The sequence below is a fragment of the Papio anubis genome, chromosome 6 (assembly GCF_008728515.1).
Source record: "Papio anubis isolate 15944 chromosome 6, Panubis1.0, whole genome shotgun sequence".
NCBI classification, from domain to species: domain Eukaryota; kingdom Metazoa; phylum Chordata; class Mammalia; order Primates; family Cercopithecidae; genus Papio; species Papio anubis.
This window is the reverse complement of record NC_044981.1, coordinates 34587159-34716832: the sequence shown is the minus strand read 5'-3', so window position 1 is coordinate 34716832 and position 129674 is coordinate 34587159. Positions and strand designations below refer to the sequence as shown.

Sequence of the window (129674 nt, the reverse complement as noted above, 5' to 3'; positions counted from 1 at the left end):
CCTACTTTGTAACAGCATCTACACCGTCAGATTTTCAGCAGAAGGTTGTTAATGCTTTTCTTTCCTTTTCTTCAGTGTCTGCTGGTTTGTTTTTATGCGCACAACCTCTCTTGAGACAGGGGGAGCTGAGACAGATGGAAAGGGTGATGCGTGGCCAGGCACCAACTCTGGAGCACTCAGAGGCCCAGGAAAAGGTGTCAGTTGGGATCTCGGAGTAGTCTGGTCCCGCTCAGGAGAGCACAGCCGCTCTGATGGTGGCGCTACGGTTCCGGACCTGTGGGGCCTCCGCGGGGCCAAACAGCAGACCCAGACAGTATCTATCGGGGCCGGGAAGGTCACCCACCCCTAAACGGAGAGGCACCAGGCCCAGGAACACCCCGTGGGCGGCCCCTTCCCATCCCATGTGCGGAGACTCACAGGGTCTTGCTCCTGGGCTCGGGACCATAAGAGAGGCAGCTGGTCCAGAGTTCAGGACTAGGGGTCCCCTTAGCTCCTCAGATCCTGCAGAATCCCACCTCTGCCCCAGTGGGAGCCAAGGCCTGGTCGCCAGAGGGGCTGTCCACCGGCAGGAGGCTGTGTGCAGGATCCACGCCTCCCAGGCTGGCGAGCGGGAAGCGCCCCGGGGTTGCGCTCGCGTGGGGCCGGCCCCTGCCCTGCCCCTAGCCCGCAGCGGCGCGAGTGGAACCGCATCCCGCTCTTTCGTTTTCGTTTCCCGGAAGGATAGCGATTACCGGAGCGCCTGGCGCCCCTGCCCGCCTGCGGGGGACCCGGGCGCACACGCCTTGGCGCTTCTCGAAAGACATTTCCTCCCACGCGACCTTCCAGTTCTCGGAGCCAGGTTAGGGGTTTGGGGGAGGAGGACTAGGAGCGCGGGCCTAGGGCCCCAGCAGCCACAGCCGGGGAAGCGCTCACGACAGAAAGCCGGTGGCTTCCTCACCTCCACCTGTAATGCAGGTAAGAGCCTGGCGGCTGAACACGCAGCACGCACGCGGAGCCACCTGCTCCCTCATCCTTTCCCCACTATCCAGATTTCCAAACCTATTTTATCAGACCTTTTACCTGGCGGGAATCTCTCTTTCCAACACATTCCTAAACCTCACACCCATCCCACTCACCTCCCCTTCCACCTCCAGACGCGGGTCACCGCCCCTGACTCAGTGTCATACACAGCTCTGAAGGCATCACGCACAGCCCCTGCAGGCCCCTTCTGCAGCCCCCTTACCACTGGTCGTCCCTACACCAACCAAATGTGAGGTCCTTGGAAGTTCCTGCGCAAACCGGGTCCTCACAGCTGGTGAACGCATTCTCTCGCAGAGAGCCCCTCTTTAGCAGCCCCTCTCCACTCGCCGGTTTCCTGGAAGCCTCGGAACTGCCCCCAGAGCTGGGGCCCCGTCCCACTCCAAGGCCTTTCTCCACTCGCTTCTCGCCAAGACCCATACCCGTTTATCAGACCCTTCCCTGGCCTCCATGCTGAAACCCAGGAGTCTGATCCTCAGCAGCTCCATGGCTGGCATTTCCCACGCAGTTACAGCCCCGGAATTCCCCGCTCCTCTTACTTGGATGGGGATAGAGGAGTAGACAAAGAGCCTCCTGCAAGTCCTAGGCAAGTCCTAGGCAAGTCCTGTGACTTGCGCCCCTTCTTCAGCAAGGTAAGCTTTCCTTTCCCCATTAGGAGGCAGCCCCTGAGGTCTGATTACTTGGGAAACAGCACCAAAGGGGGTCTGGCTGGAAATGAAGTGAGAACGACCCTGGAAGGTGTTGAATCCCCTTGCACAGCAGCCAAGGCTTCTGGAGTTCTGCTGGCTCCGATCCAAATTCTTTCTCAGCAGATCGCTCTCCTGGGATCCCAAGAGATGAATGTAAAGCTTTTGACAATCCTAGAGTGAAAAATGACTTGATGGAATTGGTTTCACTTTTCCTTTCCGTGCTGTGGCAGCCTGTGGCTGGGCATGAGCCCCAAGGAGCCTCCTATCCCTACAAAATCCTGCCACTTTCTTCATTTTCTCATCTGGATGGATGAACTCCCGTCATCTCTGGGGGCCAGGCTGATTGTTGAATTGTAAAGATACAGGCTTCCCGTGGTGAGACCTTAGGATTCAGAAATTTATCCTTTTTTCTCTTTTGAAAATGGTGTGTGTTTGTTCTGAGACGGAGTCTTGCTCTCTTGCCCAGGCTGGAGTGCAGTGGCGCAGTCTTGGCTCACTCCAACTTCCGCTTCCCGGGTTCAAGTGATTCTCCCGCCTCAGCCTCCTGAGTAGCTGGGATTACAGGCGCCCATCACCACGCCTGGCTAATTTTTGTATTTTTTCGTAAAGACGGTGTTTCACATGTTAGTCAGGCTGGTCTCAAACTCCTGACCTCAAGTAATCCACCCGCCTCAGACTCCCAAAGTGTTGAGATTATAGGTGTGAGCCACCGCACCTGGCCTGTTTGTTTATTTCTGATTTAAGGTCTTTTGATACTGGCCTCTCAGGTTTCCTGTGTTGTCCTCACCAAGGATCCAGTGAGTATTCCTAGGCTCTCAGATTTCAATCATACAAATCTTGACAGGGGATCCCTCTTGGAGTTAGGCACATGCATGGAAAGCTTGAATTGGAAGGATGTCATTTATTGTGCCCACTGGGTACAAGATGTTGATGGTACTGGGTTGAAGATATACATGGTTCCTACCTGTAAGGTTGATGCAGTCTATTGGGAGAGATAAACACTCTTTCCCTTCCAAAAAAATTCTTAAGACATTTAAAGATGGCTGAGCCTTCATCAAGACGCTCTTCTTCTGTCCTGGTTTCTCTCTCTCTAGGAGGGAGAATTGGCTGGTTCTCCTATAAGCCCTGTGGCAGCCATGCCTCCCCTAGGCACCCACGTGCAAGCCAGATGTGAAGCTCAAATTAACCTGCTGGGTGAAAGGGGGATCTGCAAGCTGCCGGGAAGACTCCGTAAGTAGAGGGGAGGAGAAAAGCTGAGTTTTTAAAGGTAAATTTTTATTTTGTTTTAGATCCAGGGTCTTGCTCTGTTGCTTATGCTAGAGTGCAGTGGTGTAATCACAGCTCATTGCAGCATCAACTTCGAGCTCCTGGGCTGAAGTAATCCTCCCACCTCAGCCTCCCCAATAGCTGGGACTACAGGCACACTGACTAATGTTAAAATTTTTAGTAGAAATGGAAATCTCACTATGTTGCCAAGGTTGGTCTTGAACTCTTGGGCTCAAGCTATCCTCTCACCTCTGCCTCTCAAAGTGCTGGGATTATGGGGCGTGAACCACTATACCTGGCCCTTAAAATTAAATTTTTTTTTTTTTTAAATAAGAGACAGGGTCTGTCTATGTTGCCCAGGTTGTTCTCAAACTCCTGCACTCAAGCAATCCTCCCATCTCGAAATGCTGGGATTATAGGCACGAGCCACTGTGCCTGGCCAAGATTTTATATATATCTCATAACGTAACTTTGTACCGCATAAATATATACAATTATTTGTCGCCCGGGCTGGTTTTTTTTTTTTGTTTTTTTTTTTTTGTATTTTTTAGTGGAGACGGGGTTTCACCATGTTAGCCAGGATGGCCTTGATCTCCTGACTTCGTGATCCACCCGTCTCGGCCTCCCAAAGTGCTGGGATTACAGGCTTGAGCCACCGCGCCCGGCCCTATATACAATTATTATTTATAATTTGTCAATTAAAAATTTAATTTTGGTCAGGTGCCAAAATTAAATTACCTTCCCTCTGTTTGCTGCTTCTTTGCTGAGTTTTCTTTAGCTTTTCCTTTGTGATGGAGTGTTGCTCTGTCACCCAGGCTGGAGTGCAGTGACATGACCTCAGCTCACTGCAACCTCCGCCTTCCTGGTTCAAGCTATTTTCCTGCCTCAGCCTCTCAAGTAGCTGGAACTACAGGTGTGCGCCACCACGCCTGGCTAATTTTTGTATTTTTTAGTAGAGATGGGGTTTCACCATATTTGCCAGGCTGGTCTCAAACTCCTGACCTCATGATCCACCTGCCTTGGTCTCCCAATGTGCTGGGATTACAGGTGTGGGCCACTGTGCCCGGCCACGGTTAGAAATTTTAACACAACTTCCAAGAAATACTTTCTAATAGTGAAGCTCAAGCACAAGACCCACAACTCTTCTCTGAGCCCTGGGAAATCCTATTTCCCTAAGACCAAACTTCTTAAGTTCAGAAGCTCACTAAATATCTACTGAATGAATGAATGCATGAATGACTCGGGATCTCTGTCAAGAACACCAGGACCTCCAAACAATGCAGGGTCACTTCTGTGGGCCCTTCTGAGATGGTCACCAGATATTCCTGCACACTTCTAGGGACAGGCATTTCATCCCCTCTTGAGGCAGCCTATTCTCTGGTTGCATAACTCAGGGTGCAGGTCATCGTGGCCTATTTTCTCCTAGATTAGAACTCCTGAGCTACCAGTTCTGTTGCCTTGGGTTAGATTTCCCCAGGAGCAAACCCTAAAATACTGGTGAGGAGTGGGGAGGAAAGACAAATAAGAGAAAGAAATCCCAGAGGTGTTCTTTTGGGCCAGTTAGCACCATGGGGTCTCTGGGGACAGTGAATCCTAAGTTATTCCAACCAATGGGTAAGGGGGTTATCCACTCACTTCCCTTCCATGACAGGACGAATACTGTTTCCAGGGGTATTGGCTCTTCAGCATTTCCAAGTTACCCTGTACACTGGCTAAGGGCTTCCCGCAGCCAGAAAGAACCCAAGGCAGAGTCAGATGGGGCATTTGGCAGCCTTCAGAGTGCGGAGGTGAGAGGCAGTGCCTATGGGCAGGGCCCCAGCAGCGTCTTCTATACCTGTCATCTTAGATTCCATGACTCATATTTATTGGAACATCTGCAAATATTCAGACAATACAGTTCTGGCCCTTAGTAAATATCTGACAGTTTTAAAAGATAGGGGATGCCAAATGACTCATTTTCCTGTCAACAGCATCCCAAACAAGCCAACTGCTGACACAAAATGAGGGTTCGACTTTTCAGCCCTGTTGGGGGTGATCTCAGCCCAGTTTCCCAAATTTCTGGAAGCTGGATTTCCATCTCTGTCCATCTCGCTTGTTTATACCCCATCACCCACCCCATTCCCTCCCCTACCTCCAGCCTCCCTTTTAGCAGTCAGGACTGATTTGCCTCAGCAGGAAGTGAACAAACAAAACATATCTTGTTTAGCCTTGTGAGTTGACGCTAAGAGGAACACGGAAGTTATTTTCCTGCAGAGCTCACTGTTTTGGTGTTGATTTTCCTGACAAAGATGTGTAGTAAAGCAGTGGAAAGTCCACTCTGAGGACAACTGTGATGTCCAGGGTTGTGGCAAGGGACATGAGGTCTACTGGGATGGAGGAGTGGGATTCATGGAGATTCACAACTATGCTTCCCTGTATGGAAATGGGGAACAAAAGACGATTCTTACCTCCCCATCCCTGGTCCACGGCCATGAGGGTCTGCCCAAGGCCAGAGTGAGTCAGGAGCTATGGGGGGGGGATGCAGTTGCAGAGCAGGGACAGCTGGCAGTGCAGACTGTAGGACCACTTTCAGAACTGGGCTGATGTCACAGAGGAGTGAGTCTGGGAGGAGTTGATGTATCCTCAAGGGACAACTTGGGAGAATTTTGAGAGGAGGCAGTTCAGAGATGGTCACCACCATGGCCTCATTCAATGACAGAGAAACTGAGACTCGGGGAGGGCAAGGGTCATCTGTGATGCTAACGGCCAGACTAGGCCTCCAACCCAGGACTCTTACTTCTTGGTCCTGCATCTCTTCTTTTCCCTGGAGCTTATTCCCCAGAGAAAAGGTCTGTGAACTTCTCGCTTTGGATGCAGAGGAAATGAGACTTCTTTGTGTTTTGAAATTGACTTTCAAAGCTCCTAGCTGTAAATAAGCCACGGGAAGAGACGTAGAGTGCTATGTCCTATATTCAGAATCACAGGGAGAGGGATAATACCTCTCTGTGACTCCCTGGAAGTGTAAAGCAGAAGAAATGGGCCTTTGGGAAGCTTGAACAGATTTTGGGTGCCCATGCTCAAGTTCACATCCTTCATGTGTGAGAGAGTTCCTGGGCACTTCATTTAATAGATCAGCGTTAACAACTGTGGCTTCCTGGTATTCCAGACCAGGGCTTCTCAGATTTTAACGCGCACATGAATCTCCTGGGAACCATGTTGAAATGCAGATTCTGGTTCAGCAGTAGGTCTGGGATGGGGACTGAGATTCTGGAGATTTCTAATAAACTCTGCAGAATCTAATAAACTCTGCAGAAGGTAATGCTGATGCTGCTGGTTTGAGAACCACATTTTATTTATTTTCAAAATGCTGGTCAAGACTTACTAAGGAAGTGAAATCAACTTAGTGGACCAAGATAAATATTTTAAAAAATTGAAATAGAACAACACATCAGGGTGCATTATAAATAGTAAAGGTAGCTGAGATTTGTGACTACTTTGTTTAGGCTATTTATATATATGTGTGTGTGTGGGTACAAAATGTATTTGTTTACCATGGGTTGAGGTCAAAATGGTTTCAGAAATGCTGCCCTAGATCATGGCATATGAGAAGCAGGAAATCAGATGGATGTGGGTGTAAAACACCAGAGAGGTGGGGTGGAATGGGAGGATGGAGATTAAAAGCGAATGTTCTAATTCACTGGAACGTGTGAGTGTTGACAGTGACATCATCACCTGGCAATGAAAAGGAATATGGTGGTGAGGATCCAAACAAACAGATGGGGAATTGCAAAAACTATTAATATGAGGATAAAGAACCTCTCTCCTCCCTAAACACAAGGTCAGGGCTAGATCATATGCATCTTTGTGCAAATTGGAAAGACTCCTCCTTTGGGGAGAACCAATCAAAGTCCTGGCTGGATTTCACCTCCATCCTCCCATTCCCCTCCTCTGATGGTATCTTTGTGCAGTACACAATGTGAACTATATGCACTGGCCCCGCCCCCCACAGTGATGACCATAAAGCTTGGTGTGATTACCAAGAAAAGGATTATCGGCTAAGAATGGGGCCAAGTAGTGGGGTGACAGATTTAAGGGGTCTCTGGAGACACAATGACATACAATAAACTAAGGACATGGTAATTGATAAGCCGTAGTCATCACGGCAGAGAAGCAAGCTAGTCTCTCTGTGTTCAGGCTGGGCTCCGCCAGTGAGGATGCTGATAATCAGCATAAAGGCCATTGTTTGAGTTTTCACTCTTGACTAGGCATTGTGATGGGCATACCGTATTTACTATCTGATTGAATATATTCAGTAGGCGTGGAGAGTAGCTTCTTTTGTTATCTCTGCCTTACATTTGTGAAAAGTGGGCCTTAGGTGAATTATCTTGTCCAAAGCCACCCACCAGTAAAATGGTGGAGCTGGGATTCGAACTGGCATCCCTTAGACCCCACAGTTGCCATTTGCTTTGAGAAACTGCCTCTAGCCTCAGGTTATGATAGCTCCCATTTTTACCATACTGGCCAAGCACTTTAACTGTCTCTTGCATTCTTCCTGCAAGAGGATCCTGCAAGGTAGGGAAAAGCCAGCTGTTCATTCTGATTTGGTTGCTGAATGCTGGTCAGGCTCTGTGGCTCCTGGAGCTCACTAGACCCAGTAAAGTACAGGAGTGTGGTGGGAAGTGGTGGGAAATAGCTTTGGTCAGGTGGGGAAGGGCACTTTGAGGGGTCTTGAAACCAGGACAGAGGGGTTTTGACTTGATGGGCTTGATAGTTGGGAGCAATAGTTTCTTCAGCAAGAGAGTAAAAGGGATGCTGTGGGAAGAGAGGTCCAGTCGAGGTGGGAGTCAGGGGCTGGAGAAAGGGCAGGCAAGGAAGCCCTGGGGGTGACTCCACACTGCTTTGCTCAACTCACTTATTTAAGCAATTTATTTTTGTTGAGCAGTTACTACGTGCCAAGCATTGCTGTAGGGGCTGGAGAGACCACAGTGACTGAGACAGGCAAAGTCTGTGCCTCCTGGAGCTTACATTCTAGTTGGGGATTCAGGTGACTACGTAAAGAAGCACTATGTCCACAGATAAGGGCAGTGGAGATGATATAGCTGGGAGGTGGAGGGGAGCCCCCACATCTAGCTCTGCTCTGGAAGGAGGTAGGGGACACAGTGTTGACTCTTCAGGGAGACACCTGAGCCCTCCAATTGTGTCCTGGACAGGCAGCTCCTCTTGCTGCCCCAGCCAGGGGGCTCTGTCCATATCTGCCTTGGGAGCTGGGAGTCAGGAGCTGGCCAAGCCGGAAATCCTCAGTAAGCAGGCCACTGGGCCAGGAGAGTGAGGTGACAAGGTGACATTTGCCCGGAATCTTGAGAGACAAAGATGGTGAATGGGAAAGAAGTGAAAATGCAGTGGATTATTGCCAAGAGAGGGAGAGGCCGGGGGCCGATCTGCAGGGGAAGTCCCACATTCACCTTCGATTGGGAAGGGGAGTCCTAGTTGCTCTCATCCCGGCAACTAGGTCAGGGAGACTTCTTGAGGGTGATTGACGCCTTAGATAATACCCGCCAGGTGTTGGACCCTGTGCTACGCATTTTACACATATTACCTCATTGACATCTATAGCTCCATGTATGTCAAAAAGCACATGCCACATGCCAGATGCTGCTCTTTAAATGGATTATCTCATAGCATCCTTGTGACAGCCCTGTGTGGACGGTACAGTTTTTTCCATCATCCTTGGTTTTACCGATGACGAAACTGAGGTACTGTCATTTAGGTCACATTATTTACAAGTGGCCTGGCAACATCATCTATGCTTTCTGTTGCTGTTGCATGTTTTTACTTTTTTTTTTTTTTTTTTTTTGAGATGGAGTCTCACTCAGTCACCCAGGCTGGAGTGCAGTAGCTTGATCTCAGCTCACTGCAACCTCCACCTCCTGGGTTCAAGCAATTATCCTGTCTCAGCCTCCCAAGTAGCTGGGATTACAGGCACACGCCACCGTGCTTGGCTAATGTTTTTATTTTTAGTAGAGATGGGGTTTCACCATGATGGCCAGGCTGGTCTCAAACTCCTGACCTTGTGATCCGCCTGCCTCGGACTCCCAAAGTGCTGGGATTACAGGCGTGAGCCACAACACCACACCTTCTTCCTTCTTCTTTCTTCTTCTTTCTTTTTTTTTGAGACAGGGTCCCATTCTGTTGCCCAGGCTGGAGTGCAGTGGCACTATCATAGCTCATTGCAGCCTTGAACTCCTGGGCTCAATCCCTCCCTCCTCAGCCTTCTGAGTAGCTGAGACTATAAGCATGTACCACCATGCCTGGCTAATTAAAAAAAAATTTTTTTTTTTTTTTTTTTTTGAGACGGAGTCTCGCTCTGTCGCCCAGGCTGGAGTGCAGTGGCCGGATCTCAGCTCACTGCAAGCTCCGCCTCCCGGGTTCCCGCCATTCTCCGGCCTCAGCCTCCCGAGTAGCTGGGACTACAGGCGCCCGCCACCGCGCCCGGCTAGTTTTTTGTATTTTTTAGTAGAGACGGGGTAAAAAAAAAATTTTTTTTTTGTAGAGTCAAGAGTCTATGTTATCCAGGTTGGTCTCAAACTCCTAGGTTCAAATGATCCTCCCTCCTTTGCCTCCCAAACTGCAGGAATTACAGGCCTCAGCCACCACAACTGGCCAGGAATCACAGTTTTGAATTTTCAGGCTGACAGCCTCCAATATGGTGAACTAGGGGAACTACACAAAAAATATGAGTTCAGGTACAATGCAATTGGCGGTTGACCCCCTAGCCGCAGAAGCCCTGGCTGGCTGTGGAGGCCTGCCCTCGACCCCTCAGGAATCTGCCCATCATGTGGCCTCCACATTTTACACTAAGTCAGCTTTCAGCATCTCATGTATCACCAGACTCATCTCCCAGCGAGGCTCCAAATTCCTATCTTCACCAGCAAGGCATCCTTTTCCCTGCACTCCTGCTATTAAATGATATCTTATTCTTCTCTGATGGTACCTTTCCCTGACTATTGAGGTGACATGTCTTGTCACATGCTTATTGGTAGATTTGCTGTGCTGCAGGGGATCTCACCTGGCAGCAATTTTGCTGTTCCCTTCCCCCTGGGGACATTTGGGCCGTGTCTGGAGACATTTTTAGTTGTTGGAACTAGGCTGGCGTTGAGTGGATAGTGACCAGGGTATTCCTAAACATACTACAACACACAGGATAGGCCCTCACAGCAAAGAATTATCAGTCCCAAAGCATCAATAGTGCTGAGGCTGAGAAATCCTGCTTTGCTGGGATTGCTGGGAAGATTTTTTTTGTCTTTAAAAAAAAATCAATTTACAGATGCTCTTGACAAGGCATTAACCTTTTATCTATCATCTGCATTGCAAATATTTCCCCGAAATCTATGTTCTTTTAGTTTTGTTTATGGTATCTTTTGCAGCAAATACAGAAAATTAATGTAGTCAAATGTGTGTTTCGTTTTTATTATAGCCTCTGTGTTTCCTGTCATGGTTGAGGTCCCCTCCGCTCTTATTGAGTGCATATGGTTTTTGATTTCTACTATATTAAGATTTGTATTGTTTTATTCTTTAGGCCTTTAATCTACCTACAATTGATTTTTGTGAATGTGAATGGTGGGAGGTTATTGGGAGAAACCCCACCCCCGATATTTATTGTGGGTTATTTTCTATTTCCTAAGTGTCTCAGCTGGTTTGAGAAATAAAGGGAAAGAGTACAAGAGAGAGAAATTTTAAAGCTGGGTGTCCGGGGGAGACATCACACTTTGGCATGTTCTGTGATGCTCCCCAAGCCGTAAAACCAGCAAGTTTTTATTAGCGATTTTCAAAAGGGGAGGGAGTGCACAAATAGGGTGTGGGTCACAGAGATCACATGCTTCACAAGGTAATAAAATATCACAAAGCAAGTGGAGGCAGCGCAAGATCACAGGACCACCAGATGGGGTGAAATTAAAATTGCTAATGAAGTTTCGGGCATGCATTGTCATTGATAACATCTTATCAGGAGACAGAGTTTGAGAGCAAACAACCTGTCTGACCAAAATTTCTTAGGCAGGGGAATTTCCTTGTCCTAATAAGCCTGGGAGCACTACAGGAGACCGGGGCTTATTTCATCCCTTCGGCTTCGACCGTAAAAGGCGGCCACCTTAAGGGGGCTGTCTATAGACCTACCCTCAGGGATGTTCTTTGCTGAGAAAAAGAATTCAGCGATATTTCTCCTATTTGCTTTTGAAAGAAGAGAAATATGGCTCTGCTCCACCTGGCTCACCGGCAGTCAGGCTCCAAGTCTTTTCTCCCTTGCTCCCTGAAGATTGCTGTTATCCTGTTCTTTTTTCTTTTTTTTTTTTTCTTTTTTTTTTTTTTTTAGACGGAGTCTCGCTCTGTCGCCCAAGCTGGAGTGCAGTGGCGCGATCTCGGCTCACTGTAAGCTCCGCCTCCCGGGTTCACGCCATTCTCCTGCCTCAGCCTCCCGAGTAGCTGGGACTACAGGCGCCCACAACAGCGCCCGGCTAATTTTTTGTATTTTTAGTAGAGACGGGATTTCACCGTGGTCTCGATCTCCTGACCTTGTGATCCGCCCGCCTCGGCCTCCCAAAGTGCTGGGATTACAGGCGTGAGCCACCGCGCCCAGCCTATCCTGTTCTTTTTTCAAGGTGCCCAGATTTCATATGGTTCAAACACGCATGCTCTACAAACAATTTGGCAGTTAATGCAATCATCACAGGGTCCCGAGGCGACATTCATCCTCCTCAGCTTACGAAGATGACGGGATTAAGAGATTAAAGTAAAGACAGGCATAGGAAATCACAAGGGTATTGATTGGGGAAGTGATAAGTGTCCATGAAATCGTCACAATTTATGTTCAGAGATTGCAGTAAAGACAGGTGTAAGAAATTATGAAAGTATTAATTTGGGGAACTAATAAATGTCCAGAAAATCTTCACAATTTATATTTGTGTTCTTCTGCCGTGGCTTCAGTCGGTCCCTCCGTTTGGGGTCCCTGACTTCCTGCAACAGGAGGTGAGGACCCAAATATATTTTTTTCCAGGTGGAGAATCAGGTTTTTGTGTTTTTTTTTTTCATATTAGATTAACTATCCTTTCCCTCTGAATTAAAATCCTACCTCTGTCATGTATCAACTTTACAAAATACACATACACACATTTGTATGCATGTGTGCGTGCATGAACACTTACTTACTCCTGGGATCCACCTTTTTTTCCCAGTGATACTTGCCAATCTTAGCATAAGACCTTTCAATCTTAGTTACATGGCTTTGTCATATGTAGTACCACAGAGGCTAGTTCTCACATGTATTCTTTCTTCCCGTCTTAAATCATTTTTTTGGCCATTTCAGACATTTACTTTTTTCTCTTATTTATTTTTAGGTCCCAAAATAGAAGTAAAGGAAACCCCTCCTCACTTTTAACCTGGGCTCTAGTGCCTTGCTTTCTGTTTTCTCGGCACCGTGAGCACTCCTCGCATGCCGTCAGGAGGACTGTCGTTAGAGTTACCGGTTGTGGGACTCCTCCCTCCTGCCAGCCTGGTTCTGTGCCATGTCCCTGGCCCTGCACGGTGACTGACACAAGCTGGTGCTCATTAGATATTGGCTGAATGAATGAACAGTGAAGGATGCAGATCTCCTTTGTTTTAAATGTTAAAATTAAGTTCATTTCTTGTGTTGCTTTGAGTATAAGGGAGCAGAGGCTGGTCTGGTCTTTGTCATTGCCAAGGTGTGGCCTTGGACCGTTGCTTCTCTCTTCTGCCTCAACTTTCTTACCTGTAGAACTGAACCCAGTAAGCTCTGAGTCTTTATACCAGTGCAGTCATAAAATAGGATGTAAATTTATGTATTTTTTTGAAGACAGGATCTCACTCTGTCACCCAGGTTGGAGTGCAGTGGTGCAATGATGGTTCACTGTGACCTCTCAGGCTCAAGAGATCCTCCCACCTCAGCTTCCCAAGTAGCTGGGACCACAAGTGTGCATCACTATGCCCAGCTAAATTTTCTTTTTTGTACATTTGGAGAGACAAGGTTTTGCCAAGTTGCTCAGCCCGGTCTCGAACTCCTGGGATCAAGTGATCTGCCCACTTTAGCCTCCCAAAGTGCTGGGATTATGGGGGTGAGCCACTGCACTCAGTCTATTTTAAATATTTTTTGCCCACAAAGGCAAATGTGTCAAGGGCTCATAAAGTCATAATGTAGCCCTGCTAAACACCACCCAAAACTTGGCATTAGGAGCGTAGCAGTCCCAGGCAGAGTGGAAACGTGGGGAGAATCAGCAGCCATTTGTCTGGCTACTGCCAGAAATAAAAACACATGCACTGAAGGTGAGTGTAGGAGGCTCCCTTGTCCCCTGGGCTGTTCCCTGAGCAAACCTGATTCCAAGTTGGCACAATGGAGCAGAAAAATTCAATAACCAGACATCCCAGCTGTGCCTCATGCTTCCTGTGTGAGTGTGGACTAGTCACTTAACCTCTGGGAGCCTCATTGCCTCATTTGGGAAATCATAACACCCCTTCCTTTTTCTTTTTTTAGACAGAGTCTCTCTCTGTCACCCAGACTGGAGTGCAGTGGCGCGATCTCGGCTCACTGCAAGCTCCGCCTCCAGGGTTCACGCCATTCTCCTGCCTCAGCCTCCCGAGTAGCTGGGACTGCAGGTGCCCGCCACCATGCCCAGCTAATTTTTGTACTTTTAGTAGAGATGGGGTTTCACCATGTTGGCCAGGATTGTCTCAATCTCCTGACCTCATGATCCGCCTGCCTTGGCCTCCCAAAGTGCTGGGATTACAGGCATGAGCCACTGTGCCCGGCCAGTAACATCCCTTTCATTGGACTGTTCGGTCATTCAAGTAATCACTCAACATGTGTTTTTTGAGCACCTACTGTGTTCCAGGCACTGTTCTAGGTGCTGAATACACATAACAGTGTGCCCCAGCACACCTAGTCCAGTGCCGGCACAAAGTAGGTTCTCGTTAAACACTTGTTGAATGAATGATTGGAAAACAGGTGGGGAGGAGGTACCAACAATAAATAAGTGAATACATGCATGATACATATATAATGATAAACACCAACATATGGTTCTATCCAGTGTAAAATGTCATTACAAAGAAGGTAAGGTGCTAGGAAGGAAAGGAACAGGTGCCAGGGACAGAAGATGATGGGGGTTGGGAGCCAGGACAGGGGAGCATCTGCTCAGATGGAGTGCTCAGGGTAGGCTTCTTTGAGGAGGCCTACGGGGAGTGATGGGACTGGTTCTTGCTGGTTGCAGGCATCCAGCCCGCACTGTGGAGCAGGGAGGACGTGCTGCACTGGCTGCGCTGGGCAGAGCAGGAGTACTCTCTGCCATGCACCGCGGAGCACGGGTTCGAGATGAATGGACGCGCCCTCTGTATCCTCACCAAGGACGACTTCCGGCACCGCGCACCCAGCTCAGGTCAGAGAGACTCACAGGTTTTCCTCTAAGCAGGAACACTGGTAGGCCAGGATGGCCCAAGTACCCCAGGGGGGTCCAGGGAGGGAGATGGAGGAGGTCTTCCTTGGGGAACCATGCTCATTTCCAGCACTGCAGATGCCCCTCTGCACACGCGTGTGTCTGGTGGGTCCTTGCTAGAGCAGGCCTTCGAGGCGAGGGAGTCAATTTGACCACGTGTTTTCAGAGCTGTAGGGGCCTGTTCTGCTGTCTCGCTTTCTCTTCCCCTTATCTGTGGCCCTTGTCTCCTTTACCCACTTCCATCCTATTGCCTCCCACCCCCTACCCCTACTGAACAAAAAACCAACTAGAGAAAGATCAGATATTCATTCACACTGAGGTATAAATGGCTGGTAACAGCAAAAGCCTTGACTCTCAATATGACTTTTGATTTTAACCAGAAACTAGCTCTGAGGGCAAAGGAATGAACGTCAGATTATGGTGTTCCAGCAGCACGAAGTTTGTGGCGAGGGACTGGTGGTGGGAGGGAGGGTGGCCAGTGGTAGCGGACAGCAGGGCCTTCCAGGAATCTCTAGAATTGCATTTGAGTCTTATTTGGCTTGTTTTCAGGTGGCTCTTATGTTTGTGCTGATTTGGTGTCTTTTTTTAAGAATTCGCTGATGTTTTCTGTGTACGCTGTCTTTTGGTCAAGCAGGCCCACAGTGTATGTGGCAAAGAGACGTTCTAAAATCTGCTGATTTGCTCCTTTTCTTCTTAACACGCACAGCCAGTCTCATGTCACATCACAAGTTCTTTCTTTCTTTCTTTCTTTCTTTTTTTTTTTTTTTTTGAGACAGAGTCTCACTCTGTCACCCAGGCTGGAGTGCAGTGGCGTGATCCTGGCTCACTGCAACCTCTGCCTCCCAGGTTCAAGCAATTCTCCTGCCTCAGCATCCTGAGTAGCTGGGATTACAGGCGCACACCACCATGCCTGGCTAATTTTGTATTTTTGGTAGAGATGGAGTTTTGCCATGTTGGCCAGGCTGGTCTCAAACTCTCAACCTCAGGTGATTTGCCCACCTCGGCCTCCCAAAATGCTGGGATTACAGGCATGAGCCACCACTCCTGGCTGACATCCCAAGTTCTGTCACCCATTTCCCTCCACAAGCCTCCCACCCACTTCCCTCCTTGAGCCTCTTGTAGCAGCTGCTGGAACTTTCATCCTTCTAAGAGTTTGGATTCAAGAGCTCAGTGGGAGGTGAGGGGAAGGCAGGGACAGAGAGACAAGGCTTCCAGCTTCCCCACAGCCCTAATGGTCCTGTGCCAAGGCAAAGCGGGGAAGCAGGTGAGCTTGGGGCTGGTCCCCTTCATGCCCTTGTTCATCTCTCCATCTTCCTACAAGCACTCCTGGTGCTCGAGTAACCAATCTCTACATTGTATCCCGGTGGGTGCCTGGGATCCCCAGGTTGGCTCTCTACCCATGGATCCCCTCTTTCCTGTCCTACTATCAGCACCTTAGCCTAAGGTATGAGTCAAGGGAAATTTCTGGGACCCTGGACACAGCCCAATTCTGTTTTTTTTTTTTCTTTTTGTAATAGGGTCTCACTCTATTGCCCAGACTAGTGTTTGGTGGTGTGAACACAGCTCACTGCAGCCTCAACCTCCTGGGTTCCAGTGATCCGCCTGCCTCAGCTTCCCAAGTAGCTGGGACCACAGACATGTGCCACCATACCCAGCTGATTTTTAAACTTTTTGTAGAGACAGGGTCTATCCATGTTGCCCAGGCTGGTCTCAAACTCCTGGGCTCAAGCAATCCTCCTGCCTTAGCCTCCTAAAGTGTTAGGATTACAGGTGTGATCCATCGCACCTGGCCTTTCTTTTTTTCAACCATTTATTGAAGCGGCTACTAATTCTGCCTTTTAGGAAGAGGCTAAGACAGCTTTGCTCCTTAGAAGGCAGGGGCAGACTTTTTAAAAAGCTTGGAATCCCATGAGCCTTAGAACTGTCTCTGCCCCCAGAAACGTGAGGTACAGTGGTACAGTTTATGCACTGTGCACAAGCCCTCAGCCAAGGGTGTGTGCGGGGATTGAGAAGCAGCCTGACCTTGCAAGCTGCATGCCCTGGAGGCGGCCACGTCTACTGGCAGGATAGGTTGTCTTTCTAAAATTCATCCACCACGGGAGCAGCAGCGTCCCTGCCCATCGCCAGCCCAGCCTCCTGTTAGCTGCAGCAGGAACCCCTTCGCCAGCAGCACGAAGCTGTGACAGGACATGCCAGCCCTCACCCTGAGGCAGGTGGCTACAGGGGGCCAAGGCTGACCCTCCCCACGTGGCCTGTTCAGCAGCCTGCCCTCCCTCCCACCCATGTCCAGGTGACGTCCTGTATGAGCTGCTCCAGTACATCAAGACTCAGCGGCGAGCCCTTGTGTGTGGGCCTTTTTTTGGAGGGGCCTTCAGGCTGAAGATACCCACCCAGCACTCTCCAGTCTCCCTGGAAGGTGAGGAAGCTGTTTGTGGTGCTCTGAGTACCTCCCTCAAATCAGCCTCACTGGGAGGGCAGGACGTCCTCAAGGCAAAGCAATGAAGGAGGTGGCCAGTGTGGGCAAGCTCCCCTCCCTCCCCGCCCCCACCTCCTGTCTGGGGTACTCCTGGCAGCCCTCCCTCTGTGCTGCACCCTCCCTGCCTCCCACCTCCCCGTTTCTCTGCTCTCTCCAGCAGAGCTGTTTGTATCGTGTCTCAATTTCCTCTCTGGAGCCCTCCGTGGAAACCACTCTTGTCAGGGTCTCCAGAAACCTGAAAATAAGGATGTCCATGCCATGGCCATTCTCAGTCCTGATTTACTGTGGCCTCTCACAGCCTTCGACCCTGGGGGTCACCTCTTCTTCCCCCAAAACTCTTTCTTCCCTTGGCTTCCAGGACACCCCACTCACCTGGTCTCCTCTACCCCACTGGTGTCTCCTTGACCTCCTGGTTTCTACTCTTCTCGCCTGCTTCTAGAAGTTGGGGTACCCCAGGGTCAGAGGACCTCTCTGCTTCTCTATCTGCACTCAGATGCTGGGAAATCTCATCTGATCCTGGATCTTAAACACCATGTGGTGCCAATGATTCCAATATATGCCTCAGCCTCTCCAAATTCCAGATATGTGCACCCACGCTGCCTGCCCCACCCCTCTACTGGGGCATCTAGTAGGTATCTCAACCCCCACAGCCCCTAAACCAAATGCCTGATATCCTCCCCTTTTCAGTCTTCCCCAGCCCCACAAACCCCGCCTCCACACTTCCAATTGCTCAGATGTCATTTCTACCCCCACCTCCACTCATCCCAACTGTCCACAAATCCTGTCAGCCCTACCCTCAAACCTATCCAGAATCCAGCCTTTTCGCATTCCTCCCCTGCTGCCCCGTTCCAGTCCCCACTGCCTCTGGAGAATGTCCTCACTGGTCTCCTTGCTTCTGCTCTTGACCTCCTGTGATCTATTCTCCACAGCGCAGGGAGATTCAGAAGTAGGTCACATCACTTTTCTGCTCGGCATCTTCCAGCGGCTCCCTTCTCACTCGGAGTCCAAGTGCAGTTCTTCCGCTGACTCCTGCCCCTGCCTTCCCCTTCCAGCCTTCTCTCTCTTGCTCCTGCTGCTCCAGTCATATGGGCTTTCTTGTTCATTGGACAAGCCTGAGATGCTCCTGCCCCAGGGCCTTTGCAATTACTGTTCCCTCTGCCTGGCATCCCCTCCCTGCTCTAGAAACCCACAGATCTCACTCCTTTACCTCCTTTGGGTCTGTTCAAATGCTAATGTCAGGGAGGCCTGAGCAGCCTCTCAAAAGTGGCAACTCCTGCTCCTTTCCCAGATCTCCCTCTCTGCCTTAGGGTGATTTATTTTGTTCTTCCCACATTGTATACTGTTTCTGTTTCCTTTTTATTTTAACTGTCCATCTCCCCTGCTCTCAACTAGCATAGAAGCTCCCTGAGGGCAGGGGCTTTTGGGGGCTCAGCGATATATCCTCAAGATTCTTAGAACAATGCCTGGTTCATAGAAGGCTCTCAATAAATACTTGGGCAAATGGAGAGGTGGGATACAGCGCCCCTGGGTTCTAGACCTGGCTCTGTCACTGCTTGGCTTTGCAGCCAGTTTCACAGATGAGGGAACAGGCTTGACAGATTTTTACTTGTGTGGGAGCTGGGGTTAGTACCTAGGCTGCTGGCTCTCACCCACTGCCCCCCACTGCCTCCCTGACCTTCTAACCAGGGGCTGGACGGAGGAAGAGCATCAGGAGTACTGCCCCACAGGGCTCCCAGGCTCACCATTGAGGGATTGAGTTGGGGAGGCTTGGGGCCCACTGCCTGCTACCACTGGTGCTCATCTGCTTGCAGAGGTGACTGGCCCTTCTCAGATGGACACCCGAAGTGGCCACCTGCTGCAACCACCAGACCCAGGGTTTACCAGCTCCTTTGGCCATCTGGATGACCCTGGCCTGGCCAGGTGGACCCCTGGCAAGGAGGAGTCCCTCAACTTATGTCACTGTGCAGAGCTCACCTGCAGGACCCAGGGGGTCTGTGCCTTCCCTGCGATGCCACAGGCCCCCATTGACGGCAGAATCGCTGGTGAGTGGGAGGCTGCTCCTCTGGCCATGGGAAGGTGCCCTGAGTCTGAGTCCCAGCGTCACGAGTGATAAGGACAGGGCTATTTTGACCTGGTGATGGGAGGTCTGTGGCTGGGGGATTTCGGAGTAGCATGACTGTCCTGTGTGCTGGCCACAATCTGGTTACAGCGGGCAGTGATACCTGGGATCACCAAGCCTCACCCTGTCTCCCACAGAGGGACAATTTACCAGTCATATTCTGACACTCACATTAGCGTGGAGTGCCACACCTGCCTTTTAAAACTTTATCTATTTTAAAATAATTGAGCATTCATTATGTGCCAGGCATGGTTCCCAGGCCCTTATTTAATTCTACAATGGCCTTTTGAGTTTGGTACTATTATTAGCCCCATTTCACAGATATGGAAATTGAGACACAGAAAGGTCAAGTAACTTCTCCAAGATCACACAGCACTGGTAGAGTTGGGATGTGAACCCAGGCAGTCTGGCTCCAGAGCCTGAGTGCTAACCAAATGATACACTTCCTCTCTGCATTCATTGTTAAAGGATTAGCAGGCAGACAACCTGACAGACTGACAGGTAAGCTGAAGGGTGTTTTTCTAGTCATAATATTTACACTGCATTTCTTCTTCTTCTTCTTTTTTTTTTCCAACTTTTAGGTTCAGGGGGTACATGTGCAGGTTTGTTACATGGGTAAATTGCATGCCACTGAGCTTTGGTGTATGAATAATCCTGTCACCAAGATACTGAGCATAGTACCTGATACGTAGTTTTTCTTTTCTTTTCTTTTCTTTTTTTTTTTTTTAGATGGGAGTCTGGTTCTTTTGCCCAGGCTGGAGTGCAGTGGCAAAATCTCAACTCATTGCATCCTCTGCCTCCCGGGTTCAAGCAATTCTGCTGCCTCAGCTTCCCAGGTAGCTGGGATTATAGGCGCCTGCCACCACACCCGGCTAATTTTTGTTTTATTAGTAGAGACAGGGTTTCACCATGTTGGCCACAGGCTGGTCTCAAACTCCTGACCTCAGGTGATCCACCCACCTCAGCCTCCTTTGGCGCTGGGATTACAGGCGTGAGCCACCGCGCCCAGCCTGTGATAGGTAGTTTTTCTGCCCTGGCTCTTCCCCTGTAGTGGTCCCCAGTGCCCAGAGTCTATCGTTCCCATCGTTATGTCCACACATTTATTCTATGAAGCCACAGAGTGGGCAGAAGCCTGGCTTTTGGGTTGGAAATGACTAGAAGTCACTAAAAAACAATGATTGGCCCAAAACATAGAAATGATGAATACTTGAGGTGATGGTGTCCTGAGTACCCTGACTTGATCATTACACATTCTATGCATGCAACAAGATCTCACATGTACACCAGAAATACGTACAAATATTATGTATCAATAAAACACACAAAGATCCACAATAATTGGATTTTTTTTTTTTTTTTTTTTAAGAGACTGAGTCTCACTCTGTCGCCCAGGCTGGAGTGCAGTGATGCAACCATAGCTCACTGCTGCCTCAAATTCCTGGGCTCAAGGAATCCTCCCACTTCAGCCTCTTGCAATTACTGTATTCTTCAATTATAATGCTTAACATTCTTCGTGCACTTACACTATCCCAGGCACTGTGCTGAAGGTTTTGTGGTCTATTATGTTACCTAATTCCCTCTCCACCCCATACCAGGAAACTGGCTCAGAGGCGGTTGTGTAACTTGCCTGCAATGACCCAGCCGACAGGCCCAGGTCCTGGGATTCAAGATCACACAGTTGCTCCCAGATGCCCACTTACCCTCCCAACGGCATGCTTGGTTTTCCTGAACTTCACCATTAGGGAACTTGAAGGGGTGGATGTTATAATTAATAGAAGTCCAGGGGGCTGAGTAAGTGGGCCAGGGGCAGAGAGGGACCTGCGGTCAGGGGCCTGGCCACTCGGCCTGTGGGCCCAGCACCTACCCTCATGTGGCTCTGATGTCGGGTGGAGCCGGTCAGACTCCCCGCTTTGCCTGCCACTTAGGAGCTGGGCAACGTTAGACACCTCTGCACCTCTGAGCCCATTTCCTCACCTCTTCCTGGGGATAAAGGTAGCCACTTCCCAGACTCATGAGACAATGCATGAGGAGCCCCGTTAGTGGCCGTTTCTGTGGATACCATCATTTTCACCATTCTGCTGGTGCTCCCAGGGCCCTGGCCAGGAGGCCTCCAAGAGCGCCTTTCCAACACCTGTCCTCACAGCTCCAGTAAAGCTGCCTGCACTCCCTGTGCTAAATTGCAGACTGCCGGCTGCTGTGGGAATACGTGTATCAGCTGCTCCTTGACCCCCGGTATGAGCCCTACATCAGGTGGGAAGACAAGGACGCCAAGATCTTCCGAGTTGTGGATCCAAATGGGCTCGCCAGACTCTGGGGAAATCACAAGGTGAGCCTTGGCCGGCAGGATGGTCTCGACGTAACCAGAACGTGACAGAGTTGGGAGTCAGAGTGAACCGCTAGCACTATGGGACAATCCTCAGCTAATGGCGCCTTCACCAGCAGCCCCAGAAGTGTCAGGATAACTTTATTTGGGAAGCTATTGAGGGACAGGCAGTTACCTCTTATGGACAGGGAATGTCTCTGAAACTGAACAATTGTGTCTTCTCATTGCTTAATCTTACCTTTGCTTAGCATTTTAGCCTTTAGAAGCATGTTTACATGAACTGCACAGTTAGGCCAGATGAGGAAGCTGCTTTCCTGCGGGGAGCTGGACAGAAACCCAGGTCTCAGGCCCAACAGGAGCATCCGATGTCAGGGCTGGAAAGGCCTGGGGATGACTGAGGCCAGCATTCCCATGAGGAGGAATGCCTGTACCTAAATGGGCGTCTGCAAGAAGATCTTAGGTGGTTTAATATCCTTATAATTATTTATTTTTGAATTAGGATTACAAAATGTATCTACCGTGACCATCTCATGATTTATAGCAGTGATATAAGGAATGTAGCCTTTTAAAATAAATAGATTTCTTTAAGTAAAAAAATCTTTTAAAGAAAACTATTAATGATAATGATAATCATCAATTTATAGCCTTTCCTAAGATGTAATAGTGCCTGATTGCCAGGCATTGCCCTGAGAGCTCCACTTGTATTAATTCATTTAATTCTCATACCAACCTCATAAGAGGTGTTATCAAACGTGGAGACTGGGGCTCAGTGAGGGCTAACAACTTGCCCCAAATTTACCCATCCCCTGCTATGTAAGAGGCAGAGCAGGGACTTGAACCCAGGCTGTGGGTTCAAGAGCTGAGAGCAATATTCTATTGCTCTTAGCAGTGCTGGTGGCTGGAAGGATGCAGATGACTAAAGTTCAGAGGACGTATTGGTCTAATCCTCGTATAGAACAGGGAGGAAAATAGGCCCAGAGAGCACCAGTTCCATTTAATGAGCACATACTACATGCCAGGTACAACTGATGCTAATTGCCTTCAGCCTCCGGATTAGCTGGGATTACAGTAATTTACCATCCTCGACCTGTGCGATGGGTGTTCTTCTCATTAGTATAGACTGGGTTTGACTATGCAGACTCAGAGCAGGTCTCAGAAACTCCTGATCTCAAGTGACCTGCACACCTAGGCCTGCCAAGCTGCTGGGATTGCTGGGGCTGAAATCGATGCCAAACCCCAGGCTCTTTGGCCCTACCTCATACTGCCTATCCCCGAGAGAGAAAGAAATGACTTGGCCAAAGTCATCCAGGGTGTGGCCTGGCAAGGCCATCCATGCCACCCCACCATGCTGTCTCTCTGATTGCATTTCCTGCAAATATATCTATATCTATGTCTATATCTATATCTATAGAACAAATATATATATTTGTTACTGTTGTGACATTTGCTATTTAAAAGTAACATGCAGTTCACTGCGCCACTATTATAAGCTTAATCTCAGCCAAGTAGGCAACCGGGGCAGAAGCTCCTGTTCAGGTGAGTAGCCTAGGGGATGTGGTGAAAGGGGGACGCAGAACTGGGGTTGGGTGGGCTGAAATCCCCCTGCAACTGGGGCAGGAGATGATTTGCAGTTGGGGCCTGAATTCTAGATTTCTAAAGACTCCGGGAAAGATGAGCCAGGACAAGGACAGCCACCTGGAGCCGCTGGAGAGCCACGAGCAGGACAGAATGGAGTTCAAGGACGAGAGGCCAGAAATCTCTCCGTGAGGGGCAGGTGGACTCCAGGCACCCGGTACCGATGGGGCAGGGACCGAGTCTCCTATGAAGGCAGCCTCCTCCTCCCAGCAGAGCAGCAGGATCCCCAGCTAGACTCTATACCCACAGGATTACAGCCATTGCTTGGGAGGGCTGGGAGGCCTCCCATCCAGGACACTGGGGGCAGGAGGGTCATCTTTTGGGCAGGGCGATCCTGGGGCTAAATGGGGTACAGGGGAGTGTTCTCTCTCCTGCTGCAGCCCCGGGAGAGGAAGCCAGGCACCGATAGAGCATCCAGCCCCACCCCTGTAAATGGAATTTCCAGGAGAAAGGGAACGAGGTCCCTCAGTGAGCCTCAGATTTCCTCACCTGCTCCGGAAAACCCCGCCCTCAGGGGCTGATGCAGGAAATGGGAAAAGTGTCAGTGCTTTGAGGCAGCACAGACAGCCTCAGTAATAATAAAAACAATGCTAGCTGACGTTTCTTTCTTTTTTCTTTTTTTTTGAGACAGTCTTGCGCTGTCACCCAGGCTAGAGTGCAGTGGCACGATCTCGGCTCACTGCAACTTCTGCCTCCCAAGTTCAAGAGATTCTCGTGCCTCAGCCTCCCGAGTAGCTGGGATTACAGCTGCCCACCACCCCCAGCTAACTTTTGTATTTTTAGTAGAGACACAGGGTTTCACCATGTTGGCCAGGCTTGTCTCGAACTTGCGACCTCAGGTGATCCTCTTGCCTCAGCCTCCCGAAGTGCTGGGATTACAGGCGTGAGCCACTGTGTCCAGTCGATGTTTCTTAAGTGTTTGCTATGTGCCAGGCCTTGTGCTAAGGGCCTCTCGGATATCTTATCTCATTTAATTCACTCGGCACCTCCCTCAGGCATGAAGGTGAGGACACTGAGGGAGAGGCCTGCGGAGCTGGCCTGCCTCTCCAGAACCCAGGGCTTCGACCTGTTTTCTTTCAGCACCTCTGACTGTATGTGGGCGCTTCTTAACCAGGCCCCGGCCCCACCTGTCTGCTCGTGGCATCTTCACTGAATAGTGCATTTCACTTGGCCCAGCCCCCTCATCCTCAGTTTTCAGTGACTATGACCCAGTGAAGACTGCCCCCCATACCCCTGTACCTGTGGCTTCCTATGCTCCTGTCCCTGTATCTGCTGCGGGACTTTGGGCAAGGTGTTCCGCCTCTCTGGGGCCTCAGGTTTCTCGTCTGTAAAATGGGGCTCCTTCTCCTCACCTGACCTCCGCGTTGTCAGAAAGCTTCCATAAGGCCATACTTATGAAATGCTTAATGTTTGCCTGCTCTTGGGGGAGGGCTTAACCTGTGTTAGCTGAGACATCTCTGCAGACCAAAAGCTGCTCTGAAGCATGAAAACACTTCGGTCCAGTGGGTCAGCTTCTCCCTCTGTGCCCCAGCCCCAAGTACTGACTGGGGCCTCCTGAGGGCCAGAGCCTCTGTCCTTGCAAGCCCTCAGGTAAAGCTCGGGGAGGAGAAGGGAGTATTTTCATTTAACCAAGAATAGAACTCCCTGGATTCACATCTTCTTTCTCAGAAGGAGGAAACTACCTCAGCCTCTTGTCCCCAGCCAGTCAGGAAATCCCCCTGTCTCTGCTGGAGCCTGCACTGGCCTTGAGTCACTGCAGAGAAGTTCTTGAGAAGGACTCTTGGATTTGGGGGCTCAAAGCTGTGATAGCCCACAAGCAGGGAAACTCCAGGCTTAGTCTCATCTGGAACCCTCGATGGTCCTCACCAGCAGGGGGCAGGCAGGTGGCTTTGGAAAAAGGATCCATGGGAAAATGCTTTGCCCCTTTCACTTTCCCTCTGAGACTATTCCGGCTCCTTGACTTTGCTCTGGGATGAGCCCATGCACCATGGCCTCTCTTATCACCTCCTCAACCCAGAGCTGCATACCTGGCCCGGGAGGGACTGTCGAAATCAATTTATTCAGGCCCTCATTTTACAGAGAAGGGAACTGAGGCCAGAGAGAAGTGACTTGCCCAAGATCACATGGCCCAGCCCAGCTTCCTGGCTCCTGAAGCTACCTCATTTCCTCACCTCGGCATTATGGTTGGGTCCAGGATGAAGCGGGAGGATGGATTCCTAGATCACTTCTTTCAGTTGTAAGTGGTGTTTTGCCTGCTGGTGGGTTGACGGATGTCAACAGCTACATTTCCCAGGGACGAGGCCTTAACTCAGGTGATGAATCTCACCCAGCACGGAGACCATCAGGGCCAGGGATGGGCTACCAGGAGAGCAAGCGTGAACCACTGCCGGAGATCCCAACTCCGGAACTCTGCACTCAGCCCTGGGGCCATGCCACCTTTTCTCTATCTCCCCAGGGAGATCAGGCCCTGGTCTGGGGATGGGCCCCTGGGTGCCAGGAATAAAGGGGTTCATTCAGGCCTTCCTTCTACAAACATTAATTGAATACCTGCTATGTACCGGGTAACAGGTGAGGCATTGCGTTTATATCCATTTTTCATACAATTAAAGTCCTGAAAAGTGGCAGGTCATTGAAAATGACATATGTCAAAGTGGACGTCTCACAAATAATTTTTTTTTTTTTTTTTTTTTTTTTTTTGTGGAGTTTTGCTCTGTCACCCAGACTGGAGTGCAGTGGTGCAATCTCAGCTCACCACAACCTCCGACTCCCGGGTTCAAGCGATTCTTCTGCCTCAGCCTCCTGAGTAGCTGGGATTACAGGCACCCGCCATCACACCAGCTAATTTTTGTATTTTTAGTAGAGACAGGGTTTCACTGTGTTGGTCAGGCTGGTCTCGAACTCCTGACCTCAGGTGATCCTCCTGCCTCAACCTCTTAAAGTGTTGATTACAGGTGTGAGCCACTGTGTCTGGCCAACAAAGAATTTTAAAAAGCAGAAAATACATTCTCATGGTTCAAAAAAGTAGCCAGTGCTCTCTTTTTGTCAGATTACATTACAATTAAAGAATTGACAATAAAGATAATTGATACAGAATTAATGAAAAAATAAGTATAATAAAAAGTTCATTAATGAAACAAATGATACAAGTCACTGTCTTGGTCCAGTTGAGCCATTTACAGCATGAACCCATGAGCATGAGCTCTGGTCTTCATCTTCTCTATTCGGTGCATTCTTGCCTAGAAAGGCTTTTTCCCTCATAGGAAAGTTCCAGATCTAGCACTTGATTTAATCCTGGTGGCTCTGCTGGGTCTTGGGCTCTTACTGCAGGAAGCCTGGGCTGATGCCGGGGACCCATCCTCTTTGTCCCAGAGGATCCCAGGGTGACAGTCTTCCTTGGCTCCCTCCTCTGGTCCCACAGTGTTAGTGATCCACATTTTCTACTCAAATGTTCTCACAAAAGGTTTGTAGAGACACACAGAAAACACAGACCTTTACAGACCAAGGGTCTGTACCGCAGAAATGTCCAAATCTGGTGGTAAATGGGAGGGCAGTGTGGGCTCAGAAGGAGCCTGCCAAATGCTGGTGTCAGGGCCCCGCGCTGCTGGCGAGCTCCCTCAGTGAGACCTCGGCCCTCAAAGGACCTCAGCAGGAACTAAGCCACCAATGGGACAGCCCTAGAACCTGAGTGAGGAGTTTAAAGCAGGTTGTTCTGAAACCAGTATATGTAACTCAGAAATATTTTAATCGTGATCTTGATTTTTTAAAGTCCAAAATTCTTGTGAGTTACTTGTTCATATACCGGGGATGGGGAGTGATGGTCAGTAAACAAAGGGGAATAGGGCCCTGGCTTGGAAAGTTTGTACAGAAGTAGGGGAAACAGAGGTAGCAGATGAGCAAACCATTGCAGTCCCTAGGGAGAGATGACATGAGAAGTGCACCCACTGGGGACAGTGCTGGACAAAGTGGTGCCGGTGAATTCGGCTTGAAAGGCACCAGGGAGCGTTTCCCTCCGGAGAATCACAGGTTTCTGCCCTCTTTTTCCAACTTCCCTTTTGGAGGGCTGAGGTCTAGAAGCACAGCGGGGCTGTGGGCCTTCCGATCCTTGAGGGGTCAGGGAGACTGCACGGGAAATGGGATTCTGGGCTGTGGGCTTCTCTCCACGGAAAGGCCTGCAGTTTATTTTATTTTATTTTATTTTTGAGACGGAGTCTCGCTCTGTCGCCCAGGCTGGAGTGCAGTGGCCGGATCTCAGCTCACTGCAAGCTCCGCCTCCCGGGTTTATGCCATTCTCCTGCCTCAGCCTCCCGGTTAGCTGGGACTACAGGCGCCCTCCACCTTGCCCGGCTGGTTTTTTGTATTTTTTTAGTGGAGACGGGGTTTCACCGTGTTAGTCAGGATGGTCTCGATCTCCTAACCTCGTGATCCGCCCGTCTCGGCCTCCCAAAGTGCTGGGCTTACAGGCTTGAGCCACCGCGCCCGGCCAAGGCCTGCAGTTTAAAACCATGTCCACTAGATGGTGCAAAAGCCTCTTTTTGTGTTAGTGTGGGGCCGGGCGGTGGCTGGCTGCATGTTCTGTGGACAGCAAGCCTGCCGTCTCTCACGGGGAGGTGTACTCTCCAGCTCAGGCATGCTCTGTAAGTAGACATCCAGGCCCTGCTTGAACACCTCCAGTGACGGGGAACTCACACCTCCAGGGGACAAAGTAAGTAGCAGGGATGGGGGTGGAATTGAGGGGCACCAAAAAGCCAACTGTCCATTGGTAGTGTCAGCCTCCTCTCCTAACCCACAGGACACTGGTTTCTGCAATTCCTATTTTCCCAGTCTCTTTATTGGGAATAACTTCTTATCTCCTCTTCTTATGATCACTTTATCCTTGAGTAGTTTGTCAGCAGGGGCCTAGATGAGGCCTCTTTCAGATCTGGGACATCTGCTAGGGGCTTGTCAAAGCGTCTCTACCCTCACCCTACCCATGTAGACCTGATTAGGAATCAAAAAGACTGGCCGGGTGCAGTGGCTCACGCCTGTAATCCCAGCACTTTGGGAGGCCGAGGCAGGCAGATTACGAGGTCAAGAGATCAAGACCATCCTGGCCAACATGGTGAAACTCCGTCTGTACTAAAAATACAAAAATTAGCTGAGCATGGTGGCACATGCCTGTAGTCCCAGCTATTTGGGAGGCTGAGGCAGGAGAATCACTTGAACCCGGGAGGTGGAGGCAGTGAGTTGAGATCACACCACTGCACTCCAGCCTGGCATTAGAGTGAGACTCCGTCTCAAAAGGAAAAAAAAAAAAAAAAAAAGGACTGAGGCTTCCTTAATTTTCTGCCGGCTTTAGTTACACTACCCTTCTAGGCCTCACTTTTCACTTTTGTAAAATGAAAGACAACATCCTTTGCCCTGCTTAGCACATGGAGTTGTTGAGAAATTTCAAATGAAATAATGCATTCATTTAGTTAACATTCATCGAGCACCTACTGTAGGTTAAGCACTGTCTAGAAACGGGAATATCGTGGTGACCAGGACAGATAAATAAACAAATCAAAACAGAATGTAATGGCAGGTGGTGATATGTGCTGTGAAGGAAAATAAAATAGAATCAAGTGAGAGCGGCCAAATTTAAATTGAGCTGTTGGAGATGTAAAAACGTGTAAGTAGGAACAAGTCAGCTTTATCTATGTCATTTTCTCCCCTGTAGTCTGTCTGTCCCCTTTCTTTCTTTCTTTTTTCTTTTCTTTTCCTTTTTTTTTTTGAGACTGAGTTTCACCCTTGTTGCCCAGGCCGGAGCGCAATGGCGCGATCTCGGCTCACCGCAACCTCCACCTCCCGGATTCAAGCGGTTCTCCCGCCTCAGCCTCCTGAGTAGCTGGGATTACAGGTGTGCGCCATCACGCCTGGCTAATTTTTGTATTTTTAGTAGAGACAGGGTTTCTCCATGTTGGTCAGGCTGGTCTTGAATTCTCGACCTCAGGTGATCTGCCCACCTCGGCCTCCCAAAGTGCTGTGATTATAGGTGTAAGCCACTGCGCCCGGCCTGTCCATCCCCTTTCTATTTAACCTGCAGGTCACACCATGAAAGATGGATACTGTTGTTAGTTTGTTATGTGCAATCCAATGCAATCTTAATGGATATGAATAACGTAGACAGGCTGGGAGGAGAAGACCACCTTGGCCTAGAGCTCCCCTCTCCCATCCTCTTCCTTTGGGGGAGCCATCAGCTAAGACCACTGAGATCATAAAGTCTCCTGAATAGACCTCAGCTCTCCAGATCCGGCCTATCTAAACATCCCAATTCAAGGAAGCACGGTGTATTATTGAAAGTGCTCTGGCTGGAAAGCCCCAGAGTTCTAAACATGGCTCTTAAAATTCCAGCAATTCTGAGCAGGAAGAGATTTCCCCTCAGTCACATGATCATATGCTCCAGCCAGTGACAAGCTCAGGTACTTGACCTGTGGTGTGGGATGGGGAGTACATATCAGATTCTTAGGGGACAGCTGATTGTGGGTGGCTGACCGTGGCGTGCAAATCTCTAGAGAGCTTCTAAAGCACCAACAAAGGCACTTTCTTCTCCACCACCCCCACGAGCGTCAGTGAACTGACCCAGTTTTAGGGTTTTAGGGATGGGGAAACTGAACACCAGGCGGACCTGGAGAGTCTGGGATTCTGGACTTTCAGCCAGGGACCCTTCCAACCTTAGGGACAGAATATGCCAACTCTAGCCCTCTGCAAACTCTAAAGTGATTTGCAATAAGAACATTATTTTTTTCCTGATTGACCAGTGAGTAATTTACCAAGCTGGGTCTTGATCAGCCACCAAAAGGAAAAAGGGCCTATGACAAAGCAGGAGACCTGAACTGGGCATGGTGGCATGCGCCTGTAGTCCCAGCTACTCGGGAGGCTGAGGCAGGAGAATGGCGTAAACCTGGGAGGCGGAGCTTGCAGTGAGCTGAGATCTGGCCACTGCATTCCAGCCTGGGCAACAGAGCGAGACTCTGTCTCAAAAAAAAAAAGAAAATAATAAAACAAAAAAATAGATAAATTGAATTCCATCAAAATTAAAAGCCTTTGTGCTTCATAAGACACCATCAAGAAAGCAAAAAAAAAAAAAAAAAAAAAAAAAACACCACAGGATGGAGAAAATATCTCCAAATTATATATCTGATAAGAGAATTGTATCCAGGACTGATAAAGAGTTCCTACAACTCAATAATAAAAAGACAAATAGCCCCAAATTGGGCAAAGGACATGAATAGAGATTTTTCCCAAGAAGATACACAAATAACCAACAAGCACATGAAGAAATGCTAACATCATTGTATTAGTCCGTTTTTACGCTGCTGATAAAGACATACCCAAGACTGGGTAATTTATAAAGAAAAGAGGTTTAATTGACTCACAGTTCCACATGGCTGGGGAGGCCTCACAATCATGGCAGAACACAAGGAGGAGCAAGTCACAACCTACATGGTGGCGGGGGAGAGAGAGCCTGTGCAGGGAAACTCCTTTTTATAAAATTATGTGGTCTCGTGAGACTTATTCACAATCATGAGAACAGCACGGGAGAGACCTGCTCCCATGATTCAATTACCTCCCACTGGGTCCCTCCCACAACATGTGGGAATTGTGGGAGCTTCAATTCAAGATGAGAATTGGCGGGGGTTCGGGCGGACACAGTCAAACCACAATAATCATTAATCATTAGGGAAATGAAGAACAAACTACCATGAGATACTACTTCTCGCTCACTAAGATTGTTAGGGAAACAGAAGCATAGGAGAGCCACAGTGACATCATTTTAAAATCAACTCCATCTTAAAAGTATCAAGGCACGTTCCTTGCTAGTCATGACTCATGGTCCTAAGATGTTTACAGTTGAGGAAACACCTTAAAAATACCTGCAAGGACACACTCCTACAATAACAAAAAATCCAGATGTCCCACTATCCTTAACAAGATATGCTTTTAAGATGACTATAGTCATGCTTTGATGTACTTATGCACTAAAATGCCAAGGATAACTTTCTTTACATCAACAAAGTACTACATTTTATCATGCTGTCAGCCCACCCACACATAGACATAATTTATCTTAGCTTTTACATAGATGAGACTCCTGTATGAGAAGAGTTTAAGACAGAGATGGCATGTTCCTCCTCTTGCTTTCTGAGGATGCCCTATTCTATAACTGAGTAGCTTTCAATAAACTATCCTCTCTCTGTACTTTGTAACTTGCCTTGAATTCCTTCCTGTGTGAGATCCAGCAATCCTCTCTTGGGGTCTGGATTGGGACTCTTTTTCTGGCAACAGCAGAGCTATAATTAAAAAAAAAAAAAAAAAAAAGATGGACATTAACAAGTGTTGGAGAGGATGTGGAGAAGTTAGAACCCTCATACATTACTGGTGAGAACATAAAATGATGCAGCTGCTGTGGCAAACAGCTTAACAATTTCTGAAAAAGCTAAAATAGAGTTACCATATGACCCAGCAATCCTGCTTCTAACTATATACCTGAGAAAATTAAAAACATATGTCCACATAAAAACTTGTACACAAATGTTCACAGTAGCATTATTTGTAGTTGCCAAAATGAAAACAACCCAAATGTCCATTAACTGCTGAATGGATAAACAAAATGTGATCTATCCACACAATGGAACATTATGCAGTCATGAAAAAGGAATAAAGTTCTAACACATGCTGTAACACGGGTGAACCTTGAAGAAATAGTGTTGAGTGTAAGGAGCCAGTCACAACATGTGCTTGTATGATTCCATTTATATGAAATGTCCAGAGAGGCAAATCCACCCAGCCAGATGGGAGATTAATGGTTGACTGGGGTTGGGGGTGAGAGGGCCTGGGAAGGGACTGGTAACGGATATGGGATTTCTTTCCAGGGGTATGAGAATGCTCTGGAAGTGGGCAGTGGTGGTGATTAATGCACATCTCTGTGAATATACTAAAACCCACAGAATTGTATACTTTTAAAGAGTGAATTTTAGCCAGGCATGGTGGCTCATGCCTGTAATCCCAGCACTTTGGGAGGCCGAGGCAGGTGGATTGCTAGAGGCCAGGAGTTCGAAACCAGCCTGACCAACATGACAAAACCCCATTTCTCCTAAAATCACAAAAAATTAGCTGGGTGTGGTGGCACATGCCTCCAATTAAAGCTACATCAGGAGGCTGAGGCACGGAATTGCTTGAACACAAGAGGCAGAGGTTTCAGGGAGCCAAGATCATGCCACTGCACTTCAGCCTGGGTGACAGAGTGAAAAAAAGAGAGTGAACTTTATGGCATGTGAATGAGATTCCAGTGGAGTTATTATTAAAAAAACAAAAACAAATTTATGAGCAAACAGAGGCTCTGCATAGAGCGGCAGCTCCCCCAAAGAGGGCAGCAAATCAGGGGGACTTTCCTAGGCCTGGCAAAGTGGGATGTAGCATGAGGATTAAGAACCCAGGCTTTGAATCTGACAGTTGTGGGTTTGAATCCTGCTTCCATGTCTCATGAACTGTGGAATGTTGGAAAATGGACTCAATCTCTCTGAACCTCACAATTGTAACATGAGAATAACTCCTACTTTGTGAAGTTCTTATGAGGGTTAACTTCTTGGTAGCTTTGAATATTCAGTAAATGATAGGTAGTTTTATCATTTTTTTTCCTCTGGAAAAAAGAAGGAAAGGAGTCTCTGGAAGGCGACTTTGACCTTGGACTGAAGATGGAAAGAATAGGCCCAGTTTAAATAAGTACAAATAGATTTCAGGTTCTAGCATGCGCTAGAGGGATACGGAAGACCCTCTCCAGGCATGGTGGGTGGTCAGTAGGGGTTCAGGGACGGTGACTGGAGGCAGAAAAAGTACAGACACTCAGCCTCCCGCTAGGCTGCCAGGTCTGTGGGTTAGAACTGGATGCTCTGGTATTCAAGTTTTCTGCCAGGAGAAAAATGAGATAAGTTATTACCATCGCGTTTTGTTGCCACAACTTTTCCCCTCACTCTCAGAAAGGAGCTGGGGGCTCCTCTGCAGTCTCACATCAGATATTAAGTGTGAGCCCAGATCAGCCCAGGCTGTCCTCAGTTGAGCTGGTGAGTCTGCGTTCGGATGAACAGCAGCTGGCCTGCTAGACCCAGCATCTCAGTGGGGCTGGCTGTTTTCTTCTCGTCAATATTTGGTTCTTGTGGAATAACAGATGATTTTTATTTCATTCTTTGTGCCTCTGCTTAGTTTTCACATTGTCTAAAGGGACGAGGTATCTAATTTAAGTGCTATTGGGAAAACCGTAATAAGCGTGATTCATGCCCGTGTTGCCCTTTGTCTAGACTTTTCTTTCTCTTATCTTGCATGGCTGCCTCCGTCAAGATAAAGCATATTTGTGAGCTGTATCAGTCACGGTTCAGCTGGAGGAAACCACAGCAGCTAATTTTAGCGGGAAAGGCATCAGGGGTTTACAAAGTCATTGGAAGAGGGGAGGAGCGGGTTCCCGGTGGGGCTCCTGGGATGAGCCGGAACCTCAGCACCGCAGCAGTGAGGCGGCCGCCGGGAACCAGCCGCGCATGGAGGCGTATCAGCACGCGAGCCTTGCTGGAACGCGCAGCTTCTCCTTGACCTTGCTTGTTCAGCAGCACGGGATCCGCAGGAAAATGCCCTCACCTCACTTCCTGGGTGAGGAATCCCAAGACAGTTGACAACACATCCAGGTCCAATTTTTTTTTTTTTCTCACTTGGAGCACTTGAGAGGGAACCCGGGCCAGGGCGTCGAATTGTCAGATCCTAATTCACATCAGAAACTCCAGCTGCTAAGGGGCCAGGGGAGTTTACTTTTCAGTTTTCCCGCCTCTGAGGGAGAAAAAGGGCCTTTGATGGTGTGGTCCAGGCCAACCCGCCAGGACCTGACGTCAAGATTTTAACATGTACTTTGGTTCAGTACTTACTTGAGATAACTGACAATCCTTTTATTTTTGTCTGTATAAAAACTATATTTGCGGTGTGAAGTGACTTCCTCCTGTCTGTGGCGTCGATAAGTTGACCTCTGAAGTCCTGTCTGTGAACACGGGTGCCCTCAAAAGCTGGAGAAGCGGCTTCCTGTGGAGCAGTCCTGGAATCGGCTCCCGGCATGTGGCATTTGGTGGGTGCTGACATCAACAGTTTCCTTTTCCCCGCGAGGTGAGAAGGGTCTGTGTGCCATAGGAAGACAGGGCTTCCACGTATTCTCTTGGTTATAATGAGCACTTCCAGGAGGAAACAATAGAATTTGTAAGTGGATTTTTTTTCCCCCCCAATAAAGAATCTGCTGCTCAGGAAGAAACTCAGAGGCCAAGAAGCATTTGAGGAGATGCTTAACTTCACTGTGAAAGAAAGGCAAATTACATCCAGCACGGTGGCTCATGCCTGTAATCCCAGCACTTTGGGAGGCCAAGACAGGAGGATTGCTTGAGCCCAGGGGTTGGAGACCAGCCTGGGTAACATAGCAAGACCCTGCCTCTACCAAAATAATAGTAATAATAATAAAAAGAAAGAAAGAAGGAAAGAAGGAAAGAAAGAAAGGAAGGAAAGGAAGGAAAGAAAGGAAAGGAAAGAGAAAGGAAAGAAAGGAAGGCTGATTAAGACAAGAGTGGCTCATCTGATGGACAGCAATGAACAGGCTCCACAGTGTCCACAGTGAGTGTGAGGGTGAAGAAGCAGCCACACTCATTGACACAGCTGGTGGTGGAAAGAGGCACGCACTTTTGGAAGGGAATTCAGCAGGGCCTACCCAGGTTGTAAGTGTGTCTCCCTTGTGACCCAGACATTCTGTTTCTGAGAATACAACTTTCACAAAACTTCTCACATATGTGCAGACATATATTTATAGAGATGTTCTCTGGAGCACTGGTTATTCTTACAAAACATGGGGAAAATCCAAAGGTCTAGCAATGGGGTTTGGGTAAGTAAATACAGTGGAAAACCCTGCAGCTCACATAAAGAGAAGATCTGCAAGAACTGATGGGGAAGGACGCCTGATGCCTCTGCAGGTGCAAGGCTGGGGCTCCTGGACCATCTGCCAAGTGGTGATGCTGCCCTGTCTGTGAACATGTAGAGCTGGTAAAATGGATGATGATTCAGAGAACATGGCACAGCAAGGCATAGTTGCTTTTGTTATATAAGATAATTTCTATAAATTATTTCAAGGAATTAGACTAAAATTATAGGATATCCTCTAGTCTGTGTCTCTTCCATATGTCATGAGAATTTTACTTACCTCTCAAGTGCCCCAAGATAAAACAAAAAATTGGACTTGGGTGTGTTGTCAACTGTCTTGTAATCAAAAGGGAGGAGCATTGCCTTGGGGAGAGAGGCAGTGAGTGATCTTGCTGGGGACAAGCTGATTTGGGTGCACCTGCTTGTCCCCTTACCCTATCCCTATCTGCCTAAGCTGGAGTGGGAATAGGGGCTGCAAGTTCCACTCCAACTTTGCAAGGTTTCAAAGAGAAAAGTCATCAGCGGAAGGTTGAGAAGTTCATGTGGGTGAAATGCAATTATTCCTAATGTCCCCTTGTGTGGAAACCCGCCTTCCTGAGAAGTGATGGTCTCTTGGCATTCTGAACCCGTTCCCTCACTAAGTTTTAAAAAAGATTTGGGACTTGGAAGAGAGAAGGGAGTCTTCCCCACTCTGTGACCAAAGGCTCCCTTAGGATAATGTTTTTTGGGAACTGCCACCACCACTGGAACAAAATACAACACCACTAACAACAAAGAGGCCAGGCCAGTAGCTCGCGCCTGTAATCTCAGCACTTTGGGAAGCTGAGGTGAGGCGAGTGGATCACTTGAGCTCAGGATTTCAAAACCAGCCTGGGCAACATGGCAAAACCTATCTCTACCAAAAATTTAAAAAATTCGTGGCTGGGCACAATGGCTCACTCCTGTAATCCCAGCACTTCGGGAGGCCGAGGTAGGCAGATCACAAGGTCAAGAGATTGATACCATCATGGCCAACAGGGTGAGACCCTGTCTCTACTAAAATACAAGAAATTAGCTGGGCGTGGTGGTGCATGCCTATAGTCCCAGCTACTCAGGAGGCTGAGGCAGGAGGACCGCTTGAACCCAGGAGGTGGAGGTTGCAGTGAGCCGAGATCGTGCCATTGTACTCCAGCCTGGGTGACAGAGCAAGGCTCCATCTCAAAAAAAAATCTTGGTATAGTGGTGCTTGCCTGTAGCCCCAGCTACTTGAGAGGCTGAGGTGAGGGGAGGTTGAGGCTGCATGAGGTGTGATGATGCCACTGCACTCCAGTCTGGGCAACAGAGTGAGACCCTGTATTAAAAGAAAAAAAAGAGGAATAATATGATGCTATGTGCATAGAAAAAATATCCTGGAAGAGCTTTTTCTAAACAGTGGCTATTCCTAGGCAGGAAAGTGGCAAACAAGAATCACCGTAACAAAACCCTCAGTGGCCATCGCTAAAGTGTGGAGCCTCTGGTGTTGTAAATGAGACACAGGCATGTACTAATCGTTGCAGTACAACAGCCTGGCTCCCCGCAAGCTGTTTCGACAGGCTGTCTGCTCCTGCTTTGATAAGACCAAAGTCTGTCTTGGACAGCCCATTTTCTGGTTAATGGGGTGTTCTTATCAACTGAGAGGACTGTCACCCGCTAATGCAAGGGCCCGCCCCTTCCCTGAAATATGGCTCCTTCCCTGAAATACAGCCCCTTCCTGCCTGGGCCTCGTGCCTGAGATCCCGCCATCTGATCATACTTCCTGGGAATTGCAGTTTGTTGAGCTCAGAGGGCCTGGCCCTCAAGTTTCACCTTGTGGGCAACCTCTGTGCGTGGAAACCTGGTCTCACCCTTGGACTTGAAGGTCAGAGCTGACTCAGAACAAAAGTCACCAAGGGTAGGAAAAAGGGCAAGGAGGTGCTTTAGGGATCAGCCTCGGCATTGGTTTTACATTTTTTACTTCAAGATTAATTATTTTACATCATTTTATTTGCTTATTTTTTAGGGCCACAAAGGGAACACTTTTGAGAGTGACAGGATGGAAGATCTTCAGGCTCTGCCATCTGCCTGGCATCCACCCCTTCAGCGGGACAGTCAGGACGATCAAAGTCAGTGCTCCTGAGGGCCCCTGCCCGCCAGCAGGAAGGGGGACACTCCGGGTGACAGGCAGCTCAACCACGAGCCTGAGCGAGCTGGGTAGGGGCTTCAGGACCTGGAGACCCAGTCTGCTGCGTGGCTGGGTGTGAGAGAGAGAGTATTATTTTCCTGGGGTGCTGTAACAAATTACCACAAACTTGAGGACTTAAAACAATGGACATTAATTGTCTCACAGGAGGTCCACAATCAAGCAGAGATTGATTCCCTCTGGGCACTCTGACAGGGAGTCCCTTCCCTGTGTCTCTCCCAGCCCCTGGCCTCTGGGGTTGGCGGGCAGACGTTGGCATGCCTTGGTTTGTGGCTGCATCACCCCCATCCCTGCCCCCATCTTCATGTGGCCATCTTCCCCCTGTGTGTTTCTGTGAACCTCAGGTCTCCTCCTGCCTTTTTTTTCAGGACCACTCTCACTGGATTTATGCCCCCTCCAAATCCCGGATGATCTCATCTTGAAATCCTTAATTATGTCTGTGAAGACCCTTTTTTTCCCAATCAGGTCACATTCACAGGTTCTGAGCATTAGGATTTGGACATATCCTATTGGGGCCGTTCTTCCAGCCATGACCGAGAGGGACCCGACACAGCTGAGCCCAGTTGCTGCTCTCCTTCCCTCAAGCTACGGTGATTAATTAGTCATGGGTGTGGTGTGATGGCGGCCAACCTCTCCTTGCCTAACCTTTCATGTAACCTCGTATCTGTAAAAGAGGTCCCAACTCCAGAGGCCTCAATTACATCCTTTTGATGCAGGACAGGTGAACCTAATATTGGGGCTTAGCCCAGGAAGGTTCTTGGCTCTGCCCCAAAAATAATCCAAAGTCAAGCTGGTGGTGTTAAAACAGCAAATTTTATTGAAGCGACAGTGTACATCACCAGCAGAGGTCCTGCTCCCTGCAGAGCAGGGCTACCCCATTGGCAGCGTTCCCAGAGCAGCAGCTGAGAGGCAGGACTGCATTTATATTTATATCCACTTGCATTATATGCAAATTAAGGGGCAGATTATGTAGAAATTTCTAGAAAAAGAGTGGTAACTTCCAGGTCACCAGGTAGTTGTCATGGAAAGGGGCAGTAACTTCCGGGTGTTGCCATGGCAATGGTAAACTGACGTGGCGCACTGATGGGCGTGTCTTATGGAAAGCGGCTTCGCTCTGTCCTGGTTTTACCTAGTCCACAATTTGGCCTGGCGTCCAAGCCCCGCCTTGGCAGTTGAATCCTGACTCCTAGGACTCAACTTACTGTCAGTCAGTTCACACCTGGCTGGAGGGTGGATATAATGGGGCCCATTTGCAGAAGAAACTGTGATGCTCAATGCAAAGAGAAGTAGATGGGCATTTGGGGCAGACAGTTAACTCCTTCTGGAATCCTCTCTCCTCCTCTGTGCTCATAGTCATTCCCAGGCCTGTGCTGGTGGGGAAATCCCTCCACATTCCCCAAGTGTCAGGGCTTGAACTGGATTTGCTCAGTCTCCAGAGAGCTGGAGCCACAGCTTCACTGTGAGAGAGGAGGCCTGGCCGTGCAGCTGGAGTTTCTCTGTGATACTGAGAGGGCCCAATGTGTGAAACCCAGAATGGATGGGAAGGAATCTTTCCGTGAGGAAGAGTGACCTGGAAACTATCACTGTGGCAGGTACTCCTGGAATCAAACAGCCTTTGACAAAAAGGGCCTGTTTCTATAATTTACCTGGTTGGGGACAGAGCCAGAGAAACACTGGTAACTAATTTTCTTTTTTTCTTTCAGACCAAATCTCGCTCTGTCACCCAGGCTGGAGTGCAATGGCACCATCTTGGGTCACCGCAACCTCCGCCTCCAGTGATTCTCCTGCTTCAGCCTCCCAGGTAGCTGGGATTACAGGCGCCTGCCATCATGCCCGGCTAATTTATTTTTTGGTATTTTTAGTAGAGACAGAGTTTCAACATGTTGGCCAGGCTAGTCTCGAACTCCTGACCTCAGGTGATCTGCCCACCTCAGCCTCCCAAAGTGCTGGGATTACAGGCGTGAGCCACTGCACCTGGCCTGTGTAAGAATTTTTTGGGAATATACATGCAGGAGTGGAATTGCTGGGTCCTGGGAATATATACACCAGTTTTGACTAACAGTGCCTGATTGTTTTCCAGAATGGCTGCACCGGTCCATATACCCTCCTGCTCTAGCAGTGCATGGAAGTTCTATGCCCCTGTGAATGTTCTGGCCAACACAGGAAATCTGGTTTAAAAACAACAACAGGTCAGGCGCGGTGGCTCACACCTGTAATCTCAGCACTTTGGGAGGCCAAGGCGAGCAGATCACAAGGTCCAGAGTTTGAGACCAGCCTGACCAACATAGTGAAACCCCGTCTCTTCTAAAAATAAAAAAGTTAGCTGGGTGTGGTGGTGGGCGCCTGTAGTCTCAGCTACTCAGGAGGCTGAGGCAGAAGAATCGCTTAAAAACCCGGGAGGTGGAGGTTGCAGTGAGCCAAGATCGCACCACTGCACTCCAGCCAGACCGAGACTCTGTCTCAAAAAAACAAAAAACAAAAAACAAAACAACAACAACAAACTAGCATTATGGGAAACCTACCCTCACTCCTATTTCCCACCCTCACTCCTATGCCCTAAGGACAACTAGTCTCAGTTCATTTGTTTTCAATTTTCCAATGGCTACTGTGTTAGAGTTCTCTAGAGGGACAGAATTAATATTATATATTATATATTTTTATTAATTAACTCACACAATTACAAGGTCCCACAGTAGGCTATCTGCAGGCTGAGGAGCAAGGAGAGTCAGTCCTAGTCCCAAAACTGAAGAACTTGGAGTCTGATGTTTGAGGGCCAGAAGCATCCAGCACAGGAGAAAGATGTAGACTGGGACATCCCAGCTACTTTCATTAATCTAGATAATGTTTTGAATATCATTTCAGAGAAATCATTTTTATGGGAAAGAAATATCCTTCTGCCTAGTTTTTAAAATTTCCAACAGAATTGCATATAGAAATTATCAAACATTTTTGTTTGAACCTATTGATATGGTTCCCTGATAGTAACAGTTTCCTAGTCTTAAGTTAATCTTTTTTTTAGTTTTTTCAATTGAGATGGAGTTTCACTCTGCCTCCCAGTCTGGAGTGCAGTGGTGCGATCTGAGCTCACTGCATCCTCTGCCTCCTGGGCTCAAGCGATTCTCCTGCCTCAGCCTCCTGAGTAGCTGGGACTACAGGCGCCTGCCACCAGGCCTGGCTAATTTTTTGTGTTTTTAATAGAGATGGGATTTCACCATGTTGACCAGGCTGGTCTCAAACTCCTGATCTGAAGTGATCTGCCCACCTCAGCTTCCCAAAGTGCTGGGATTACAGGCGTGAGACACTGTGCCCAGCTCCAGTCTTAATCTTAATCTTTGATTTCCTAAGACACAGTCTTCTGGGTTGTGATGGCTAAGTCATTTAATGCACTTTCAAGTTTAACTTACTGCTTGATCTTAAGAAATACTGTGCATTACTGCTTTATGCGATCCTGTTGTATCTTTGAGAATGACCTAGAAAATCCCAAACATGTGACTCTCAGTATTAATCAGGGTTAGCAAACTAAGGTCCATTACCTGTTTTTGTACAACCTATGAGCCTTTAAAAATGGTTTTTACATTTTTATGTGGTTGAAAAAATTTTTAAGGAATAATATTTTATGACATGTGAAATTCATATGAAATTCAAATTTCAGTGCCCACAAATAGAGTTTTATTGGAACACAGCCATGCTCATTTGTTTAAGTATCAGCTATGGCTGCTTTCTCCCTCCAACCGCAGAGTCGAATGGTTGCAACAGAGATCATACAGCCCACAAAGCTGAAAATACTATCTGGCACTTTGCAGAGCAGCTTTGCCAACCCTTGGCATAAATGATTCAAACAATAAAAGTTTACGGAGAACTTAAACTTTGATGAAGGACAAGCTGTTCTGGTCTCCATGGGCATTTCCTGTCCTGCTAGGGAGACAGTCACAACACAGGGTGATAAGTGCTAGGATGGCGCAGCACAGGTGACCAAGACCTGGAGCCACACTGAGGAGATCAGGGAGGGCTTCCCAGAGGCAGTGACATCTAAGCTGAGACCTAGGAGTGAAAGGAGCTGGCCAGCTGAAGAGGGGTGAGGGGAGGTTAGAGGTGGCAGGAAGAATGTTCCAGGCAAGTGGAACAGCATATTCAATGGCCAGAGGGATCAGGGCTTATTGGAGAAACTGGGAGATGTTTGCATTATTATTTGTATCAAAGGCTTATTTGTAATTAGACAAGTTAATTTGCATATCGATAAATAATCACCTACTTAGGGCTCTTAGTGATATAAGCAAGGAAGGGGGAAGGTCAAATAATTGATCAATTGATCGATTCATTCATTCAACGAGCATGGAGTAAACACCTTCTAAGTGCTGCACACGAGGCTAAGTTCTGAGGATACAGAGGAAAACATGTGGATCCCTGTCCTGAAGCCTTAGTGAGGAAAAGTAGATAGATTTAAAAATGATTTCTGCAAGTATGAGGATTGTCTATTCTGCCAGGTCAGGGAGGGCCCACCATTTCCATCCCTCTTCCCCCTTGCCACTTAGTCATTTTCCCAGCTCCCTTGCTGCTAGGACTGGATATATATCCAAGTTTTGGCCAATGAGACATAGGGGAGATCTGCTGAGAAGTGTTTAGGAAAACTGTCTAGTTTAAAGGTGATGCCACAGATGACACCATCGCTTTCCCCCTCTTGCCTGCCTTTGAGTGGGACTGTGGTGGTGGCACAATGGGATCTGTGGCAGCCATCTTGTGATCATGAAGTGATGAGCATTAGGACAACATTGGTGCTTATTGGCATCATCAAGCTGCTGCGCCAAACCTGGAACTACCTGCCTTCAGGGACTCCTAGTTAACCTGAGATCATTGCATGTTGTTATTGCTTAAGCCAATAGTTCTTAGCTGGGCGAGATTTTGCTCTCCGGGGGACTTGGAGGCATTTTTGGTTTTCACTACTGGGTGGGGTACTACCATCATCTAGTGAGTAGAGGCCAGGGATGCTGCTAAACATCCTACAATACACAGGACAACCCCCGTCCCCTCTAGCAAATAGGTGTCCAGTCCAAAATGTCAACAGAGCTGAGGTTGAGAAACCCTGCCTTACCCAGGTGCTTCCTTTACTGGCACAGTGTGAGAGGACTTGCTGGAGCCACTGGAGGTTGAGGAGACCAATGTCCACCTTAGGGCCCAGGAAAGAGGAATTTGGGAATTATCCTCACTGGGCTCAGCCATGTGACAGTGTTGGGCTTGGAGCAAGTTCTGTGAGAGAGCTGTGGGCCCCAGTCCCATGATGAGACCTCACTGTGGGCTCCTCTACAGCAAATGCTCCCACTACCCAGGTGCCCACCAGCATCCTGTGCCGAGTGCTCACTGCATTGCCTCACTCCAGTTTCCCGCAAGGCTGGTATCATTTATTCCCATTGTAATGGTTTGAAAATTGAGGTTCAGAAGAACAGTGGAGTGTACTTTGGAGACTAGCACATTTTTATTTTTATTTTTATTTTTTGGAGACAAGGTCTTGCTATGTTGTCTAGGCCAGATTAGAATTCCTAGGCTCGAGAGATTCTCCTGCCTTAGCCTCCTGCGTAGCTGGGAACACAGTTGCATGCCACAAGGCCTGGCTGACTGGCAGGTTTTAATCTGCCATTTACTAGTATCACTTAAGCATTTTACTCTTTTTTTTTTTTTTTTTTTTTTGAGATGGAGTCTTGTTCTTGCCCAGGCTGGAATGCAGTGGTGCCATCTTGGCTCACTCACTGCAACCTCCGCCTCCCAGGTTCAAGCAATTCTCCTGCCTCAGCCTACCGAGTAGCTGGAACTGCAGGCGCACGCCACCATGCCTGGCTAATTTTCGTATTTTTACGAAAATACGAAATGTTGGCCAGGCTGGTCTTGAACTCCTGGCCTCAAGTGATCTGCCCGCCTTGGCCTCCCAAAGTGCTGGAATCACAAGTGTGAGCCACCGCACCCGGCCTATTTTATCTTTTTGAGCCTTAATTTCCTGATCTGTAAAATAGCAATATACGCTTTATGAACATTATTGTGGGGGCAAAAATCACGTATTTAGAAGGCCCTGCTACGGGCCTAAGGTCTGTCTGGTAACCATTTTGCGAATGGCCGTTGTCTTTGCGATCACCAGCGCGCCCCCTGGGGGTGGGCAGCCGGAGCTGCGGCGCAGGTCTGCCTAATGTCAAAGCCACCGCTTTCCCACTCCATGGGGATGCGCACTCGAGGCCCCCACTTGCAGCGGGGACCCGCAGACCGCTGAGGGAGAGAAGAGTCTAGGAGTCCCTGGGAGCCACGAGGCAGGGGAGTCTGGAGGGGAACTGGGATTCACTGAGCACTTCCGGTACAAGACCTAAATCAGGCATCGCACACAGCAACCGAGGGGATATTCTGAGGCTATTTTCGGGCTGGGGACTTTGGTCCTGGGTCCTGACGGGGCTTGAGAAGGAGTGAGGTCATAGTCTTTCAGGTACCTCTCACTGAGGACAGGGAAGGAGACTTAGGGAAGGCCGGTGGGTTGGAGGCTGGACCTCGAATTACCAGGCGCCAGGCAGAGGGTGTGGCCTGGGAAAGGAGTGAGAGTTCACCAGCTTGCTCTTTGCTCTGCGGTGAGCAGGAGCCGCAGAGCAAATGAAGGCCTGGGCTCATTTCCATATGTAGATAATTCTGGCGGGATGGGGATGGATTTCTGGGAAGCAGCGTTCACACTCAGAGAGGTTAGAGGGTGCCCTGTGAAAATCCTTCTGAGGTTTGTTACTCAGAACCACCACATCCTGCGCTCCTGAGACTGGGGCCCTGTGTTCCACCCACCCCTCTCCGTTGGCTACCATCATTTTTATCTAAGACCACTTTTATCTTCCGTGCCCCGCGCTGCACACCCAGGCCACACAAGCGGGTGAAAAATCTTTCTAAACAAATGTACAGACTCTCTGGGAAAAAACAAAAAACAAAATCTCAAATTTGTGAATATGCCACTGTTTATACATTTTCCTGTTAATGGGCATTTAAGTCGTTTCAAGTTTTTGAGGGTTTGGCTATCACAGACAGCACTGCTATACACATTCATATAAAAGTTTGGCGGGGGCCATGGGAATGCATTTCTGTTATGTATCTATCCGTGGATGGAATTGCTGGGTCATAGGGCAGGTGTTTGTTCAGCTTTGGTAGATATTGCCAGCCGATTTTTCCAAGTAGTTGCACCATTTTCCACTCCTACCAGCAGCGTATGAGAATTCTGTTTGCCCCGCACCGGCTCTGACACTTGGGATTGTCTGTCTGAGAATGACAGCACAGCAGTATGGCTGAGTCCCGCAGACATGCAGTGAAAAAAGCCAGGCGTAAAAGAAAACATGCAGACCGATGATGCTCAAAAATAGGCAAAACTAATCTAATCTGGGAGTCATGAGGGGAACAAGGCGGGTTCTGGGGTGCCAGGAATGTTCTCTTTCTTCATCTGGGTGCTAGTTTACACAGGTTTATTCCCTTTGTGAAAATTCATGGAGCTATCTCCTTATGATCTGCGTACCTTTTTATATGTTATACTTAAATAAACATTTCAAAAATATTCTCTCTCAATCTCCCTCTGTCTCCCTCTCGCATCTTCCCTCCCAGCACATGGTTGGGAACTGTCACCTTCAGAGCCCCCTTCAAGGCTGTGTGACCTGGACAGTTGCACAGGGTGTGCACTCAGAAGGGCCTGGTGCTTGGTTTAAAGTTCTGCTGTCTGTCTTGAAACTATTAATACTTTTTGAGCAAGGGTGCTTTGTTTTCATTTTGCATGGGGGCTCACACATAGTGTAGCCGACCTTGGCCCCAGGTCAGGTAGCTGCCAGAGTCTGTCTCCAGATTTCCAGCCCAGGACGTGATCTTTGGCAGGCACTGAGGGCAGGGCTAGGTTGCTCCCCTGGACCCCTGATGGAAAAGGTGTGGAATGCTCAGAGCGGCCCATGCTGGCTGTCCCTCCCGTGAGAACCTAGGAGCGCATGTACCTGCAGATGGGATTGCTGGGTACATGGGAGGTGCCTGCACAGTGTCCCACGTGGCTCTCCGCCCCTCCCCTTCTTTTTATTGTGGTAAAATATGCATGACATAAAGTTGACTGTTTTAACCTTTTTAAAGTGTACGGTGCAGTGGCATTAAGTACATTTTGATTGTTGTACCACTCTCCACCACTGAACCATCTCTACAACTCAAAAGTTGAGTTTGAGTTTGCCTTGTGAAAATCCTCCACATCTCAAAAGTTGTGGAGATGGTTCAATGGTGGAGGTGGTGGTACAACATTCCTCTCAAACTGAAACTCTGTATGCATTAAACAACTTCCCATTCCCTTCTGCTTGCTTGTATGGTTTTCTCTGTGTGTTTCTCTCTTCCCAACTACTTTGTGGACTCTGTGAGGGCTGGGCCAGGCCAGGCATATTCACCTCAGAATAAGAAAGAACACATACAATACACACAGGGCCTGGAAGAAGTGGGTGACAGAATAGTTTCATTAAATAAATGAAAAATATGTAATATTATTTAACCTTTGTTTGAAGGCTGGGTGACTTCTTGACTAATAAACTCTAAATTTAGTGCTGAGACAGTGTCTGGCACATAGCTGGATCCAAAACCTGTTGACAGAATGAATGAAGCATTAATAACTCTGTTGCCCGTAATAAAATATTGGGCCTTTATTGAACCCTTACAAGTACCAGGCACTGTTAATACACAGAAAGAAAGATGTTTGGCACTCCATACCCTCCCTCCCTCCCTCCCTTCCTCCCTTCCTTCCTTCCGCCCGCCCTCCCTCCTTCCCTTTCTTCCTTCTTTTCTTTCTTTTTTTCCTTCCTTTCCTTCCTTTCTTCTTTTTTCCTTTGACACAGGATCTCACTCTGCTGCCTAAGCTGGAGTGCAGTAGCATGATCACGACTCACTGCAGCCTTGACCTCCTGGGCTCAAGCAATCCTCCTGCCTCAGCCTCCTGAGTAGCTGAGACTACATGCATGTGCCACCATGCCTGGCTAATTTTTAAAATTTTTAGTAGAGATAAGATCTCACTAGGTTGTCCAGGCTGGTTTTGAACTTCTGGGCTCAAGCAATCCTCCTGCTTTGGTCTCCCACAGTGCTGGGATTAGAGATGTGAGCCACCATGCCTGGCCTCCTTCTTTTCTTTATAAGCATTAGCACATTTGGCCCTACAACTACCCTCTGAGATGACCACTTGTTTTATAAGTGAGCACAAGCTCAGCGACATTGTGTCCTCTGCTGAGGTTACATAGCTGGCAGGTGTCTCCAGACGGGGCTGACTCCAAAGTCTGGTGCCTCCGTATTTATTTTGTAATGCCTCCCTGTGTTAATGAACCAAAATAGAATTTCTTAACTTTTTTTTGAGACAGAGTCTCGCTCTGTCACCCAGTCTGGAGTGCAGTGGCGTGATCTCAGCTCACTACAACTTCTGCCTCCTGGGTTCAAGTGACTTTCCTGCCTCAGCCTTCTGAGTAGTTGGGATTACAAGTGTCCGCCACCACACCCGGCTAATTTTTGTATTTTTAGTAGAGATGGGGTTTCACCATGTTGGCCAGGCTGGTCTCGAACTCCTGACCTCATGAGATCCGCCGGCCTTGGCTTCCCAAAGTGCTGGGATTACAGGCATGAGCCACCGTGCCCGGCCTTTGCTTTCATTTTAATAAAACTAGTTTTTCTTTTCTGATTATAAACATGTATTTACACTCTTTTTTAAAATAAGGCATTACAGAAAGTGGAAATCTGACTTTTTAGGACTTCTTAGAATGTTCTCTCAAGATCCATGGCAACCCTTCCCGGGCGCAGCAGATCTGGAGCACGTGGCTCTTGTGGGCTCTTTCTTCTGGGCTGTCTCCAGGTCAAGGGACGTATGTATCCCATCGCTGACCTTTCTTTCTAGGTACCCACTAATCTTCAAAGATAACTGAGGGATGTTGTAAAGGCAGTAAAGCTACCTCCACTTTCTTCCCTAACCTGCGTTTCCCATTAAGGCTTGTTTTCAACTCTAAGGTGGGGCTTTCCCCAGCCAGACCTTAGGTTATTTTCTGAGCTTTGGTTTCTTACTGGGGTTTGGGTGCAATAAGGAAGTTGTCAAGTGAAACTGTTTTTTCCAGGGTAGCTGAGCTAAGCCTCCTATCATTGGAGGAGCGGGGAGCAGCCCTGGGATGGGTGGTAACAGGTGGAGGCAGGTGAGCCAGCCCATGGCTCTCTGGATTGGCTGCCATGAGCTCAGCTCCTGGAAGATACTGTATATATGGACGGCCAAAGCATCTTCTGAGACACTCAGAAAATTGCCAGCACCAAAGTCGTGGCATCTTCTCCCTGGGAGAGCTGGGTCTGACTTCTCATTGGACACAACTTCCAGCTGACAGGGAGGAGAGCCTAACACAGAGACCTCTTGTCTGAAGATCCCGGCCCCAGGTGTTCAGGACAAAAGCGATTTCTGTGGTCCAAGGTTGGTTGAACAATACCCTCTCCTTTGGGGGCTGGAGCAGTGGGTATGTATCTTGGGGTCCGGAGAGGAGTTTAGTCCTGGGAGTCAAACCAAGAGTCCAGTTCCAATTCTGCTTCCAGCATGCTGGGCCCTCCCAGAGAGGCAGCAGGGGTGGAGGTGGGGGAATCAGTTTTCTTATCTCTAAAAAGATGAAGCAGGGTTCAGTGACATTATCTCAATGGGGTGTTTCTCAAAGAGCTCTGGGCTCACTTGGACTTAAAACTCTGTATTCAAGTCCCAATCCTGCTTACTTTTTTTTTTTTTTTTTTTTTTTTGAGACGGAGTCTCGCTCTGTAGCCCAGGCTAGAGTGCAGTGGCCAGATCTCAGCTCACTGCAAGCTCCGCCTCCCGGGTTTACGCCATTCTCCTGTCTCAGCCTGCCGAGTAGCTGGGACTACAGGCGCCCGCCACCGCGCCCGGCTAGTTTTTTTTTGTATTTTTTAGTAGAGACGGGGTTTCACCGTGTTAGCTAGGATGGTCTCGATCTCCTGACCTCGTGATCCGCCCGTCTCGGCCTCCCAAAGTGCTAGGATTACAGGCTTGAGCCACCGCGCCCGGCCCCAATCCTGCTTATTAGCCAGCACCCTGAGCAAGGAACTTCACTTCCTTGGGCCTCAGTTTTCTTGTCTGTAGGATGGGGCAGCATTACATAGCTCACCTGCTAGTTTCCCTATAGGATGTGGTAGAGGTCGAGTTCTAGACTTTATGTGAAGGTACATGAGGGGACCCCCGATAAATGGGAGGTGTTATTATTACCTATGGTTGAATTAAGATTCTATGAGTTTTAAGGTTTCGGAAGTTAGTCCAAGAACGGGGAGATCTTATTAAAAAAAACTCATGGTCTACTGCTTTCTTGGATGGGAATTTAGAGGCTGGGGGTGGATTATAACCCACAGTCCTGACCGACTCCTCACGCAGTGTTGCATTGCCCGTGGTCTTGGATAGAGGACAGAATGGGGTGGGGAGGGCATGGGTGTCTATACCTAGGCACACATGATTGTGTGACTCGGTGTGCACAGGTCACTGTAGGTGTGTATGTGAATGTGGTTATTTCCATCAGTGTGAAAGAGCAGGTTTCTCCCCTCTAAGTCCGTATGTAAGTGTGTCCATGTGTATCTATGCTTACATGAGGCCATTTGGTGTAGAACAGAGAAGATAGGATTCAGATCGGGAGAAGTGAATTCGAGTCTCAGCTCTCTGCTTCCCGGCTATGTGACCTGGGGCGTGTCTCTTAATGGTTGAGAGCCTCAGTGCACCACTGTTAGCCCATCTGAGTCACAGCCCTTGGCAAAGATGGAATGAGATCATGTAAAGGAAAGGGCTCTCTGGACGCCGTGTGGCTGCATGAAGGTGAGATGGTTTGGGTTTTCACGTGCCTATGTATCATTTATTTGTTTCACGAACACCGAGAGCCTCCCAGGCTCAGGTCCCCTCTCACGGAACTTAGAGTTAGCACTGATGGCAAGTAGTGAGCTTGGTCATATAATTATTCCCTTACACTTGGGACAGGAGAAATACAGGGCGTCTTGAGTCCGTGTAGGTCTGTGGTGTGCACAAGTGTGTTCTGGTGACACGTGGATGTCTGTGGTGTTGACTGTGGGTCCACGTGTGTGTGCCACACACTCTGTCCCTCAGGGTGCTGCTGTGGGTGTGCCGCAGGTTTTCTCTCTGTGAAGTTTCTATTGTGTGAATCATGGGTGGAAAAGGGGAGCCGCAAAGTTATCTCCATGAAAGGCACCAGAGCAGTTAGAGAGTAAGGCGGCCAGGTGAACAAATTAGCAAACAGCATAGAGATGAGGTCACCGTGCAACTTAGAAAGTAAACGATACACAGCAGCAAGCTTGGGGAAGGCAGGCAAACTTCCTGCTCCAGGGTCAGCTTCATGAGCCTTCTCTGGTTCTTTGTTGCTGTTGCTGGACATGTCACCAGTAAATGCCACATCTTATCAGAAGAAGTCTTGTGATCTGTAGATCACTCGGGTATTTCTGAGCTGATTTGGACTTTGCTCTGACATCCACAACAAGTTTACGAGAGCAGCTGGGTTTCCGCATAGTGAGGCCGCGCTGCTGGCTTAGGGTTCCTGGTCTGGAGCACAGCCTGCGCGGGGCGGGATTCCCTGGTGGTCGGGCTGAATGTAGTTGAGCACCTGGGGCACAAAACAAAGAAGAAGAAAGGAAAGTCTTGCTTTGATAAATCCTGGATAGCAGAATTTTATACTTGGAAAGTCTTTAATTTTGGCACATGTAGGAAAGGGGAGGTTATTAGGATTAAAAGACAAGCTTCCCAGGGCTTAGAGACTTTCAAAGTCTGAGGACACACCATCCACAGAGGTTCTTCAGGGGTCTTCCTGGGGGCGTGTTGGTGTGTCTTCCCCAGTCAGCCGCACTCTCTCAATCCCTGGCCCAGAGCTGAAGACAATCTTTGAAACATTACGGAGGAGGAGCAGTTGGAGCGGGGGAGAGGGAGGAGAGAGCTGGACTGAGCACAGTCACAGCCACCCAGAGAGGAAAGAGAAAAGAAGGAAGTAGGGCTGGTATCAAATGCTGCAGCACGTTAGGGAGGACAAGGCATGGGAAGAGGTCACTGGATTTGGAATTAGGAAGCCTTGGGAGACCCTGGAATCTCTTCACTGGGGAAACTCTTGGGTAGCAGAGGCTGGGCGTCAGCCGGCCCCCTTCCTGCCTCTGGGCTGCAGCAGCAGCTGCGGGGCTCCTGGCCTTAGTTTCTGGCATCTCCCCATGGGCTCAGGGCACCGGTTATTCCAGGGAGGGGGCGGCCAAATCACAGTAGCTTTCCTGAAAAAACGTCAGGGAAAGCATGTGCTGGTGGGATTGTGTTAATGTTCTGATCAGGAGGAGCAGCGTGTCCTTGGAATGCATTAGGAGGATATTGCCGCCATTGGCAGTGGCGAAAACCGTTTCCATGGCAATGACAGCTCTTTAAAAGATGACTGCGTCTCTCTTCCCGTTAACTGGGTAAGGAAGCGCTGGCCCTCCGTGCGATGGGTCCCATGGAGCCAAATCTGTGCAGACGGAAGAGAGGCTGAGCTGAACAAGAGTGTCCTGGTTCTGTGGTTTTGTTAATGAACAGCTTCTCTGCCAACCCCATCCAATTTGCCCTGACCACAGGAACATATGGAAAACGCAGAGAGAACCCTGACACCGTTCAGTAAATATTTCTGGCTCGGCTTACTTTTTTTTAAATATGATCTTAAATCACATAGAACTTCAACCTAAATTTATCTTCTTTTAAGACCATGTGCTTCTGAAGAGACAGCAGATGCAGGGGAATGGAACATTGCTGTCATCACTGTGTACTCACATCCTTATTCCTGCGCGTTCAGAGAAGACCAGAATATTCCCTCTGGGAGCACACACTGCATCTCGTTCATGATTGTATCCCTAGCACCGAGCATAATTTCTGGTGCAGAGTGGGTGCTTATTAAATGTTTTTTGAGAGAAATAAGTGAGAACAAACATAAATTTTTCCCCATGACTTCTTCTCCTTGTCCTACCCCGCGTTGTCTTCGGAAACACAACCGTAAGGCAGCCAGTCTCTGAGTCTTTCAGGAATATTAGTGAATTTCCATATAAGGTACAGATACATACTGCTAAAAGTTTCCGTGTAGCCCAGATGTTCCTTTTAAGGAACATTAAATAACAAATAAGTCCTTTTAAATTGCCTGCCTCCACCCCGACCTGATTTCTCATTTCCTCCAAGGTCATCCACGTGTGGACACTTGGCTCCAATGGCCTCTGGCCTCGGCGACCTGGGGCTGCAATATTGTCTGGTTTCCTTCCCAGACGGGTGCTTGGAGGAGGGAAGGCATCCCAAATGTTCATGTCACCTTCAAATATGTGTGTTCCCATTTCTTTTCTTCTTTCTCTGTATCTTCTTCATTTTCCTGTGGATCCCACACATAAGAAATTGCAATTATAGATTCTTATTTTTGCCTCTAAGCTGAGCATAGCAATAGAATACATTTTAGAGTACATCCCATACCACTAAACATTACTTGGTCAATGCATGCTAAAGCTGTAATGACAAATTAGAGCAGGGAACCTGTGGTCCTAAACTCCACAGGACTCTCCAGGGGCTCAGGTTTGGCATTCAAAACCATATTTTATTTTTCTTTTACCTTCCACTGAAGGGAAGAGGCCTTCTGAACAACTCTGGAAAAATTGGAAAGCCCCAACAGTTTTAGATTAAATTAAAGACACACAAATGAAGTGCACCGCCCACACCCAGGCCTGCTTGAAATGCTGCCCGGGAGGGAAAGGGTTTTTTTGTCTTTTTCCATTGGCCGCTGCTTCATTCTGGATGGAGAATGGAAGAGTCCCTACTGCTCTAAGATGAAATTGGCCTGAAAGCAGTGATTTCATGTTAACTACACATCCAAAGATACCTTATGTGTTGTGCCATTGACTAAATGTTATACATCTATGCATTTGTTTAATAAGTGCTTATTGAGTAGCAGTGATATGCTAGACATTGTTCTAGGCACTCAAAGATAGAAGACCTAGCAAAATAGACACAGGAGATGGAGAGAGACTCAGACAGGAAACAACTAAACACATAAAGACACGACATTGCACACCACCAGCCCATAGGGTAGGAGGGGAAAGGGTGCGCTGATGGGAAGTGGGCAGGGAGGGCCTCGATGGGAAGGTGACAGTTGAGTACAGCCCCAAAGGAAGTGAGGGAACAAACCATGAACAAACTCATTCTTTCCATGAGGGAAGAATGTTCTAGAAAGAGGGACTGGCCAGTGTGAAGGCGCTGAGGTGGGCGGGCCTGAAGGACAGCAAGCAGGGCTGCGTGTGTGGAGTGGAGTGAGAGAGATGTGGTCAGAGGGGTGATGGAGGCTGGTACGTGTGGGACGTGCCTGCTGCTGTAAAGACTTTGAGTGAAAGGGGACCCTTGGAGGAAGGGAAGTAACTTTTGTTTTAAAAGCCCCCATAGCTGCAAAGAGGAGAAGTTACTGGGGAGGGCAAGAGGAGAGCAGGGAGGTCAGTTAGGAGGTGGTGGTAACAGTTCAGGTGAGTGCAGATGGGGACCTAGAGACCCCAGGGGGCTGTTGGGGTGAGGACAGGCTCTATGTGAGTGAGGCCAACAGGCTCTGCTGATGGGTGGATGTGGGAATAAAAGAAAGAAAGGAGGCCAGGCGCAGTGGCTCATGCCTGTAATCAGCACTTTGAGAGACCGAGGTAGGTTGATCGCTCGAGCCCAGGAGTTTGAGACCAGCCCAGACAAACACAGCAAGACCCCATATCTATTTTCTAAATAAAATTATTTATTTATTTATTTATTTATTTATTTATTTTTTTGAGACTGAGTCTGGCTCTGTCGCCCAGGCTGGAGTGCGGTGGCCGGATCTCAGCTCACTGCAAGCTCCGCCTCCCAGGTTTACGCCATTCTCCTGCCTCAGCCTCCCGAGTAGCTGGGACCACAGGCGCCCGCCACTTCGCCCGGCTAGTTTTTTGTATTTTTTAGTAGAGACGGGGTTTCACCTTGTTAGCCAGGATGGTCTCGATCTCCTGACCTCGTGATCCGCCCGTCTCGGCCTCCCAAAGTGCTGGGATTACAGGCTTGAGCCACCGCGCCCGGCCAAAAATTATTTATTTTTTAAAAAAAGAAAGAAGTCGGGGTGACTTTACATTTTTGGCTTGAGCAGTTGGAAGAAAAGAGTTGCCACTGACGGAGCTGCCTCATGGAATATTCACGACAGCCTGTGAGAGAGGGCAGGGCTCAGGCATGCTTCAGATGAGCACATGGGGCCAGAAGAGGTGCCTGAGCTGCCCAAAGTCCCAAGGCTAGTGAGGGGCAGGACTAGGCCTCTGGCTCCGGCTGTATTCGTTTTCCATTGCTACTGTAACAAAAGCCCCCAGACCCAGTGGCTTTGGACAAGATGAATTAATTATCATGCAATTCTGGAGAAGTCCCAAATCAGTCTTGATAGACTAAAACCTAGGTGTGGACAGGGCTATGTTCCTTTCAGGGGCTCTGGAGGTGCAGCTGACCAGCCCTGAGATCTGAGCACGATCTTCCTGTGGTCCAGTTTTATCCTCTGGAAAATGAGAATAATGACCCCCATTCCCCGAGGGTTTTGGGGGAATTTGCACAAGACAACAGCTTTGAGAAATTGTTGACATGGGAAGTTGACACTACTCACATTAGCAGGCAGGGTGAATGGGTCCACTGGTCAGTGCCGGGAGCCAACTTCGGCGTGCTCAGGAGGCCTCTGCTGAGGGAGCCGTTGGGCCGGGCACAGTGGCTCACTGTAATCCCAGCACTTTGGGAGGCCGAGGCGGGCGGATCACCTGAGGTCAGGAGTTCAAGACCAGCCTGGCCAACATGGTGAAACCCCATCTCTACTAAAAATACAAAAATTAACCAGGTGTGGTGGCGGACACCTGTCATTCCAGCTACTCGGTAGGCTGAGGCAGGAGAATAACTTGAAGCCAGGAGGTAGAGGTTGCAGTGAGCTGAGATTACACCACTGCACTCCAGCCTGGGCAACAGACCGAGACTCCGTCACAAAAACAGAAAAACAAAGCAAAACAAAACCAAAAAAACTAAGGGAGCTGTTTGTTTTTGTTGTAGCCCGATGGAGAATCCAAGGTGCCCAAGGAAGCCCCTGGCGGAGAGGAAAGCCAAGTCTCTGGACAGGCCGCTGGCCCCCGGGAAAGGCTTGGAGCCGTGGGACTGCCATTGCCGCTCCCTGCCCACTGCCCCCTCCAGGAAGGCGCTTCACTGGGCGACCAGTGATTGGGCCAGACATTCAGACAGCCCAGCTCCGTCTGCTGAGGCTCACTGCACCACCACTGCAGCCCCCACTCCCGAGGAGACTGGAGAGTTTCTCCCCAGTGAGCAGAGGCCTTCGCAAGACACCAAGAAGGGGTGGCTAAAGACCGTGCTGAACTTCTTCGTGAGGACGGGCCCTGAGGAGCCCAGAGAAAAGGCCAGCAGGAGGCCAAGGGGGAAGGAGGGCCTCTCCCAGCCTCTGGAGCCCCTGGAAGCAGCAGGGGAGCCAGCCCTCAGGAAGAGAGCCCACCACGACAAGAAGGCCAGTCGCAAGAAGCAAGGTCACAAGAAACATGCAGCCGAGGTGACTAAAGTAGCTCAAGACCAGGATGCCAGAGGCCAAGAGGAAGGGTTGTCCAAGGCGGCTGCTGCCTCACGCTCTGGGGAGGCTGACCTGGGCCCAGCTCGCAGGGGTGAGTGGACCGTGCCTGTTCCTGTGGAAACCCCTAGGGTGCTCTAAACTTGCTCCAGGAGCCTCTCCACAGAGTGACAAGAATAGTCAGGGGCCGCACCACTGTGACTTCCTTCCTTCCTTCGTTCCTTCCTTCTTTCCTCCCTCCCTCCCTCCCTCTGAACCACTGTGAATCCCTCCCTCCCTCCTTCCCTCTCTCCCTCTTTTCCTTCCTTCCTTCCTCCCTCCCTCCCTCCGCACCGCTGTGAATCCCTCCCTCCTTCCTTCCTTCCTTCCTTCCTTCCTTCCTTCCTTCCTTCCTTCCTTCCTTCCTTCCTTCCTTCCTTCCTTTCTCTCCTCCTCCTTCTTCTTCCTCTCTTTCTTTCTCTCTCTCTTCCATTCTTTATCTCTTCCTTTCTTGCTTGCTTGCTTTTTTTTTTTTTTTTTTTTGACGGAGTCTCTGTCTGTCCCCCAGGCTAGAGTGCAGTGGCGCAATCTCAGCTCACTGCAAGCTCTGCCTCCCAGGTTCATGACGTTCTCCTGCCTCAGCCTCCCGAGTAGCTGGGACTACAGGCACCCGCCACCATGCCTGGCTAATTTTGTATTTTTTAGTGGAGATGGTTTCACCATGTTGGCGAGGCTGGTCTTGAACTCCTGGACTCAAGTGATCCATGGGCCGTGGCCCCCCAACATGCTGGGATTACAGGTGTGAGCCACCACGCCTGGCCCACTGTGATATTTCTTTGAGGTAGAACAGCACCACGGCTGAGCGCTCCAGGGAAAACCACTCGCCCACTCGCAGTGCCGCCGTTCACAAGCTGTGTGGCCCAGGGAGGCAGGTTTCCTCGCTGAGCCTCAACTTTTTTCATGGATAAAATGAAGATAAATAGTTACTGTCTCATGGAGTGGCCACAGCCCACAAGGAAAGTGCTCAGTGCACAATAGCTGTTACTGCCAACTCCTCTAGTTTCAGGAGCACAGACCTAGGAGAAATGAGAAGGCAGGGAGTCAGGCGAGGAGGGAAGCCCTACTCCCACCCCACTGGTGCCTGTGTGCTTCTGGGCTGCTGCTTCCAGGCCTTGGTTCTAGACTTGGCTCCATCAGGAGTAAACTTGCTGTGTGACCTTGAGCTTGAGCTGCTCCCTCTGGAACTTTTGATTCCCCACAGGTAAATGAGGGTGCTGGCTCCCAAGGTGCCTTCCTATTCTGCCTTGCAAGGCTCTGGAGCTGAATGCCCACTGGCACCTAGAGGGAGGGGGGCTCTGCCTTGCGGCACTCAAAACTCGGTGTTTATGATGGGGAGAAGACTGAGGATTTGTGGGGAGGGGGTTAGCAAGAGAGGTGTCTTGGTGGAAGTAGCCTCTTCTCAGATAAAAACCTTGGTGGGTTTCTGGTTTTTTGGTTAGGCCTGGAGCAGGCTGCAGCAGTGCCTATTGCACTGTGAATTCTGTGCTGTTTTCTCGTGTTGATGAACAAAGTCGGGAGAATGTCACTGACGCACGCACATACACACCTACATACCCGTTTGCTTTCGTCTCTATTCCAGGTGGGGAAGATTCTGATTGCCACTCCTTCCTCATCAAAGTGGATGGTGCTGGAGCTTTGGATGTTTCTCCCCACGCCACAGGTCACCAGCAAGAAGAGGAGCTCAAAAAGCCTGATAGTGAGTTGGAATCTCTAGTGATCTTTTTGCCTCTGACTGAGGTGGCTGTTACTGAATGAGACGGGTTGTTCTGAATGATTACTGAGACCTTGGATGGTGGCTCTCAAAATACGTGCACTGGCCTTTCTTGCCTCTTTTGGTGCTTCTGGCCATGTTTGCTTATTTTAGAATTTCACAGAAGGGAGGCTAGGGAATTGGAAAGCTGCTGGCAAACGCTTCTGCCTTATGTGTTAATGAAAATGGAACTTTTCTTAGTCTTTTAAAATGTATTTTACTTTAAAAAATATATAGAAGAGTGAAAAGTATAGTTCAATGCTTTGTATACTCAGTTGTTTGCACTCTGCCAGTTTGCTTTGTGTGCGTATCATTTTGTTGCTGAATCATTTTGGAGTAAATCATGTTCATCCCTAAATACTTAAACATGCATCTCCAAAAAATAAGTACAGTCTCACACAAAACCACAATACCATGAGTGCTCCTAATAAATCGAGAATAATCCCCTATTCATCTAATTTCCTGTAAAAAAAGATGAGCATATTTTATAATATGTGAAATGAAGGAGCTATGCATGTGTCAAAGAATAACTAAAAGGCATTGAGTTAGTTATTTTGCAGCTAATTGTTTTCTTACATGAGAGGGAACCAGCTGGTAGCTGAGTCAAGCAACAAAAGCCAAACAATTTATAAGTGAGGGAAGTGAGAGAGGGAAGTTAGGAGTTAAAAAAAAAAAAAAAAAGCAAACCCACAGATAGCCTCAGAACAGGGAACCTTGTTTGCATCTCTTTTCATGTAAACTCATCAGCTGGTACCTATCAGAGGACAGTGTGGGCACATTGTCCTTGAAAAGGCTGACTGGAGTATCAAAGGAAACCATTTCCATTGTCAGTGGCTTCTCTGTGCAGAGATGGGGGTGTGGCTGAGGCATCAGCGTGGCAGGCTCTCTCTGTGTCATGCCTGCTGATGTCCTTTCATCCTCCACCTTAGTGAGGCCAGGTATCCACCATTTTCCCACTGGAATTTTGCAGGTTGGAAGATCAGCATTAGCCTTGCAAAGTGTTCTCAAGCCCAGTCCCTCATATGACAGCCTGACAGCCTTCTGGGGGAGGCAGGACACAGATTATGACCCACATTTCACTGGGAGCGATAAAGGCCCAGAGAGGTTAAGAAACTTATTCAAGGTCACACAGCTTACTGAACCCAAAGTAGATGTTCCGAGATCTGTGACTTTCAAAGGAAACAGTGGGGCACAAGTTGAATGCCTGAAGGGCTGACCTGAAATGTCTTGCATGAAGTGTCATGGTTTGGCTCAGTGCCTTCCCCGTGGATCTTCCAGCCTTCTCTCAGAAGGACCTGCCCCTGGGATGTGGTGCTTTCCCTCCATTGTGTGGCCTAAAGAGTTGTTTAAGAGAACTGTCCAAGACGGTAATTTAGAAGGAGTTGTCTGTGCATTTAGAAAGAATAACCGAATGCATTTGCTTTCTTCCAGAGGATGCTATCATTCAGATGATTGTGGAATTGCTCAAAAGAGTGGGAGACCAGTGGGAAGAAGAGGTGAGGAGTAAACTTTGCAGGTCTCCAGGGGCTCTCTGCCTTCTCCTCCTCCTCTGTCAAGCTCCACCTGTCCTTACAGGCCGGGCTCTAGTCCCTTCCTTCCCTGAAGCCTCCTGCAGCTTCAGAACTCAGCCCTCCCCCTGCTCTGGCCTCTGCTGCCTCCCCTCTCCTGGGGCCATCCTGCAGCTTGGCTACCCTTCACTTTGCATCCAGAGAGCTTTCCCCCTCTCCTCAATGTCATGAACCTGACTCAGTTTTTCTCCTCTCCCGGCAGCAGTCTCTGATCTCACAGCTGGGGGTGGCCCTGCCAAACCCAGCACTGGCTGTTAGGAAGCAATCCCAAGAGAAAAAGACAAGCCTCAAGAGCACCTTTTCTCTTAAGAAACACGGCTCCGAGGAGGCCAAGAGGAGGGCCGCAGATGTTTCCAGTCCAGAGGCCCGGCCACCCAAGAAGTCCAGCTTTCTGCCCCTGTGTGTTGGCGGCCATCGGCCTTCCATCTCCAGCAGCTATGGTGAGCAGGCTCTGCAGTTGCCATAGCAACCCTGCAGCTGCCTCCAGCTCTGGAACCTTCCCTGGGGATGGAATTGGCCACTTTAAAGGTTGCGTTGCGCCTGGTCTGACTTTTGCTCTCTGCCCTGAGCGGTGTGAGGATGACTGTGGGAAGAGAGAAAGAATGCCAGCGGGTCACGTCCACACACAAAACCTCAGCGAGGTCTAGGCAACCCCAATAAGCCCTTGATGGAAATTATGTTCCGCAATTCCCCAACTATCCACATTTCTTGGCTGCCTCAGCTTCTGCGCCCTGGCAGGGAGGGGAGTAGTGTGTGCAGGAAGGAGCTGGAGCAGGGGAGGCAGTAGACCTGGGTTCTAGCATATTGTCTATGTCATTCCCCATCTTTGTGCCTCAGTTTCTTCACCTGTAAAGTGAGACATTTCCCTGCTGCATATCGATAACTCAATCAGTCCTCACAGCCATCAGATGAGGTACAACTATTATCCCCATCTTACAGATGAAGGGACTGAGGCTTTGGGAGGTAAAACAATGTGTTCAAGGTCACGTGGCCCATGGATGATGGGCCAGAGCTAGAGGGGGAAAGGATCAGACGAGTCATTTCTTCCTGGGCATCAGGGAGAACAGGCCATCCTGTTAGGTCATCCTGGCCGGGAGACTTTACAGCTTAGAAAGGAGGGGTGATGGTTAACACCAAAGAGGGAAATTTCAGGCCACGTGGGAGATATTTTCATGCAGGGGGATTCTGGCTGTGATTCATTAATTCATGTCATGGGACATGACAGGCCTCTACTATTCAACTTGTGGATCAAGTCAAAACGGTGGAGGGAGGAGAGGGCAACAAAGCCCAGGAAAGCCAGTTCTATGGAAGCACAAAGGGATAAGGGAGCTTGGTCTGGGCCAGTAAATCAGAGACACGGCCCTGCCCAGCAGCTGTCTTCCAGCCCCATAAGGCCTTAGTGTGATCCAGCCACGGAACCCACTGTAGAGTCTGTGCTAGCTTCTGTGCATAGTTGACAGCCGCAGACGGACAAAACACACCCCTTTTTCTTTCTGCTTCTCAGGCTTGGAAGAGCCTGAAGTCCAGGAGGCCCCATCTACAGAGGCTGGCGCTCCAGGTCCCTTCGTGCTTCCCACCCCGTCAGAGAGCTGGGGACCTGGAGAGGAGCTTCAGCTGGACAGAGCCTCGGAATACAGTCAGTACTCCTCTCCTTTTCTCAGACACCCCTTGCAAAATTTCTGCTCTGACTTCCCCACTTGCAAAGAGACACTGAGCCAGAGAGAGGCAGTGACCTGTCCAGACCTCCCTCTGAGTACAGCAGGCTGGGAGGCAGCTTGGGGTCCAGAGCCCAGGCCCAAGCCAGGCTGCCTGACTGAACCTCGATAAATGGCAATAGTGTTGGTGCTCACCCTGATGAGGCAGACAGGAGGTAACGGGGGGCCCACAACAAGTGCTGAGCCGATGGGGTGATCTTACGGACCTGGGTTTGAGTCTGGACTCTGACCCTTTGAGCCGTGTGGACTTGGGCAAGTTACTTCATCTCTGGTCTCAGTTTCTTCATCTGTGAAATGGGGACAGCAAGTACCTACTTTCTAGAATTGTCAGCAGCATTTAGGACAGCCCCTGTCCTAGACAGTGGCGAATACGTGTTAGGTGCCATTTGTTGCTCTTATTGTCATTGTTGGGTGATCCAGCTTGAGAGCAGAGCTCAGAAGTAAAGAGGATAGGGAGAGGGGTAGGAGCCTTAGGAGGGAAGCTCAGCTAATGGCAGCTGCCATCACTGTAATTATTATTCTACCATTGGCAGAGCCAGGCCTAGAAATATATATATATAAATAAAATCACTGGCAGGTCTGAAAAGACCTGGAAAGATCTCTGCCCCCTACCCCCTGCCATTCTGCCTTGTTTGCTTTTCATAGAAAATATGCCTTGAAGGGGGATTCTGCCTGGGCAGGGAGAAGGTGCATGGTGAGGGCACCTGTAGGGAATGGGCCTTTCCAGATGGCCCTGAGGGGTTCCTCCTGGGCGTCTATTTAGAGGTCCTCATTGGTAAAGTGAATGTGTATCCCATGAAACCAGCTCCGCCCTCAGGCCGCCTCTGGCAGCTCTTTAGCCCCCTGGAGAATCACCCAGGGAACCACCAGGGCATTAGGAAATGAAGACTGACCGCAGAAGAGCTTTTCTAGCACCACAGTGTAACCATGCCTGTTGATCTTTTTCAGAAGAATTCATTCAGAAGATCATTTCCATGCTCCAAGATTCGGAAGAACAGCAGAGGGAGGAGGTGAGGAAGACGCTCCCCATGTAACCATGACCTCACTGTGGGCTCCCCAACCCTGCCTTGCCGAACTCTTCTGTGTCCTGCCAAAGCCCTACTCTAGTCCCTCTTTTTTTTTTTTGGAGACGGAGTCTTGCTCTGTCGCTCAGGCTAAAGCACAGTGGCTCGATCATGGCTCACTGCAACCTCCACCTCCTGGGCTCCAGCGATTCTCTTGCCTCAGCCTCCTGAGTAGCTGGGACTACAGGCATGCGCCACCACACCCAGCTAATTTTTGTATTTTTAGTAGAGACAGGGTTTTACCATATTGGCCAGGCTGGTCTCGAACTCCTGACTCCTGGTGATCCACCTGCCTCAGCTTCCCAAAATGCTGGGATTATAGGCGTAAGCCACTGCACCAGGACCCAGTCTCTCCTTCTTGAAGCTTCCCCAGCCCTCTCTAGACCACACATATTTCCCCAGCGTTGAGCATCAACCACTCTTCTCTGGGCAATGCCTCCTAGCCCGCCATGGGTCTCCTTCCCCAGCTCACCTGAGATCTCCTCAAGGTCAGGGGCCCCAACTCAGTTTCTCTCATCTCCCCCACAGCAACCTCAAGTCCAGGAGGAAGAGGTGGGTCTAGAAAACCCGGCCCCACACTGCAGAAGGAAATCTGTAGAAAAAAAGTCGAGCTTCAGGAGAGCGTTTTACCATAAGAAACACAGCTCCAAGGAACCCAGGAGACCGGGGGCAGCAGGGGCTGCCAGCCCGGAGGCCCGACGGCCCAAGAGGCCCAGCTTTCTGCCCCTGTGTGTCGGTGGCCATCGGCCCTCCACCTCCAGCAGTCTTGGTGAGCAGGCCTGGTGTTGCCATGGTAACAGAGGCTTCCTCTTGGGCAGGGCTGCTGTGTGGCCTGTCGCTGACAGGCTGGCATAGTGGGGGATGTCCACTGTTGCTGAAAGCCCTGTTTATTTCCTTGCTGAGCAGAGTAGGGAGTGGGGGGGTGTGGAAGTGTGGGGAGAGGTGAGGGGCCAGGTGCCAGCAGGACCCCACCGCCGGTAGCCCCTGCTCACAGCGCACGCCCTCCCCTCCGTTTCCACATGCAAACACTTAACAACAAATGTGGTGAGAGAGCCGTGCCGCTGTGCATCAGAATCACCTGGCCAGTTCATAGAAAAGCACAGAGACCTGGGTTTGACGAAGTAGGAGATGGTGTGGGCCTGTTTTTTCACTACACCAAAGCATGAGGGCCACTGGTGTACAGTAATTCCCCTGACATCACAGAGTGCCTACTACGTGCTACTTGCACATATATTATCTCATTTAACCTGGTCGCAGCCCTGTGAGGTCAATCTTATCACTCCCACTTAACACTTGGAGAAAGTGAGGTTCAGACAGGCTAAGGGACCCAGAAAACCTGGCAGAGGGAGAGGGTTTGTTTGGTGGGCCCTGTGGGCACACCTGTTTTAACTGAGCCCCTCCCAGACTGAGGAGGCAGAAAGGGTTGGTGGGCAAAAGTCAGGTTTCTGGAGATGGCCAGGAGTGCACCACGAACTCCTCTGAGGCAGAGCCGGGGACAGGAAACTCACGGAGGAGCCTGGAACCAGCCCCCGCTGATGCTCGTGCCTCCGAACATCTTGTCAGGAACTAGATTCAGCTCTCTGCAAAAACACTCAACAACCTTTTTTGCCCTAGATCCCGAAGATCCCTCGGGCCGGGAGCCCCTGCCCGCAGAAGGGGAGCCAGTTGTGATCTCAGAAGTACCTTCCCAGGCCAGAGGCCACACGCCAGAAGGGGCACCTCAGCCGAATGGAACATATGAATCTAGTCAGTACCACCCCTGCGCTTACCTGGACAGCTTCCCGGGCGCTTCTCTTCCACATAGAGTTCACAGGCTGAATAGGGGAGGGTTCTGAGGAAGGAATGGGGAAGGCAGCAGGCAAAGACCCCAGGAGACTCTAGGAGGGGGCAGAGGGCACAGGCTTGGCCTTAAACTGGGGCTGTTGGGGCAGAGTTGCAGGTAGAGGACACCTGTCTATCCTGTGGGATGTAATTAACACCCCCCATTCGTTTGCTTGAATGTTTCATATGAAATTCCTAGCTTGCTCCAGGTCTCATAAGCAGTGGTGTGCTGGCAGACAGGCTCTCCATTGGGAGGAGGATGCCCTACTTTGTAGCATTTGCAGATTTCCATGGCATAAATATTTTTACTGTGGCTGATTTCAAGCTGCTAACAGTTTGTAACAACTAGTCCACAAATTAATTAGCCTGGCATGGTGGTGTGCGCCTGTAGTCCCAGCTACTCGGGAGGCTGAGGCAGGAGAATCACTGGAACCCAGGAGGCGGAGGTTGCAGTGAGCCGAGATCGCGCCACTGCACTCCAGCCTGGGTTACAGAGCGAGACTCTGTCTAAAACAAAACAAGACAACTAGTCCACAAATTTCCTGAATATTTACAGTGAACTTAGTACGACCAGGCCCTGGCACACCGCTGCTTAGAACCCAAGTGAACGGGTGCATTCCTAATGGGTCAGTAGCCCTGGCATGTCCCCTCCCTGCATTCTGATGTACTGCTCCTCGTCCAAACTCCCATTCTTGACTGTGCTACTCTGTAGCCTAGATAAGGGACACTGGGAGGCCTCAGTTTCCCACCTATCAAATGAAGCTGAATGTGGTTACAGGTGAGGCCCAGCAAGCCAAAGTCCCTTCTGTTTCTATAAAGGGAACCCAAACAAGGCTCTCACACTCCAGCATTAGTTTAAGGCAAGAAGTGTCTTGGTCCATCATAACTAATGTGTGTGCTGGGTTTTAGAGAAAAAATACTGTCTTTCCCAGGTGGATGTGTCGTTGCAGCACTTTGTTTTTGGAAGGGAACCGGGCATCACCCAGTCGACAGTCACTCAATTCTCCTTTCTTTTCCTTAGAGGAGATCATCATCCAGAAGCTTGTGGAGCTTCTCCAAGAAGTGGATGGCCAACTGGGGCAGCAGGTGAGCACCACTCAGCCCTCCCCAGGCCAACCCCAGGGCCTCATCTACCCACAGCTGAGACCTGGGTTCCATCCCCAAGTCTGCACCTCTGGGCAACTTTGAGCATGTCCCTTCACCTTTCTGAGTCTCAGTTTCCTCTTTTCCAAAATGAGAGATGATTACCTCCTTGACCAAGCTTAATGCGTATGTAGAAAGCGCCAGACACGTAGCAGATGAGGGAACTGTTTAAAATAACACAATGCTCATGTGGCCTCCCTGCCCCAGCCAGGACCACTCCTGTCCAAATCAGCTATTAAAGTTCGGCTCATGTCCCCCGTCCTTGGAAGCCTCCTCCGCCCACACCTGCCCCACCCGCCCAGCCGATTCCATTCCCTGTGGTCTCCGGGTTCACTCTTGGTCTTGCCACGCCCTTCAGCATTTATTTGGTCTCCCATTCTTTCAAGTTGATTTTCCTCCCCTGATAGGCAGTCTATAACAGAAGGTTCCCCACCCTTGGAAAACACAGTCTATCTGGAGAGACAAACACAGATCACATGTGAAGAGGTCAGGTTAAAGATGAGTAATCAGCATAGCGGACGCTCTGGGTGCCTCTCTTCACCACCAGAGTGCACACTGGCCCGTCCAGCTGCCAGCTCCTGCCTCCTTGTGCCTGAGGACACAGGGCCATTTTGCGACCCATGTTGGGGGCACAATTAACAGCCTCCACTTCCGCATGAGCAGCCCTCAACCAATGGCTGGTGGGAATTGGTGGACAGAGACCCCAGCTCCCTCGCTTTTATGTGGTATAACTGAGGAACGTGCTCTCAGCTGGCTTCCAAGGTGCCCTGAGTGGATTAAGCTCCAGTTGCCACCCGTTGGGCTGCCTTCCCATTCTTGTTCCAGGTCTCCTTCTCCCATCAGCATTTCCTGGGATCATTTAATGAATAAAATGCCTGTACCCAAGTCCTTGTGTCTGGGTCTGCCTCTGGGGAACTCATTTAGTTATTAAGAGAAAGGAGCTTGTTGGAGGAGGCTTAGAAGGAACTAAAATTCCTCTAACATCTACTCGGCACTAAATCGTTTCTGTAAACTCTCTCATTTCATTCCCCCTCCAATCCCCCCCAGCAATCCTGGGGCTGGGTGGATATTTTACATTTTACAGATGACCAGAGGCTCACATACCTAGTAAGTGCAACTCAAGCATCCCAATTCTAGACTGTCATACATTTAAATAACAAAGTAAGATTACTTGTCAAATAAGGAGTGGCTAGGGTAGATGAGAAGGCTCTATGGGGTGTTTGCTTCTGAATTATCTGAGTCTAAAGACCTGTACTTCCACCCTTGCCCTCTACTTTGTCCTGCTGCTTTGAGCTGGACCTTGCAGAACAGATTCTGAGAGGCTAGGGGCAGTGGAGGGATGTAACAAGCGGAGCTCATCCCAGGGAAGAGGAGGTGCCCCGCCTGGCTGCATGGAGTTGCAGGAGGGGCAGTTGGCGGGAGGGATACTGCCAGCAACACTAATGACCTGCTTTCATTTCCGCTTCCAGATCAGGCGCCACCCCAGCTTTAAGAGGTTTTTTTATGAGTTCTCGGACTCCTCCCTCAGCAAGCTGGTAGCCACCCTGCGCAGCCAGGTGGCCCACTCCTCTAAGCTGGACAGGAACCGCGCCAGGAGACTCTACCAGTTTGATGTTAGCTTAGCTAACAAATTTGCTGGCAACAACAGCCACGCCATGTGCATCCTCATGGGCCTAAGAGACCACTACAATTGCACCCGGTTCCCATACAGGCAGGACCAGCCGGTGAGAGAGGGCGGGGAAGACAATGGCGATGTGGCATAAGTGACAGCAGGCTCACAGCTGGCCTCCAGTGGGATCTATTTATTCTCCTCTCCCCTCCCCTGCTCAGTTCAGAATTTTGGGGTCTATTTCAAATGCCACCTCCTCACTGAGGCCTTCTGAGACAATTCTAAACCATGACGACCTTTATCTTTTCTGAAACCTCACTGATTTTACTCCATAATTAGCATCTTCTTTATTTGGCTTTAGTCTTCAATTACATGTACATTTCCATGCTTTTTTGATAGAATGGCATATTGGACGGGCTAGGATCTTAGCTTGCCTTGTTATTATTTTGTGGGCTTTGTTGCGTGCCTTCTCAGTTCTAGGCTGTCATAAAATGTAAATAACAAACTAAGGTTATCTATCAAATAAGGGGTGGCTGAGGTAGACAAGAAGGCTCCGTGGGCTGTTGGTTCTGGAAGGCTTCCAGGAGGTGATCACTCACTGACCTGGCCTTGGTTGCTTAATGAACAGCCTCTCTCCTGACGTCACCTTCACTGTTCTGTGTGCATTTATGCTTTTCCTAATAACTTCCCCTCCTCCAAGTCTCTGAGATAGTCCCTTCAGAGATGATGCTTGTCACCGATTTTTTTTTTTTTTTTTTTTGAGACAGGGTCTTGCTCTGTTACCCAGGTTGGAGTGCAATGGTATAATCACTGTTCACTGTAGACTCAACCTTCCTGGGCTCAGATGATCCTCCCACCTCAGCCTCTCAAGTAGCTGGGACTACAGGTGCATGCCACCATGCCTAGCTAATTTATTTTTTATTTATTTATTTTTTTTGTATAGAGATGGGTTCTCACTATGTTGACCAGGCTGGTTTTGAACTCCTGGCCACCAGCAATCTTCCCACCTTGGCCTCCCAAGGCCAAGGTTCATGCTAGGATTACAGGCATGAGCCACCACACCTGGCCTGATTTTTTAAAAATTCTGATCTCTCATATTTTCTGGTGGACTCTGATAAAGATTTCTTCATCCTTTTCTAATTCACTTAACATAACCTGCTTACAAACATTTGACCCAGATCCACAGTGCAGAAGCCACTGAATGAAGGTGTGACTTTAGAGGAATGAAATGTTCTGTTTGCTGGTGTTGGACCAACAGGACCAGAACTTCTACATCCAAGTGGTCCCCTGGGAAAGCAGACCCTTCTGCAATGATGCTACTATCACCCGAAACACTTCTGTCTTTCTTGGAATTACCTTTAGAAGCCATTTGAAAAGTCTCTCAAGAGAGCTGGCTTATTTCATGATAGTTGTATCTTGTCATTCGAATGCTCTGCTCTACTTTGGCTCATTTTCCTGGTGGGAAATCCTCCTTGCCATAGACCTGTCTCTCTTCTTGGCCTCACTGTCTTCTCTGAGAGAATAGGAAGGTTACAGATAATTTGCCCTCTAGGGTGGTTTAGGTAATAGCTTACAGGTTGATCTGAGTTATTTGTGAAAGATACTATAGAAACATCAGTTGTGACATCCTCAGTTGCCCTGACTCCATCTTCTGGTTTTACTAACCATTCATTCATTCATTCATTCATTCATTCATTTAACTGGTAGCTGTTGACAGCCTTCTATGTGCTTAGCTGTGCGAAGTGCTGTGAGGCTCTGTGGAAGGTTCTGCCTTCAAAAGCTTCATCTGCCAATGGAAAAGACAACTGTTTGATGACAAAATTAAATAGCAACCAAATGCCAAATGAGTGGTAACTGAGGCCCATGAAGCAAGTTGGTCCTGGGAGCCTTCCAGGAGGTGGAGGTGCTGATTTTGACCTTTGAGAATGGGGAGGCTGTCTGGGGAGAAAGGATCAGGAGAGCAATGTCAGCAGGAGGTGTTGCAAGAGCAAAGACCCAGAGATGGAGGCTGGGGTGGGGTGTCAATGGGGTAATGGGAAGTCTGGTGTTTCCAGAGTGAACCCATAAATAATTGAGCTGTGGCTAATATCTATGTTCTTTTTCTCCTCCCAGAACATCACAAGTCCTGAGATTCAAAGTCCAGATTGAAAGCTGTGTCTTGCACTCAAATTCCCTTGAACTAGCCGAACGGTTTGCAGCTTTAGCCAGGAGACCCTGAAGATGCCCTGTGATGCCCCAATCCCTGCTTCACAAACGTGATGGAAGACAAGAGCAGACAACCATTCTGTGTCCATACCCTAGTATCTGAGAAGCACAAAGCATTCTTCCACCAGGCAAGACACAGAGGCCATGTCTGGGGAAATCAGCACTGGACTGGGAGTGAGGAGACCAGGGTTCCACCTGCTGGACCTACCCCAGAATTGCTGCGTGACCCTCCACACATCCCTACTCCTCTCTGGAATTTGGAGTCTAGGATCCCACCCAGAAGGCCTACTGATATTTTCTCAGATGTTCGTTTTAACTGAGTCTAGTTTTTAAACTAAATTTTTATTTAATCTCCAACCAGAACATTCACATGCATCCAAGCGGATGTGCATCGAATTGTATCCCATCATTTCTTCAGTTGACCGGCAGTTCTTCGTGCTCATATGGACTTGTAGATGCCTCCCAGGAACTCTGCAGGCCCCAGATGGAAAGACCTAGAGACTGCGGACCCTTGGTCTCTCAGAATCCTTCTAACCTGTGTCCTGACATTCTGTGACTAGAGAATGGAGCTGATACCTTGCACCTCTCCCATCTCATGGGATTGGCTAGGAGTCAGTGAGAAAATGGGTGTGAAGAGTTCTGAAAATTACCTAGTGCCATGTCCATGTATGTACTATAGCTTCTTTTGGGTAGTTTTCAGGAAGTGGAGGAGGGCTTCAATGGGCTAGACTGCCATGGATTGTTGCACAGGGGTGGATATGGATTGTTGCACTGCCCAAGAGCACCCTACTCCAGGAGGTGCTATTCATATCCTGGACATTGTGGGTTTGTAGATTTATGATGACAGTTTTGTAGCTGGTAGCAGTAACGTGTCTTGAGAAAGGGCTGTTTTCTGTATTTGCACAAAGGTGAAGTGTGGGGGTGCCAGAGGCTTTGCCTTCTGTACAGCTCAAGTTTCAACAGCTTGACTCAGGCGTGAAATTTGCCACATGTTCATATCTATGTGCAGGAAGGACAAGACTATAGACAGACAGCCGGCGCCCTTGGACACTGCCCAGAACATGTGGTCACGGGGGAAAGGGTGTTAAACCTGGATGGCAAGTGAGATCTTGTGACCCTTGGGGACATGGTATTGCTGTGTTGAACCTGCTGTCACACCATGGGGTAGGACTGGGGAGGAGGAGCAGCCTGGGGCAGAGAGGCCCTGGGTGCTTACATGGGACTGGCCTCCAACCTGAGGCACCGGCTCCGTAAGCTCAATTCAGCCTATCTGGAAAGCCATTTAGTTTTTATTGCTGCTTCTGAGAAGTGGGGGAGAGGTGAGCTATTTGTGGATTTGTTTTAGGCAGTGTTCACGATCACCCAAATATGAAGGGTCAGAATAAGTTATGAAATGAAGGTCAGGAACCTTTTGTACATAGTTTCTTATTTGGGATGATGTTCTTGAAGCCCTATGAGTATTTGATATGTGCTTCTGATGCTGGCATCTGAGTCTCATTTTTGTACTGTGTTATTTGAGCAAATAAAGAAATTAACTTGCGCAAAGGTGTGATCTGGGTTATTCACCATGGAAGCAAGACAGATACCCACCTGCCACATCTATGACAGTCTGGTGCTTGCAAGGCTGTGGGGGTTGGCCTCCTTGTCCCTGCCTGGATCCCCTCCAGGTGTCCCATCCTTGGAGTGCCAGCTCGCTGATGCAGTAAAAAAAAGTGTCCTGGGCTGGGTGTCAGGAGACTTGAGTTTTAGTCTAGCTGCCCCCAGGCTGGGTGACCCTGAGGACAAGATACTTGCCCTCCAGACCTGACATTCTACAACTCACTGACTCTCAATGTGACAGTTCATAGTATGTCCAGGAAAATCAGGAGCAGTACTGATTCTACCTTGTCTCTTATTAGTCCCCCAAATTTGGTGCTTAAATTCTGTCACTCAGAGCCAAGATAAAAAATTGTTAGAATACAGCACTAGGTTTTTGGTCCATAAAATGTGGTCTCCAGGGACAGATATTGACGATGTTCTTTCTCCTCTCTCAGGTGACACATAAGTATTTGTTCCTCAGTCCCTGAAGGCTTACCCTAATGCTCCAAGGATAGCAGGAGGAGGCGACATTATTATCCTCCTCTCACAGATGAGGAAACAGAGGCTCAGAGTGGGGAAGTGCCTTGTTCACAGTCACACAGCCAGATACAGACAGAACCCAGCCAGGATCAGGCTCTGATAACTCCTATTTTAGTGCCCTTCCCTCCACTTATGATCTTATCCATTAGTTCATTTATTCAACCAATGTTTATTGAGCACTTACTATGTACCAGCTCTGGTGCTAACTGTGTGGAATACACAAATGTAAAAGACACAACCCCTGCCCTCAGGATGCTCACAGGCCCCACTGGTTATGGGGCTTTTGTGCCAATATGAATGTAGGGCACCATGTGCGGGTGCTGTGGAGGGGTGGGGCCCCTCAACTCCCACCATAGATGTTTTTGGTTTTTTCCCCCCAAGTGCTGGCAAGTATGTAGAGCAACACAGATGGTTTTTACAAGAGCACTGAGGTGCATGGAGGTCCTGCTGCTTTGCATGGCTTTAAAAAGGTGGGCAAGTAACATCATAACATAATTAACCTAATTCCCTCCCTCTGAGAAGTCAGAAGCCTAAGTGGGTGAGTCAGAGATAATGGGGTCAGCTGAGAACCGGTTGAGCTGGAGGTGTGAACTGGAGGTGTTAGCTGGGTTACAGCGGGGTTGTGCTGTGGGTATCAGTCAGAGGTGATTGTCTGGAAGAAAAGACAGCATTCTGGTGTTGCCCCTAGTACAAGCGAGGCCTCTCAGTTTCAAAGCACAGTGGCTGACATGTAATAATCCATTCATGTTGATTAGGAAAAAAAAGAGAAAAAGGAGAAAGAAACTAGTTTGGGTTGCCACATTTAGCACATAAAAATACAGGAGACCCAGTTAAATTTGAATTTCAGATAAATTATAAATAATTGCAATATTGAGGACATACTCCTACTAAATAATTATTCATTGTTTATCCGAAATTCAAATTTAACAAAATGTCCTCTATTTTATCTGGCAACTCTGAAACTAATGTAAGAACAATTATTTTAATTACCTCAAAACAAGAAAAATAACCCAAGTGAAGAGAAATACGCAAGTGGATGTAGTAATACTTTAACATAAATGACATTAAGAGCATCTGAGCTCTAAATACAGACTTTGAATTAAAACAATAATTATGATTAAGTTCGAGTCTTCCTTGGGTCCCAGGGAACAAGCATTCCTGGGCTGTGCAAAAGAGGCCACTCTCCTCCCCCTAGTTTCCAGGCCTCAGGCTTCTGCAAACATGGAGGCCACTCCTGGAAGAAAGGCCTGCGGCCAGGCGGGCCTCTCTGGTCAGTCTCCCCCCAGCACACACCTCCAGCTGCTTCCTTTGACTGGTCTGGTCACAGATCAACCAGAGTAGGCAGAGGATGCAAGGCCCCTGGGACTTTGACCCTTTTCAGGGTCTCAAAGGTACATTTTATTCCCTGAAATGGCCATGTTAAGTGGGGTCTGTTGCCACAGCTGAGCCCCAAGCCCCTATATCCCCAACCCCACCAGGCTTAAATTTGCATATGGCGTCCTCAGGCTCCTAAGGCCAGTTTAGCATCGTCCTCCACCCATTCATTCTGGGTTTTGCATTTCAGGATTTGGTAAGCAAATGTACCTGAGGCCTGTGGGCAGCTGGGGCTTCCTTGCTGGGCCTGGCGGGGACTGGAGATTGTCTGCTCTCTGGGGAGGTGAGGGGCAATTATTTTCTGGACAGGCTGGAAAAATTGAGGCTGAAGTTGTCTTCCTCATGGAACATTTTCACTGAGGTGTGAACAGCAGACAGAGAGTTAGCCCTCATTTGTGTTGGCTGCAGGGGAGGGACATTTGGCCTCCTTCTTCCTCTACAGCCACCCAGGACTTCAGGGCAGCCCGTCTCAACACCGCAGGACCACAAAATCCCGGGGGAGCTCGAAAGATCTCGATGCCTAGGCTGCCTGAGCAATTTCAGCCAGTGATTCCAGTGACCAGCTCAGGCCAAGCCGTTAGTACACTGTGAGAATTAAAAAACAAACAATAGAACTTGGGCTCCTGCCACCACAGGAAAGAGGGAGTGTGTCATTGGCTCAGTCCTGCTGGGCCCCCAAGAGTTTTGCCCTTGGACAGGATCCTGGGGAGAGTAGAAATGATCCGGCCCATCTCAAAGAAGCAAGCTCAGGCCAAGGTTGGGAGGAAGGTCCATGAGCGCCGATCAGTGCTGGCGTCCATCAGTCTGTCCAGAGTAGGGTAGTGGAAGGGTTGAAAGGATCGCAGGGAAGCTGAGATGCTCACCCTGGAAGGGAAACAGATCTTGCGCACCACTGGGACTGGCAGTAGGTCTTGTCCCCGGTCCTCAAAAAGGCCTAGAGTCAGGGGAGTGTGCCGGACAGCAGTGAGAAGCAGGCTTGGCCTCAGGGTCCTCAGGTTCTCTCCCATTCCAGCTCCAGTTCTCTCTCACGGCTCACAGCTTCCTAGGAAAAGGACAGATTTGTCATTTCTGAGTCCCCTATCTAGGGCTTCCCTAACCTGAGTTCCACCAAGGATCACCCTTACAGGTTCATACACCTTGGGCAGCCCTGAGCAAGTAGCCAGGCCTTTTATAGCCAATGCATGGAAATTGGAAATCTCAAGTTACACCAAAAGCCAGTTAGGGGGTTCATTTCATTACCCAAGGGTCTTTTGCTGCTTGCAAATGTAATCTCCAGTGGGAGGTGATACAAGGGTGTTTGAAACATCATTCCATGTATGAAAGTTCAACTGATACTTGTTTTTTTAGGAAGGGGATAGGGCTGGAGTGGTCTCTGGATGGCTGAGTACAGTTGTACAGAGTTTACGCTATACAAGGGTACAGTGCCATATAAAGGGGGTAGGCGATTCGTAGACTTATGCATGTCTTTGCATGTTCTTTGTAGTTTTCTAGCAGTTGTCAGTCAAGTATCTTACTCTAACAAAATCAGTATATTATGACAATTTTCCAGTGGCTGGTAGTCAGGTTCTCCAGGAAGGGGTGCTATTTTCTTAGTACACAAGGTGCTGCCTGGGCTAGTGTTGACCTTGACTGTGACCAGGAAGGGAAAGGTGGGAGAAGAAGAGGAGTTGGATCAATGAGACCCAGGAGTCACCACAGCATCCCAGAACAGGACAGGCAGTGTCTGCCTTCCAAGGTCATCCTAAGGAATTCCACACCTCAGGGCAGCTGCATTCCTGGATCCGGCTGGGATGAGGTCTGTAGGTGAGCCAAACTGTCTCAGAAGTGGAGAGCAGAGGGAAGTGGAGTGGGCAGGGAGCAGACCTGGATAGGAGAAGCCGAGGAAGAACAGGTGAAAAGAAGGGAGACAAAAGGGAGAATCAGAAGGCCTCATTTCCAAGCCCTACCTCCACCTGCTGTGTGAGTTTGGGCAAGTAACTCGCCCTCTCTAGGAAAATGGAGGAAAACACTTGCGAAGCCCAGAAAAACACTGGGATGTGGACTTGTACATTCCTGGATGATTTTCAAATCTCCATAAACTTCAAATCTATCATTCTGTTGCTTAGACCCTGCAATGACTCCCCAGCACCACATGGGAAGTCCAGCCTCATTAGCCGGTCATTCAAGCCAGCCTGACCTACCTTCCACCACATCTCCAAGTTCACTTCCAGGCCTCTCCGCTACCTCCATCCTTGCAACCACAGTTAACTGCTTGCATAGACTATTTCCTTGTTCTGGGCCATCCCATGTGCCTGGAATACCTTCCCACACCCCCATCCTCAGTCTGACTAACTTCTGCTCCTCTTCCACACCTCCACCAGGTTCCCTGAGATCCCCAAGCTAACAGAGTGAATTAGCTGCCTCTCCTCTGTGCTTCTCTTCCATAGTAATCCAGTGGTTCTCAAACTCCAGCATGCATCAGTCATCTGGTGGACCATGCACAATACACACTGCTGGGCCACAGCCCCGTTTCTTATTCAGCAGGTGCAGGGTGAGCCCAAGAATCTGCATTCCTAAAAGCTCCTAGGAGGAACCACGCATTCAGATACCCTCTCTCTGCTCCTTTGTCTTGGTGCCCCAGCCTACAGACTGCCTGGGACCCTCCCAAATGTCCCATACAGGCCTGGGCACTGGTCATAAGGTCCTGACATGTCTTTGTTACCAGAATCACACAGGACGCTTCCACATTCAGCCTCTCATTTAAGTCCTAAATAACCATGGGTTGAAGGCAGGGCCGATGTTATAGAGAGAAACTGAAACCCACTGAGTAACTTGCCAGAATGGAGAAACCAGTGCTAACCTCTGTGACTTCTGACTCCCACTCCAGTGCTCCTACCACCCTCATAGGCTGTGTCACTGAGTTGGAACATCAGGACACTGGTGACAGACAACCTGGATTGGGATCCTGGCTCTGCCACCTACCAACCGTGTGACTTTGGGCATATTACTTAACCTCTCTGTGCCATGGTGCTGGGCACATAAGTACTATGTAAACTGTAGCTGTTATTATTACACTCACATTGTAATGGGCGAAATTCCACAGAAACTCAAAGAAAAGGATCTCTTATGGTGGAAACTTGCGGCATCTCACAGACTTGGTAGGAATTAGGAGGATTTGGGGGCAAGATGGGGTCCTCCTTCTCCACTTGTAGCCTGTAGGCAGCCTCTCAATTTCTCAGTCTGTCTCTTCACTTTGAGGCCAGTGACACAATCCAGAGTCAGATGACCACTGAACTCTTACTGGAGGAGAGCCAAGGCTAGCAGAGGAAAGCTAGGCTGATACGTACACCCACCCACGCTCCAGGAGAAGAGCAAGTCTGGCATCACTGCTGGTCCTAGAATGAAAGGGGCCTGGAGCAGACTTAACCCAGCCTGCAGCCTAAATACAGCTATCCCAGCCAACACATAGCCCCATGAAAGAGAAACACAAATGTTTGTCCTTGTAGTCCACTGAGATTTGGGGGATTGTTTGTTATGCAATGTTATAATAGCAGCAATAACTGACTAATACAATTTGCATTAGAGTATGAATTTCGACCTCTGATTAAAAAGCAATACTGATTAGTGTGTGGGACATCTACACTTTAGCTTTTGTTCTAGCCTCTCTCTGCTTGTCAGCAGGGATATCAGCTGGGGACTGGAAGTTTGCACAGGAGTAGCCCATGGATGTGACAGTAGTTGTAGTTTGGGAGGAAATGAGCAGGTTTCTCCTCTTCCTGAATCACTCCCCGCTTCTCTATCCCTAACATTTTTGAGCTTCTCTTTTCTACCCCTTACCCCAGCCTTTGGAATTGCTTAAGACCATCAGTTGGTAAATTGCCACCTCCAGGCAGGCTCATCATCTGTTCTGTGAAGGAACGCAGCAGACAACCACCTGCCTGGTGCAGGAGGTGTGACCCAATGACAACAGTGCTTCCCACAGTTTATGAATGTTGTCTTGTTTGTTTCTATCACAGCCTGTTTCTTTGTAAAGCACCTTCATTCCCAGAAGGTTTGTCGACCAAAGTGGCTCTTGCTGAATTTGACAGTTCCTGCTTCTCTGCTGCAGTGGGAAGAGAGCTGGCCCTGGAATCAAGGAACTGGAGCCTGGGCTTGGCTTCCAGATAGTGCTCCTAGCCCCAGGGAGGCTCCCCACACCCACCGCAGACCTGCCTGGCTTCCCACGACCGAACTTGACCATGAGCTCCTAGAGACAGAGATAAGGACACTCAAAGGTCAGGAAAGCATTGGGGCTGGAGATCAAGAATGAGTGAGAAGAATCCCAGGCTGGGATTGTTGATCCCATGAACCCAGGGACCTCTAGCTGCCATCCTGCACAGTCCCTTACCTACCTGTCATCCAGAAAGAACATGTGGTTTGTTCCACTTCCTGCAGCAGCTCTGAGAATCTCCTCCTACCATACTGCTTCCCATCACTCACCAAGTGCATTGCTTAGACTTTGAGGTGGGTCTTTGGCCACCAGGTGAGCCTCTGACCCTTGTCTGTCTGATAAATCCCTGTGCTCATCCAGGGACCCCACTTGGGACAAGAACAACCAGGAAGGATGTTGCTCAGAATGATTAGAGGTTTTTCTGACCAATGAAAACTTGAAGCAAATTAAATAGCAGTGTGGGTCTGTTCCATTCAGAGAATACTGTGTTGCCCAGGCCAGACTCCAACTCCCAAGCTCAAGCAATCCTCCCGCCTCAGCCTCCCAAATAGCTGGGACTACAGGCACATGCCACCATGCCTGGCCAATTCAGAGAATACACTGATGACCCAATGAAATAATTGTAAATAATACCTGGCTTGGTTTGAATTTGAGGCTGTCATTTGAATTTGTGAGTGTGTCTGTATACCTGCATGAGCCTTTAATTAAAATATGATGACTTAGTAAAAAAAAATTAAAACTTGGTTTAGGTGAGGCTTAGAGCCACCGTGACTGGCCTGTCTAGTTTTGTTTTTAAGTAGCATCTCTTCAGAAGCAGAGAGACAACCAGCTAACCTCTGGGAATTATGTAAACATAACGTCTACTTATTGTGAGCTATTACACATGCTGCATTCTATGAGGCAATTTACATCATTGATCACATTAAACTCTCACAACTTTGTGAAGTGGTGTCAACCCCATTTTACAGGAAATGGAGCCTCAGGGAGAGCAAGTGTCCCAACCATGATCCCTGAGTGGAGTTGTGGCAGAGCAGGAATTTTATGTCGGATGTGTCTGTTCCAAAGCCCAACCTCCCACCCCTCCGCTACTCCCCTACTCTCCCCTCCATTCCTCAGAATCTCCCTGAACACAGTTCCCAAAGCTGCTCCTCTCCGTGGGATTTAAGGAACATTAGTCATGCTCACTGCACTTTGCCGCTTGGTTTTTTGGATCGCGGATATCTTGGGAAACCTTTTCTGGTGCCACTTGTCTTTTGCTTGTTCTTCTTGAAGACCTTATTCACCCAGTTTGAGTCTTCAGCAGGGCTCTCCCTAGGCAAAGAGATTAAGTGGTTCATTATGGGCCTGGCCTGGGCCCTCCAACATCTGGGCCTGCTCAGCTCCGCAAGTGGGCACACCCGTGCTTTGGTTCTCAACCCTGGCTGAGCATTGGATTTCCCAGCAAACTTTTAAAAATATAATCAATGAATATTTATCTAAGTAACATCATGTCCATGAGTCAGACTTTTATACAGTTATATGTAAATTCAAAAAGGTTTAAATTATGTGAACAAAATGCATAACTTATGCCTAAGCTCAAAATTGTTAAATTCATACAAACTCTTTCAAAAAGTTTTATGGTTAAAATTATACTTAATGTGGGAAGCAGGTAAATTTTAATACACTTGATGTGAGAGAGAGTGCAAACATTAAAAGCAAGAATGCCTCGGGCCCTGCTCTCTCAATACCTACAGCTGTGGTCATGGAGAAACCCAGCCACTGCCAGAGTGGTCCCAAGGCAGGGAGGGATGAGAGGAGGGCTGGGGTTGTGGGGAGAAATACCCTCGACCCAATTTCTGATCTCCTGCGGTGCCTCCCCCACTGCCAGTACAAACGGCATTCAGCCAGCAAGGGAGCCTGGGTAATGTGGTCCTCAGGGATGTTTTAAAAAAATGCAGATCCCCGGGCCCTCTCATAGTTATTGCAAAGATACAATGGAGTGTATGTTGCACAACCCAGACACTTGATGTGCATAATAAAAAAGATTTTCTGGGGACAGTCTACAGTCTAGGACTATCAGGTCATTATGAGGCTAATAGAAAATAGTTTGAGTAAGGAAGGCCTTTGATAGAGATCCTTAATTCATGCCATGCAGGAGCTGCCTAAGGCTGGGAGGTAGGATGCCTGCAGGCCTTCTTGAACGGTGGTATCACCGGAGAATAAAATACGAGGGCAGGGGATGCGCATTCTCACACTGCACTCAGAGAAGGAGCATTCCCAGTGTGCAGGAGAAGAGAATGACATCAACACGGACAGGCTCCTTCCCCACACACTGCCCTCACTGAACAAGAGAAGGCGGCTTTGTGAGACGTAAAGGGGTGGACCTGTAATCACACAATCACACACACCAGAAAAGGATCCCAGGGTTCCTGGGGCAGCTAAGGTGGTGGAAGATATGGCTTAGCCGGGCTCCCTTCTCCCGCCCAAAGGAAAGAGCGTGCTCCACGAGGGAGAAACTTACATGACATAAGGCTTGCTGACGGTTTCCTTCACATGAACCAGAGGCACGGCGCTTTTTGGATTTGAAGAGACAAGAGGAGCTACAGCTAAAAGTAAAAATATAGGAAACGAGAGGGAGATGGGGAGGGGGGATATGGAGTCATTTTTGAAATAGTAATAGTAAGTAAATGAGAAGGTTTAAAAACAGCAAAGAACTCTCTTGTCCTCAAATTCTCATCTTTACAACCAGAGTCATGCTGTGGGACTTGACTGAGATGCAGGCCTGTGGCATCTGTGGAGGGGCTGACTCGGACCCTTGGTGGAACATTAGAAACAACTCCCAGGGAAGGTGCAGTGGCTCAAGCCTGTAATCCGGCACTTTGGGAGGCAAAGATGGGTGGATCACTTGAGGCCAGGAGTTCGAGACCAGCCTGGCCAACATGGTGAAACCCTGTCTCTACTAAAAATACAAAAATTAGCTGGGTGTGGTGGTGCATGCTTGTAATCCCAGCTACATGGGAGGCTGAGGCAGGGGAATCACCTGAGCCCCAAAGGTTGAGAGTGTAGTGAGCTGGGAGTGGGATACTGTCTCAAAAAAAAAAAAAAAGAAGGAAAAGAAAAAAATAGCGCCCTCACAGAAAGCAGTGTGTTAGGGAAGGTTTTCAGGAAAATCCCCTGGAGGGGGCTAGACTTTCCATCACATGCTTCATGTAATGCTTTTTGCTTGTTTCTTGGAACAGAGTATTAATAGTTTCACAACCGTTGCTCTTAAGTGAGCTCTTTGCATGTTTCTAATGAGTATGGGGGTACATAATATATGAAGGTTAATATGTAATTATGTATTATATATAAATAAAAGTAATATAAAGTATATGTAGGTTCCTCTGAAGCTATTTTGTTAGAGGCCTGTTGTATGTCCCTAACTCTCCCAAATCTATTCACATTGAGGCTTGTCCTTCTGTTTTTGGATTTTCCTAGGGCTTTTAACAATTTTCCTGTTCCCCAATGCCACCAATGGCCATCATTAAATGACTGATACTACTAAACTCTAGGGCAGGGGTGTCCAGTCTTTCGGCTTCCCTGGGCCACACTAGAAGAAGAATTGTCCTGGGCCACACAGAAGATACATTAACAGTAATGATAGCTGATGAGCTAAAAAAAAAAAAAAATCCAAAAAAAATCTCACAATGTTTTAAGAAAGTTTATGAATTTTTTATAGACTGGTGCATTCAGAGCCGTCCTGGGACACGCGCTGGATGAGCTTGCTCTAGGGCGTCTCAGCTCTGCCTAACTCTCATAGATGGCCTAGGATGTCACCGTTGAGGCTCAGTTGTAAGCTATAACATGGTTTCTCAATCTCAGTACATGCTATTGACACTAAGAGCTTTTTACAGAGGCTATTCTGTGAATTACAGGGTATTTTTCAGTGTCCCCAGCCTCTAACCACTAGGTGACAACCAAATGTCTGCAGACATTGCTAAATGTCTCCTGGAAACAAAATCACTTCCAGCGGAGAATCACTAGACTATATATGCCCTCTATCCACCCCCAATATGAGTGAGGATGCCAACTTGGGGCCCAGGATTGCTCAGGTACCTGAAGATGGCCACCTTCATGCACAGGTATGATTAATGTAAAACAAATGTTTTGCATTCAACAGGAAATAAGAGAGCAGGTAAAACACTGTGACCTATTTTCTGACTCTTTTTTTTTTTTTTTCTGAGACGGAGTCTCACTCTGTCGCCCAGGCTGGAGTGCAGTGGCAAGATCTCTACTCACTGCCACCTCTGCCTCCCTGGTTCAAGTGATTCTCCTGCCTCAGCCTCTTGAGTAGCTGGGACTGCAGGTACCTGCCACCATGCCCGACTAATTTTTTGTTTTTTAGTAGAGATGGGGTTTCACCACGTTGGCTAGGCTGGTCTCGAACTCCTGACTGAAAGTGATTTGCCCGTCTCTGCCTCTCAAAGGCATGAGCCACAGCCTAATTTTCTTAATGGCCTTTTGTTTCTGTCTCATTAAAAGAGTCAAAGTAAACCTGTTCCAAAGAAAGGGCATCTCTGCCAACTTGGGGCTAATTCCCAGAGGAGGAGACATTGCCGATCTGTGATGTTTACTATAATAGCTCTGGAAGTTTGGCTGAGGACCATGAGCACCCTACAATCTGGCTTCAGTCCCTCATCTGGGTCTCTGTCCCTCTGTCCCCACCCAGACCATCCATGGTGGCCACACACATGTCCTCTCCTTCCTAAAGTACCTTGAAAGTACCCTGCACATCCCTGCACTGCAACTGAGCGTCTTAAATAAACAAAATCGGAAATGTTCTTTCTATTCCATCCCATATATCCCACAAACCATGATGTTCAAAATCCTGCCCATTTAAACTCACCTGTCACCTCCAAGAAGCTTTTCATACTCCCCCAGAGAGAAGTGGTCTTATTCTCTACGAATACCCTCCAACACTGTGTTTTTGTTAGTTATATAGTACTTAATACTTCCTTTTTTTTTTTTTTTTTTTTTTTAATGGAGTTTCACTCTTGTTGGCCAGGCTGGAGTGCAATGGAGCAATCTCGGCTCCCTGCAACCTCCAGCTCCTGGATTCAAGTGATTATCCCACCTCAGCCTCCCAAGTAGCCGGGATTACAGGCGTGTACCACCATGCCTGGTTAATTTTTGTATTTAGTAGAAATGGGGTTTCACCATGTTGATCAGGCTGGTCTTGAACTCCTGTCCTCAGGTGATCCACCCACCTTGGCCTTCCAAAGTGCTGGGATTACAGTTGTGAGTAACCACACCCAGGCCCTGACTGTATTTTTGAGGTTAGTATCCGTGTTATCTCCTCTGCTGAAAGGGAGATTTCCTGAGTAAGGAATTGAGAACAGTTTATCTTTGCAGCCCATATAGTGGTGCTTCTGAAATCATCTGTAGTAGTAAGGAACCAGTTTTTAAAAAATTTCTTTGTAGTCTAACAAACTCGTACTTTTGTGAAATACAATGCAAATAAATTAGTAAAAAATGGTCAAGCTCCAGGATGTTGTGGCAATACCTTAGTGCTACAAACATTTCTAAATGATTACTCTTAATTTCTGCATTCACTCCGTGGTGGGCTAGTAACACACAGTTGAGGGCTGGATTGGTCTGCGGACCACTCTTTGAGTAGCATTGCCCAGCACAGCAGGTTTCACAGTAAAAATCTACTGGCCCAGCGGTCTCAAATGTGAGCAGGCAAAAAAATCACCTGGAGAGCTTGTAAAAAAGACAGGTGGGCCCCACCTCCAAAGTTGGTGATTTAGTAGGTCTGCAATAGGACCTGAGGATTATAATTTCTAACAAGTTCCCAGGTGATGCTTTTGCTGCTGGTGGGGGGACCACGCTTTGAGAAGCACTGCACCAAGGGAATGAACCAATGTCCTTTATACTGCCCCCTTGTGGCGGACTGTCCTCATAATGAACAGAGACGCTGAAGCTCACTGCTAACTTCATCCATGCACCCCTAGAAAAGCAGTTATCGGCCCTGGTGTCCTTGCTCTCTTGCCGAGGGGCTCCAGGAATGAGAAAGCCATAAGAAGCCAGAAGGGTCCATACCTTGGGGCTGTTCTGGGCCTAGTTCCTCCACAGGTGGCTGAGCAGGGAAGGCTGAAAAAGAACCTCGGGGCGGTGTTTGAGGTGCCCCCACAGTTGAAGGCCCCAGGGATGGCCTGGGTGAAGTGAGTGCCTGAGAGTGTGGGGATCTGGGTGGTGATCCAGACGGTTGTACCTGCTGCTGAGGTGACACAGGTGACAGTCCAGGTGGTGTCGTGGGCAGTGATGAGCCAGGTGTGGAGCTGGGTGGCTTGTGCACAGCTGGGAATGATATAGGTGGCATGTTACTTGGAGAAGGTGGCATTGAAGAGGCCAGTGGCTGAGCAGGTGGCTGCTCAAGTGGAGAGACTGGTGCTGAAACAGGTGACTCGCATGTGGATTCAAGTGTCTGCACAGGTGGGGACACAGGCGGACTGTGGCCGCCCCTTCCATCCCCTTTGGGAACCCACTCCGTGTGAGGTCGTGGGGCTCCTTCCAGACTGGCCTGCTGTGCTTGAAGGCTTGGTTGACTGCGTTCAGGGCACTCATTGCCAAGGGCGAGTTCTATCTGGCAGTACACTTCCACCCGGGGGAAAATCACTCTCTTGGAGGGAGAATTAAGATAAACAGCATCTAGGAGAAACGACAGCATGGGGTGTTACTCAGCCCAGGCAGCAGCATGGCTTTTGCGAAAATGGTTTCTTGAGTTATTTTCCTAAACAGGATCAGTGCTTTTCAAAGGTCTTTCTGTACTTACTTGAATTTATCATGAGTGAAAACAAACGTGATGGTTCCTGGCACTTACGGTGTAGTGTGGGGGAGCAGGCGTTGCCCACCCAAATCATCTAGAGTTTCAGCTGAGGCAAGTGCAGGAAGAGAGGAGCGTGGTGCTGTGAGAGACGGCAGGTCATCTGAGGGACTGGCAGTGAGCAGAGATCTGAAGGGCACGTGGCCCAGGATGGTCAGGGCGGGGTGGTGAGGGTGTTTCAGCAGAGGGAACAGCACACACAAAGGCCACAAAGTTTGAGGACACTCCAGGTGGTGGGGGCCTGAAAGGTCAGCGTGGGGTGAGGGGACAGTGCTGGGGGAGGAGGCTGAGGAGGCAGCAGGGGCCAGACCATGTCAGGGCTGTAGGCAGCAGCTAAGATCCTTGGTTTTCATGGCAAGCATTATTGTAGCACGACTTTTAGGCAGTGGAGGCAACCAGCTGAGGCTGGTTCTGAGAAGGTCACTGTGGTTGTAAGACTCATTGAGAAAGGTAAAAGGGTTGCTTGAGTCTGGGAAGCTGAAGCTTCAGTGAGCCATGATTGCGCCACTACACTCCAGCTTGGGTGACAGAGTGAGACCCTGTCTCAAAAAGGATGGGTGGGGGAGGGGCATTTACCTAGACCATACAACAGCCCTTAAATAAGAAAACAAATAATTCAGTTTTTAAAATGTGTAAAAGAGCCAACTGAAAGGGCTCTCGATGGCCAAAGCTGGAACAATTTGAGGAAAAAAATAAAGTAGTATTGAATAATAACCCAAAGTATAACATAACCGTGAGTCTATACTGATATAAACATATGATTACCTAAGTAAGTAAATCAGGCAGAAGAAAGAAAGCTCCCCTGCAGAAGAATTCTAAATAATTTGTGTAGATACTTGACCCTTTAGGGAGTAGAGCATAACTTCTCACTCCTTAAGTATGAGCTGTGCACAGTGACTTTCTTCTAAAGACTGCAGTAAGGATAGAGGGAGAAAGAGTACTTTACAATGGAGAAACCCAATGGATGCTACCTCAGTCAGGCGGTCACAGTCAACATCAGCAGGGATACGTCACGGTGGCAGCATGTGCCTGTGAGGTAATGCAATGTGAATGGCACCTTACCTCTGTGGTCTCCTCCCCAGAATTCACAACCCCAGCCTAATCATGAGAAAAACATCAGACAAACCCCAACTGAGGGACATTCTACAAAATACCTGACCGATAGTCAACTCTGTCAAGGTCATCAAGAATAAGAAAAATCTCTGTAATCCCAGCACTTTGGGAGGCTGAGGCGGGTGGATCACGAGGTCAGGAGATCAAGACCATCCTGGCTAACATGGTGAAACCCCGTCTCTACTAAAAATACAAAAAACTAGCCGGGCATGGTGGCGGATGCCTGTTGTCCCAGCTACTCGGGAGGCTGAGGCAGGAGAATGGCGTGAACCCGGGAGGCAGAGCTTGCAGTGAGCTGAGATCACACCACTGCACTCCAGCCTGGGCGACAGAATGACACTCTGTCTCAAAAAAAAAAAAAAAAAGAATAAGAAAAGTCTGAGAAACTGTTATAGGCAAGAGGAACCCTAGGAGATGTGACAACGAAATGTAATATGATCCCTGGGTGAGGGTTCTTGGAACAGAAAAACGAATTAGGTAAAAACTAAGAAAATCTGAATAAGCAATGGCTCTTACTTAAAAATATATCAAGACTGGTTCATAAGTTGTAACAAATGTACTGGACTGAATACCATGGTATGTATGTATCATTCTGTAACATCTAACAGATGTGAAACAAACACCCTGTATTATTTTCACAAGTTATCCATAAATCTAAAACTACCCTAAAAACACAAAGCTTATTAAGAGTCTAGGTGAGAAATGTGCAAAAGAGTGGAACGAATGCTTCACCAAAGAAGATCTATGGCAGGCATATAGGCAAATGAAAAGATGCTCAAAGTCATTAGTCATTAGGGGAATGCAAATTAAAACCACAATATGTTACTGACATGCACCTCTTAGAAGGGCTACAATGAAAAATTCTGAGCATTAATTAAAGACCAAAAGTTGGCCGGGCACGGTAGCTCGCTTCCTGTGGGGTCCCCGAAAGCATCTTTGGGAGGCCGAGACGGGCGGATCACACGAGGTCAGGAGATCGAGACCATCCTGGCTAACCCGTGAAACCTTGTCTCAAAAATAGCAAAACTAGCCGGCGAGGTGGCGCCTGTAGTCCCAGCTACTCAGGAGGCTGAGGCAGGAGAATGGCGTGAACCCAGGAGGCGGAGCTTGCAGTGAGCCGAGATCTAGCCACCGCGACTCCAGCCTGGGCGACAGAGGGAGACTCCGTCTCAAAAAAAAAAAAAAAAAAAAAAGACCAAAAGTTTTGGAGGAATGGGAATGCTCATCCACTGCTGGTAGGAATGAAACATGGTACAACTGCTTTGGGAAACCATTTGGCAGTTTATTAAAATGTCAAACATGTATTCTGGTTATATATCCAAAAGAATTGAAATAGGATCTGGAAGAGACATGTATACATCCATGGGTACTGCAGCATTATCCACAATAGCCGAAAGATGGAAGCAACCCCAGTGTCCCTTGTCAGATGGATGGACAAAGAAAACGTGGAATATATTTAGCTTTAAAAAGGAAGAAAAATCGGCCGGGCGTGAGGGCTCACGTTTGTAATCACAGCACTTTGGGAGGCCAAGGCGGGCGGATCATGAGGTCAGGAGATCGAGACCATCCCCGCCAAACAGAAACCCTACCCTACTAAAACACAAAAATTAGCTGGCTGCAGGTACGTACCTGTAGTCTCTGCGTCTGAGCCCAGGAACGTCCGTCCGCGAAAATAAACGGTTTGTTCGCCACCGTCAATGAGCCAGACTCCACCTCAAAAAAGGAAGACAATCCTGTCACATGCTACAGCTGCAACATGGATGAACCTTGAGGCCATTATGTTAGGTGAAATAAGCCAGTCACAAAAAGACAAATACCGCATGATTCCATTTATATGAGGTACCTAGTGTAGTCAAAATCATCAGCATAGAAAGTGGAATGGCGGTTGCTGGGGGCTGGAGGAAGACAAAAGGGGGAGTTGTTGATCAATGTGTGTAAAGGTTCAGTTTTGCAAGATGAAAACATTCTGGAGATCTGCTGCACAACAATATGAACATAGTTAACACAACTGAACTACGTGCTTAAAATTTGTTATGTGTTTTTTTACCACGATTAAAATATTTGTGGATGTATGTTAAACATGCATGTACCACGCAATCCCGTCATTCCATTTCTAGGTATTTACCCAAGAGAAATGAAAGCATATGTCCACACCAAGACTCATGTATGAGTGTTCACAGCAGCTTTATCCATAATAGCCCAAATCTGGAAATGACCTAAATGTCCATCAATAGGGGAATGGGTAAATGGGCTGTGGCATATGCATACAGTGGTATATTCAACTCTTTTGGTAGGTGAGCTGTGGTACATTCATACAGTGGCACGGAACGTAAAAAGGAACAAACTATTTATACATTCAACAACATGGATGAATCTCAAAATAATTATGCAGAGTGAAAGAATTCAGATTTTAAAAAAAGAGTTCACATTGTAGTGAATTAATCTGTGATGGCAGAAAGCAGATCGGGGTTGCTTGGGAAAGGCAGGGGGTGAGGGAAGGTGGGAGGGATCATGAAAGGGCATGAGGAAATTTTGGGGATGACGAATTATTCACTATCTTAATTGTGGTGATGGTTTCACAGGGGTGTGTGTGTGTGTGTGTGTGTGTGTGTGTGTGTACAGAGAGGGAGACACTTACCAAACTGTGAGAGGGAAGAAGGGAGTCGGGGAGGAAGGCGGAAAAGAGGTTTGGCCAGGCATGCCTGAATGCCGGATGGATATTTTAGACATGGCATCCTCTGAGCTCCAACCTCACTCAGCACCCACGTTCATACATCTGTGTGGGGAATGCGGATTTTCAAGCATGCCTGCGTGCACTGCCCTTCCCTTTGGCAGGAGGCCGCTGCCAGGATGGGCCGAGTGTAGAGAGAGTGGCTTGCCTGGCAGCAGGAATAATTAATTCTCCTCCCTTGGGAGGGAGGAGAAAGAGGTTGTGAGAATGTGAGCTAAGGAATGGAGGGTGACACCTTTTGGGGTGTAGTTTCCTACTGGAGGTGACCCCCCACCCAGAAGGCAGCCTGAGGGAGGCCAGGCGGACTCCCATTTTCTGTTCCCAGATGGCAGGTAGGGATAAGGGTGTGGCTCTGGAGACCAACTGCAATTTCTCAGTATGTGTCAGTAGTTCCTGTTCACATCTGATGCAGGGAGAAAAATCCACTCCCACCAAATCCAAGAGGACTGAGGTGGTGGAGGTGAAATCTGCGCTGAAAAAGCCGTGCCGTATGCTGGCAAATTGGAAGAGGAAGCAAAAATAGTTGGTAGTCAGCACGAGACCACTTCTCCCTTAGGAGTTGTATCTGTTCCTACTTGGAGTGATTCCAGGGCCATGGAAGAAACCTGCCCCATCCATATACTGGCTCAATTTTGGGGGCGGATTCCTGAAGTGCCACCATCAGGTTTCACCCAGCAGTAGGCTGGACTGACCGTGGCTAGCACTCAGCACGTCTCATGAGAGCTACCATTTATTTGAGCATTGTGCTAAGGTCTTGTGGCTTCGCTCCTTTAATCTTCGAAATAAAACCATAAGGTTCCATGATTAGGCCCCTTTTACAGATGAGGAAACTGAGGCCCCAGGAGATTAATTACCTGCTCAAGATCACACAGTTAGTAGGTGTCAGGAGCTAGGATCTAAACCCCCTTTTTCATAGATTAGGAAACCAAGCCTTAGAGAGGGGAAGCGATTATCCGGAGGTCACACAGCTATGGGTGAGGTGGGGGCCTAGAGCTACTTGCCTCTAGAGCCCAGGTTTTCTCCATCCTGCTCTCCTATCTGTCCAGCCTGTCCACCCTCCTTGTTGGGAGAAAGGACCCAGGAGAAAGCAGAGACAGGATAAGGGGAGTTTGGGAAGCAGGAAGGAATTTTGAAGAAGGGAAAAATAAGTGAACACCTCCTAGGAAGAAAATCTCATCCAACCCCTTAATCTCACCCACAGAGTATTTTTTAAAGCTACATACACAAAAAGTTTACCACAGAATTACTCATAATCACAAACATTTGGAAACTCAAAGGAATGATCAAGCAAATTTTTCTGTACAGCTATGATGGAATATTATACAACTGCCAAAAAAGACAGTCACAAAGACGTGTGGCAACAAGGAAAATGCTTCTGATGTAACATTAGGTAAACCCTTTGATCTAGTGATCCTTTTTTCTGAAAATAATTGATTCTAAATATGGCAAAGCTTTTGTTGATTTCTTTCTTTTTTTAAAGACAGGGTCTTGCCTGTAATCCCAGCACTTTGGGAAGCCCAGAAGGGTGGATCATGAGGTCAGGAGATCGAGACCATCCTGGACAACACGGTGAAACCCCATCTCTACTACAAAAATACAAAAAACTAGCCGGGTGTGGTGGCGGGGTCCCAGCTACTCGGGAGGCTGAGGCAGGAGAATGGCATAAACCCAAGAGGCGGAGCTTGTGGTGAGCTGAGATCCGGCCACTGCACTCCAGCCTGGGCGACAGAGCGAGACTCCTTCTCAAAAAAAAAAAAAAAGACAGGGTCTCACTCTGTCGCCCAGAGTGGAGTGCAGTGGTGCAGTCATGGCTTGCTGCCGCCTTGACCTCAAGTAGCTTGGGCTATAAGCATGTGCCACCATGCCCAGTTAATTGTTTAATTTCTTGTAGAGATGGGAGTCTCACAATTGCCCAGGCTGGTCTCAAATTCCTGGGCTCAAGTGATCCTCCTGCCTTGGCTTCCTAAAGTGCTGAGATTACAGGCATGAGACACCACATCCAGTCTTGTTCATTTCTTGTAACAAAGATGTTTGTCATGGAGTTAGCACATAAAAGACATGTCATTGGAATTGTTTCTTCCACCCTGATAAAGCACAGAGAATATATAGGTGGAGGGACCACCATTCCAAACCTACACAGGGCAAAGGCTCTTCTCTGTGATTTGCTGGTCACTCAGAGTCTTACGCAAATATAAACTAGTGACATCCAGTTCTACCTTAATAATGCAATTTTACTGGAAAGAGAATAAAGTGGAAGAGAATGAAATGACATGAAAATGGAATTCTCCAGGGAGATCTGAACTCTGGATTTCCTAAATAGAGTTTTTACATTCATAAACATACATGTACAACTGTCCTAGACACTGTGCCCTTAGTTAACCCCAAAGCCCCCTTTACATGGAGATCCTATTTTCTAGACCCAGCGGTCTGGGCTGGGTGATGCAGCCTGTTAGATCCCCACCCCCATTTCCAGCTCTCCCAGGTGAAGGGCATCTCCAGGTCACAAATTTGGGGGGAATACCCCTCCACTCAGCCCTTCTACTGTTTGAACTGTCCCTACCCTCCAACACTGCCCTTGCCTGGGGCCCCACCGGTACTTACTCAGTCGCCTCAAGTACAAAACTGCATCCTCGTACCCTCGGTAGTAGTAATCGTGCAGGATCTGGGGGCGGGGCACCGGGAGAATAACCAAGGCTGCGGTGATGAAGGGAGCCACAGTTCCCCCGACCCAGGGCTGCTACTCCCATTGCTCTTGAACTTTATTTGATGGACTTTTCAAAACGTACCCATCCAGTGTCCCATCCCTCACTATCTACTAAGAAGAATTGGGGAGCAATTCCTGGTCACACGCCCCAGTGATGCTGCGTTCATGAGTGACACTATTCATGGTGGATCCTCAGCCTCCCCTGGGCGGGAAAGTGTTGGGTGCTCATGGCAGAACCAGATGAGGTGCATTGGGGCCATATGAAGAGCAAAGTTTGGAGCCTGAGTTCAGGTCTCTGGGCTGCCCCTTATTGGCTGTGTTGCTCTCACCTCTCACAGCCTCAATTTCTTCATCTACAAAATGGGGACAGCAATAATATTGGTCACAGAGGATGCTAGAGGATTACATGAGGTATTGCCCACAAAGCCTTTTCTGTAAAGGGCCAGATAGTAAATACTTATTTTGGGCTTTGCTGGCCACATGCAGTCTCTGCCTAATGTTCTTTTTCTTTTTCTTCTTTTTTTCCCCCATAACTCTCTAAAAATGGAAACCCCTTTCTTAGCTCACAGGCTGTACAAAAACAAGCCATAGGCTGGATATGGCCCGTGGGCTGCAGTTTGCCGACCCTTGCTTTGGTACGTGAACTGTCTGAGTGGAAGGGTTCAGTTAATATTTCTATCAGCACTTCTGACATCATCTCGCTTTACAGGGGAGAATATTGAAGCCAGAAGAGCTTAAGGCACTTGTTCAAGGTCACATAGCTAGTTAGAAGCAAGGCCAGTAGGCAGGTCTAGGAGGAAGTTTAAGGGATCATTTGAGGGGAGGAGACTCAGATGGAACTTGAGTGGGCCCCAGTGGCTCTCTAACCCCACCCCTAGTCCCTGGTACCTTCCCCTACTCCCCAGACCCCTCCTGCCTCTCACCATCAGGTCCGGGGGGAACAATGCGTGGGTCATCCTGGCGATGTTCTCCAGGGAGAACTGGAAGGAGCAGTTGAACATGCGAAAGTCGTGGAAGATGGCGGGGCAGTCCCGGGGACAGATGTCCTGCTGCCCACTGAAGGTGGAGATGGTGATGGCGTCAGTCCAGAAGGCGCAGGGCTGCATGCCTGTGAAGCCCCCATCAATGTACCTCTGTGTGGGACAGAGTGAGAAATGCTCACCTGGGGCCAGAGTTCTCAGCCCCACTCGGAGTACCTCGAAACGGCCCATGGGACATGGTACCAGCTTCAAGGGCCCATCAAGGAAGGTCCAGAAGACCCTTCGGGATAAGCCTGGAGATGGAGGTCCTGGTGGGTGTGTGGTGTGCCCCTGGTCACTTGGTGAGTCCGCACTGGCCTCTGGACTCCCAGCCTGGTGCTCTGTCCTGCACTGATCCTCCCTCCACTATCTTAGTGGCGCTGAGACTGGGGCTCCCAGGGCTCTGTGTGCAGGGGACCCATACTCTGGGTAAAGCAGGAGACGTGCCCCTCTGCCACAGCCCCACCACCTGTTCACCCACGAGCCCCGTCCTTTCTGGGGCTTCTGTTTTCTCACCTATGAATGAAGGATGACAAATACTGAGGCTCTAACTCTCAGGCTGGCTGACGTGCAATATGGGCTCCATCTACTACCTGAATCCTAGTCTCTGGCCCTAACTTTCTCTGCATATAAAATGAGGAAGGGGCATGAGCTAGACCATCACTACTCAGAGTGTGGCCCACCCACCAGCAGCATGGGCAGCACCTGAGGCTGGTTAGGGGCGGATCCTCAGGCCCTGCCGCAGATCGCCTGGATCAGAACTTGTGTAGTTTTACGAGACCCCGAGTGATTCACGGGCACATTAAAGTCTGTAAGGCCCTGGCCTAAAGGGCCTCAGAAAACATCCTCATCATTTGAGGTTCCAGGTCCCAGCGCTTCAGGGTCCACCTCCTCTGTTCCGAGAAGTCTGGGAAAGCCTGCCAAGCCTATGGAGCCTTGATTTGCCGGGCTTGGCAGTGGGTAGGCGGATCCAGAGAGGAGCCCACCCCAGCTGGAGAAGTTCATCTTAAAGACCCAGAAAGCCATCTACATTGGGAATTCTGAGTAACAACACGAGAAATTCTCCAACTCTAGGTCCTCCCACTGCATTCTGAGACCACCCTCCTGCTCCCCCAGTTGTGAGTCACAGGGACCCAAGGTCCCCTGGATCCCGGTTCACCCCTCACCATGCTGGAGCACTCACCACACCGCGGTAAGTCGGGGGGATGAGGCCGCAGTACACGGGGACGAAGCAGCTGCAGTATAGGGCCTGTATGGAGAGAACAGGGCTGAGATGCCGGAGGCCCGGGGGGCGGGGTGGGGACGGCTCGTCTGTCAGCTGCTGGGCCATCACCACCAGGCCGGACCTCCTTAAATCCTAAGTGAAGGTGCCGCATTGGGAAGCAAAGCTCCGAGTTCAATTCCTGGCCTGGTCCTCACTAATGGGGTCCTTGGTAACCTACTTGGTCCGTCTGGCCCTGACATCCCAGCATTAAAGTGGGAGGGGGTCCTCAATAGCTTCAGGGTTCCTTCTGATGCTGAACTTTCATGAATCCAGTGGGATTCAACAACCACTAATGTGTGTCAGCAAAGGAGGCTGAGAGGCCCACCCTTGGGAGTGCCCTACAGGGGGGAGTGAGCAAGTGGGTGACGGTGCAGTGGGGTGACAGGGGCTTGGTGGAGGTGAGCATGGGCACTGTGGCTCCACAAGAGGGGTGCAGGCAGGGTCGGAGGGGATGAAGGCAAGTGCCCTGGCAGGAGGGACTGGGTTTCAGCAGCAGGCGAAGCAGCGTAGGAAGGAGGGAGGGGATCCCGGGCAGAGGGAGCGGCAGGTACGAAGGCCCAGAGGTCTGGCTTGTGTGTGGTTTGCTAGGGTTGGCATGGTAGGAATGGAAGGTGGGGGAGAGGGCCAGGGAGAGAAAACTGCAGCAGTGGGCGATGAAGTCGGAACGGGGGTGGGCATGAGGAGGCAGATCTGGAAAAGCCGGCTGCTGATAAACCCAGGGGGCCATGAGGAGTGGAGGAGGTGTCCGTGCACACTGCCTATTAATCCCTCATCCCCAGGATTACTGCCAGGCCAGTATGGGATGCAGATGGGGAGGCAAAGGCCCTGTATGTGGGGAAGGAAGGAGAGTGGAGATGTGGGGTGGAGGCCATGCAGCTTGACCCCTTTGTCCCGAAAGACAATGGGACCTATCTGCAGCCCTCTCCAGCAATCATTGTTCATAACTAAAGTTCATATTAATGAGCTTAGGGCAGTGCACTCAGGATTAGCATGCACTTTTCTTTTCTTTTCTTTTCTTTTCTTTTTTTTGAGACGGAGTCTCGCTCTGTGGCCCAGGCTGGAGTGCAGTGGCCGGATCTCAGCTCACTGCAAGCTCTGCCTCCCGGGTTCATGCCATTCTCCTGCCTCAGCCTCCCGAGTAGCTGGGACTACAGGCGCCCGCCACCTCGCCCGGCTAGTTTTTTGTATTTTTTTAGTAGAGACGGGGTTTCACCGTGTTAGCCAGGATGGTCTCGATCTCCTGACCTCGTGATCCGCCCGTCTCGGCCTCCCAAAGTGCTGGGATTACAGGCTTGAGCCACCGCGCCTGGCCTAGCATGCACTTTTCTAAGTGATAACTGATTTGGTAGCAATTCAATCCCTTATCAAGGGCCACTGGAAGTGAGGGGGCAGAAAGGGGGCATGGGGGCCCATCTCCCCTGACTGTTCTCACAAACTGTGAGTAATTCAGAGAGGACGCAGGGCAGCCCAGCCTGGAAGGTCCTGAAAGAGCCCCGGGCCCTCTGCAGGTCACACCTGGGCCTCTGGGAAGCTTCAGGCTTAGCACAGAGGGCCGGACAGGACGGACGTGAAGGCCGAAGCATTGAGGGTGGTGGTCAAGCCTGGTTTGTCCTGGGCTTCTGTGTCCATCTCATCTAACACTGCACCTTGCACAGGGAGACACTGGGGGCATGAAGCAAGGGAAGGACTAGGGAAGTGAGGCAGATGGGTGAGGCATCGGGCTGGGTGGTGGAGAGAGAGCAGGAGCAGCCCACCCATGCCCCCTCTTTGGCCCTCCCTCCCTCCCAGCACAGCCCCCTTGCCTCAATGAGCTCCTCCTTGGACGTGAACTCTGAAACCACCACACTCTCCCCGTCCGTGAAGCGGGTGAGGCTCACATGGAGCTTTCCCGTGGTGACCTTGTAGGAGTCCTCGGGCAGGACCCGGTACAGAAACTGCCTCATCATCTGTACCATCTTGCAGGACGGGGACAAGGGCCCCAGGAAGGATTTCTTCACCTCGGCCACACCCACATTGAGGACTCTGAGGTACTCATCTGCGAAGGAAGCAGAGAAGAGGGGGTGGTCGGCGCCACCCAGTGGCCAGGGGCCAAGGGAGGTCTAGGGTGGTTTCTCCAACTCATCCAACAAATGGGGAAACCTAGAATTCGGGAGCTGGGAAAGCCCCAGGAATCGGCCTGCTGTCCCGCACATGAGGAAAGCAAGACACTGAGGAAGGAAGTCGCTGGCTCCAGAGAGCGCAGAGCTAGGCGATGGTGGAGCTGGACCCAGGCGTCCTGACCTTTGTCCAGGAGTCGCTACGTGACAGACACCTTCTTATCAACAGCTAAAGGAACACTTTACCCCAACCCCAAATAGCTTTCCTCAACTTCTTGTCACTCTGCCTGGAAGTCCACTGCCAGACCACAGTTCTGGGATCCTGTATGAGATTCCTATGAAAACACTGGTGCAGTTGGAAGCTGTTCCCAAGTGATGCCCTGGGATACTTGCTTAGTGCCCATTGAGTTGGTGGGCAGGGAGGGGGTGCTGGCCTTGGGCTGGTGAATCACGTGGAGGAGGTGAACTTTGTCTTGAAACCATTACGTCATCTTTCCTTTATGGCCCTGGTCCAGGTCTGAGAGGGAGATGACCCTGAGATATGGAGTATGTAAGGCTCGCCTGTGCCTTGTGCTCAGAGGGCAGATGTGCTATTCAGGGTGGCAGAAGAGGGTGTAATGTTCCCCACCCCAAGTCCCCAGAATCCCACCAGGGAAGTCTGTGTTGTCAGCTTAATAAGAAGTGATATCTTGCTTAATTCCCACAACAATACTGGGAGGTAGGTAGTTCTATCTTCCTTTTACTGATCAGGAAACTGAGGCTCAGATAGGTAATATAACTTTCCCAGGGTCAGCGTCAGCCAGTTAGTAAGTGGATAAAGTTAGCATTTCAACCTAGGTTGTGTGACCCCAGAGCCTGGGCTCCTTCTACTACGCTAAGCCAAAAGCTTCTTCTGGAGCTGAGCCCACACCTGCTTTTTGCTGACCACTGCTCATCTCTACCCTGTGCAAGCCTTTGGGAAAATCAGGAGTGAAGATAGCTCTGGAAAGGATTGCTAAGTTTTTTAAACAAACATTTATTTGTAAAACATGCTATAATACGCTATAGTGAAGAACTTTCTTATAGTTAGTGTCATGTAGCAATGGCTACAAGGGAAGCTGTGTGGCCATGAGTTTTCGCCATGGGAGGTAACCAGGCAGAGGCTGGATAAGTACCTCTGTTAGAGAGTTTATCAAAAAGATTCCTGCATGAGTGGTAGGGCTGAGATTCCTTCCAGTTTTGAGATTATGGGATTCTCACAGGCACCTCGCAATACATCTGGGAAGTAATCAGTGTGCCTTACTCGCCTATTTATAAACAGAGCAGCTGAGACACAGAGCGGTTAAGTGATTTGCCCAAAGTCACATGGCAATTTGGGGACAAGCCAAAACTAAGGATGCCCTACTCCTCTTGTATTTTACAGTTTACAGATTATTCACCCCAGTCCTGGAGGTAAGATAAGAAGCTTCAGCACCATTTTACAGATGCAGAAACTCACACAGAGAAAAGCTAAGTGTCTTGCCTGAGGTCAGGCAGCCAGGCAGTGATTTTTCTGACTCCATACCCCACCTTCTTTCCCTGGGATTTGGACTGATCTCAGGAATGAAGAGGCTGCGCAAGCCTGGGTTGCCATGGTGACAGCCTTTTTTTTTTTCCAACCTTCGGAATTACACCTGCTTATGTGTAGTAGGGACCGCCCTGAGCAATGGAGCATGATAGCTGTTACCCTCCTACAGGGGAGGGTGATCCTGGGAGGCAGAAAGGCCCTACAGTTTTAGTAAGGTTAGACTTACCATGTGCCAACAGTGGTAAACAGTGTCTGCCCTCAAGGGAGGGCAGAGGCTAACTCACTCACAGGTGATACAGCAACTGCTCATTTGGATACCAAGGTGTTGGATCACTGAGGTCTCGCCCATAAGACCAGCCGGGATGGGGAGTCAAGCCGGGGCAGGGAATTCTTAGTGAGCAGCTTAACACCTTGCAAGGGTCAATGGCTTTTCCCATGATGCCTGGGAGCCAGGAACGCCTGATCTCCCAGCAGAAGCCACCCCTGGGAGGGAAGCAAGGAAATTTGTTCTTATTACAAAACTCAGACATGCTCATTATGGAAAAACTTTTAAAAATGCAGATAAGCAGAAAAAAATTAAAATGTCTTGGAATCCCTCCTCCTAGTGACTAACATTTGGTCTGTCTCCTTAAACTATATATTTTATTTTTATTCATACTTATAAAGGGTCATACAATACATACTATTTGTAATTTGCTTCTTTCACTTAATCTGTTGTGAATGTTTTTCCAGGTCAACAAATATTCATTTATAACCCAATTTGTTTTTTCAAATAAGGTTTTGTTCTGTCACCCAAGCTGGACACCATGATAGCTCACTGCACCCTGGAATGCCTGGCTCAAGCAATCCTCTCACCTCAGCCTCCTGAGTAGCTGAGATTACAGGCATGTGCCACCATACCCAGCTAACTTTTTTATTTTTGTAAAAATAGGGTCTCATTATGTTGCCCAGGCTGGTCTTGAACTCCTGGTCTCAAACAATCCTTCCACTTTGGTCTCCCAAAGTGCTGGGATTATAGGCATGAACCACTGCACCCAGCCTATACTCTAATATTAAAAGCAGTATGGAAAACTGTTGTAAGGTTATACCATTATTTATTGATCAGGAAACCAAGAGTGGTTAGCTATTTAGTTTGTTTCATTGCTTTTCTAAATAAATGATGCAATGAACAATCTCATGCTAACTTCTTTATCCATATACTTATTTTCCTTAGGATAAATTCCTAGAAGTGAGAATGCTAGGTCAAAGGCATGCATATTTAAAGTCTTATAATGTTTACTTTAATGGTGGCTTTAGTATATTATTCATCTACAGTCAACTCACCTATTCAGTGGTGGGAGTGGGTGACAGGAACAAAACATGGGACAAAATAATGGAAACAGTGTCGACATTCCAAAGTACTGACATCTGAAAATGGTGCTATCTGGAAATTAGCAATGCTCTAGCCAGTCATGTAGCCTGGGAGGAAGAGGGCAGGAAGTTGTCTGATTCTCTCAGTCTAGCTCTGCTGCTGCTGGCTGAAGCCACACACCAAAAGATACTGTTAGCTCTGCATCTTCTTAGTTCTCTCCAGGTGTGTGTGTGTGTGGGGGGGGGGTGTATGTGTGCGTGTTCCTGTCTGTCTTCAAACTCTGTCTTTCTCTGTGTCTCTCTTTGTCTCTGTCTCTGTCTATCTCTCTCCTTTCTCTCTCACCCAGCAACTAATCTGGTTAAACAAATCTATGCTGGTAGAAAGTTAAGTGTTAAGCACAGCAATTGCTGGGTGCTGAGAGAGGGGATAAATTTAGCTTACTTCTTTATGTATTACCATATTTTCCAGCACTTTCTCCCGTTTAAAGGCCTCCTTCCGAGCTGCATGCTGCCAGGCTCTGAGACACAGAGTCCCATACTAACCACAGCAAGGTTATTAGAAGCAGCACCGCAGACCCAATGTGTCCTGATCAGGGTACTCAAGGTTGACTGTTCCCACTCCTCAGCCCATCCCTAGGCACATCCACTTCTGCTCAGAGGAGGGGTTTCTCTGAGGGCAAATCTGGTTCTCCTCCTCCTCTCACAATAGCCTATCACTGAGCTTTGCCCATAGGAAGGTCTTCAGAAACCTCCCCTGAGGGCTGGAAATTCCTCCAGGGCAGAGATGGGCCATAATCTGTGCCCATCAAGCCTCTCAGTATGTGAACAAAGGAATACAAAAACCTGAGAGCAATGGAGATGCCCCCAAGGAAGAGCTACTTGACTTAATTACCCAATAAAAGCTTGAAGGCATGATCATCCCAGATAGATGGGTAGACAGCAGAGTTAACAATATTGATCAGTGTGGTCAGCTCACCAGGTTTTATGAGTCTAACGTGCCAAGAAAAATAAGTAAATAAGATGCTGGGTCAATGCTGGGTGTGGTGGTTCATGCCTGTAATCCCAGCACATTGGGAAGATGAGATGGGAGGATCGCTTGAGCCCAGGAGTTTGAGACCAGCTCTGGCAACATAGCAAGACCCCTGTCTCTACAAAAAATAAAAATAATAATAATAAAATTAGCCAGGCATGGTGGCATGCATGCTGCTGTCATCCCAGCTACTTAGGAGGCTGAGGTGGGAAGATCACTTGAGTCCGGGAGGTGAAGGCTGCAGTGAGCCATGATTGCACCACTGCACTCCAACCTGGATGACAGAGTGAGACCCTGCCTCTAAAAAATAAAATGTAAAAAGATGTTGAGACCGGGAGATTTTTGAAGGGCACTTGGAAGCTATATTTCCAAGTTTCAGCCACTGGGAGAGTCTTTCTTTTTTTAATTTGATTTAAATTTTTTTTTAGAGACAGGGTCTCACTCTGTTGCCCAGGCTCCTCAAAGTATCCTCCCACCTCAGCCTCCCAAAGTGCGGGGGTTACAGGCATGAGCCACTGTGCCCAGCTGATCAAAGAGTCTTTCCGTGACCACATCCATTTCTTGGAAAGAGCTTAGGCTTTGGAGCCAGGCAGATTTGGTTCAAATCCCAGCTTCACCACATGCTATCCAGATCATCACTGGCCACTTAAATAACATCTTTCATCCTCAACTTTGTTGCTTGTAAAATTAGTCTAAGAATACCTACCTTACTGGATTATGAAGAGGCAGACAGCTTTTAAAGTGCCTGCACACAGTAAATGCTCAAACATTGGGTATGGCAATCATTCCTTATGTGACAAGGCGTTTGGATGTTCCGGACTCTCAGCCTACTCATCTGAACAGAAGACAGTGATCCCGGCCCCCACATCCTTATCAAGCTGTGGTCAGGCTCAAGTGTGGAATCAAAAGAGCAAAATACGAGCGTGGAGCGAGAGGGTGCGCCCCAGTTTCAGAATAGTGTAGGCCTGACTGGGAGAACACTCCCTCTCCTATCAACTTGGGGGATCCTACAGATATAGTAGGGGGAAAGAAGGGCTAGAAAAATCATCAAAGGGGAAGAAAAGGGATAATTGTACATGCGTTTATTTGTTTAGGTGGATAATGTTCCCCCCTACACGAGGGCAAGGATGGTCTCTGTCTTGTTCATTCCTTTGTCCCTAGCACTCAATATAGTGCCTGGAATACGGTCGGCACTTAAGAAACATGCACGCAGGCATGAATAATGGATAAATGAACGAACTCCAGAACCTGAAGCGGGATACTGAGACCCAGAGAGAGAAGTCGCTATTCAAGATGACCCAGAGGATGAAAACAGAAGGCTTTTCTTCCCCATCTCCACGTGACCTCTTGCTAAATGAAAAATCATAGAAAGACGGGCTCTTGGGGCTGATAATTTAAGCTGCTGAGGATGCCGTTCACAGGGGGCCGGAATTAGGTCTGCAGTGAGGGATGGATCAGCCACAGAGGATGGGACTGCGGGGCCCCAGGCTCAGGGCGCACTGGTAGCCTAGCAACAACCTCCGGTTCAGCCAATCACTGCGAGGCGCCGCCGCCGGCCCTGCTCCCAGAGCAGCGTGCGTGGTGGGCGCGCGGGGAGCGGGGGGCGCAGCAGTCCCTGGGGAGGCGCCGACGAATGCTCAGAATCCCAGCATGGAGCACCTGAGAACTGGCTGCTCCTATCTGGTCCCTAATTGCAGACTGAATTGTAATCTGCATTTTCCTGTGGGTATATCTTGAATACCCGACCCCAACGTAATAATAATAATTGTTATCATCTTAATAACAATCGTTTCCCTAAGCAGGCTTTCCCACCTATTATCTCAGTTTATTTTCACAGTGACAGCCAGCCTCCGAGGAGCAGTGACCCTGGTTTATTTACCATTTTATTTCTGTGCCCTACACTGCAGGGGTATTGATTGAAAAACAGTTTGGCTTGAAGCTACAGTGTCACTACTGGAAGGTTTACAGAGACCCTTTGGGGCAGTGAGTTTTCAGTTAGGGAGCCTTTGTTCAAAAGAAATCCTAAGTGGAAACCCAATATATAAAACAACAAAAAATGTGGCTATTCTGGGTTGAGGCTGTTCTGAGACTCTGTCCCATCACCCCACCCTCCCTAGGAAGGTAGCCCCCAAAACACTGCCCTGAGACTCCTAAGATTCTGGGATCCTAGGTCAGAAATAGGAGTCCCAACGAATTGTCACATTTTACAGGTAAGAAATCCTGCCCAGGAAAAAGGTGAGGCTCATAAATATCAGCCGGATGGATGGATGAGTGGATGGATGGTTGGATGTTTGGTTAGATGGATGGATGGATAAAGGAAGGACATACCCTGGGACCTAGGTCACACAGTTTGTTTGCAGAAATAGAACGAGAATGTATGTGAAAACTCACATTTTTCTCTCTGTCCTGAATGCATTATAGGCTTTTGCCAACAGCAAAACAACTGTGACCTATTTAGCACTTCAAATCAAACCAAACAAAACAATGTTTTTAATGGATAATAACAATCCTCCACATAGACCTTCTTCTAACGCTAAGAGTTTACTAAACAATTGGATTTAAAAGTTCAGACTGGCTTATATCCGGTTGTCATGGAAACAGAAGTGTCTTCTGCTGATTCATCACCTATGCTCCTAGCAGTGTCCACAGGACTCTTTGCTTGCCCTCAGGTAGAGGGCCTGGGGCCTCAGCCCTCAGCCCACTATGAGCTTTTCCCCCGAGAATTCAGGCACAACCTCCAACATCCCACTGCAGGTTCTTACTGATCACCCTGAGGTGAAACAGGCAGAGAGGGAATGCATCTAGAAAGTTCCCTGGAAATGATCATGTATTCAGGGCCATTACCCCTGCTCTTTTCTCTGTTTTCTTTGGTGGACCCAGAAGTCCTTTTGGGGTCCTGCTCCAAGGTAGAAATTAATACTGCCTCCCATCTAGGCTGTGGCCTCTCCTGCCCTATAGACTCTCCCTGCACTACCAAGGGGGACACTGGGATGATGCCACAGCTGTGAACTGAGTCACCCCCTAGTCTTAAGACTCAGCTGGACTTGAGGTCTGACAGGGCAAACCACAGGCAGTGTGCTCTATCAACTCTGCTTCTAACTTGTGCTCCCACAAGTTAGATACATACTAGACTCTGAGTTAGGGCATAGCAGGAGATTCTTTCTTTTTCTGTTTTTTCTTTCTTAATTTTTTTAGAGTTAGGGTCTCACTACATTGCCCAGGCTGGACTTGAACTCCTGGGCTCAAGTGATCCTCCTGCCTCAGCCTCCTGAGTAGCTGGGGCTACAGGTGCATCACCACACCCAACTGAGGAGATTCTTCCTTACGTGCTGATTTCATGATTACAGAGTTGGGTTACCCACAGGATTCAAGGGTGAACTCCTAACTCAGGGGAACCAAAAAAGTCTGGAGGTTTATTTACCATTTGTTTGGCTGTCTTCCCCCTAGAATTGGAAAAAGAGCTCAACTGTCTTTCTTGAATTTGAGCCCAAAGTGAAGCAAATAAAACAATGCTATTTTAATACTAAGTGAGTGGGTTTAAAAATGGATCCACCAAATGCAGTGTGGAATCCTGGATTGGATTCTGGGACAGAAAAGAGACATTAGTAGAAAAACTGGTGACATTCTAATAAGTCTGCAGTATAGTTAATAGGAATGTACCAATATTAGTGTCTTAGTGTTGGCAAATGGACCATGGTTATGTAAGATGTTAACATTAGGGGAGACTGGGTGAAGGATATGCAGAACTCTGTACTATTTTAGCAACTTTTCTGTGAAGCTGACATTATTCCAAAATAAAAAGTTTATTATTAAAATTTTTAAAAACACAGATCGACCATCCTGGCTAACACTGTGAAACCCCATCTCTACTAAAAAAAAAAAAATACAAAAAATTAGCCGGTGCGGTGGCGGGTGCCTGTAGTCCCAGCTCCATGGGAGGCTGAGGCAGGAGAATGGCGTGAACCCAGGGCGCGGAGCTTGCAGTGAGTGGAGATTGCGCCACTGCACTCCAGCCTGGGCGACAGAGTGAGACTCCGTCTCAAATAAAAACACAAAAATTAGCCGGGCGTGGTGGTGGGCACTTGTAATCTCAGCTACTCAGAAGGCTGAGGCAGGAGAATTGCTTGAACCTGGGAGGTAGAGGTTTCAGTGAGCTGAGATCTTGCCACTGTACTCCAGCCTGGGTGACAGAGCTAGACTCTTGTCTCAAAAAAATTAAATTAAATTAAATAACACATACACATACACACAGATGAAGCAAGGCTGTTGGGGATACAGTGTCTTGCGCTCACAGGGGCTCAGTTAGCACCTTCTGATACCAGGGGGATGGATTAACATATGTCACCTACGTGAGTTGTTTTCCAAATAGATGTTTCTACTGCGTAACGAACACATTCAGAGCTTTACCAGATCTTCCATTCAACATTCTTCTACTAAAAAGTCCAAGGGATTGTTTGGGGAAAATGAATCTTCACCCATTTGGATGGAGAGGTTTAAACATGTAAAGCATAAGTTCCTTTGAGTGAGATGGAAGATACTGGGTCCAACATGGTAGTGGGAGTTACAACAACTACACAATGACACCATCTCCATAATATTGTATAAAAAGTCCTTTTGTATTTGTCATGCCATTCGATCTCACTTTCTTTCTTTTTTCTTTCTTTTTTTTTTTTTGAAACAGAGTTTCTCTTTTATTGCCCAGGCTGGAGGGCAATGGCACGATTTTGGCTCACTGCAACCTCCCCACCTCCTGGGTTCAAGTGATTCTCCTGCCTCAGCCTCCTGAGTAGCTGGGATTACAGGTGCCTGCCACCACGCCTGGCTAATTTTTTGTATTTTTAGTAGAGACAGGGTTTCACCATGTTGGCCAGGCTAGTCTCAAACTCCTGACCTCAGGTGATCCACTTGCCTTGGCCTCCCAAAGTGCTGGGATTACAGGCATGAGCCACTGCACCCGGCCTGATCTCACTTTCTTAACCAATGTATAAATAATTGCTTGACCCATGGAGTGTAACAAGAAAACTGTCATGTTGCTTGCAAAGCAATTTCTGAAATCATGATTAGAGAGGATGTAGAATGTAGACATTTAGAGAAATACCAGTCTTGGCTCTGTTGTATAAACCTGGGAAAATTATCTAATCTCTCTAAATCCCTGTTTCCTCATTTGTAAAGTGAATATAAATATAGTATCGCTTCATAGGGTTGTGAGGGGATTAGAGTAAATGATGCATATGAAGCACTTAGCACGGGACCTGGCACATTCTAAGTGCTTGGTAAATAGCTGTTATTCGAAAGACACTAGGATGTGAATTTGAGCAGAATACCTTTTTAGAGAAAACACTGCCATCTCAGATAACTAATTTTTGGAGTGATTTTTAATGAAGACATTTTGATTCTGAAAGTGTCCCCAGCAGCCAGGACTGAAATCCAAGTTACATCTGGGCAACATATACACGTACACACCCACTCACACTCACCTACATACCTGCAACAGGAAAAAAATGGAGGTTCTCATTCAGGTCTTAAGGAACTTCCAGCTCCAGTAGTACGGTGGGCTGAGCTAAAGAGGAACCTCTCCAGCTTCAGAAACAAGAGATCAGGTGCTTTGGCTCATGCCTGTAATCCCAGCACTGTGGGAGCCGGAGGCAGGCAGATCGATTGAGGCCAGGAGTTCAAGACCAGTGTGGGTAACATAGTGAGACCCTGTCTCTACAAAAAAATTTAAAAATTAGCCAGACATGGTGGCACGTGCTTATAGTCCCAACTACTCAGGAGGCTGAAGCAGGAGGATCGCTTGAGCCCAGGAATTCGAGGTTACAGTGACTATGATGGCGCCTCTGCACTCCAGCGTAGGTGACAGAGACCCTGTCTCAAACAACAAAAACAACAACAATAACAATAAAAAGTGCAATATTAAATAAAATATAAAACAAAGTTGTAAGACATGGTTGAACTCACGAGAAAGGAAGAAATGAAGAGGGAACTGAAAGTCAGTGACATGAGAAGGAAAGCTGATGATGTGGTAACTGCGGGGACTGTTACCAGACCAGAAACTGTCAGGGACAGGGACTGCATTCTTGGGCTGGGTGAACTGAGACCTCTGCTTAAAGCTAGGACCCTCCAAAGGCTGCTGGGCTATTGCGAGGTGCCAGTGGCTTGTGTCTGCACAGGGATCTGGGTGAAAAAACAGTTTCCCATAAAAATGGAAGACCCAAATCTGTATTACATATGGTTTAGAGCTTGAATTGATACAACCTACAGAGTAATTAACATGAAAAGTGTTCCCAAGTCAGCAATAATCCTAGGGTGTTTGGCCAGAGCCAGTGCAGACTAGCTGAGATGGGTCCTTCCACTGCTGGGGCCACACAGAATTCCCGCAGAAAAACCAAGTCCTTGTGCAGATGAGCTCACGATTACCATGAAAAACATTGCTTAGACCAGGCTGGATTCCAGTCATCTTTGTTTTTGTTTGTTTTTTGTTTTTTCTTTTTGAGACGGAGTCTCACTGTGTCGCCAGGCTGGAGTGCAGTGGTACAATCTTGGCTCACTGCAACCTCCGCCTCCTGGGTTCGAGCATTTCTCCTGCCTCAGCTTCCCAAGTAGCTAGGACTACAGACACATGCCACCATGCTAATTTTTGTATTTTAGTAGAGACGGGGTTTCACCATGTTGGCTGGGATGGTCTTGATCTCCTGAACTCGTGATCCGCCTGCCTCTGTCTTCCAAAGTGCTGGCATTACAGGCGTGAGCCACCGCACCCGGCCTGTTTGTTTTAATAAGGTTTAATTCGTTCTCTGGGACATTCTTGAGTTTGGAAAGTGCTGCTTTAGCTATGCTTTTCTATTTCAAGGTAATTTTCTTTTCACCTATTCATCCATTCATTCAACATTCATTCTTCAAAGACTTATTTTGTGACTAATATTTGCCAAGCACTGGGCCAGGAATGCATCCATGACTTCTTTTGTCTTTCACTATAATGTCCAAGAGATGTGTTTCCAATTATCCAAGTTACAGATGGCAAAACCAAGGGCAAGATGGGTCCCTGGCCAGCCAAAAACCCACGGAACTCAGGGGCAGAGTTGGAAGTTCAGCCCCAGCCCTCCTCCTTTCTGGGAACTGTATTCTCCACCAATCCTGACCATGTCTCATTCCTCAACTGGTGACAAAGATGGGTGCATGAGTGACCAAGGAAACGAGTTACTAAAGCAAGGTTCTCACAGAGGAAGCCCAGTGCCAGTCCCAGTGGACCAGAATACACCTTGAGCCACCTATCAATGACAATAACCAGCCAGCCTCAGCTCCAGGACCCCAGGAGAATTTCAGCTACTGGACGGGCAGGAGCTGCCAAAGGTAGCACTGGCCTGGGTGTGGGAGGCCAATCAAAATACTTCTCCAGTGCTCTGTCTCCACGGGAGGAGTTGTGCTGGGTCCTGTTGTGCACACATTTGCGGGGCAGGGGGCAAAACATACAGCTCCTCTGGATCTCTGATGTGTTTTGCAAGATCCCTTTGAAGCCTGTTTCCTGTCCAGAGGGACAAGCCACCTCCCTTTCTGAGAACACAAGCATGTTTGCACCGGAGGGTAACTACCCCTGCAGATCTCTCAGCCTGGAACTCTCTTCCCTCAGTGCACGTGGCTCTCTCCTAGCTTCATCCACCTCAGAGGGGCCTTCGCAGGCCAGCCCACCCAACACTGTGCCCTTGTGTCATTCTCCCATCCTTTCCCTGCTTTATCTTCTCCTTTGAGCACGCATGCTGGCCTTTTTTATATGTTTAATTTTCTATGGTTTAATTTCACCAAGAGAATGTCAGTTTCATGAGGGTGGACATCCACTGCTTTGTTCACTGCCAGATCCCCAGGACCTAGAATGAATGAGCTAATGAATCATCTATTTCATCACCGTAATTCAGCCAAAATCTGATCCTCAACCTCCTTGTCTGCATCTTGTGGGAACCAGGCTCAAACAGCAATTCTCAAACTTTAAAAGAAATTACTGAAAGATTTTCTTCAAATATAATTTTAGAAAGATCCCCCATGTATGAGATGGACAACAGCAGGGCTGTACTAGTGCAGCCAGGGCTTCAGACGTGTCTGTCCCCTGCTTTTCCTCCCCATCTGCAGAACCCTACGGATCCCTGGAACACAGTTTGGAAACTATTGACCTAAGTGAGGTCTGTCTCCAACTAGTCACTTTCTCTCCCAGGGTCTAAATACAATTACCTGTAAAATGAGGGAGTTGGACTTGCTGACCTTGACACTGTAATATCCTAGCATTATCCATATCCATAACTACAGAAAATCATCCAAGAGCCAGGGAAACTACAAAATACAAATTGCAAAGACACATTCAGTGTCACACTGGCCAATAGCCAGCAAACACCAGGACGTTATCAAGGAGCTCTTGTTTTATGAGCAGTTTGTGGGAGCCATAGGACCCACAAGATCTCAGCTTGCTCAGCCAACCTAGTGGATGAAATGAGACACCGTATCTGTAACAGTTAAGACTGTACAACATCAAATGCTAGAATAGGTGGACAGATTTTATGGGCAAACTGGACATCATGGAAAAGAGAGATGGAGTGGGGTAAAATGGGATGGTGTCTGGGGAGAAGGTTTTCTCTCTGAAAGGGGGGCAGAGGGTCATTCTAGGCAGGGGACACAATAGGTGCCATGGTACACTGCCCAGGCCCCCTGCTGCAGGACCGAAGCTCTCATGCTTCCACTGCCAGAAGGGCAGCTGCTGGTGGGCCAGAGCTGAGCCTTTTCCCAGACAACAAACTGGACTTGGCTTTGTGATTGTTTGTTTGTTTGTTTGTTTGTTTGTTTTTAGAGACATGGTCTCACTCTGTCGCCCAGGTTGGAGTGCAGTGTGGCACAATTGTAGTTCATTGCAGCCTCAGACTGCTGGGCTCAAGGGATCCTCCCACCTCAGCCTCCTGAGTAGGTAGGACTGTAGGGATAAGCCACCACATCTGGCTAATTATTTTATTTTTTGTAGAAACAGGGTCTCACTTTGTTGCCCAGGCTGGCCTAAAACTCTTGGCCTTAAGCAATTCTCCCGCCTCAGCCTCCCAAAATTCTGGGCTCACAGGCACGAGCCAAGGCACCTGGCCAACTTTGTGATTATGAAGTCATGGTCTTGGTCTCAGGCAGGGGCAGAGTTTCTCCAGGATCCTCATGCCATTGATTATGGTTGTTGCAACGCAGACTGCTCGTTGTCCCCAATACCCATTCTCCCCTTCTTCTTTCGTAATTGAACCTCCGATTTTTAGCTGACCACATGGCCTCCCAAAATAAAGTCTACATTTCCTAGGTTCTCTTGCAGTCAGGTGTGACCATGTGACTAAATTGCAATCCATGGGATGTAGCTGACAGGACGTGTGTCACCTCCGAGTCCTGCTCTAAAGGACTGTGCCCTTCCCTTTTCCCTTTCCGACTAGCTAGAGTGCAGACATGGCAGGGGCACTTGGACCACAGGAGAGGCTACACCTTTCAATTCCCGACATCAGTTGACTTGCACTGTTTACCATGCTCTGGAGGCACCACGTTTCCCCACTGCGTGGCTTTGTCGTGTTGTCATGCTACATCCCTGCTGGAAGCCTTGGTTCCTGCCCAACCTGTCTCTACCTGTCCAACTTCTACTTACCTTTCAAGCACGGACTAGCCCAAATGCCACTTCTATGAGGCCTTCCATGTTTGGAAGTGTTTTCTCCATCCTTCTGCACTCCTATGCCTTATAATTCTCTAACATTCAATTGCAACTTTCTTTTTTTTCTTTATTCTTTTTTTTGAGACAGAGTCTTGCTCTGTCGCCCAGGCTGCTGTGCAGTGGCGCGATCTCAGCTCACTGTAAGCTCTGCCTCCCGGGTTCACGCCATTCTCCTGCCTCAGCCTCCCGAGTAGCTAGGACTACAGGCGCCCAACACCATGCCCCGCTAATTTTTTGTATTTCTAGTACAGACGGGGTTTCACTGTGTTATCCAGGATGGTCTCGATCTCCTGACCTCGTGATCCGCCCGCCTCGGCCTCCCAAAGAGCTGGGATTACAGGCGTCAGCCACCGTACCCGGCTCAATTGGAACTTTCTTGCATTATAACTATTTGGTAGCTGCCTTTAAGTTTGAGTGGACTGTAAGCTCCTTGTAGCAAGATCAGAGTTTCATTTTGTGTTATACCTTCACATCCTCTGCAGGGCCTAGTATATGCTCAACTAACACGGAAGGAAGGAAAGAAGGAAGGAAGGAAGGAAGGAAGGAAGGAAGGAAGGAAGGAAGGAAGGAAGGAAGTAGGGGAGGGAGGGAGGGAGGAAGGGAAGGACGGAGGGACAGACTGGCTTGTCAGTTTTTTATGGGGAGAAAGGTGCCAAGAAGTAGCTTAAGTGGGAGTAGGGTTTTAAGTCTGCCAAATCACTATTCTTTTATAAGAAACATTTTATTTTTCAAAATTATGCAAATGCAGCTTCAAGGCATGTTTCCAACCCCACGTCTGACAAGATTGGAAACTCTGGACCCCCCAGTGGCAATCACGGAGACCACCCCTCCTAGGTGAATGAATGGGTTAATGAAGGTTAGCACCTCTCTAGTAAAAACCAGGCACTGTGTTAAGTGCTTTTACAAACATTTGCATGTGACTTGCACTGGCCTGGTCGCAAAACTGGGCATAAATGTCAGAAGATGCACCTCTGCCACCTCAGCTTTCACAGAAAAAAAACACAGGATCTCAGGACAGAAAAGCCCCAAGCTGGCTACAAAAGTAGGGACATGACCTTGAGGAGGGCCTCAGAAAATGCTAGCTGGGTGCGGTGGCTCACACCTGTAATCCCAGCATTTTGGGAGGCTGAGGTGGGTGGATTACTTAAGGTGAGGAGTTTGAGACCAGCCTGACCAATATGGTGAAACCCTATCTCTACTAAAAATACAAAAATTAGCTGGGTGTGGTGGGGGGTGCCTGTAAGTCCAGTTACTCAGGAGGCTGAGGCAGAAGAATCTCTTGAACCCAGGAGGCGGAGGTTGCAATGAGCTGAGATCACACCACTGCATGCCAGCGTGGGCAATAGAGCAAGACTCTGTATCAAAAGAGGAAAAAAAAGAAAGAAAGAAAGAAAGAAAGAAAATGCTATAGGTAAAAAAAAGATCCCATTTCCCATAGCAATAAAAAATAAAACTACAAGGGAAAAATAAATCTAATAAAACACACAAAATCTTTACTGAAGGACAAAAAAAGAGAGACCAGAATAGAAAGATCAACTGTATTTATAAATGGGAAGATGCAATTTCAGTCAAAAGCCCAGCAGAGCTTTTCACATGGGGCAGGGAAATGGCCAAACATAATGGAGGCAATATTTGAAGAAGAAAAAAGGAGGAGGAAGAGGAGGAGATTGCTCGTCATAGGTGATGAACCCCTTATTATAAGACTATAATGATTACAACAGAAATAGACAAATGAGCCAACAGAATAGAAGAGACACTTGAATATTCCAGAAGCAGCATTTCAAGTAAGTGTGGAGATAGCCTCTAATTGGCTATCACATGGCAAAACAATTTAAAAATTAGATCTCTACCTCAACCATCAACAAAATGAATTCCTGAGGAATTAACCTAAATATGAAAACTTTAAAACTTTCGAAAGACAATGTAGAAGAAATAATTGTAATAAAGATATTTTATAACACGTATTATATAAGAGGATGGCCAGGCGCAGTGGTTTACACCTGTAAACCTTGCACTTTGGGAGGTTGAGGAGGGAGAATCACTTGAACCCAGGAGTTCAAGACCAGCCTGGGCAACATAGTGAGACCCTGACTCTACGAAAAAATTTTAAAAATTAGCTGGGCGTGGTGGCCCGCACCTGTGGTCCCAGCTACTCAGGAGGCTGATGCAGGAGGATCACTTGAGACTGGGAGTTCGAGGCTGCAGTGAGCCATGAATGTGCCACTGCACTCCAATGTGGGTGAGAGAATGAGACCCAGTCTCAAAAACAAAACAAAACCCAAATTGTAAGATGAAAAGATGGATACATTTGACAGCATTAAAATTAAAATCTGAGTAACTAAAGACATCAAAGCAAAATAAAAATACAAGAAATAGAGTGGGAAAAGAGAGGTGCATTGTGTATAACTGGTGAATGATAAGTGTACAGAATATATAAGGAACATCTACACATTAAAGAAAAAAGATAACTCAGTAGGAAAAAAACAGGGAAATGTGGTGAGCAGGCAAGTTGCAGAAGAGGAAACGTCTAGTGGTCAATAAGTACGTGGGGATGCTGAACATCACTAGCAATCAGGATAGGTAGATTAAATACAGTAGATGAGATACAATTTCACATTTGTTAGATTGGCATAAGATTTTCAAGTGTGACATTGTGGGGAAATTAGAACTCATATCTGCTGCTTGTGATTAAATTGGTACAACTGCTTTGGAGAGTAACTTATCAAAGTCATTAACAAAGTTAATGACACAAATACCCTAGAATGATATACATTCCATGTGAGTATGGGAGACACAAACAAGCACGGTTGTAACAACAAGGAAATTGGTCATATCCATCAATAAAATGACTAACTGTACTGTGGCATAGGAATACAGAGACTTGAAGAAAAACCGGAGACCTAGCCCTGGTTCCTTTTCAGCTTCTAACTAACGAAGGGACTTTTGCTTTACATAGAATGCTGTCCCCAAGATATTCTTGGGCTCATTCCCTTACCCACTTCAGTTCTGTGTGGAAATTCCACCTGCTCAGAGAGACTCCCCAACCCTGCCTCTGCACCCCTTAACATTGCATTGTTAAGCAGGGCAATTTAAAGGATAAGAATGTAGACTCTGGCTAGACTGGGTTCAAATTCTAGCTTTACCAAGTGCTATCCATGTGACTGTAGGCAACTTATTTAAATTTTCTGTGACTCAGTTTCCTCCTCTGTAAAATGGGGTAATAACAGTTTTCACCTGGGAGGGCTGTTGTGAGGACTGAATGAGTTAATATGCCAGAGGTAGAATGGTGCCTGATAGAAAGGAAGTGCTAGTTAAGAGTAAATTGTATGGCAGTTAAATGAGTGAATGAACTAGACTGGAGTGACACTGACAAGTCTCATAAACATGCTACTGAGTGGACAGAGTGAGTCCCACACACACCTCCCTCACCCTTCCCTGGACTTCTGCCATCATTATGAGCAGCCCACAGTCTAGTCCTTGATTACACCCCGCTGCTTGATGTCCTTTTTATAGGTTTTAGTTCCCACCACTGCCGTCCATGACCATCACAGCCTGGTCAAGTAGGCTTGCAGCGGTATTCATCAAACTGAATGAGTTAAATTAATTCTGAAAAGTCTTTTTTCTTTCTTTCTTTCTTCTTCTTCTTCTTCTTTTTTTTAATTTTTTTTTTAATTTTTAATTTTTTTTTTGCGATGGAGTCTCCCTGTATTACCCAGGCTTGTCTTGAACTCCTGGACCCACACAATCTTCCTGCTTTGGCCTCTCAAAGTACTGGGATCACAGGCAAGAGCCACTGCGCCCAGATGCTATATTTTAAGATGACATAAAGACAGAAAAGTGAGAGTAATGGAGCAGACGAGCAACGCAGGTGCCTGGAAAAGGAAGGAGAATCCCTGCACCAGGTGTTTCAAGGCAGGAATTCTGTGACTCCAGGACAGAGTAGAGGTTGTCACCCTAGCCCCATTCTGAAGGCCTGGAGTTCACTGTGGAAGAGCCATTAACGGCTACATTCACAGAAGACAGTGCGTTAAAAAGATCTGGAAAGATCCATGCCTAGCCCTTAGCACTGGCTAGAGGAGGGACGATGGGATTAGGGGCACCCAGGCAAATGGAGGCTTTCTTTCTACTATTTATTTATTTATTTATTTATTTATTTATTTATTTATTTATTTATTTGAGACAGAGTCTGGCTTTGTTACCCAAATTGGAGTGTAGCGGCACAATCTCACTGCAACCTCCACCTCTGGGGTTCAAGCAATCTCCCACCTCAGCCTCCCGAGTAGCTGGGACTACAGGTGTGCACCACCATGCCTGGCTAATTTTTGTATTTTTTTAGTAGAGAAGGGGTTTCGCCATTTGGCCAGGCTGGTCTTGAACTTCTGATTCACCTGTCTCAGCCTTCCAAAGTGCCGGGATTACAGGCATGAGCCACCGTGCCTGGCCTCTTTCTACTTTCTACTTTTACTCTATACATTTTCACATTGTTTGAATTTTGTCCAGTGAGAAAAATGTGTTTATTACTTGTGAGATATTAAAAAGAAAAAAAATCTTATATAGAGAGGTACTCAGTGAATGGGCATTACTATTATTCTTTAAAATAAAGACTTTCCACCCAGCATAGAGGTCCCCAGCCAGGAAGTACCCTGCTTGGGCTGGGAGGAGGCTATTGTCTGCAGCCTCTCCCTCACACAGCCCAGCCGGCCCTCCAGTAAGTCTCATGGCCTCTACTTTCAAAGCACATCCTGAACCCAATCTCTTCCCTCATCTAGTTTCCACCTTGCCCCCTCAAACACACTCTGCCCATCGGTCAGAGATCTTAAGAAGCCTAATCAGATGGTTGCCACATTCCGAACACTTGCCATATGCCAGGTATTGTTCTAAGCAGGGATTCATATTAGCTCAGCCAATCCTATAACCAGGGGTTCCCAACCCCCAGGCCATGGCCCCGGGTCTGTGGCCTGTTAGGAACCAGGCCTCACAGCAGAAGGTAAGCAGCAGGGGAAGCTTCATCTGTATTTACAGTGGCTCCCCATTGCTCACTAACTTACCGCCTGAGCTCCGCCTCCTGTCAGATCAGTGGCGGCACCAGATTCTCATAGGAGGTGAACCCTCTAGTGAACTGTTCATGGGAGGGATCTAGGTTGCACACTCCTTATGAGAATCTAATGCCTGATGATCTGTCACTGGCTCCCATCACCCTCAGGTGGGACTGTCTACTTGCAGGAAAACAAGCTCAGGGCTCTGATTCTACCTTATGGTGAGTTGTATAATTATTTCATTATATATTAAAATGTAATGATAATAGAAGTAAACTGCACAACAAATGTAATACGCTTGAATCATTCTGAAACCATCCCCCACCAACCCTGGTGTGTGGAAAAATTGTCTTCCACAAAACCAGTCCCTGGTGTCAAAAAGGCTGGAGACGGCTGCTATAACGATGCCGGGAACCAGGCACGACTAGGATCTCACTTTTCTAGATAGAGAAACAGAGGCGCAGAACGTTCAATAACTTGCTTTGGGCACGCGTCATGAAACGGCAGAGCTGGGATCCCACGTGAGGAGCTCACGCTCTCTGCCCCTCCCCACCCACTGTCACAGCCGCCTGTGCTCCCCTCTCTTAGGTGAGATCAGAGCTTGCTACTGAGGCCACATGACCTGGCCCGGGTTGACCTCCCACCACCTTTTCCACACCACAGGCTTTGTGGCTGCTCCTTCACCAGGAATTCTCCTTTTCAGGAGCTCCCAGTAGCTTGTTCTGTCACCATACCCAGCTCTAGGCTTGAATGGCACCTCCTCAGAAAGGCTTCCCTGACCACCTTCCTAAAATAGTCTCCATTTTATTCTCAGTCCTTTTCCCGCTTTAATTTTATTCATGGATCATATCACTTCCTGACCTTATCCTAGAAGATGCCTTGTTTCGATGTTTATTATCTGCTTCTTTTCTCTAGAATTTCTGCTCCAGAAGGGCAGGGACTTTGTCCTCAGTGCCTGGAACATGGCCCCGTCTAGAACAGGAGCTCTGTAAATGAATAAATGCCCCTCCAAGGTAGCCCACTAGGCTGTTGGGCCTGTTCCTCGGGGCTGCTAGACGCATCTGCTCCCTGGGACAGTTTCTCTCTCTGGGTGAGCAACGTAGCAGTCCTTCTCGCTGGGGCTCCTGGACCAGCAGGACAGAAGGTGAAGTGAGAGCTTCTGTCTTCTCTCCCCACCCCTTCCTATTCTTCTCCCACTCTGGGCTCTCTCCTGTCTACCCTTCCAGCCTCGGGGCGTTCGTCTTTCCAGCCACCTGGAAATGGTGGACAATACATCCCAATCAGGGTGATAGAGATTTGAAGAGTTGCCTCTCCCAAGGGTATTTTCATTTTGAAAGAGGCCAGGCAGGAGCAACACTGAACCCCAATGTATGACTGTGCTTCGGTGTAGCTTCTGACAGCACCATGTTCAATGTTTGAGAGAGATACTGCCCTTCACTCTCCCAGGCGCTGGGAGACAGAGCATCTCACAGGTAAGGGCACTGAGGGAGAGGGACAGGGGTCCAGGCTCACCCTGCAGGTCAGAGACTGGGGCCTTGCAGACCCCGACCTTCAAATGTCACAGCTGCTGCTGTCCTACTCCAACCAGTTCTTCCCTTCCCTTCCTGCCATCCAGGCCTGGCTTTGTCCCCCAAAGCATCCCCAGCCTCCCTCAGGCTCCTTCTGTCTCTGTGGAATCCCCCAAGAGACTTCCCAGGGGACCCAGAACACAGGCCTTACCCATTTCAATCCCGCAGATGGCCAGGGCGGCGATCACAGCACCCGCCGATGTCCCCGCGAAGCGGTGGGCTGTTTCCAGCATCCGGGGGGCCAGGTCCCGCAGGGCGTCCACGGCCCCAGCCTGGTAGAAGGAGAGGAATCCACTGCCCGAGAAGGAGATGGAGTGAGGGGTGTCCGGGTCCCCCTTGAACACCTGTTCTTCCATCTCCTCAGCCTCTGGCTTTCCGCGGAAGGAGGAACCACCCTTCAGTGCTTGCCTGCCCAAGCCTGGGCTGCCGCTCCCTGTAGGAACTCCCTGCCCAGCTTCCCTGCCACCCCGGAGCTTGGAATGTGGCCGTCTCTACCCAGCTGGAGCAACCTCAGGCTGCTCAGGAAGCTGCCTCGGCCTGTTAAGCTCCGCCAGGAGGCAACCCCAAAGGTTGGAAAGGGGCCCCAGGATGAGATGCAGACGGCCCTCCGGTGTGTGAGCAGGGTCCTGATCCCGTGAGCCCCACGCTGGCTTCATTTCTTGGCTAGATTCATCTCGGGCACAGGATCCTCAGCCCTCTGCCCATCTGTGGTGCACCAGGGCGCATTCACTGCTCCCCGACACAGGGCCATGCCCAAGGAGGCAGGCTCTGCCCAGTCCTCAGCTGCAACATTCAGTTGCAAAACCTCCGTGATGGTTATCGGCGGACACCGCCCTCCCCAACATGCTCCTGCGGCAGTGAAGGGCTTCCAAGCCCACCTCCCTCCAGGAGGACGGTGCCCACCCTGTCTCTTTAGGACATCCCCAAAGAGATGCCCCTCCTGGGCTCCTTCAGGCTGTGTGGTATGTGTGGTGTGTTACACAAGCATTTTTATTTGTTTTTCTTATATAAACACCCCTTTGTTTATTCACTTGTCTGTTTATTTACATGTTAGCATCGGCCCTGGGTAAAATTGTAAGAGAAGTTTGACTTTGGGAGCCCCACCCACCACCGCCTCTGCACCTCTCTCTGTCTCTGCTCCTGGGCCCTTCACGGACCCTGTGACCCTGGTCAGTACCCTCTCGCGAAGCCCCAAGCCCTCATGCTATCTTCTAAGTGTGCGGGAAGAAATCAACCTGAAATCTAAATCATTCTAAGTGTGTGAGGCTTCGTGTTGCGTGCTCTTCCTCCCGCTCAGAAATGAGAAGTTTGAGATAGCAATGTTTAACCCCAAGGAGGAGCAGCTGGGGAGGTCACCTGTGGGGATGTCGGGGTCAGGGCAGACAGACATTTTGGTAAGGGAGGTGGTGTGAGAGGACCAGGGTTAGCTCCAGGGGCTGCGGTTCTGTCCCCTGAGGAGCTGTATCATGTGGTCCTGATGGCGGGGAGTGATCCTCACACCCACAAAATGTCCCCTCATGGAGATATAACAAAGACGGTAAGACTGCATCTCCCGCTCCCCTCAAAGACCACACAGCAACAGGACCAGAATCAGAATCAAGACGCCAAGGCCTCCACCAAGTGCCAATCCAGCCCCAGCCTCTCTGTCAGGATGTGACATCAGTGGCTTCCCCGCTCCTGGGGAGCTCGCACCATTCTGGTGGACTCACTGATCTGCATGGGAATTCCGCAATGAGGGCAAGGCCAGGCTTCAGTTAGGAGGGAGTTTTCCGTCTTGGGTAGGTAATTCCAGGCATATCATTGCCTCAGGTTGAAAAGAGAGCTTTAGATGAGATAAAGCGTGTGTGCGTACGTGTGTGTATGCATGTGTGCGTGTGTGTGCAGATATCTGAGGCGTATTGCTGGGGTGGGGGCGGGTGTGTCAGGGTGGAGTGCAGTCAGTTTTTGGACAGCAGAGACCCTGCCCCCTTCCTGGGAGGTCAAGTCAGCTCCACTGAGTGCTTGTGTGCCCAGTCCTGTGCTGTGTCAGGGCCCTGGGGGGACAAGAGAACATAGAAGCTCCATCCCCAATTCAGACATTTGCAGGCTTCTTGGGAAAAAGACAGGCAAATGTGAAATAAGCAGAGAACCGTACAAGGCAATCTATAATTAAGTACTAAACTGTGCAGGGCTGAGATTCCTGCCAGAAAAGTTAAGAGGCAGGGCTGAGCAGTGTGGGCTGGAACATCTGAGGAGCTGTGCGGAGGTGTGGGCTGCAGGACTGGAGGCAGCTGGGAGGAGCAGGCAGGGCACTGGGACAAGGCACAGCAAGAGCCCCTGGTAGAGGAGGGAAGGGGTGTAATGGGACCTGTTTCACAGGATGAAGGACTTTGGATGAGAGCCCTTCTGAGTCATGACGTTGGATCCCAGTTCTGCTATTTACAGGCAGTGTGACCTGTGCATGATCTCTCTGGGCCTCAGTTTTCCTCATCTGTGAAAGGGACAATACTGTCATTCCTATGCTGCACAGTAGCTGTAAAGGCTAAAGGTAATGGCTGTAGGATGCCTGACACACAGCACGTCTGAGGTTATCAGAGGGTAGTAAGAGTCAAGGCTTCTGGAACAGATAGACCCCAGAGATATGGTGGAATAGAAAGGCAGGGTCCAAAGGGGAAGGCCCACTTGCAACATGAGGAGGAGCTTGGAGAGGTCTCAAGCAGCAGAGCGTTGGAAGGAAGATGAGAATGGGGATGGAGAATGAGGAAGGAGGATGGTGGCCCATTCTCCTAGGATGATGGTGGTCACGCCAGGGTGGCAGCTGCAGGAAGACAAGTTAATGAAGTTATTGCTGCAGAAGACCCTCAGGACGAGGGACTGGTTGGATGAGCAGGGCGAGTCAAGGCTGAGGCCTCACTTTTAGCCTGGGGGTAGGGAGGAGTGGGGCTGTCTTCAGCAGAGTTGGGGAAACTGGGACAGACGTGGGGAAGCTGGGTGGAGGATGCTTTTACTTTAAGATGCATCTGAGATGACAGCAAGACATGGGCACTGTCCATGCGGGGGCAGGAATGGCACCAGAACCAAGGACAGAGACCCCTGCCACTGAGCAGCAGAGAAGGGTAAGCGGTGGAGGAGGGCATGGGGTCATGTTAAGGGGAAGACAGCTATGGATAAGTTTCTTTTTCCGGGTCATCCCAGTGAAACAGAAAGCAAGGCCACCTGCTGTACACGAGCTGCAGGCACCTGGGGCCGCTGGGGACGCACCACCCGTTCAGAGACAGTGCATCCTGACATGGCCCCCATTGTCCCCACCTCCTTGGACCTGGCTGACTTCCACGAATGCACATACGTTTCTGTTCCCTGTGGACGAGGAGACAGCAGTGCCGCACAGTCTCCTCCATGCAAACACGTCAGCCAGAAATCCGTGACTGTGCCTGGGACGGCCGTGAAGGAGCTGCTAACCTGGACCCCAAAGACTGAGCCTGCCAGACCGGTCTCCACAGCTAATAAGGGCTGGTGAGTAGCAGGCCTCAGCCTGTCCTCTGCTGGGTGCTAAACTCCTGAGAAGGTTCCTTTCATTTGCCCTCGTTCCTGACCCTCTGCTCACGCCCTAAGAACTTCAAGCGAATGACATCGAGGAAGAATCGCTTTCCAGCATCTCTGCATTTGATTTTTAGTCATCTCATGATCTTCGCAGGTGTTTTTTAACGAAGTTAACACTGCTTGTATGACTCATCCGTCCCAGGAAATCACGTGGGAGAAACAGATTGCTTATCACACACACTTCCAACAAGACAACCCAAAATGAATTTCTAGAGGAACCTGGACTTCCCATAAGTTTAAGATATGTGAAGCCACCCAGGACAGATACTGGGGAGAAAGATGCACATAGATTCCAGATTGGCTTTTGCCTGATGGCGTATCACCCTCTGCTTACATCCTGAAAATGTTAATTTAGTGAAGAACCTAGTAGTTTCTTGATTCGGTAGAGTAGGAAGGTCACAACATCACCTGTGAATATTCATGCCAAAACGATGTCACCTGAATCTAATTGAGGCCTAACGTCCAGCTTACAGTAAATACGAAGCATGAAGGATGCCAGGTGCAAACAATTTGATAAACGGAGCCCGTGGGAGGCTGGCAGAGACTGTTGCTGGTTACCAGCAGCCATCTCCGGCCCACTTGCTCCTTGCTCACCTCCCTGTAAAGCAGCTGAAAGGCCTGGTCCTCGGTTTCAGCTAAGAGTGAATCATGAGCTCACGGTGATCATCAGACCCCACCCCCTGGACATGAGAAGTAACAGGGACTCTGCTGGATTGCTTCTTGGAAAGATTTCCCTCCTTGATAAAAGGTAAAAGGCACATAGGAAGACCCCGGTAGCTCCATCCCCTTTTCTTCCTGCCAGAGACACTGTCCTGGGATCATATGGTGTGTGGATCTATAACAGCTGTTTTACCTCCGTCAGGGGAAACGTGGCAGACACACTGAGTGTATTGGTTATCCATTGCTTCATAACAATTTACCCTGAAACATGGCACTTTCAGACAAGCATGTATTATCTCACACCATTTTTAAGGGTCAGGAAACTGCAAATGGTTTAGCAGGTGGTTCTGGCTCTTGTCTCTCAAGGTTGCATTCAGGCTAATTGACAGGGTTGCAGTCATCTCAAGGCCCACTGGAGCTAAAGAACCCACTTCCAAACCCACCCTTCTGGTTGCCAGTGGGTATCAGTTCTTGGTCAATGTTGACAAAAGCTTTAGTGCCTCATCAAGTGGGCCTCTCCATTGGGTGGCTCATGACTTGGCAGTTGACTTTCTTCAGTGAGAGATGAAGACAGTAAGAGAGAGAACAAGGGAAGGAGAGCATGTGAACCCAAGACAGGAGCTGCAGCCTTTTTATAACCTAACCTCTGATGTAATCTCAGCTATATTCTATTGGTCACACAGACCAGCCCTGGTAAAATGTAGGAAAAGTGAATACCAGAGAGTGGGTATTATCGAGGGCAAATTTGAAGGCTGGCTAAGACACCAAAAATCGTATAAAAGAAAGCAAGAAAAATCCTGGGCCTGGATGAGATTCTTGTGTGACTGCACCAACCCCCACACCATTCATGTGTGTGCTTCCTATTATGACAGATAACTCAATGTCTTTGCTTTTAGTCACTGTTCCCTTGATATTTGCTGCTAAAAACTTCATGGCCAATGCAAGGGCTCTTAAATATTTCTAGTAAAAGGTAGCCCTTATTTTGAGAGAATGAATGAAATATGCCTTTTGCTTTTAGTAAAAACAAAAGAAATATTTTAAGGTATAGATACTTTGTTATTGTAGGTAAAATAACTCTGATTCATGAAAATTCTGAAGAACTTAATTTGAAAATTTTTATATACTTTTAGAAATTGTTTACCAACTTATTTTTGTTAGAAGCCGAGAAGTAGATATTTTTTCTCTTCCCTACCCCTCCTTTTCTCTGCATGGCTTGTTCTTAGCCTCTTGTCTGGGCTGAGTAGGGGTCTGATAACTTTTTTCTTTTTTCTTTTTGAGACGGAGTTTCGCTTTTGTTGCCCAGGATGGAGTGCAATGGCACTATCTCGGCTCACTGCAACCTCCACATCCCAAGTCCAGGTGATTCTCCTGCCTCAGTCTCCCGAGTAGCTGGCATTACAGGTATGTGCCACCACGCCCAGCTAATTTTTGTGTTTTTAGTATAGATGGGATTTCACCATGTTGACTAGGCTAGTCACAAACTCCTGACCTCAGGTGATCCGCCTGCCTCAGCTTCCCAAAGTGCTTGGATTACAGGCATGAGCCACCAAGCCTGGTCCCGATAACTAATTAAACAGCCCTCCAATGTAGCACTGGCCTTTTGAGGTGTGTGACTTAATTTTTGAATACTTGACCAAACATGTAGACATATCCATGATGGGGGTAGAAGTGTTTAGACGTTTCCAAAAAGTCAGGAAGTTTTAAAGATATGATGTAAGGAGAGAAGAGAAAGTTTGACACAGCTGAGATGGGCACAGTGGAGAAGCTTGCTGGCTTCCTGAGCTGTTGTTATTTTGTAGGACCTTGAGATTATTCATGCAGCCTAAATAGTATCTTTTTTCTCATAATGAAAGAGCTCTAGCGTAAAGTACCCAAACTAGTGCAGCAAACATTCATATACCCACCAGCCAGACTGAAGAAGTCTTAACATTTTACTACATTTGGCTCAGCTATTTCCCTGGTTTTAAAGCAATGAGACGTCACAAGTAAAGGTGAAACCTCCTCAAACTGTTTCCTAATCAGTATCACCCTTCACTTTCCTTCCTATGAGAACCGTGTTCCAGGTTGAAAGGACTCTTTCCCTTCCATGTTTTTTATACTTTCAGTACATGGATATGTTTTGTAAACAATATATACTATTGTTTTATAAACCTTTTTAAAAATTTCACATAAACAAACACGTTGCATTTATTTTGCAAATTGCTGTTTTTACTCAGTATTATGATCCCTGGCTCCAGTCTTTTCCGTTTTCCTGCTTTCTGGTGACCCATTATGAGACCGTGGGACAACATGTATCATTCTCCTCCTGATGGACATTTGGATTGTTTCTAGTGTGTTGCTGTACCCAGCAATGCCACAGTGAATGCTCTTGTGTACATCCTTCCTTGGACCTGCACAGGAATTTCTCAGGTCACAATGTGGGTTTATCAATGGTACCCACAGGACTTCAGTTGATGAAGGTGACTGAGTTACCACATGGAGAGGCTAGTGCCATTGAAGAGATTTCTATTACACATATTTACATTTCCTTGCCATGCAGGACCACATGGGAAAGCCCCAGTATCGCTCAGGGGGCAGAAGAGACAAAAGGAGAGCACAGCCCAGAGCCTCTACAGTGTTTTCCGTGGAAAAGGCAAGTCGGAGCAGGGAAGCAGCTTAGGACTGGTTGGTTCAAATCAAGGTGGCGGGCTCTGGATCATAGGGGTGGTCTCTAGTTGACTGGTGCCTGGCTCTGGGTGATTTTGCCTCTTGGAGTATAAGAGCCAGATAGAGAGGGTGGATCAGAGCATGGGCTCTGGACAGGCTAGTTTACATATGAGAGGCGCTGCTGCCGCACCCACCCCAGCCCTCTGCCATCTCTAAGAATGGGGTAGCCCTGGGAGGGGCAGCCTCTCCCTCATCAGTGAGGCCACAAATGCCAGAACATCAAAAATGCACAAAATAGGCCGGGCGCGGTGGCTCACGCCTGTAATCCCAGCACTTTGGGAGGCCGAGACAGGCGGATCACGAGGTCAGGAGGTCCAGACCGTCCTGGCTAACATGGTGACACCCGTCTCTACTAAAAATACAGAAAATTATCCGGGCGCGGTGGCAGGCACCTGTAGTCCCAGCTACTCAGGAGGCTGAGGCAGGAGAATGGCGTGAACCCGGTAGGAGGAGCTTGCAGTGAGCCGAGATCGCGCCACTGCACTCCAGCCTGGGTGACAGTACAAGACTCTGTCTCAAAAAAAAAAAAAAAAAAATTCACAAAATGAGAAAGCGTGGTTAGTACAGTGGGCATTTCTACAAGGAGCTGCTCGATTGCTCTCTAGAGTTGGCGTGCCAGTTTCCACACCCACTGCGTGTTTATAAGAGACCTAATCACGTCACTTCTCTTATTATTGCCAGATTTGAAATGTTTTGCCAGTCTGAAGGGTGCAAAATGCTATCTCACTGTTGTTTAATTTACATTTTCCTTATTTTTTGGTGAAGCTGGGCACCATTTCGTTCACTGGTTGTTCCAGTTTCCTCTTCTCTGAATGGCTTGTTCTTAGCCTTTTTCCATTTGGGAATGCGGGGCGGGGGGAGTGTTTGTCTTTTTGTTAATAACATGTAGACGTTGGTACTAATATCGGCTCCGTTGACTGCATTGCAAATATCCTCTCCCGGTGTGCGGTTTTTAGTCAACATTTTAATGGTGTCTTCGGTGATACAAAGGTTTTAAATTTTAGTGTAATAACATGTATCATTCTTTTCTTTTATAGTTTATGTTTTTGTGTTAATGGTTTATGTTTTAAAGGCATCAGGATTCTCTCCCATATAAAATAAAGTCTTGGTTATTTTAAATGATTTGACCGTCAAGCCTAAGCTATTCATTCAGTCTCCTTTAAAATGTTGCAGTCTGATGGGCAATTTGGCACCGTCTATTTAAAATCAATACTTGCAGGAATTTATTCTACAGAAATACTCATAGGAGTCCTCCAAAAATATATGCACAGGATTTTTAAATACAGCATCAATTGTAATAGCAAAGATCCAGAAATAACCTAAAAGTATATCAATGGCAAGCTAGTTAAATGAATGATGGTATAGCCACATAATGCAATTCTCTACAGCTATTGAAAAGAATAATTGTGGACCTGGGTGTGCTCATAGGGAAAGTTCTCCAAGATATATTGGTAAGAAGGAAAAATAACGATAAAGAAACAAGGATTCAAGCAATATAGTATGCTACCATTTATGTCTAAAAGGCAGGGGAAGCGCTTCTCTATGTATATGCACGTAACATTTCAGAAATAAAACTGCTGAGGATGGTTACTTCCGAGGAGGGGACTGGGGCTTGCGAGTGGAGGGAAACCTATTTTTCACTGCCAGCCTCTTCTGTTGTTTTCATTGTTACTTCCATTACAGTAAACAAAGAAGGATTGCTGTGGATGGTCACATTTTCCGTGCGCTACTATTTGTTTTGGCATCTGGAATATTCTGAGGTGAAGAGGGCCTTTTGTTCCAATAGCTATGAAGAAATTGAATTATTAGAAATGGGGCAGGAGGTTTCATTACATGTGCTGCGTAGCCCCGCCTGGCTGATGAGATTTAGGCTTGCTTTGTCTGGGGACTGAGGGCAGAGTGGGAGCAGGGGGCAGGGGAGGGTTGTCTGTGGGACAGGAGTGGGGTGGGACGAGGTGGGGGCAGGGGAAAGTGGATGGAAGGTGGGACGGTCTGAGCCAGAGGATCAGCCTGGGCTTCTGTAGCTCCAGGACCACCTGTGTGAGGTCTGGGTCACCCCTAGGCACTCACTGTCCTCGCACTGCCTGGCTGCAGGGTTGGAAGAACCTGCAGTAGAGGAGGAGAATCCCAATCTCAAAGGTTCTGGCAGGTGATTCTCCCCAGAGGAAAAAAAGCCATGCTCCTCCTAGGAGTTTACCCTGGTTTAAAGAAGAGAAAGGGATCGGGTCAGCATCCATGGAGCAAAGACAAGATGTGCCGCCAGGGTTAAGTCCAGCTGCCTTTCTCAGGGCGGTACAGTATGGCCACTTAGGGAGTCCGGCTGTCTTTAGTTCAAGACACAGCTATGTTATTTGCACCTTTGACAAGTTATTTGACATCTCTGTGCCTTAGTTTTCTCATCTAGAAAACGGGAAAATAATTAAACTTGCCTCCCCTGGCACATGGCAAGTGCTTACAAAGTGTTAATTGTTTTTATTCTTTATTTCTCACTTTCGTAAGTTTAGTGCAGCTAGGAGCTAGGACAGTGATATGGTCAGTGCATGAAGATTCGAACTGCGTCTGAGGTGGACACACATTCACCAAACTCTCAAGCCTGATGAATGAATTGTAACCTAACTTGTTAATTTACACTGGCCTGAACACCTAGGTAAACCCATCAACACTTTCCTCCCTTTTCCTCATGTGGGAGCCCAGACTGTCCTCAGAGGCTCTTTGCGGGATGGGAGCACTTCTGTGCCTTATTTACTTCCCCGGCTGTTCCTGCTGTTTGACTGTAAGCCCCTTAGGGGAAGACACTTTGGTACGCAGGAGGATTGCCATTCATGGTGGTCAGAAAAATATCTGTTGAATGAGTGATGGTCATCACAGTGCTCTCTGTCATAGCAAAACACTGGAAAAAATCTAAGTGTCCAACAACAGGGATTTTTTATTAAATTGTGGTCTAGTCACCTCACAAAACTGAACAATCATTAAAAATGATCATTAAAATGATCGTGGTCAAGCTTGGTGGCTCATGTCTGTAATCCCAGCACTTTGGGAAGCCGAGGAGGGAGGATTGCTTGAGCCCAGGAGTTCAAGGCCAGCCTGGGGGACATGGCAAAACCTCACCTCTACAAAAGACATACACGAAATATTAGCCGGGTGTGGTGGTGCATGCCTGTGGTCCCAGCTACTTGGGAGGCTGAGGCAGGAGGATCGCTTGAGCCCGGGAGGTTGAGGCTGCAGTGCACTGTGATGGCACCACTGCATGCACTCTAGGCTGGGCGACAGAGCCTGCACCCTCCTCCCTGCCCCAGAAAACAATCATGTGGAAAGATAGAGAAATGCTTATGATGTAATCTTAGAAAAACAAAAGAAAAATAGTCGAAACAGACCTGATGTGGATTCATCTGTATGATATTTTAGGTAAAAAAATGAGGTTCAGAAGAGGGTGTATAATATGCTACCATTTGTGTAAAAAAGGGAGCAAAGAATGTAAGACTTCACTTGCAGATATAAGGATAAACTACCTCTGAATGAGACACAAGAGACTGAAAACATTGGTGGCCTCTGGGGAGGGGACCAAGAGATGGAAAGCTGGGAAACATGTCCCTGACAATACTTGTGCACCTTCTGAATGTTGAACCATGTGAATGTGTTTCTGATTCAAAAATTAAATAATTTAAAACACTTCCTGATACATAGTAAAGTAAAATAAATATACTTTTTCCATATATTTCTCAATCCTAAGGCACATATTTTCCCCTCATGTTGTAAGGTTTCTGATATTAAGATATATCTCACCATCATTTGCCATTTTATTATTTTTTTATCCTTATTTTACATTTTAGGGACAGGGTCATACTCTGTCACCCAGGCTGGAGTGCAGTGGTGTGTCATAGCTCACCGCAGCCTTGAACTCTTGGGCTCAAGCAATCCTCCTGCTTCAGCCTCCTGGTAGCTAGGACTACAGGCGCACACCACAACACCTGCCTAATTTTTAAATTTTTTGTAGAAATGGGGTCTCGCTGTGTTGCCCAGGCTGGTCTCAAACTCCTGGCCTCAAGCGATCCTTCTGCCTCAGCCTCCCAAAGTGCTGGGATGATAGGTATGAGCCTGGCCTCAATGGTCATTCATTTTTTAAAAATAATTTCAACTTTTATTTTAGATTCAGGGAGTACATGTGCAGATTTGTTACCTGGGTATATTTTGTGATGCTGAGGTTTGGGGTACAATTGATCCTGTCACCCAGGTACTAAGCATAGTACCCAATAGTTTTTCAATCCTTGCCCTCCTCCCTCCCTCCCTAGTAGTCCCCATGTCTACTGTTGCATCTTCATGTCCTTGAATACCCACTGTTTAGCTCCCACTTATAAGTGAGAACATGCAGTATCTGGTTTTCTGTTCCTGAGTTAATTTGTCTAGGATAATGGCCTCTGGCTAAATCCATGTTGCTGCAAAGGATGATTTTGTTCTTTTTTATGGCTGTATAGTATTAATGGTCATTCTTATTAGGTTCTTGCAGTGTTTTTTTTCTCCTGAAAAACTTTTACTAAATCAATGTTGGATCTTAAAACTGATAGCATTTTATAATCAAGAAAATATAGGACATAAAAATGTGGGTGTGTGGAGAGGGACTGTACAATGAAAACCATTGTGTGGTGGGATTACGGGGATCTTTCTTTATCAAAATAGTCTTTATTAGTATATTTATATCATCTTTTCAATTTTTTTTCTTTAAACATAGTTTTAACTGCTTTCAGCAGATAATCGACGGTTTTGGGGGAGTTCCCTAGATAACCTGCAAAGCAATAACCCCATGAAAGTCACCACCTCCTCAGCTTAGTTTAGCTTAAATATAATTAGCAGAATAAAGCCCTGAGTCCTAAATTCAGCTGTAGTTCCAAGGAAAGACCCTTTGTCTTTGGATTTTTCATGAGAAATCCACCTTCTAGGAACAGATTGTGCAAAACTGAGAAAATACTCACTTAGTCACCAGGAGGGTCTGTTCCGGCAATTGGTTCAGACCTCAAGTTTTGCTCTGAACCATTGCTGCGGTTCATAACACATGATGAGTTGGAAATGGTGATACAACTCAGAGCCTGCTGGCCAGACTGCCATAGCGGGGTAGCACACTGAGCATTGTAACCAAAGGGTGGCCTTGAAACCTTGCTGCTTCCAGAAGTTCAGACCAGTCCTGACAAATCTCTGTGGATAAAAGACTTCTAAATCAAATAAGTACATTTAAGGATGATTGCAGGTGAGATTGGGATAAGCACTTGGAGAGCGACAATGCAAACCTTCATATTAAAGGCACTGAAAAGTTCTGTGTGGCAAGTTTCATTGGATTCTGGTCCCTTTCTTCCTAACTAAACAAGTCCTAATTCTGTTTACCTTCTTCAGGGCAGCCAAGCCCCACAGGACAAAAAGACCCCAGAACAAAGGAGTTTAAGAAAGAGCAGATGAAAACAATTCTGGCCCATAAGACAGAGAATAAACCTGCTGGGGAATTCTGAGAAAGATGTCTTCACTCCTTAAAAAGACACTAACAAAAATTTTGCATTCAGTAGCGACTGAGTAGCTCCCATGGGACCACAAACCTCCCACATGACAAAATTATGAAAAGCAACTATGAAAACCCTGAAGAGCAATCAAAAGTCATGGATATTGGAGGGGAGTCAATACTTGGAAGAAGGGAATAGCAATGAATTTTTTTTTTTTCGTAGTTTTTTTGCTGAGGGAAACCCCTAGTCAGGGACATGTGGGGTAGATAAAACTAGGATATAAAGCTCACACTTGTACTGGCATGAAAAATCAGAGGACAGAGTTCTGGTGACTACACAGCTGGAAAGTGAGGAAGGAAATCCTGGAAAGGAGAAGGAGCCACAAATGAGTAGCCTCAAATTCTGTGTATAGACTCTGCTTAAATCTCTGAACCCCACATGTGCGGGACAGACTCCAAGCTGCATGGCTAAGGCTAAATGATCTAAACTAAGATTTCAGCTCCCAGCTAGGTGCAGTGACTCACACCTGTAATCCAGGCACTTTGGGAGGCTGAGGCAGGAGGATTGCTTGAGACCAGGAGTTCTAGACCAGCCTGGGCAATGTAGCGAAATCTCATCTCTACAAAAATAAAAATAAAAAAATAAAATAAAGATTTCAGCTGCTATTCAGCAGAGGGAAGAGCATTTGCAGTTTGAGAGTTCAGCCAAGTTAACTGCTAGCTAAAACAAATAAACACAAACAGTAATGTTTTTCAGAAGACCAAAAGAAATCCAGAGTTCCTACACTGTACACTTGCAATATTCAGGAGACAGTTCAAAGATGCTTGACATTAGAAGAAGCAGGAAAATGTGACCCATACAAAAGAGAAAAAGGAATCAATGGAGAACAACCTTGAGATAACCCAGATGTAAAAACTAACAGACAAAAAATTTAAAGCAGTTATTATAACCATTTTCAAGAATGTAAATGCGAATATGCTCACAATGAATGAAAAGATGGGAAATCTCAGCAGATAAACAAAAACTGTAAAAAGACCTCAGTGGGAATTCTAGCACTGAAAAATACAACATCTGAAAGAAAAAAAACAAGCAATAACCCATTTTTTGCCTTTGGCCATCATCAGGATGTAATGTTTATTTTGCTACAGTCAACTTCTGGTCACAAGGATAGCCATACTGAGGACAAGGCCTACGTGCTGTGCCATCTATGGCTGAGCAAGAAGATAGAAGGAATCTGGATCTTTAATCATGTCTCTGAGCCACTGATTTAATTAGAATTTCTCTGCTGCCAGACTTCTTGTATTGGGAGAAAAATAAAATATCCTTATTTAAGCAATTTCTGTTTGGATTTTATGTTACTAATATGAGAAAGAAAGCATTGTTAGGGTTCAGAAAATGATACCCTAAAGTATGCTGTTTTGGACTTCAAACTGAGAGTACCTCGGGAGCAGCAAATGCAGGGAAGGGTTTTCTCTGAAGTTCTCTACCTAAAGGTTCCTCTGGAAGATATTTAATTGCTGTGAATCCCTTCTCCACATATTTCACCTACTGGAGGAAATTGATGCATATTGCAAAAAGGAAGACTAGAGTTGACACCACACCCAGAGCCCAGGCAAAATTTGTCCCAGGCTATTTTCTGTTCCTTGGAACTATTCATCTCCCCTAAAAATCATTTACTCTTCTTCTAAAATTGCCTATATCCCCCTACTTCCTCTCCCCTGTGAAGAGGGTATTTAAGCTTTAATCATCTTGCCCTTCTTTGAGTTTCAAGCTTTGTGTGACTCCCATTCATTTGCATGTTAATAAATTGGTATGCTTTTTCTTCTATTAGTCTGTCTACTGTCTGTTTATTTCAGATGAAATTATCAAACCTCAGAAATGTGGTAGGCCAGGCACAGTGCTCATGCCGGTAATCCCAGCACTTTGGGAGGCTGAGTTGGGTGGATCATGAGGTCAAGAGGTCGAGACCATCCTGGCTAACATGGTGAAACCCCATCTCTACTAACAATGCAAAAATTAGCTGGGCTTGGTTGCACATGCCTGTAGTTGCAGCTACTTGGGAGGCTGAGGTAGAAGAATTGCTTGAACCTGGGAGGTGGAGGTTGCAGTGAGCCAAGATTGCACCAATGCACACTAGCCTGGCAACAGAGTGAGACTCTGTCTCAAAACTAAATAAACAAATAAATGTGGGGGTAACTTCTCAGAGCATCATAAGTGATAACACTCTGAAGTAAAGAATTTGGCTTGATTTGTTTAACCTAAGGTTCACCAAATGTATGTGACTACATGTTTTTTGTTGTTGTTGTTGTTGTTGTTGTTGTTGTTGTTGTTTCTAAGACAGGTTCTTCCTATGTTACCCAGGCTGGTCTCGAACTCCTGAGCTCAAGGGATTCTCCTGCGTTGGCCTCTCAAAGTGCTAGGACTACAGGCGTGAGCCACCATGCCTGGCCGACCACATCTTTTTAAAGTAACATCTATTGACATATCAAGCACACTTAGGAAAATCTTGTGTAGACCCTAGTTCCTACCTTAAAAATCTGCATCATTCAATTATATCACCTGTAGGATATTAAAGGCCCAGGCTATTTTGACTATATAACAAGTGAGATACACAAACAACTGGTGACTGGAAGTCTGCTAGGAACCTACTGTTAGAAATTTTCATGTTTGCAAATTGCTGGAAACTCTTGGTACTCAAAGTGTGGTATGTGAACGGCAACATTTCAGCCCAAGCCCAGACCTACTGAATCTAAGATCTGCATTTCAGCAAGACTCCTTGGTGTTTCATATGCATGTTAGAGTTTGAGAAGGACTCTTGTAATCTATAAACTGCAATAGAGATGTTAGCAGCACTGTTATTAATGAAAAAACTACTACTACTAATTTCTCAGCATGCTATTTCAGAGACCTTCACAGAATCATCTCATTTGGCTTTCACAGCGATGCTGTCAGTTAGATTTTTTTTTTTTTTTTTTTTCAGACAGAGTTTCACTCTTGTTGCCCAGGCTGGAGTGCAGTGGCATGATCTTGGCTCACTGCAACCTCTGCCTCCTGAGTTCAAGTGATTCTCCTGCCTCAGCCTCCGAAGTAGCTGGGATTAGAGGTGTGTGCCACCATGCCTGTCCAATTTCGTTTTGGGTTTCTTTTGGGTTTTTTTTTTTTTTGAGACGGAGTTTCACTCTTGTTGCCCAGGCTGGAGTGCAATGGCATGATCTTGGCCCACTGCAACCTTCATCTCCCGGGTTCAAGCAATTCTCCTGCCTCAGCCTCCCGAGTAGCTGGGATTACAGGTATGAGCCACCATGCCCAGCTAATTTTTATATTTTTAGTAGAGACGGGGCTTTTCCATGTTGGTCAGGCTGGTCTCGAACTCCCAACATCAGGTGATCCACCCACCTCAGCCTCCTAAAGTGCTGGGATTACAGGCGTGAGCTACTGAACCTGGCCAATTTTGTATTTTTTTAGTAGAGAAGGGGTTTCACCATGTTGGTCAGGCTGGTCTCGAACTCCTGACCTCAAGTGATCCACCTGCCTCTGCCTCCCAAAGTGCTGGGATTACAGGCATTCGATTTTTTTAAAACCTCTGGTTATAGAAGAGGAAATAAGATTCAGCAAAGTAAAGTGACAGATTATATTGAATTATGATTAGTCCCATAGTTGAGAAAGAAGTTGCAATTCATTGTCCAGGCACTATGTCATTGTTTTCAATGATGCAGGCATTTGATGCCCAATTAAACTTGGAGACAAGCCCCTGCTATCCCTTTGAACATCCTTTTGCAGTCTCTACTTGGATCGTGCTCCTCTCTCAATGCCCAGGGCTGTCCTGTGCCCCAGAAGGAGAGAAATGATAATCCAGTTCACCCAAGCAGCCGCTTCTGTCT

At 48.1% G+C, this 129674-nt stretch overlaps 3 protein-coding genes across 7 annotated transcripts; 2 read left to right on the top strand and 1 right to left on the bottom strand.

Moving 5' to 3' along the window:
* Positions 1–649: 649 nt before the first annotated feature.
* Positions 650–23600, top strand: ETV7 (ETS variant transcription factor 7). Its single transcript, XM_031667601.1, is given in 9 exon segments — positions 650–954; positions 2801–2936; positions 14228–14392; positions 16740–16865; positions 18737–18967; positions 21228–21411; positions 22836–22872; positions 22875–22903; positions 23017–23600. Coding segments are annotated over 9 exon segments (1032 nt in total). The 5' UTR covers positions 650–948; the 3' UTR covers positions 23135–23600.
* Positions 23601–46795: 23195 nt separating this feature from the next.
* BNIP5 (BCL2 interacting protein 5) lies at positions 46796–69214 on the top strand. Of its 3 annotated transcripts, none has more exons than XM_031667065.1 (12): positions 46796–47598; positions 54241–54854; positions 56379–56495; positions 57981–58045; positions 58323–58557; positions 59622–59753; positions 60781–60842; positions 61425–61665; positions 62511–62642; positions 63739–63803; positions 65330–65584; positions 67582–69214. In XM_031667065.1, exons 2-12 carry the CDS (start codon positions 54245–54247, stop codon positions 67615–67617), a joined length of 1950 nt encoding a protein of 649 aa, XP_031522925.1. In that variant the 5' UTR covers positions 46796–47598; positions 54241–54244; the 3' UTR covers positions 67618–69214. The 3 variants fall into 3 exon arrangements, with proteins under 3 accessions (XP_031522925.1, XP_003897567.3, XP_021792873.2); XM_003897518.5 differs by having other exon boundaries at positions 46797–47598; positions 58320–58557; XM_021937181.2 differs by lacking the exon at positions 46796–47598 and having other exon boundaries at positions 54180–54854; positions 58320–58557.
* Positions 69215–69945: 731 nt separating this feature from the next.
* Positions 69946–118926, bottom strand: PNPLA1 (patatin like phospholipase domain containing 1). 3 transcript variants are annotated; one of them, XM_009205011.3, is made up of 10 exons: positions 113517–118926; positions 92833–93065; positions 90950–91015; positions 89671–89880; positions 88645–88705; positions 81416–82024; positions 77856–77940; positions 76541–76666; positions 72924–73029; positions 69946–72208 (listed from the first exon to the last, which is right to left on the bottom strand). In XM_009205011.3, the coding sequence occupies exons 1-10, from the start codon at positions 113719–113721 to the stop codon at positions 72158–72160; spliced, it is 1752 nt and encodes a 583-aa protein (XP_009203275.2). In that variant the 5' UTR covers positions 113722–118926; the 3' UTR covers positions 69946–72157. The 3 variants fall into 3 exon arrangements, with proteins under 3 accessions (XP_009203275.2, XP_009203278.2, XP_031522926.1); XM_009205014.3 differs by lacking the exon at positions 72924–73029; XM_031667066.1 differs by lacking the exon at positions 69946–72208 and having other exon boundaries at positions 72229–73029.
* Positions 118927–129674: the final 10748 nt, after the last annotated feature.

What these genes read in the sequence shown, in the direction of transcription:
- BNIP5 (XM_003897518.5), top strand. Translation starts at nt 54,245, where the DNA reads ATGGAGAATCCAAGGTGCCCAAGGAAGCCCCTGGCGGAGAGGAAAGCC. An exon ending in CCTGGGCCCAGCTCGCAGGG is followed by an intron (nt 54,855 to 56,378) that starts GTGAGTGGACCG and finishes TCTCTATTCCAG; the next exon opens with GTGGGGAAGATTCTGATTGC. An exon ending in GGAGCTCAAAAAGCCTGATA is followed by an intron (nt 56,496 to 57,980) that starts GTGAGTTGGAAT and finishes GCTTTCTTCCAG; the next exon opens with AGGATGCTATCATTCAGATG.
- PNPLA1 (XM_009205011.3), bottom strand. Translation starts at nt 113,721, where the DNA reads ATGGAAGAACAGGTGTTCAAGGGGGACCCGGACACCCCTCACTCCATC. An exon ending in CCAAGGAGGAGCTCATTGAG is followed by an intron (nt 91,016 to 92,832) that starts GCAAGGGGGCTG and finishes CTCTCCATACAG; the next exon opens with GCCCTATACTGCAGCTGCTT. An exon ending in CCCCGACTTACCGCGGTGTG is followed by an intron (nt 89,881 to 90,949) that starts GTGAGTGCTCCA and finishes TGTCCCACACAG; the next exon opens with AGGTACATTGATGGGGGCTT.